At 36.2% G+C, this 142,961-nt stretch overlaps 10 protein-coding genes, 2 long non-coding RNA genes and 2 other non-coding genes across 27 annotated transcripts in view; 7 read left to right on the plus strand and 7 right to left on the minus strand.

Annotated features, from left to right (window-relative positions):
* LOC132626127 (uncharacterized) overlaps positions 1-1,882 on the plus strand; it is a 3,464-nt gene extending 1,582 nt beyond the window's left edge. The window contains exons 1-2 of the mRNA XM_060340881.1: positions 1-375; positions 700-1,882. The exon at positions 1-375 is cut by the window's left edge and continues 1,582 nt beyond it. Coding sequence (XP_060196864.1) covers positions 319-375; positions 700-1,272 — 630 coding nt within the window. The 5' untranslated portion in view covers positions 1-318 and the 3' untranslated portion in view covers positions 1,273-1,882. The remainder of the gene's footprint in view (positions 376-699) is intronic.
* Positions 1,883-16,485: 14,603 nt separating this feature from the next.
* LOC132603623 (protein ETHYLENE INSENSITIVE 3-like) lies at positions 16,486-19,604 on the minus strand. 2 transcript variants are annotated; one of them, XM_060316756.1, is made up of 2 exons: positions 19,447-19,604; positions 16,486-18,876 (listed from the first exon to the last, which is right to left on the minus strand). In XM_060316756.1, exon 2 carries the CDS (start codon positions 18,767-18,769, stop codon positions 16,940-16,942), a length of 1,830 nt encoding a protein of 609 aa, XP_060172739.1. In that variant the 5' UTR covers positions 18,770-18,876; positions 19,447-19,604; the 3' UTR covers positions 16,486-16,939. The 2 variants fall into 2 exon arrangements, with proteins under 2 accessions (XP_060172739.1, XP_060172743.1); XM_060316760.1 differs by lacking the exon at positions 19,447-19,604 and adding an exon at positions 19,206-19,390.
* Positions 19,605-23,421: 3,817 nt separating this feature from the next.
* Positions 23,422-23,493, plus strand: TRNAC-GCA (transfer RNA cysteine (anticodon GCA)). The gene has a single exon. It is a non-coding gene; the product is annotated as a tRNA-Cys (tRNA).
* A 2,102-nt stretch (positions 23,494-25,595) lies between these two features.
* LOC132603632 (ETHYLENE INSENSITIVE 3-like 1 protein) lies at positions 25,596-28,809 on the minus strand. Its single transcript, XM_060316770.1, has 2 exons — positions 28,651-28,809; positions 25,596-28,089 (listed from the first exon to the last, which is right to left on the minus strand). Exon 2 carries the CDS (start codon positions 27,930-27,932, stop codon positions 26,112-26,114), a length of 1,821 nt encoding a protein of 606 aa, XP_060172753.1. The 5' UTR covers positions 27,933-28,089; positions 28,651-28,809; the 3' UTR covers positions 25,596-26,111.
* Positions 28,810-50,065: 21,256 nt separating this feature from the next.
* LOC132603639 (uncharacterized) lies at positions 50,066-55,381 on the plus strand. 2 transcript variants are annotated; one of them, XM_060316780.1, is made up of 10 exons: positions 50,066-50,219; positions 50,362-50,617; positions 51,279-51,483; positions 52,123-52,213; positions 52,310-52,455; positions 52,745-52,988; positions 53,078-53,182; positions 53,351-53,533; positions 53,637-53,841; positions 54,565-55,381. In XM_060316780.1, exons 2-10 carry the CDS (start codon positions 50,398-50,400, stop codon positions 55,038-55,040), a joined length of 1,875 nt encoding a protein of 624 aa, XP_060172763.1. In that variant the 5' UTR covers positions 50,066-50,219; positions 50,362-50,397; the 3' UTR covers positions 55,041-55,381. The 2 variants fall into 2 exon arrangements, with proteins under 2 accessions (XP_060172763.1, XP_060172771.1); XM_060316788.1 differs by lacking the exon at positions 50,066-50,219 and having other exon boundaries at positions 50,226-50,617.
* Positions 55,382-55,799: 418 nt separating this feature from the next.
* On the plus strand, positions 55,800-60,833 carry LOC132603653 (small ribosomal subunit protein uS17). Its single transcript, XM_060316797.1, has 6 exons — positions 55,800-55,943; positions 56,037-56,077; positions 58,387-58,487; positions 60,148-60,292; positions 60,366-60,455; positions 60,540-60,833. The coding sequence occupies exons 1-6, from the start codon at positions 55,932-55,934 to the stop codon at positions 60,628-60,630; spliced, it is 480 nt and encodes a 159-aa protein (XP_060172780.1). The 5' UTR covers positions 55,800-55,931; the 3' UTR covers positions 60,631-60,833.
* A 1,645-nt stretch (positions 60,834-62,478) lies between these two features.
* On the plus strand, positions 62,479-62,550 carry TRNAK-UUU (transfer RNA lysine (anticodon UUU)). Its single transcript has one exon. It is a non-coding gene; the product is annotated as a tRNA-Lys (tRNA).
* Positions 62,551-67,041: 4,491 nt separating this feature from the next.
* Positions 67,042-69,469, minus strand: LOC132603662 (uncharacterized). The gene is made up of 2 exons (XR_009568478.1): positions 69,160-69,469; positions 67,042-68,428 (listed from the first exon to the last, which is right to left on the minus strand). It is a non-coding gene; the product is annotated as an uncharacterized LOC132603662 (long non-coding RNA).
* A 4,155-nt stretch (positions 69,470-73,624) lies between these two features.
* LOC132626136 (uncharacterized) lies at positions 73,625-76,550 on the plus strand. Its single transcript, XR_009577085.1, has 3 exons — positions 73,625-74,004; positions 74,845-74,891; positions 76,287-76,550. It is a non-coding gene; the product is annotated as an uncharacterized LOC132626136 (long non-coding RNA).
* A 6,063-nt stretch (positions 76,551-82,613) lies between these two features.
* On the plus strand, positions 82,614-101,391 carry LOC132603670 (structural maintenance of chromosomes protein 3). 4 transcript variants are annotated; one of them, XM_060316830.1, is made up of 31 exons: positions 82,631-82,848; positions 83,118-83,153; positions 83,495-83,536; positions 83,659-83,734; positions 83,824-83,862; positions 83,954-84,021; positions 84,114-84,185; positions 86,595-86,674; positions 86,758-86,836; positions 86,901-87,018; positions 87,087-87,262; positions 87,962-88,207; positions 88,313-88,434; positions 88,893-89,037; positions 91,664-91,836; positions 91,989-92,088; positions 93,006-93,142; positions 93,276-93,477; positions 93,903-93,990; positions 94,072-94,221; positions 95,488-95,639; positions 95,718-95,909; positions 95,991-96,174; positions 96,253-96,323; positions 96,397-96,548; positions 97,968-98,136; positions 98,238-98,384; positions 100,232-100,324; positions 100,438-100,612; positions 100,703-100,892; positions 101,139-101,391. In XM_060316830.1, exons 3-30 carry the CDS (start codon positions 83,522-83,524, stop codon positions 100,885-100,887), a joined length of 3,606 nt encoding a protein of 1,201 aa, XP_060172813.1. In that variant the 5' UTR covers positions 82,631-82,848; positions 83,118-83,153; positions 83,495-83,521; the 3' UTR covers positions 100,888-100,892; positions 101,139-101,391. The 4 variants fall into 4 exon arrangements, with proteins under 4 accessions (XP_060172821.1, XP_060172804.1, XP_060172796.1 ...); XM_060316821.1 differs by having other exon boundaries at positions 82,615-82,848; positions 100,438-100,892; positions 101,148-101,391; XM_060316813.1 differs by having other exon boundaries at positions 82,618-82,848; positions 100,438-100,892.
* A 1,451-nt stretch (positions 101,392-102,842) lies between these two features.
* Positions 102,843-109,703, minus strand: LOC132603685 (uncharacterized). The gene is made up of 10 exons (XM_060316853.1): positions 109,490-109,703; positions 109,120-109,373; positions 107,967-108,171; positions 107,612-107,702; positions 107,384-107,529; positions 105,911-106,154; positions 105,709-105,813; positions 105,285-105,467; positions 104,986-105,190; positions 102,843-103,652 (listed from the first exon to the last, which is right to left on the minus strand). The coding sequence occupies exons 2-10, from the start codon at positions 109,340-109,342 to the stop codon at positions 103,165-103,167; spliced, it is 1,890 nt and encodes a 629-aa protein (XP_060172836.1). The 5' UTR covers positions 109,343-109,373; positions 109,490-109,703; the 3' UTR covers positions 102,843-103,164.
* Positions 109,704-116,082: 6,379 nt separating this feature from the next.
* Positions 116,083-122,355, minus strand: LOC132603693 (small ribosomal subunit protein uS17-like). Of its 2 annotated transcripts, XM_060316864.1 has the most exons (6): positions 122,215-122,332; positions 122,080-122,120; positions 121,886-121,986; positions 120,729-120,873; positions 120,559-120,648; positions 120,189-120,474 (listed from the first exon to the last, which is right to left on the minus strand). In XM_060316864.1, exons 1-6 carry the CDS (start codon positions 122,224-122,226, stop codon positions 120,384-120,386), a joined length of 480 nt encoding a protein of 159 aa, XP_060172847.1. In that variant the 5' UTR covers positions 122,227-122,332; the 3' UTR covers positions 120,189-120,383. The 2 variants fall into 2 exon arrangements, with proteins under 2 accessions (XP_060172854.1, XP_060172847.1); XM_060316871.1 differs by lacking the exons at positions 120,189-120,474; positions 120,559-120,648; positions 120,729-120,873 and adding exons at positions 116,083-117,152; positions 117,223-117,367 and having other exon boundaries at positions 122,215-122,355.
* A 2,435-nt stretch (positions 122,356-124,790) lies between these two features.
* On the minus strand, positions 124,791-140,582 carry LOC132603706 (protein AIR1-like). Of its 5 annotated transcripts, none has more exons than XM_060316899.1 (9): positions 140,290-140,582; positions 137,750-138,080; positions 130,835-130,888; positions 127,392-127,511; positions 127,135-127,293; positions 126,196-126,357; positions 125,990-126,106; positions 125,787-125,894; positions 124,791-125,642 (listed from the first exon to the last, which is right to left on the minus strand). In XM_060316899.1, exons 2-9 carry the CDS (start codon positions 137,789-137,791, stop codon positions 125,151-125,153), a joined length of 1,254 nt encoding a protein of 417 aa, XP_060172882.1. In that variant the 5' UTR covers positions 137,792-138,080; positions 140,290-140,582; the 3' UTR covers positions 124,791-125,150. The 5 variants fall into 5 exon arrangements, with proteins under 5 accessions (XP_060172882.1, XP_060172874.1, XP_060172888.1 ...); XM_060316891.1 differs by having other exon boundaries at positions 140,238-140,582; XM_060316905.1 differs by lacking the exon at positions 137,750-138,080 and having other exon boundaries at positions 140,238-140,574.
* Positions 133,697-137,743, minus strand: LOC132603726 (delta-1-pyrroline-5-carboxylate dehydrogenase 12A1, mitochondrial-like). 4 transcript variants are annotated; one of them, XM_060316913.1, is made up of 7 exons: positions 137,012-137,743; positions 136,663-136,700; positions 136,430-136,555; positions 134,971-135,028; positions 134,727-134,840; positions 134,349-134,432; positions 133,697-133,948 (listed from the first exon to the last, which is right to left on the minus strand). In XM_060316913.1, exons 3-7 carry the CDS (start codon positions 136,552-136,554, stop codon positions 133,823-133,825), a joined length of 507 nt encoding a protein of 168 aa, XP_060172896.1. In that variant the 5' UTR covers position 136,555; positions 136,663-136,700; positions 137,012-137,743; the 3' UTR covers positions 133,697-133,822. The 4 variants fall into 4 exon arrangements, with proteins under 4 accessions (XP_060172896.1, XP_060172913.1, XP_060172903.1 ...); XM_060316930.1 differs by lacking the exon at positions 136,663-136,700; XM_060316920.1 differs by lacking the exon at positions 137,012-137,743 and having other exon boundaries at positions 136,663-137,005.
* Positions 140,583-142,961: the final 2,379 nt, after the last annotated feature.

The following is a 142,961-nucleotide window of genomic DNA, read 5'->3' on the forward strand; positions in this document are numbered from 1 at the left end:
CTCAAGCACTATTAGGTGATGTAAATAATTACGAAAATATATGTTTGTGCTTTTGGTGGTATATTGCTTGCTTTTCATCAAAACGATATTCTAGCACTTGGATTACATGACATGTAGAATGGCTTCGTTAGTTCATGTCAATTTCGTCTATTATAAAGCTGCTTATTTGGTTTTCCTATAAGCCCCCATTTAGACAAATAGACTTGCATCAACTAACTGCCTATTCCTTGTTTGTTTTGACAGGGTTTTGCGCATTCAGATACTTCAACATCCCATCCGAGGACTCGCACTTATTTGAAGGTAAATTTGAAGGCAGTCATGGATCAGTATAAGTTTAGGACTACAACGCCAAGGTCTCCAGTTCGAACTGTTAAGGTATGGTAATTGGTGTTATTCTCATCCAGTTTTAGCTTCTTTAAACTGCACACTAGCTGTGCCCCTCGTCAACTTCCCAGTCAAACATGATTCTTTGGATATTGTTACAGAAGATAGAGAAATATAGTTGTGTGAGTGGGAGCACATAACTTTGGATGTGACTGTCGAATATAGAATGATGCTAGTGATGATTATTTATCTTTAATCTTTACACTGCTGAACATTTTTAATGCAGTCCCCTTTCTAATAAACTTAAAATGGCTTATGATATATACTTTTCTTTTATTAATCAAATCAGTCTAAAGATCATGCCTTATTTTACAGGCGTCGCAATCTTCGATTACTACTCATGACTTTCCTGCTCATCTTATTTCTGGAATTTCTAAAGCAAAAAAAGAAAAGGTTGATGACTCCATGCATCAATCTATTCTAACAAACCATGGTGCCTTGGGTGTTGGAAATCAGAAGCAGGAGCAACACATTCAAACAGCTCCTTCTTACCCTGAAGTTGTAGTCGAGAACAATGCGACAGTAAGTAAGGCTGATGTTGTGTTCAATGCTAATGCGACAAAATCAGAAACCAGAAGTGAACAGAGTGGTGCAGGTCCAACAAAATCCATGAGTCTCAACCTTACAAAGGTAGCTGCACTAATGAATGACTATTCTTCTGATGATGCTGATGAGGTTGAATCAAGACCTGGTGACCTGTCAGTCATGGTTGATAGGTATACAGTTAAGAAGGAAGCAGCACCGGTCCTGGAGAAGATTTTCCATAAGTATGGAGATATTGCGAGGAATAGTTCTTTTACTTCGGTGAATTTTTGTTCATCACTCTTGGAACTTGTTTGCGACATCTATAACAGATTGGAGGAAACAAATTTGCAAAGCATAACCTAAGTTAGAGATCTCGAGTCTGTCAAATTAGAGGTCTGGTGGCTCCATCGAAGGTTGAATGATATCTCTGAGTCCAAGCAACTAGGCAAGGACAGTCCAGGAACCTTGTGGTGATGGAGATTAACAAGAAGGGACTGGAAGAATTGAACAAAGAGTTGGCCGCTTGCAATATTGCAACATACCACGCTTTGCAAGAAAGAATCCAAAAAACAGAAGATGAGTTTCCCATTGCCCTTTCTGAGAACGAAAAGATAATGCAGGACTTTGCACATTTGAAGGCCAAGGTGGAAGGTTTTCTCATGAAGTCTTTGGTCCATGACCTTCTTTGAGCTGCCTGGTGACCCTATGAATGGTTTTGTCACTACTTTTTAATCCCCTTTGCTTGTACTAGGAGTCTTATTACCCTTGAATCATTAGGCCCTATCTGCATATGAGTTGCAGAAGAACTGAAACAGAAAAAGAATGACCAGTTTTATTTGCCGCCGAGGAGTGGAATGAGCATAGATGTAGAAACTCTTTTAGCAGCTGCATTGCTCTTCAATTAAGAGAACAAATTTAATTATTTGAGTTCTTTTCTCCTTATGCTTCATTATTTCATGCAACTTATCTGTCGTGTCTACTCTTTTTCCGTATCCAGTTCAAACAACTAAGCTTAAGTCATTTTTGTGTTCTGAAATGCAAGATTTCTCACTTTGATGTGCCACCACTCCTCTATCAGTTCAAACACTGGCAGATTTTGTTGGTACAGCCGATTAGCAAAAATTGCGAAGTAAGCAATACAAATGGTGTTTGCTCCAGGAAGGGTAACCATTTCATCAACTGATGTACCTTTTCTGGTGAAGTTGTTGATGAGTTCATTCACACCCACGAATGGAGAAGGAAGATTGGACAAGTTTTCACTGTAAACATAACCATCACGACATCCAGCTTGGACATCATAGTATATTTTCTCAATTTTATAGGAACTGGCACGAGGCATATTACAAACTCCACTTTTTGGGGATTGAAGGCTAGTTGTATAGGAACTGTCACGAGCACCAAATGTAGTATTGGATTGCATTTGGCTAATTCTTATTTCTTAACTCTCTATTAAGCCTCGTTAATCTTCATTGATTACTCCATGAAGAGGCAGCCCAGAATGCACTTAGCCATCCTAGTGCTTTCAAAATCATCAGGATGACTACTTACATCACTCAAATGCCTAGAAATAACGGCCTGAAGAATGGACAATTATCTAGCCCATTATCAATATTCAAAAACTACTACTCCGGTAACTAGTTATATACATTGTATTCTGGTCCAAGTACTCAAAGACAACATGTTGACTACAAGACCATTGGGATAAATTATGGAAGAATAGCGGACAATATTCCAGCACCTGAAAGCGTTGTAACGCTTCTCAGGGCCAACAAGATTAAAAATGTCAGAATCTCCGACGCGTACAAAGGAGTTCTAACAGCTTTGAAAGGTTCAGGAATTCAAATAATCATCGGACTTGGCAATGAATTTCTCAAAGATATCAGTGTGAATGAAGATGCGCTGTTGAATGGATGAAAATAAACGTACAACTATATCCCTGGTACATTAATACGTGGCATAGCAGTTGTAAACTAAATTCTTGGAGTCCCTGCTGCTAAAAATGTGTACAATGCGTGACAAGTTGGACTTGGCACATATTGAAGTGTCAAGTCCACATTCAGAAGCTGTATTTGAAAATACATATCGTTCATCAGCTGGTGTATTCAAAGAGAGTATACTTCCTTATATGTTACCAGTTACCACTATTGATTTTTTTTTTGCTGAACAATTAAACATAAGCTGTTGGAAAATATGAATAAAGAACACTGGATTGGAGGCTTGAAACACGTACGAAACGTTTTCCTAAAAATGATATTTGCTCCCTCTCCTCTACGAGATTGCTATGGGATTTATGCAAATAGTTTTAGTGGATATGACAAGCCTTTGAATTTCTGCACTAAGCAAATAGTGAAGAAATTCTATAGGAAAGCAAAAACTTTGACTTGATCTTTTGGAATTTGGAGAAGAAGAAGGAGGTTTGAGAAGATGAAAAGGTTACTTTGTACGTAGAGAAAGAAAAGTTATTCTGCAAAGTAACGTTGAATTGGTTTAAATAGAAAATATTTAATAACCAACACACCCTTTAATAAAAGACACATCATTTCACTTGATTTTTAAATTTAAAATAATAATAATTATTATATTAAACAAATCCCAACATAAACTATCTCATAGAAAGATGAAACTTTTGGAATATCGACAAAGTTAACATACTGCATCTTTTTCGATTTTCTATGACAAGCTCTCTTTTTAGTCTATTTCAAACGAATTCATCTGTTTAGATTTTTAAGAAAATAACTTTAAACTTTTTATGTTGCTATTGGTGACAAACTTTTTTTTAGGTATGAGAATTTGTTAGCATATGTAAGACCACAAGTTCTTAGTGTACTTTTGATATATAAAAATGACTTTTTTTAAACTTCATGCTCAGTCAAAAAGAACACCATACATAATGAAACAAATAGTAATGTTTTCCCTTGTTATTTTATCTTATTTTTCTCCTCAAACTGAAGAAGAAGAGGAATAACTACTTGTTCTTGCTTAGTAGAACGACCAAATTGAATAAATATTCTACCATCTTGTGGACGGGGGTCCATAGCTCAGTGATAGAGCATTTCACTGCAGATCAAGAGGTAACCGGTTCGAACCCAGTTGGGCCCTTTAAGATTTCTTTTTCCCTTTTTTCGATTTGAAATATATTCTGCGAATGTTGAGGTATAGTAATATTGTGACAGCTCTAAGAGTACACTAATAGACTAGCCTAATCATAGTTTTTTTTTTCCCACCAAAGTAGTCGTATTTGGTAATCACATATTTACATTCAACCACAACATATATTTATCTAGGCTATCATATATTTATCTCTCTCAGACGTCCTAATTGAAGCAATAAGAGTAAATTTGGGAATAGTTAATATCTTTTAAAACGTCAATATTTAGAATTAAATTCAATTACTTAAGCTACTAATGTTTGAGGAAAAAAAGAATAATTAAGAGACAATATGAAAGGAGTTATAACATATAGACTTACCGCACCAAAGGTTGGATGGACAGTACCCAATTATTTTTAATAAGAGAATTCAAGTTCGAGCTTCGAGTATACAATTATCTTTGGTAGGAATTGCCTTACTCCCGAAGTGGGAGTTTTGTGCGCGAATTTAAATTAATCCAAATACAAAACAACTACTGAACATTGGAGGCAAAAATTAAAAAAATCTTGTTACACACTTGCAAGTTGCAAAAATACAGGTACATCATTATTATTTTTGGTCCAAGTATGTATCAGACCTATCCTTACCAACCACCTCAACTACATTTATGTCCTAGAGATTTTAAATCGAGCTCAGCCTATTTCCTTCTTCTTCTTTTACTTTAACTTATCTTTTGTAATTCAACAATTTTTCCAAACAATCTCCTCCATTGGAAAAAGAGTTGTGATGTAAATTGCAAATAAATGGTGGTAAAGCTTTGTGGTAAAAAGAACAAAAAATAATGAACATTTTTTATAGTAAAAAGAACTTTCTTTCTTCAGGCAACCGCTAATTCGAGACCTACTGGTCTAACTAATATGACTTCTGTCGGTTATAGTATACCAAAGTGATAAAGTACACCCTACTAGTAAGTTTTCAAGACTTAAATCCGAAATTTCTGATTAAAGAACTAGGAAAATAATTGGTATGCACGAAAGAGATTAAATATATTAATTAGGAAAATTTTACCCCACTGAGAGTAGCAGATAAGCTCACTCGTATTTAATTTCCAAATTTGTAGAAAATTCTCATTCCAAACATTTAAAACTCTCATTCCAAACATTTAAAACTTGAAATTCAACTTGACATGTATTTTGTTCTTGCATGTTGGAACTTGGAAGGCCTATAAATAAACGGAATGCCATTTGTATCTTCCACCCAAAAAAATGGAGAGAAGTATTCAAGTGTAATAGATTATGTAAATATTAGTTAGAATACTTTGTAGTCTGCTATTTTAGGTTAGAATATTTTGTATATTTTGTAATCTCCTATTTTAGGTCAGAATATTTTGTATATTAACCAATTCAAGGAATGAAAGGAGACACGGAAAATATTTCCTACATGGTATCAGATTAGGATTTCTTCCTTCTTCCTCCTTCCGCTACGCCCTAGTCCCTCTTTCTTCTTCCTCTTTCCGTCGCCCTTTTTTATTTTTTTTCCGCCATGGCCGACGCAACTACCACTCCCGCTAAGCCCTCGTTCCACCCGGCCCTCGTGGTCTCCAATATCAAGAATCACATCTCTGTTACTCTTGAGATGGAGAACTCACAATACGGAACATGGGCCGAGCTTTTCAAAATTCATGCTCGTTCTCACAAGGTCCTTCATCACATCATTCCTCCACCCAAAGGTAAGGAGAAGGCGGCTCCCAAAACTGACGAGGAAGTCGAATTATGGACGACCATTGACGCCACCGTTCTTCAATGGATATATTCGACAATTTCGAATGATCTGTTAAACACCATCATCGAACCAGACGCTACTGCCATGGATGCTTAGGTTCGCTTGCGTGATATATTCCAAGATCATCAAACCTCTCGTGCGGTGACTCTCGAACAAGAATTCACGACGACTTGTATGGAGGATTTTCCCAATGCCTCCGCCTATTGTCAACGTCTAAAGAGCCTTGCGGATCAACTGAAAAACGTCGGGGCTCCCGTGACGAATAGCCGTCTTGTCCTTCAACTGGTTTCGGGTCTCACTGAAGCGTACAAAGGGGTTGGGACACAAATTCGTCATGCAAAGCCGCTCCCCCCATTCACAGAGGCTCGATCTTCCCTTGTTTTGGAAGAACGTGAACTTGCGGCAATGGTGTCTCACGGGTCTGGTTCGGCTATGGTAGCCACGGTCGACGACGCGCCACTGCCCTCGGACAACACAAGCTCACGCCGAGGGAAACCCAAAAATTCCCGCGGCCAAAATTCTGGAACTGGCCGTAAGGGAGGCTCTGGCCGTGGCTCAGGCGGCGGAAAATTCACCGGCGGACGTGGTGGTTCAGCCCGTAGCAGCGGCGGTCAGCAGCTAGCAGGCTCCCCTTCGCAGCAGTGGACTGCCGGCCAGTTTGGTCTCTGGCAGTGGGTCCCGCAGCCTCGCTGGGCTGCTCCTCCCCCCTGCCCGTACCCGACGACCTCTTGGGCTCATCCCCCGCCTGTCCCGCCACGGCAGCAGGGTATATTGGGCCCTCCTCCAGCCCAGCAGCTCTCACGGCAACAGTGGACCCTCATGGGTCGTATGTTCCAACCGACATTGAGTCCGCAATGCACACCATGACCTTGAACCCGCTCGATCAAAATTGGTACATGGATACCGGGGACACTTCTCATATGACATCTTCGGACGGTAATCTCTCGTCTTATTTTAATTTGAGCAATCAAAATAATGGTATTGTTGTGGGAAATAGTCATTCGATTCCAATTCGTGGTTGTGGTCATACTAGTTTGCCTCCCCCAAACCCCCCTTTATCCTTGCGGAATGTCTTACACGCTCCTAAACTCATTAAGAATTTAATTTCAGTACGGAAGTTTACTACTGATAATTCTGTGTCTGTTGAATTTGATCCATATGGGTTTTCTGTGAAGGATTTTCAGACGGGGATAGCACTAATGCGGTGTGATAGTCGGGGAGATCTTTATCCAGTCACCACCATCAAATATCCAACCACCACTCCATCAACCTTTGCGGCGTTGTCCTCTCCTTTTTGTCATGATCGTTTAGGTCATCCAGGAAATTCTATTTTAGATTGTCTTAGGCTTAATAAAAGCATTGAATGTAATAAATCTAGTCATTCTAGTATTTGTCGTTCTTGCGTTCTTGGTAAACACGTTAAGTTGCTGTTTGATTCTTCTATTTTCGAAACTTTGATGCCATTTGATATTATTCATAGTGATTTTTGGACCTCTCCCGTGTTAAGTTCATTGGGTCATCAATATTATGTTCTTTTTTTGGATGATTTTTTGAAGTTTTTATGGACTTTTCCTTTGGCTAAGAAATCCGACGTCTATGCGAAATTCTTAGCCTTAAAAACCCACATTCATACCCAATTTGAACATCATATTAAAATGTCCAATGTGATAATGGGAGGGAATATGATAATGGTCAATTCGGGAAATTTTGTGAGTCTAATGGGATGTCATTTCGTCTTTCTTGTCCACATACGACATCACAAAATGGAAAAGCCGAAAGAAAAATCCGTTCTATCAATAATATCAATCGGACTCTCCTTGCTCATGCCTCTCTCCCCCCTTCGTTTTGGCATCACGCCTTACAAATGGCAACATATCTTCTTAATATTTTACCAAGCAAATTATTGGGTCATGTTTCTCCTCTACAAGTGCTATACGACATAAAGCCATCTTACTCTCATCTTCCGGTTTTTGGGTGTTTATGCTATTCCCTCTTTCCTTCTCCGACTATCCACAAATTGCAAGTCTGGTCTACACCGTGTATTTTTTTGGGGTATCCTACGAATCATAGGGGGTATAAGTGTTATGATTTATCGTCCAACAAAATCTTTATTTCTCGTCACGTGATTTTTGATGAGAATGTGTTCCCATTTTCCAATTTACATTCTCCCACTTCACCTAGTTATGATTTTTTGGATGATGGGATTTCGCCATTTTGGTTGCATCATATGACTAATGATCTGGTTAATCGGCTCAGCCCACCCCCCGCTGCACCCGTGACCCAGCCGACTGATCCCCCTCCCACTATGGCACCCATGACCCAGCCGACTGCCCCCCTCCCACCGTGGCACGTACTGCCACGTCCCCTCGGTTGGCAGTCATCTCCCCTACCGCACCTACCCCTCTCCCTTCTTCCTTGGGCCAACAACCCTCGGTTCCGTCTCTCACACCTACACAAACATCACCCCAGCCGCCCCGAATGGTGACCTGAAGTCAACATGGTATTTTTAAGCCAAAATGTACGTTGAACTTGAATACCATGGTTACGAAATCCCCTCTCCCTCGTAATCCTGTGACCGCCCTTCGTGACCCGAATTGGAAAATGGCTATGGATGATGAATTTGATGCTCTTATTAAAAATAAGACGTGGGAGTTGGTGCCCCGTCCACCTAATGTGAATGTTATTCGTTCTATGTGGATTTTTCACTCATAAAGAAAAGTCTAATGGCGATTTTGAGAGGCATAAAGCCCGTTTTGTAGGTGATGGAAAGACTCAACAGGTTGGCATTGATTGTGGTGAGACTTTCAGTCCGGTTGTCAAGCCGGCTACGATCCGTACCGTTCTCAGTCTTTCATTATCAAAGAAGTGGCCTATTCATCAGCTAGATGTCAAGAATGCTTTCTTACACGGTGAGCTCAAGGAAACAGTGTATATGCATCAACCTCTGGGTTTCAGAGATCCCACGCATTTGGATTTTGTATGTTTACTCTGTAAGTCCTTATATGGACTTAAGTAGGCCCCCAGGGCATAGTACAAGCGTTTTGCAGATTATGTCTCTTCTCTTGGTTTTTCAAACAGCAGATCTGACAATTCTTTGTTTATCTACAAAAAGGGGTCTGATATGGCATACATTTTACTTTATGTTGATGATATTATTCTCACTGCTTCCTCAGATTCTCTCCGATGCTCCATTATGGTTCTCTTTGCCTCGGAATTTGCTATGAAGGATCTGGGTCCTTTGAATTATTTCCTTGGCATTCATGTCACTCGCCATAAAGATGGCCTGTTTCTGTCCCAACACAGGTATGCCGAAGAAATCATTGATCGAGTTGGGATGTATTTTTGTAAGGCTACTTCTACTCCGGTTGATACCAAACCGAAGGTGAGCAGCACATCGGGTGCTCCATATGATGACCCGACTCACTATCGCAGTCTCGCAAGTGCACTTCAGTATCTTACTTTCACGAGGCCAAATATCTCTTATGCTGTTCAACAGGTATGCTTACACATGCATGCACCGCGAGAGGATCATATGCATGCTCTTAAGCGTATCATCCGTTACATTCAGGGTACATTTGATTATGGTTCGCATCTTTATCCATCCTGAGTTACTGACCTCCTTTCCTACACTGATGCGGATTTGGGGAGGGGGGGGGGGGGGGGCTGCCCTGACACACGTCGGTCAACGTCTGGTTATTGTGTCTTCCTTGGAGAAAACTTGATATTGTGGTCTTCGAAACGCCAACCTACACTCTCTCGTTCGAGTGCTAAGGCGGAGTATAGGGGGGTTGCTAATGTTGTCTCCGAGTCATGCTGGCTTCGCAATCTTCTGTTGGAATTACATTGTCCTATTCATAAGGCTACTATGGTGTATTGTGACAATGTGAGTGCCATTTATCTTTCAGGAAATCCAGTGCAACATCAGCGCACCAAGCACATTGAAATGGACATTCACTTTGTTCTTGAGAAGGTTGCGCAAGGACAGGTTCGTGTCCTTCATGTTCCATCCCGTTATAAGATTGCCGATATTTTCACCAAGGGACTTCCACAAGTCTTATTTGAAGATTTTCGGGACAGTCTCAGCGTTCGCAAACCTCCCGTTTTGACTGCGGTGGTGTGATAGATTATGTAAATATTAGTTAGAATATTTTGTAGTCTGCTATTTTAGGTTAGAATATTTTGTATATTTTGTAATCTCCTATTTTAGGTCAGAATATTTTGTAAATTAACCAATTCATGGAATGAAAGGAGACACGGAAAATATTTCCTACAAAGTGATTCAGCAAGAAGTTATTTTCTTCCTTTGCATTTTCCTTATTTGCTTTGCTATGATTATAGAATCAGCCCAAGTACGTAAGAAATATTCTTGGATTCTACCCACTTTTACTAAATAAAATGTGTTATTATTTTTCATTTACTAATTCTTTTTCTCCTCTAATTTGGCGTTTTAGCTGTATGATGATTCAGAAGGAAGCCCCGCGCTAACTGAAACAAAGGTAACTAATAATTTTTATCTTTCTCTTGTTTCAAACTATTTGAAGGGAATTTCTTTCTTGATTTTCATATTTTCTGTATTTTTTTCTCTTTCCCGTTTGAATTAAAACTATATATAAATGATTGCAGCATCATAAACACAAACATTCAGGCTTCACCGAGGCTGGTTAGTTCACCCTCTCTTTCACTTTTTATGCAACGGACCAGATTTTTATTTTAAGAAATAGAAGTATATACACTAAATAACCCAGCGATTATTAACTTTCGTATTATGATTCATACTTTATGATCCCTGAATAACTTGTCTGCAATCTAAACGACTCCTATAAAGAGTTCGTTCGTACATGGATTATAACCCCAGTGTCGAAGCCAAAATTTTTGCTAAGGGAATTAAGTTTAATAATATATGTATAATGATATTTTTTACTTATATACACATGAAAACTTTTTATATATATGCTCCAGTATAATTTTTCCATGAAGGCTATTCAACTAAACACCCTTCACTCTATGTGGCTACACTACTATATTACACACACCCCACCCCCCACTCCCCGGGGCGGATTTATATGTGAACACCCTCGGCAAAAAAATACAGTGTATATATAGGGTAATTTTTTGTATTTATTACATATATTAATTTTTGAACACCCTGAACAAACGCAAAAGGTTAGCTCAAGCGATCCTGGGTGTTCAAAATTGTCATGTGTCCTAGGTTCAATTCCCATTGACAATATTATTTTTTATATTTAGATCCGCCACTGCCCCCCCCCCCCCCCCCCCCCCACCAAAAAAAAAACGACCCAACACACACACATACAGACACTCAATTCACCATTTGGTCACTTTCTTGGAAGAAAAACTAAATTTGGTGACACCACACCATCTTCATTATCATTGTTGTTAATATTATAATTGTAAGTCATGTTAACGCAGAATGCCCAGATGCATGCACAGTTAGATGTTCAAAGACAGCATACAAGAAGCCATGCATGTTCTTTTGCCAAAAATGTTGTTTCAAGTGCAAATGTGTACCTCCTGGAACTTATGGCCATAAATATGTCTGTCCTTGCTACGATAATTGGAAGACAAAGAGAGGTGGACCTAAATGCCCTTGAGCTTTGTGATTTTTCTACCTAGAACTAGAACTTTTTGGTTCATAAGTACCAAAGAAGAGAATGGAGATTATTATTTTTCCATTTACTCTTCTTTTTACACATAATAATCCGTTAGTTTGGAACTTTTGGCACATTGATAAAGTTTTGGCCTAATGGCTAGGCCTACAATGTCTTTCATAAAGCAGATATTGGCAACATATTGAATACTATGGTAGCCTAAGTTTTAAAGCCCAATTCTATTATATGGACTTCAAGTTTGAGCCCACTTATTGTTTTTCTGGAGCAATTGCAGGATTGTCCTTCGCCGGGGGTGGTCTTTAATTTTTGGCCCTCAAATTGGTGGTCTTGAACTTTTGTTCTTCGCTAAAAATTCCTTGGTTTCGGGTTCGAACCCCAGTTCAGTCAAAAATTTTAAAAAAAAATCGCAAGGTAGAGTTTGGATTCGCAAGGCAGAGTTTTGCCTTCAAAACTTTGCCTTGCGATTTATTTTTTTACTGAGCTGAGGTTCAAACCCACAACCTCGGGGTATTAGGCGAAGGGCAAAACTTAAAGACCACCAATTTGAAGGACAAAAATTAAAGACCACCCCAACTGTATAATCTATGTATATAATCAGAAATAGTCTCTCTACCTCTCAAGATAGGCGTAAGGTCTGCGTATACTCTACCCCCTCAGACCCCGCTTTGTGGGATTTCACTGAGTATATTGTTGTTGTTGTATAATTTATGATATATAGATTATTAACTGAAAATACACTTGTTAGTATACATGGATGACAACTAAATGGTTACGAAATTTTTCTTAGCCATCTAATTAAGATACATTTGATTTATGAGAATCAAGTTAATCCAATTATGATTTTCTTTTAAGTAAAAGCTACTAAAAGTGTTTGACTTATTTAAAAGTAAAAATAAAAACTCTGAAAAAAGTACAGTTTGAGGAGAAAAAGAAAAAAGAGGGCATGCCATCAAATATCTACACTATATTTTTAAAGTTTTAGGAAATCGTTGGTTAGAAAGAATTGTTAGACTTTTAAATAGAAATCAGGTCAAATAATATGATAAGAATTTATCATGTTGATGGTAAGCAACTAATGTCAACACCAACAATTTCTTTTTTGGGCGAGACACCAATAATTCTAATATGACTCGTCGTTCTAAAACTTTTAATTATTTCCTTGAAATTGAATGTAGATTAATAATTCATATATTTAAAAAAAAAAAACACGAAGTCATTAAACCCTCTGTGTGAAGGCATGCGAAAAATTAATACGTTTAATTTTATTTCTTTTTTCCTTTGTTGACTGAATATTCCTCAAGAAAAAAAGAGTTTGGTTCGGGAATTAGGTTTAAGTATTATTGCGAATAAACTTATTTCATTATTAATTCTGGTGTTGTCACGATTCGATTTGGGGTCATTTATCATTTGTCACGGGCTGTGGCGGAGCCAGAATCCACACTAAGGGGGTTCAAAAATATAAATTAGTTAACAAACGAAGAAGTCAAGGGGGTTCAATTTGTACTATATATACATAAAAAATAATTTTAACATTATATGTACAAGGTAATATTTCGCCGAAGGGGGTTCGGCCGAACCCCCTAGCCACTGCTTGCATCCGCCCCTGGTCACGGGTAGGGGTGTTCACGGTTTGGTTAAAAACCGATCCAAATCGAAAACCAAAACCAAACTGATTAAATAAACCGATATTTACTTGGATTAGGTTTGGTTTGGTTTTGAATCTTAAAAAACCTATAATATTTCGTTCGGTTTTGGTTTTACTAAAAGCAAATCGAAGAAAAAACCGAACTGAACCTTCAAATCTTATACATAATTTTTATAATCATATATATACAATATATTAGTTTTTATAAATAGTTTTAAATAATTTATATACCTTTTAAGCAAAATTTTATTTATCTTTAATCGGGTAATAAACTTTATACTGTAAACCGATTTTAAAAAAAGAAGTCCATGAATTCAAACTCATTTATTCAAAGAAACAACTATATGATATTTAAACAACTATATGAGATTCACCTAGATTTATTTTTTGTATTTCTTATAAACTTTATTCACTTAATTAAAATCATAAATCTTAAGACATTTTCTCCATAATGCAAGAAAAGGGTAATAACGAATTATAAGTTGGAAAAGGATAGAAAATTCTCTCCTAATTGTAGGAAAGAAAAACATGAAAGAGAGAAATACCATTAATTTTCTTAAAAACTGAAAAACCGACCTAAACCGAACCAAACCGACTACAACCAAACCGATGGATATGTATTATATTTGGTTTGGTTTGGTTTTAATAATTTTAAAAATCGACTAGATTGGTTTGGTTTTTATTTTAACCTAAAACCCACTCAAACCCACTCATGAACAGTACACCCCTAGTCACGGGTACCGATAACCCAATAAAAAATAAAATTACAAATAAAAAGGGGGAAAAAAAAGCTAAATTCAGTTGATTTTCTACCAATAAAAGTTTGATAGGTTCAAGCACATTTTTTAAGTTATCGTTGCATCAATTTGTGTATTCTGTGCAAATATCAACAAAATAATTCTTTTTTTTTCAACATACCGTCATCAAAGAATTGAATATCTTGTTTCAAATAAATCAATAATCATTTACTATTTTATCTTTAAATATATTCAAATCGTTATTCCTGAAATTTTCCAATTGTATTTTTACTTTTCTTATTTTTATTTATTTTACTTCTTCATGGGATTCTGTACGATAGAAAGATATGGTTTTCAAGACAGTAACTTGATAAACTAGATAACTGAAACTGGAACCAAACAAGCATATAACAACAAAACACAGAGTAATTGTTAGTAATATTTTATTTAAATATTATTTTTATAATATTAGCATAAGGCATCAACTACTCGCGATTCGCCACGTCAAAGGTTAATATTTTTATAATCATATTATTATATTAAAATTATTCTTTTCATCGCAGTATTAGGGATAAATTAATTGGAAATTATATCTTAAAAAATAATATGATTAAGCCATTTAGCCTATCAACAAAAACTGCCCAGTATTTTTGAGACAGTCCTTAGCATATTTGTATACACTGTATTTGTCTTGAATACTGCCTTTTTATTTAAATAAGTTTTTATATATTTATTTACTTATCTTCTGTTTTTGACCTGTATAAATGGAAGTGCGTCTTGTAGTTTTGTATTGGATCTGTTGAAAAAAAATGTCCAGGTTCATGTGTATTAGATAGGTGCACAAAGACAATTTACTGTTAACCCTACCTGTTCCTTCCAGAAAATGATGCTTCACGTTGTACATTTGTGCCTCCCAAAGTCTTGTGGCCTCTCCTTTGTTCTTTTTTATTTGGTTATCGGTATCCGTTTTGGGAGTTCTGATTAATTGGATTCATAGTGAAATTTTCGTGTCGATTGTTCTTTTTTGAATAATTATTTAGTAAATGATCTTCTCTTTTCTTCACTTGCAACATATGGATCTTTTAGACAACGGTCTAAATAACCCATTTAAACAAACTTAAAATCTTATGAGAGAATGCTAGACCGCGGTCTAATATTTTGTATGTAACATCCGGAAGAGTAATTTTCCAAGAGCTATTTCTTGCATAATTTTTAGAAAGAACAAAAAAGTCAAAATCTAAATGGTGACTTAAAAAAGAAACATTTGGATAAATTAGTCAGATTCACGCCGCACAAGGCGCATTAACTGAGAGGTAACATGTTCAGTTTTTCTCGTAGTATTTTACTGTGTTTGGCATGACTGAAAATGTTTCCGAAAACTATTTTTCTTAAATCAAGTCTGATAGTGTGTTTTATGATACTTTTTTTGACTTTTGAAAATTGAGATCCACGACACTGAGCATATTAATATGAGTTAGAGCTCTTAATTAGGTTTCCAAGTCAAATGATTTCCTATTTCTGCTGTCATTTTCAGTATCTCAATGATTCTTTAGGATAATAATTAAACAAATATTGTCAACTACGATTATGGGAATATTAATTAAGCAAACCTAATGACTTACTCATAAATGTCAAATGCAGTATCTTCATTATCTTTTCTACATGCTATTTTTGCTCTTTAAGTTTCAAATCTTTTCGAATCTTTAAAGGAAAAAAGAATTCAGAGAACAATAGAGTCAATCACAAAAAAAATTGAACGAGACAGCCAACGACGTTTTCTTCCTTATGTAATAAAATATAAACCAAGTAAAAGTATAGTAATTGTCACGTCTACTCTTTCACATGGTCTTTCGCTTAGTGGTTCATTATCTTTACTTTAATGCTCCTTCCCTTCTGTTTATTTATTTTTATTTTCATATTTTTGGTAGGGTGGGGGTTAGAGACTTAGAGGATGATGGTCTTTTAATTTTTCCCCATCCGTCCCAATTAATTTGACACTTTTCGCTGTTTTTCGAGAGTCAAACTTCTTAATTTTGACTGTGTGTTTGAACATATAATTTTTTAATTTTTGAAAATAAAATTTACATATTTAGAAACTATGTAAAAAGTACTATAAGTTACCATAATTAATAATTTAAAATATTTAAAAGACATGAAAAAATTACGGTCAAACAACAACTCGTTTGACTCTTGAAAAGCAAAAAATGGAATTTCAAATTAATAGTTATTGAAATTTTATAACATTTATCTTGCCTCCATGTCAAAAATGCTAGGGTCAGCATACGTACAATTGATAGAATGAACCCATAACAATTGAACATATAAGAAACATCTACACAAGACATGAGAAACTTGACAAAAACAAATCTATGTACTCGGTACACTGTTTGTGAATTGAGAACCAACTTTTAAGGTTCATATCCTAATGGAGGCTAAAAACATTTTTTCTGTCGTATTCAAACTTTGATAGACAGAGTTACCCGATATATGTGTTGGTGTGAGGTAGCAGATATCTCATGTAATTAGTCGAAATGCGCGCTATCTAGCCCAAATTTATTGAGAAGGGGGGGGGGGGGGGGGGGGGGGGGGCTCCTCATACTCCAGTAGAATAATTATGTTTATATTGCATAGCAAATCAAATTGGTAATTTCATGAGCCCAACACTTGCCCTTGTAAAAGCCTTGAAACAGGATAAGGCAGAAAAACATGGGGTGCCTATTCACTAAGAAGCAAAAGATCATAGCAGAAAACACCTCTTTACATAATTTTGGCAACGTTAACAACAATGCCACAAGACTTCAAAGGATAGAGTAGATCTCTCAAACAATCTTGAGAACAGTACTAAACAAGTAAGACCTAGACCACAGCCTATAAATTCAACAGTTTATACTGACTGATAAAACTGGCCATGATGAAACAGTAACTTATAAAAAGATATCTACATGTCCTCTAAGAAGTATTGGCAAATATTTGAGGGTGTTTGTTACACCATGCCCAGTTCTTCAACCTTTACAACACATGGTAACAGGAAACACCAATAACTAAGAGGACTATAGGCGATTAAAAATCCACCTGAAAAAGCAGACGAGTGCATAGCTATATCTATGAAGCCAAGACTGACTACTTGATATACATGTCAACCTCCTGGCTAGTACCAAATTGGAACATCTTGCTTAGGTGTGGTATCGTATCCAACGCCAGGCAAATTTCCATTATAATTGGTCGACTGTAAGTTGAACGGAGACCCAAACATGAAATGGAAATTGTCATTGGAGCCAGCATTGAAAGGCGAATTTAAAGCCTTGGATTGATCAAACAGATTGCCTTGTGGGAGCATAGACTGAGTTGTGGAAATATTAGTGTCTTTGAAGATATTTCTGTCCATTATCCCTTGGCTGAGCACGTTATTGTCCTGATGGATACGAGGTGGTTGATGAGGCTGCTGCTCTTTGGTCAACGAAAAAGTCCGGGTATTTTGGCTTTTGCTTCCTTGTACATTACTATCATAGAATGACATAAGGTCATTAATCATTCTTTGACCATCTTCAGGAACTCCTATACCAGATAGATCAAAGGAAGGTGGACCTTGATTAACTGGCTTTGGCTGGATATATTGTTGAGGGAAGATAGCTGGCTTGACTTCATTAATCTGAAAGTTTGAAACTCCAAACCGGGAAGAATTTCTGAAAGGACAAGCAAATTGATGATTGTCTCTGGAAGATCTATCCTGAAAACCATGGCGAATTTCGTTGTGAGGACATTGAAGAAACTCGCATGTAAAGATCTTTTGATCCATCATCACAGTCGGTTCATTGGATTGATTCCTCTTCAGACAGAAATCTAAGTTGGTGATTAGTTCATCTTGGTTTTGATGAGATTGTTGCTGCAGAGGCATCGTCTCCTTGAATCTCTCAACATTGATATTCAACAAATTGAGGTGGTTTGGTTTTTGCTCTTGAATATCAAAGTTAGGCTCATCTTGAGCACCTTCAACATCATACTCACTGCTGTCATTCAACATGAAATTTCCACTACCACCAGCTGAGGACAATGGTGGACAGCGATCAGGATAAAGTTCCCGAGCCAAAGCTTCCTCCTGACTAATAATAGCAAGCCAAGTTGCACTTTCTTTGGCTGTCATCTTATCCTGCAAGCACTTTGACTGCCGTACCAGCTTGCGGATTTTAGCAATATCGGGGAACATGTGCTTGATCACCGCCGTGAGGACACCAACCTTCCACGCCTTCTTTAGATCATGAGGCTTCTTATAAGGTGGAGAACATTGGTCCTTTTGTAAACCCAATTGAGGCCACCAATCCTCCTGTCCAGTGGGCCACCATGGTGGCGGAACGCCTTTCTCCAATGGAAATCTTCTTTGAGGAGGATCACAGTGCTGCATCAAAGCTGACAATAACGAACCAAGTGTGGTATCTTGAAGCTCCTGCAAGGTGTGAGGGGTAGGACCCACCGGATTAGATCCCTCGTTCATGCCTGGGATGGCATGATCAGCTTGATATTTGGCTATGGCTGCAGGGCCATTTCGATCAAACCTCACTTTATCCTTCCACCACTCCCTAAGATTATCAGATGCCCCACTAACCGGCTTTCCTTTTTCCGGGATGATACCATAAACAAAACCCTGAGCTTTACACACTTCCATCATTTTCAACATGTACTTCAAGATTCCATCCTGTGCCCTTGACATCTTCTTCCTCCTCGCTTGCTCCTGCGACTGACGTTGTTTTGCTGGATCAACACCTTCCTTACTTTTAGTCATTTCTTTGAGCCTTTTCAACTTCATTTTATCCCTCCACATTCTCCTCTCCAGTTCATCCACATCAATCTCCTCATCGCTATAATCATCATCCACCACCGGATCCGGCTCAGTCTGTGGAGCAGCAGCCGGTTCCACTTCCTTTAGCGGAGCAGGAAAGAAATCAAGATCGCCACAGAACCCCATTTCCTCAAACATCATCATCTTGACAGGACAAGCAATCACTCAAAAAAGGTGAAGCTACTTGCAGCTAATACCAAAAATCCAATATTCAAAGAAGAATATATTGAAGATGATCAAATCACATGAGCCTGCAAATACATTTACAAGGAAAATAAGAAAATCCACCTAAACATTTCAAGAACTGAAATCAAACAAATAGTAATAAACAAGTGAATATCACAATAAACAGATAAAGTTCAATCAAATCCATGAGAGGTCACTAATCATCATTAAAAAAAGCATAAATTTGTGCACATAAGCATCCCCCATTTTCTTGGAACAACAGCAGAAAAAATGGTACAAGCTGTCTCCCACGAAAATCCAAGAATTTAACATGCTTTGTTAGATCTTAAATATCAAATATTCATGTAAATTGTAATCCCTAAACACAAACCTGAAAGAAAATCCGGTAACTTACCTAAGTATCTAGTGATGACAAAATTCAGACTAAAAAACACAGAAAAATCCAATCTTGAAGCAAAAGCTCAAATATTTACATCAGGGCCACATATCATAATAGAGCAAATACATCAATAACCCAAAGATCAATCTATCTGGAGACGTAGAAAAACTGATGAAAACTAACACAAAATCCCAGTACAGATCTCAACTTGACAACAGAAAAAGCAATTTTTTTCAAGAAATAGTTTCAAGAATACCTTAAAAAGATCATTTTTTTTTTCTTCCAAAACTCTCTTCAACTGGAACTCTGGTTATAGAATAATTGACCCTTTGGACTGACTGTAGATGGATGAAAGAAGAAAGAAGGTGGGGCAAGTTATAGGTGCTAACAATAATACAATTATAATAATGGAGTTTGTATAGTAGTGAGGAGTACTATTTTTTTATGGTGGAAAATGTATTGGGAGATTAAAAGTGTCGGCTCTTTGGTTAAAAAAACCAAACCAGTAAACTTTTTCTTTGGTTTCTTTTGCTGTTTATTTAATTTAATTAACTAATTTGTTGTTGTTTAAAGTTTCATCTTCTTGGATGGATAGGCAGATGGATCGTGATTTGTTTCCCTATGTTTTTTGGACTATTATAAAAACCACAACGTTTTGTATTTTATTGATTTGTAGTTTTGCGTTATTATTTTTTAATAAAAAACTACTCGCATATTTATATTAAAACGTAGTAATTCATTATGGTGTAGTCATAGATTAAAGTGACAATATGTATAAATAATTATAATTTAATAATAAAAGTGAATGTAAAGATATGCGTTATATATTTACACTATTAATTGTAGTGTAAACTCAGCGTGTGAATAAGCTATTTTTATGTAACTTAAGTATGCTTAGTAGTAAAAGCAAATGTGAAGATATGTTTCATGTATTTATTGAATTGATATAAATATTGAGTGACTTTTTACTCGATCCTTTATTATGTATCATTTTTATTAAATAAATCATCTCGTTATTGTTAATTCTAACAAAACTACAATTAAAGCCACTGATATCTATTAATTGTACTGTAAACGCAATATGTGAATAAGTTGTTATTTCATTTTCTACGTTTACCGCGTGGAGGAACAAATGATATTGTTTGGATGACTGAACATAATCGTATGTTCTAAATAAATAAATAGCATGCGTTAAAAACTATGAAATATAAGCAATTTCAACCATACAAAAAAGTTTCAAAATAAGGTAATATGATCAAGAAAGAATTATAAAATAATATACTTTGTGATCAATGTTTCTCCTAGCGTTAAATACCTTGTTTTCATGTATATCAAATGTGATTTGGATCTTCATGTTGGGTGGGAGACTAGGGTGAGGGGAGGTGATTTGGAGCTTTAAGTAGGCGTTTGGACATGCGATTTCATCTCATGAAATGAGATGAAATCAACATTTGGACATACGATTTCATCTTTGATTTCATCTCATGAAATCCCAAATCATCCAAAAAGGCACGATTTGGGATTTGAAATCATGATTTCAAAAAATATAAATGTAAAATTTGACTCATACATTTATACTTTGTAAAAAAAGACCCATAAGTTGATAGATATATTTACCAATCATGTTTACCAACCATTTGAATTAAATATTAATCTGCAAGTTGGTAAAATATATTTACCAATCATGTTTATCATGTGAGAGGATTATATTAAAGAGTAGTTACATTGCTATTCATGTTAAATTTTTCTTTTTATTGAACTAAAGTTTGACCAATTGATGTTGTACTTTTTAGAAAGGCCTTCTAGTAGCTTATTAATTTTATTATGAATTATGATTTATTCATTTGATAAGATTGTATAAGAATTGGGAAAATTTTGATGGTTTTCACAACTTGTGGGGTTTTTTATGTTTATAAAAAAAAATTACAACTTAAGAAATCCAAATTACATGTCCAAACGTGATTTCATCTCATGAGATGAAAATCGTGTCCAAATGGCTCCTAAGTGTATGTGTGCCTTAAGGTGGGGGAATGAATGGAAAATGACAATTAATCCATTATCCAATTAACAACCCACCCCTCAACACACACACCCTTTTTTGATGTATGAAGGGATATTACAAGTGTGTGGAGAGGGGGAGATAGTTTAAAATGTACTTTGTATTATAATTTTTTCACTTTATAATAATTAGATGACATGTATTTTCACATGATCATGATAGGAACATTTGTCTATTTAATGGATCTTACGCACGTGAACTTGAACTAATCGAACCCCAAATCGAGTATTGAACATCAGATAGGAAACAAATAAAAAAATATTTCCAATTTATTTTATGATTTAAATGATTAAATTATTTGATTTAGTGTAAATGTTTATATAAGAACTTTATGGAGGTTTCGAATAAATAATTGAGTATATTTAAAAAAAATGCTAGTTATAGGACAGTATGGGCCTTTCTATGTGAAATAATGAGTAATTCAGTGAGAGTGTTTTTGTATGTGTATTTTGGGTGGTGATTTTTGTAGGGAAGCCCTATGGGTCAATGAGCTTTCCTTTTCAAGGGAGAATGCAATGAATTAATTAAAAGTTTGTGGGGATGGGGAAAGGAATGTGTTATTTTGTTGTTTTCTTGTTTTGTTTTGTTGAATATATGAGTTGGCTATTAACTTAGGGTGCCTTATCCTTTTGAGTTCTTTGATATTTGTTCTTTAGGATAGTTACATTTGACCTATTATGGAGAAGAGCATTTATGGCTAGTGATTCAGTGTCAATTAGTAAAGTAATTTAAGAAAAACTTCTTATGTCCTTGAGGTGAAAGGGGGGATGTTTTTGCTAAGAGTTTAGAAAGAAACAAATAGTTTGGTATAACATATTTTGGAAATTTAAATATATTCTAATAATAATGGGTTTAAATGTTATTAAATATGAGGTATTTCATTTATATATATATATATATAATGTTATTAAATATGAGGTATTTCTTTAAAAAACAAAATTGAGTGAAGATCCCGCTGATAGCAAATGTCATGTCATGAGATCCTCACCATTGATGATATTACGATTTAAATTGTAATCTCTTAACTTTTAAATGGCCAAGTCTAGATATATTGATATTCATTACTGCAAATTCAAGTTAGGTATTCTTAAACTGTAATTAGTAAAATTTGAGATATTTCTCAAGATAACGACAATGTTTGCAACTCTTTTGAGATAATCTTTTATTATGAGCTTTCAAAAATATCTCTTAAAATTGGTAAATCATTTATAAAAACAAAATGGGGGGATTACAAGTCGAAGAATCGAACCCTCACCAATAAAGTGAAAGTTCAGGTAGTCAACCAACTGAACTACTAAGATTCCTCTGCTAAATCATTTTCATTGTTTACATTGCGATTTAAATTGTAATCTCTTAACTGTTAAATAATCATGCTAGACATTTCGAGATCTATTATTCCTAATTTAGGATAAATCTTCTCAAACTATAATTACTACAATTGAGATATTTCTCAAGATAACTACAATGTTTGCACCTCTCTTTAGGTAATCTTTTACTATGAGCTTTGAAAAAACATCTCTTCTTTATTGGGGTCAATTTAGGTATCTCGCATCGCAATTTATACCGCGAAAGATTTTATTTTATAGTTCAAGCAAAGTTATTTGATCCATCAGTGTATAAAGGATATTTATTTAATTATAGTTACGTAATAAGGATATATATTTAATTACAGTTACGTAATTCTATTTCTAGAAAATCTTAATTCATACCTACTAAATCATTTAGCAAAAAGAATTGTCTTCTTCTAAGAGAAAGAGAGAAGGCAAAGTAGAATTGAACACAAGATTAATTTTGGTTTCCAAATTCCTTTATCAATTTCTTGACTCTTGCTTAATTTCTTGTTTTGAAAATCTTTTCTTTTTTGTATCAAAAGATGCTCATGAGTATTGATAGTGGAAAACAAAAAAGGGTGATAAAAAAACGTGGAAAGAAAGATGAAATAACATGGAAAAGGTTAGAAAGTGGAAAAGGGAGTTATTTATCATGAGTTTTTGATGGAGACAAGTGAAAAATCAATGGATATGGAGGGACACTTTGGGTGTGAGTACAAGTGTCCATGGCAGCTGCCCAATTATAGTGCCAAAGACTTGGCAATAGTGAAACTGCATTACTAGACCCAAAAACAAATTGCAAACGATGAAGTGTAACTTATTTCGTAAGTTGCTCACAGTTGGGTCCATAGCTCAGTGGTAGAGCATTTGACTGCAGATCAAGAGGTCACCGGTTCGAACCCGGTTGGGCCCTTTTAAAAAAAAAAAAAATATATTTTCTTCAGTATCAGGTTGTTTTGGAGAAATTATATCTGGCTCCAATATTATAGAAATAGCCTATAAAAATAAATTAAACAACAGAACTAATAAGCTTAAAAATAAAACAAAATAACTTTCTTAAGTTCTGGTGTTTTACCAAGAATAATAAGAAGAAACGTCCTCCAGTAGGTGATTTAACCGATGGGGCTAAATTTGAGCGTTAATCTATTACAATCCTACATTTTATTCGGGATTATTATGCTTATTCCACCAACGGAACATCCAATGCTATGTTATAATCTCGCTGAAAAAATTGACTGGATCAAGGAAAACTGGCGTATTTGGGCTAAATTAAAAATAACTTTTCTTTCTCTTATCATGATTGTATCTAACCCACTGAAAAAGTTTACTTATTGTGTTTGATTAAGAAAAAAGTTTATAAGCTAACTTGGACTATAGAAACTACTTAAATTTGTTCAAATTTAACTTTGCTTGCACAGTTTTATTTGCCAAGTATTTTAGCAGCACAAGGTATTGGGTTAATCTTTACAAAACGATGTAGATATAGATTTATGGCTGTTACAATTTACTTTCTACTTTGCTTTTTTTCTCTCATAAGATTCTTGTACAATAGAAAAAAAAACGTTATTCAGGACAACTGTTGATATACTGGATAACTGAACAGCAACTTAATCTTAAAATATCAGAACAAACAAGTCTTTTATATTTTAACTTTTTCAATAATAGTCACAAAGGTGTTAACTACTCATTATTCGTCACGTAGAAGATTAAAAAATTCTGTGGCAGGTCATTATGTTACAACTGTTATGGTTTCATCAAACTGCTAAAGAATAAACAAATTAAAATTATTTTTTTACTAATAATAAAATAGGATAAGCCAGTTAGCCTATCAACAAAAGTTGTCTAGTGTTTTTGGGACAGTTCTTAATGCATAGTTGTATGTACATTGCATTTGCCTTTGGCATTACCTTTTTAATATTTTTTTTAGAAAATTTATCTTCTCTGTTTGACCTGCATAAATGGAAATCTTTCTTGTAGTTTCTGTATTGGATCTGTCAAAAGAAAATGACCAGATGCATGTACATATATAAAGGTTCACAAAGATTGCTTCGCATTATAGATTTGTGCCTCCCAAAGACCTGTAACCATCTTAATGATTTTTATTTTTTTAATTGTTGATAACATTATTTATTGGACAATTATTGGTGATGGAAAATTTAAGCAAACCTAAACATAGTTCTTAAAGGAAAACATTCAGTAAAGTAGAATCAATCACAAGAAAACTGAACGTGAAGCAGCTGTGTTGCTTCTTAAGTTAGAAATGAAAGCAATAAACATAATTGCATCTGGCTTATTCACATGATCTCTGTCTTATTACTTTTTCATTTCACACTCTACTTTATTGTTCCATTTTTCTTTACAAGTGAGGGTATCTGCTAACTTTTTTTTTTTTTTTTGTTTTAATGATGGTAGTCTGGCCAACTTACATGCACCTCGACTGTTAGCACCTGCTATTTCCCATAACTCTATCCACTAAGGCTTAAGGGAAATAGTAAGTCACCTAGCGTTTTTAGAGATTATAACTTTGGTCTCCAGTGATTTTCACATACTCCATTGACCGCTAGGCTACATACTTGGATGCCGTGTATCGATTAATTCGAGCATGTTAAAGTATGGGCAGGATAACTAATCCCCACCGAAATGAACTTAAGCATATCCACAAGCCTGGAGAAACTTCACCAAAGCAAAGAAAAGTACCATATACTCAACTAAAAAGTCATGTTGTTATTGCATAACAAATCAAACAGTCCATTTCATAAAAGCAATAATTATTACATTAAGCTAAAAAGATCACAGAAGAAAACTTCTCACAACACAGCTTTGGCAACATCAATGACTATGCTACAAAGGGCAGAAATCTCAAACATGAAACAACCTTAAGAACTGAACTGAACAAAAGGACCTTCCCCTTGTATAAATTCAACAGTTTATACTGATACCACCCATGCTGAAAGAACCAAGAAGCTTTTGATCAACATCAACACGCAGACAAACAAATAAGCTTAAACAGACATATGAAAATAACTGAAGCTTGGATTAAACCAAAATTGTAACACATAACAATATAGTCTTAACTTATTTATCAGATAACTACACATTCTATAAGCAGCATGGCTAATATTTGAGGGTATATCTTCCTCCTCTTCTGTTACACCATGCTGCCTAGCTTTCAACCTCTACAACGTATGGTAACCAGAAATACCATGACGAAGAGTTGTAAGCGATAAAAATGCACCTGATAATGCAGACTAATTATATTGGGATCTTCCAGCTATATCTTTTTTTTTGATTAGCCACGGGTGTCCGAGTCTCTTTGAGCCCCGACTAATCCCGTGGGTGCACAGGCCCTCGGCAAGGAGTTTCCCGCAAGTGCACCACGGTTAATTCAGGGTTTCCCCAGTCCGATGGCCCTCAGAAATTGTTTGCACCCAGTGGGTTTCGAACTTGAGACCTTGAAAGGGAGCACCCCAAGGCTCAAGTCAATTGCCATCAGGCCAACCCCTGACTATATACGTTTGACCAATCTCCTGGCTAGTACCAAATTGGAATATCTTGCTTCGGCGTGGTATCACATCCAATGCCAGGCAGATTTCCGGTGTAATTGGGGGACTGTAAGTTGAACGGAGGCCCAAACATGAAATGAAAATTGTCACTTGAATTTAGGGCCTTACATTGATCAACAAGATTGCCTTGTGGCAGCATAGAATGACTTGCAGAAACATTAATGTCTTTGAAGATATTCCCCTCCATCATCCCTTGGCCGTGTAGGTAATTGTCCTGGTCAACCCGAGATTGTTGATGAGGCTGACCTTTGGTCAGTGCAACATTCGCCGTATTTTGGCTTTTGTTTCCTTGTACATTACTATCATAGAGTGACATCAGGTCATCAATCATCCTTTGCCCATCTTCAGGAACTCCTACTCCAAATAGATCAAAGGGAGGTGGACTTGGATTAACAGGCATGGCAGCTGACTTTGACTGGACATATTGTTGAGGAAAGACAACTGGCTTGACTTCATTGACATGAAAGTTTGAAACTCCAAAATGAGAAGTATTTCTAAAAGGGCAAGCTAATTGATGATTGTCCCTGGCAGATCTGTCCTGAAAACCATGGCGAAGTTCACTGTAAGGACATTGAAGACACTCACATGTATAGATCTTTTGATCCATCGTAACAATCTGTTCATTGGATTGCTTCCTCTTCCTGGTGAAATCTAAGCTGGTGATCATTTCATCCTTGATTGGATGAGACTGTTGTTGTGAAGGCAGCCTCTCATTGAATCTCTCAACACCGACATTCAACAAACCGAGATGGTGTGGTTTTTGCTCTTGAACATCAAAGTTAGACTCTTCTTGAGCACCTTCAACATCGTACTCACTGCTGTCATTCAACATGAAATTTCCACTACTACCAGCTGAGGACAAAGGTGGACATCGATCAGGGTATAGTTCTCGAGCCAAAGCTTCCTCCTGATCGATGATAGCAAGCCAAGTCACACTTTCTTTGGCTGTCATCTTATCCTGCAAGCACTTCGACTGTCTTACAAGTTTGCGGATTTTAGCAATATCAGGGAATATGTGCTTGATCACCGCTGTGAGGACACCAACCTTCCACGCCTTCTTCAGATCGTGAGGCTTTTTATAAGGCGGAGGACCTTGGTCCTTCTGCAAACCCAATTGAGGCCACCAATCCTCCTGGCCCGTAGGCCACCACGGGGGTGAAACGCCTTTCTCCAATGGAAATCTTCTCTGAGGAGGATCACAGTGCTGCATCAAAGCTGATAATAATGAACCCAGGGTCGTATCTTGCAGCTCCTGCAAGGTGTGAGGGGTCGGACCAACGGGATTCAATACCTCATTCTTGCCCGGGAAAGCATGATCAGCTTGGTATTTGGCTATGGCCGCTGGGCCATTGCGATCAAACCTCACTTTATCCTTCCACCACTCCCTAAGATTATCAGATGCCCCACCGACCGGCTTGCCTTTCTCCGGAATGATACCATAAACAAAACCCTGAGCTTTACATACCTCCATCATTTTCAACATGTACTTCAAGATCCCATCCTGTGCCCTCGACATCTTCTTCCTCCTCGCCTGCTCCTGCGACTGGCGGCGTTTCGCAGAATCAGTATCTTCCTTCCCCTGATGACTCATTTCTTTCAGCCTTTTCAGCTTCATCTTGTCCCTCCACACTCTCTTCTCAAGCTCATCCACATCAATATCCTCGTCACTATAATCATCATCCATCGCCGGCTCCGGCTCAGCGCGTGGGGCAGCCACTTCCACTTCCTTTAGCGGAGCAGGAAAGAAATCAAGATCCCCACAGAACCCCATTTCCTCAAACATCATCATCTTGACAAGAACAACACTCCTCCAAAAAGTAAACCAGGTAACAAATTTCAAGAAATCTGAACAGAATTAGCAGCTAAAACCCAAAACTTCACAGATTATCCTGTCCTCTCTTGAATATTCATCTATCGAAATCAACTAAGTTACGTGATATTTGATCCTGCAAATACATTTACAAGGAATATAAGAAAGTCTCTTTGACAAGTTCCAGAAATGAATAACACAAAAAAATTATTGACATGGGAAGAAAAAGGGTGGCCTTTTGAACTGAGGTCTGATCAAAGTAAGCATAGATTTTTGCACATGTGAGAGAAAGCCAAGAAAAATTGACATGTTTTCATTTTTCCAGATCTAAAACATCAATATTCATGTAACAGAAATCTGAAAAATACAAAAAATAAAATAAAAAATGAAAGGAAGTTAGGCTGTTTGGTATAAAAATCTTGTTAAACTTACCCAACTGTTTGGTGGTAAATAGCTGAATACAGCATGCTGCTAATGTTCACATATTAGATTGATCAGTTGATTATAACAATTAAAAGAACGTATATACAACGAATAAAGAATCAGGAACACAGAAAAAATCCAATCTTGAAGAAAAAGCACATATCTTTATAACAGAACTCCACTGAAGATCACTAATTAACAAAAGCAAATAGTAGTATTTGTAAAGGTGGCAGATAAGGGAAATATTACTATGTTCTGTTAGGAAGAAGAGTACCTGAAATTATGATTTCTTTTTGTTCTTTCAAAAGTCTATTCAACTCTTTCTCTACTTGGAGAATAATTTGATCATTTAGAGTGTAGATGTAAGCAGGGGAGAAAGACAAGTAAGAAATAGAGAGGAAGAGAGGACAGTTATACAACTTTAATAGTGAATGTGAATATATTTACTCCCTCCAAGGAACTAAAATATTAACTCCCCTCCATTTTAATTTAGACATTATTATTATTACTATTATTATTTTGAAATGTTTTAAATTTTTGACACTTTTATTTTTAGTACCGTCATAACAATATCGTGAGCCCCGAATCTTTTGTTGCAAATGATTGTTATACACATGTAAGAACATTCACATTTAAATAATATTTCGTTATTATGGGCAAAAATAGATGCAGAAAATTTAATTTTTTATTTTTAATTGTCAAATTCTAAGCTAATCACACTTTGTATAACGAATGGAAATCTTTTAATGATGAAAATATATATTCAACTAATATTTTTTATATAAAAGGTGTATTAAAATATCAAAATATTTGGTCAAAATTTCTAGAATTATTATTGATAATCTTAAAGATTCTATTTCTATAAAGCTGATTAATCATTATATTACCAAAAAAAAAAGATAGTTGTTATAAAGGGGTAATTTTACAAAGAGTGTAAGGTTATAAAGATAGTAGTTATTGTTATAGGTAAAAAGTTGTTTTAGAGAGGTAAAATATAACATAAAAAATCGATTTCGAAGAAAACATGAGTACTGTTATAACAATGTATTGTTATATGAGGATGTCGTTATAGAAAAGTCTAACCGTATACGATTTTGTTTATACATTGTGTCTCTGGGTATAAATAGCACAAAAATCCAACAAAGCGGTGTCTTATGATATATACGAAGTAAAATATTTCGACAAAGCGATGTCCTATAATATGTACAAAGTAAAAAACTTCGACGAAATGGTGTCCTGTAATATGGCTTCCCCTGAGGTGGCTCAGCCCCTGAATATAGAGTTACACTATGATTCTAAAACATGTAAAAATTAATTAATCAATTAGAAATGCAAGACAAAAGGTTTAAAATTCATTAAGATTTTATAAATATTATTATTTAATTAAAACTAAACTTTATCACTTTGAGCAAGTTAATATGATTTGTGATAAAATATTTTGTGTGAATACAGAAATTCAGGCTTTTGAGCTTTGAGGGTGCATTCCCCTTGATGCATGAATAAGTACGAAAATAGGGAGTAATTTTATGTGTGTGAACCAGTGAGTAATTATGATAAATTTGGTGGAAGTTGCTTTCAGGAACCAAGAGGTCATGATGGCGGACCTTTCTTTTCAAGTGAGAATGCAATGAATTGAAGTTGTGGCCATTGGTAAACGGATGTGTTACTTTGTTGTTATCTTATTTTCTTGACGAATTTAAGGTAATTTACCTTTGGTTGTCTATCTTTTGAGTTCTCTTGGTATATTTGGTCCATGTGGATAATACTGTAGTTACATTTGACCAATCATGGGATCAACCTAAATTATAAGTATTGATTAGACGAATACACCCTCATTTTTCTTTGTTTTTAACCTAATTTATACCTACATACACGTGCAACTTCATGATTTTTCAAATGCAAAAATTTCTACTACTCCCTCCGTTTCATATTAGTCGTCAAGGATACATGAAATACTTGTCATATTACAGTACCTAGATGATATTAAATAGTTTAATCCCATTTTATCCTTAATGTTAAATATTCTTGAAAATAACTCATATTAATAAGAGTGCAATTTATTGAATAGATATAAGGGTAAAGTAGTAAGTATACACTTTTTATTTATGATTCTTTAAAGGCATGCAAATGGAAAATGTGACAACTAATATAGGACATATAGAGTAACAACTGTATACGGTGAAAACCGGATATGAGCCAGAACGGTGATAAGGTAAGTTGGTGATGGAAAAGGAGCGAGAACATACCGGATGCTGTTCAGTCCTACCCGGAGAAGGCATCTGTACCGGAGCTAAACGAGTCTGTCTTCTCCGTCATCGAAACGGCCAAGTCTGCTGATCCGAGCGTCTGTGGCCGTTGCCCCGAATAGCCGTTTGACCGAATAGCTGTTTGACCGGGTGACCGTTGGACCGGGTGGCCGTTGGTCCGCGTAACCGTCGCCTGCGGGCCCCGCACCAGTGGCGTGCTGTCATAGTCAACTACCTACCATGCGTGTGTCAGACGGCGCCGTCAGTCTAATCCCACCAAATCCGTGCAGGGCTGTCATTGTCATGATTATTTTATTAGTCTTCATTTGTGTGAGATCCAGGGGGTGGCACTATAAATAGGGCATGTCCTCCTTCCTTATGGGGGTTGGTTCCTACATTTCTCCAAAAACACTTGTAATAGAATAGCCCATATATACAATCTTTCCTTCAATTTCTGATCCGGCCACGACCGTTTTGTTCACGTTTTTAGCATATTTAATCCATCAAGCCTTCTACGCTGTTCATAAGCATTTGTGTTCGTAAACAAACCGCCATCACTAGCCATTTCATTAAAGAACTCTTGCGTATATATTTTCTCTATCTCATATATATATTAAGACCCAAGCACATATCCTATACCCGCTTACAAATTCAATTGATTATCCGATTTCGGGGTAAACAATTTGGCGCCCACCGTGGGGCTAAGATAATAGTGGCTTTCGATCTTGACTTATATCACATTCATCAAAATCGAAAACACCCCTGCCCGTATCTACGAAAACGGACTAAATGGCCGACGCTGAGCAATCCGGTCATGTCAACAATACCGAAATTGTGGCGGAAAACGCAGGCAGCGGATTACGGAGATTGCCAAACCCCGCTGACCCGAACCCCGTCGATTCAAGGGAGGGACTCGACCGGCAAAACACCGTGGATCAAGAGAATGCCGCCCTGCCGGCCACCGATCCTCTAAATACTCACAATTCCGCTACATTGTCTCGGACCCAGGGCCGAGGAAACCCGGATGCGCCAAATGACGGTGTGAGCTTATGTTTAATTTTTGAAATGTTGCAGGAACAAAGAGCGGCGATTGCCGAGCAAGCGATAGCGATTGCCCGGTTACAGAGCGGGAAAGGTGAACCGGGGCCGGAAAAGGCAAAGGATACTGCTGAGATCGGAAGAAATGAGACACGAATGGTTGAGAGCGACGGTTCCGGAGCCGGCTCATCTACCGAGGTTCTAAAGATGATCGAAACTTTGGCAAAACGGGTAGATTCGACCGAAAAGAGGGTCGAGACATACAATTCTCGGGTAGACCAAATACCGGGGGCCCCACCTTTATTGAAGGGGCCGAATTCGAAAAGGTACATTCAGAGACCTTTTCCGCCAAGTGCGGCCCCAAAACTGATCCCGAAGAGATTCAAAATGCCCGATGTACAGAAGTATGACGGCACAACGGACCCGCACGAGCATGTGACCTCATATACCTGTGCCATAAAGGTCAATGACATGGAGGTAGATGAGATCGAGTCGGTGTTGCTGAAAAAATTTGGCGAAACTCTGTCGAAGGGGGCGCTGACGTGGTATGACCACCTACCCGAGCATTCGATCACTTCCTTCGAAATGCTCGCCGATGCCTTCGTAAAGGCACATGCCGGTGCCATAAAGGTGCAGGCCCGTAAGACCGATATCTTCCGAATAACCCAAAGGGACAACGAGCTACTGCGGGAGTTCGTTAACCGGTTTCAAAGGGAACGAATGGAACTCCCCCCAGTACCTGAAGAATGGGCCGCGCAAGTATTCACAAAGGGGCTCAACATGCTAAGTTCAGCTGCTTCGGCCAAATTGAAGGAAAATTTGTTGGAATATGAGGCCGTCACATGGGCCGACGTCCACAATCGGTACGAGTCAAAGATTCGGGTGGAAGACGATCAGCTCAAATTCTCTCCGGTCAAGTTAAAAGTGAATGGAAGCTTCGAGAAACCGAGGAAGGGTTATGAAGGGAAATCCGAATGATCTAAAGAAAGGTTTCGGCCATACTCACACTCAGAGAGATCAAATTTCGGGTCGGAGAAGCCAAGGGAAGGCCCGAGCCACTTCTCAGGTCGAGGTAGCAGGCAGGTCGAGCGCCCGTCAAACAGCTGGGGGCTCTCGTTCAGGAGCGACGCCGGAAGTTCTGGCAGCAATAAGGTCCCACCAAATATCTCGGAGTACAACTTCAACGTCAGTACATCGGATCTTATCTCGGCCATCGGTCGCGTCCCGGATGTGCGGTGGCCGAAACCACTAAGGACAGATCCGGGACAACGGGATCCGAATACGGTGTGTGAATATCACGGAACCCACGGTCACAAAACCGAGGATTGCCGCCAGTTGAGAGAGGAGGTAGCCCGGTTATTGAAAAACGGCCACCTCAGAGATCTATTGAGCGAGCGAGCCAAAAACCATTACAAGGAAAGGGGAGCTCAACGGAGGGTCGAACCGGTTGAACATCAGCATACAATCAACATGATAGTAGGGGTATTGACATCCCTCGGGGTCCGGTAATGAAGCGGACAAAGATTTCCATTGTTCGGGAAAAACGCACCCGGGATCATTTACCCGGGGGTTCTATCTCCTTCGACGACGAGGACGCAGAGGGCGTCATTTAACCGCACAATGATGCGTTGGTAATTTCTATACTTATCTTTAAAACTAAGGTTAAACGTATCTTGATTGACCCAGGTAGCTCAGCCAACATCATTCGGTGGAGAGTGGTCGAACAGCTGGGGCTGCTTGATCAGATCGTACCAGCAACCCGGGTACTCAGCGGGTTCAACATGGCAAGCGAAACCACAAAAGGGGAGATCTCATTGCCCGTGAACGTTGAAGGCTCCATTCAACAAACTTTGTTCTACGTGATCGAAGGGGACATGAAGTACAATGCATTATTGGGCAGACCTTGGATACATAGCATGAGGGCAGTGCCTTCAACGCTGCATCAGTTGCTAAAATTCCCCACCCTAGAGGGGGTGAAAACCATCCACGGTGAGCAACCCGCAGCAAAGGAAATGTTCGTTGTGGAGGAATCAACGCCCCGGTCCAGGGAGCCGGCTCACGAAGAAAGGGGTGTAACCGGAGGGGAAGCCCCCCAATAGCAATCAAAGAATACCGGGTCAGATCCGGTATATGAAGAGGATGACTTCGGGGTACCTAGATCTTTTGTCATGCCGGATGACTCGGACGCGACTAAATCGACCGTGGAGGAACTGGAGCAGATCATCCTGTTCGAGTTCTTGCCAGACAGAAAGGTATACCTGGGCACGGGGCTCACCCCGGAGCTCAGGCGCAAATTAATTGAGTTTCTTCAAGCTAACGCCGATTGCTTTGCGTGGTCGCATATAGATATGACAGGTATATCACCAGAGATAGCATCACATAAACTCAACTTGGACAGGAGGTTTCCCCCGGTGAAGCAAAAAAGGAGGCCCATGGCGGAGCCAAAACACGCCTTCGTCAAAGACGAGGTAACAAAGCTTTTAAATATAGGTTCCATCCGGGAGGTAAAATATCCGGATTGGCTCGCTAACGTGGTGGTGGTGCCCAAAAAAGGTAACAAATTTCGAATGTGTGTCGATTATAAAGACTTAAACAAGGCATGCCCGAAGGACTCATTTCCGTTACCTCACATCGATAGAATGATCGATGCGACGGCCGGACATGAAATGTTAAGTTTTCTCGACGCTTACTCCGGGTATAACCAGATCCGGATACACCCGGAGGATCAAGAGAAAACGTCCTTCATTTCCCGATATGGGACTTACTGCTATAATGTCATGCCTTTCGGATTAAAAAATGCCGGTGCTACTTACCAACGCCTAGTTAATGAAATGTTCGAAGAACAAATAGGGAAAACGATGGAAGTTTATGTTGACGATATGGTTGTCAAGTCCCTGGAAACAGAGGACCATTTAAAGCATTTGCAGGAAACCTTCGATGTGCTCCGCAGATATGGCATGAAGCTCAACCCGGAGAAGTGTGCCTTCGGGGTAAGGTCCGGTAAATTTCTGGGCTTCATGGTGTCAAACCGGGGAATTGAAATCAATCCGGACAAGATCAAAGCCATCGAGGACATCGAAGTTGTGAACAACATAAAAGGGGTGCAAAGGCTCACCGGAAGAATAGCGGCATTAAGTCGCTTCATATCAAGGTCCTCCGACAAAAGTCACCGTTTCTTCTCCTTGCTCAGGAAGAAGAACGACTTCGTTTGGACACCGGAGTGTCAAGAAGCTCTACGTGAGTTGAAAAGGTACCTGACCAGCCCTCCGTTGCTGCACACGCCGAAGGCCGACGAACCGCTTTTCCTCTACCTAGCTGTCTCCAAAGTAGCGGTGAGTGGCGTTTTTGGTCCGGGAAGAATCATGTACGCAATTCCCTGTCTATTATGTAAGTAGAACTTTGGGGGATGCGGAAACCCGGTACCCTCATCTGGAAAAACTGGCATTAGCATTGGTGAGCGCTTCCAGAAAACTCAAACCTTATTTTCAATGCCACCCTATATGTGTAGTGACCACTTACCCTTTGAAAAACGTCATGCACAAACCGGAGTTGTCCGGTAGGTTAACAAAATGGGTTGTAGAAATCAGCGGTTACGACATCGAATATAAACCACGAACGGCCATCAAATCCCAAATCTTGGCCGATTTCGTGGCAGACTTTGCCCCAGCTATGGTCCCCGAATTCGAAAAAGAACTTTTGCTGACCTCGGGAAAAAACACGGGCATCTGGACCCTGCACACGGACGGAGCCTCGAACCTTAAAGGTTCCGGGCTGGGAATCGTCCTTAGAAGTCCAGCCGGGGATGTCATTCGACAGTCCATTAGAACTGCTAAATTGACTAACAATGAAGCCGAGTATGAGGCTATGATTGCAGGTTTGGAGTTGACTCGAAGTATGGGAGCCGAAGTCATCGAAGCTCAATGCGACTCGCTCCTGGTTGCAAACCAGGTGAACGGCGTTTTCGAGGTCAAGGATGAGCGGATGCAGAGGTACCTCGAGAAGACCCAAGTGGTACTTCACCGATTCAAAGAATGGACCGTGCAGCACATACCGAGGGAACAAAACAGCGAGGCCGATGCCTTGGCAAATTTAGGATCCTCGGTCTACGGGGAGGAAATCAACCCCTGGACAACGGTGCACCTGTCAAACACGGCCATAGAAAACGGACACGCCGAGATAAACACAATGGGCCTAACTTGGGATTGGCGCAACAAGTACATTGACTATTTGTGTGATGGTAAGCTCCCAAACGACCCAAAAGAATCACGGTCGTTAAGGACAAAGGCAGCCCGATTTTGCTTAGTAGACGGTCAATTGTATCGACGATCTTTTCTCGGACCCCTGGCTAAATGTTTGGGCCCCGGTGAAACGGAATATGTTATGAGAGAGGTGCACGAAGGAACCTGTGGCAACCACTTCGGTGCCGAAGCTCTGGTCCGAAAAATCATCCGGGCCGGTTATTATTGGAACCGGATGGACGAGGACTCTAAGAATTTCGTCCGAAAGTGTAACGGATGCCAGAAACATGCCCCGATGATTCACCAGCCCGGGGAGCTACTGCACTCGGTGGTCTCGCCCTGGCCTTTCATGAAGTGGGGAATGGACATTGTGGGCCCGTTACCACGGGCACCGGGTAAGGCCCGTTTTATTTTATTTATGACTGACTATTTTTCTAAGTGGGTTGAAGCACAGGCCTTTAAAAAAATCAGGGAAAAGGAAGTCATCAACTTCATATGGGACCATATCATCTGCCGATTCGGCATCCCTGCCGAGATAACTTGTGATAATGGCCCTTAGTTCGTAGGCAGAAAGGTCAACTTTTTCCTCGAAGGCTTGACGATCAAGAAAATCGTATCAACCCCGTATCACCCATGTGCGAACGGGCAGGCAGAGTCCACGAACAAAACAATAATCCAAAATCTGAGGAAGAGACTTGAAACATCAAAGCACCATTGGAGAGACGTGTTGCCGGAAGTGATGTGGGCTTACAGAACCACATCCAAATCGAGAACCGGGGAAACTCCGTTCTCGTTGGTTTACGGGGCCGAAGCCCTTATCCCCGTAGAAGTCGGTGAACCGACCCTCCGTTTCAGGTATACCATCGGGGAGTCAAACGAGGAAGCCATGACCGCGAAACTCGATCTCACAGATGAACTACGCGAAAGCGCGTCTGTCCGCATAGCTGCCCAAAAACAGAGAATGGAAAGATACTACAACGAAGAGCGAACTTTCGACATTTTCAAGTCGGGGACTTGGTGCTTCGAAAAGTTACCTTGCACACCAAGAGCCCCAACGAAGGAAAGCTGGGTCCGAACTGGGAGGGCCCGTACAAGGTAACCGGTATAACGGGCAAAGGATCGTACCAATTGGAATCAACGGACGGGCAGCGTCTGCGCAACAACTGGAACGTGGCCCATCTAAAGAGATACTACTGCTAAGGTATGGCCCGTACTCTCTCATTGACTTTTCTCTTTTGCAGAGGGTCGAGAACGGGAGAAAAATAGAATTTAGGTCTGAAAACACGTGTTGCACTCTTTTCCTTGGTACGGTTTTGTCCCAAAAAGGGTTTTCCGACAAGGTTTTTAATGAGGCAACAAGTACAACGTGTTACTGCACAAACAAGAAGAACATAACAGCACTCACCCGACCTATAAAGCTCGGATCAGTGCTGGGGGAATACTATGCCCATACCGAAGATGACACCGATCAAAGTAGACGGGGAGACTCAACATTTGCTACGGCAAAACAAAGGCCCGGCCACCGGCCTTAGCCTTCAATGTAAGGACCAAACGATCATAATGAATCGTGTCCCATCCGATATTTGCTACGGCAAAACAAAGGCCCGGCCACCGGCCGTAGCCTTCAATGTAAGGACCAAACGATCATAACGAATCGTGTCCTACCCGATATTTGCTACAGCGAAACAAAGGACCGGTCACCGGCCATAGATTTTGATGTAAGGACCAAACGATCATAGTGAATCGTGTCCCATTTTTACACTTGCTACGGCAAAAGAAGAAAGAGTCAAAACTCTCATATGAACAAGCGTTTTGCAAAATCAAAATTGTCAAAATTTACTAAAGTTAGCAGCTTTTACTAAGGCCGAAACTCGGCAAAGGCAACTGGCCAAAATTTGACAAACTCCCCAAAGGGGGGCTGCCACATCAAAAACTTTGCTAGCCAAGGCTGAAAAGACATCGGTTCTAAAATACAGCCGAAGAGAAATATCGGCTCTAATAAGACGCTCCTCGAACATTCGGAGACGACGGAACTACCGAAACATCGGCCAAGACCCAAACGGGACCGATGAATCAATGACTACGAGTCACCTCTTCCCAAAACGGACCAGCAATAAACATCAAAAATAAGGGCAAACAGTCAAAACGAGGAGGCAGAAAGATGCACTTTTCATTTATACAAACGAATGATTCTTTACATCAAAAGAAGAACAAAGCGCTATGAAAACAAAAATACCAAAGTACTGGCCCTATGCTACCCGGCATGACTAGAAGAGGATGAATGCTCGGACTCGGTCCGCTCGGAGTCGTCTGACTCGAACCCGAGGGCAAGGTTAGCCTCCTTCTCCATTCCTTTGGCTTCAAGTATCAGGGCCGGAAGATCTTCCAGGCCGTGCTCAGCTTGCTCGAGAGTAAGACGCCGAGACTTCCATTTCTCATATTCAGCGACAATAGCGGTATGAACCTCAGCCGCCTCCACACTTTTCCAAGCTTCCTCCAAATCGGCCTCAGCCTTGGCCAGTTTGGTTTCCAAATGAGCTCGGTTCCTCTCAAGATCATCCCTCGTAAGATTGGCCGCATCCAGCTCGGCCTTAAGGGTATCATTATCGTTAATCGCCTCCTCAAATTCAGTTCTAAGGCCATCGCATATCCGAGCCCGCTCCTCGGCTTTCTCTTCGAGTACCCTGCTGCGCTCGTTGAACAAAGAAGCCTCGGACTCAAGCTGCCGGTTCCTCTCGGTCAAGCCCGTAGCATCAGCCTTCACCAAGTCAAGTTCTCCCCGAAGTTGGGAAACCGTGGTCTCGAGTTCATCTAACCGCAAAGAAAATTGGGTTTTATCCCGGCAAAGTCCAATCTTCTCGGCCTCGAGGCTCCGATTGTAATCAGTCATGGCGGCCAGATCACTCTTCAATCGACGGGTTTCGTCCTTAACCGCATCAAGCTCGGGGCGAAGGTTGGCCAGCATGACCGCCCGGTTTAATTCTTTTTCCTTCTCCCGAAGAAGGTGCTGGTATTTCTCTGTCTCTCGGCCCTGAGCATCGAGTTGGCCCCGCAGATCATCTATCTCATGTCGGGCACGGATGAAGGCCTCATTGACCAGCACCACACTCTGCAGATGAAACAAACCAAAAGACTTAGGCAAGGAAAGGATGACATTCTCAAAATGAAATGTATAAGGGGGGCTAATAATCTTACCCGGTTGGCCACGTGCATGCCCTCGTTAATAAGGCATTCCTAAGTAACCCCGGTCATTTTGCGTCTGTCCGAATCTGATACAAGGGAACGCAAATAGCTCGCTACGCCCACCGGACGTGATAGGAAGCTGCAGTCCTCGGAGACGGTGACTATTGCTGATCGGGTTCTCCTTGGCTCCACGCTCGGGGCTGGGAAAATGTTCACCAAGATATCCCTGGCACCAGAATCGGAGGCCCGATATGCCGGCCTCGTGGCTCGAGGGATAGGAAGGTGACCGAATCCCGCTACTTCACAGGACGCGGGGGGAGTTCTCGAGAACATATCGTCAAAGTCATCCACCCGCGTAGCCGGGGTAGATGAACTTGGAGCAGCCTCGACAAATTCGACAAAGGCCGAGGGCTCCACAGTTGTAGCGGGCACGTGCTCGGGAGACGGACGCGCGCCTGTGGGGGCTTCGATCTCCGGTACTGGTTCGGTCCTTTTTTCGGTTTCAAGAGCAACCGCGTCCCCGGACCTCTTTCTTTGAAGGGGAGCATCTTCCGAAGAAGTTTCACCTGAAATTTCGACAAAGTCAATCGACCGAAGAGGAGCTGGTGAAAGTATTTCTTCCGCACCTGGATGGGGAGCAGGAACCAAGAGGCCTTCGCCAATGGAAGGAAGGGGCGGAACGGAGATCGCCTCTTCCAGTATTGAAGCCACGGTGGGGACGGAGCCGACTCTTCGAACAATGATGTCGAGCTCTGCCTCTTCCCTCGAGGGGCGGGCAACGCTCCTTGCTTTCTTTCCTTTCGGTGTCTGCCCCTTTTCGGAGGGCCGCTTCGTTTTTGCGGCCTCGGAGAGGACGCGGGAAGAGCCTGCTGTGTCAAATTCGGGCGCCGATGCTGATGGGGCGGTCCCCGATTCCGACCTGGGGGCTACCGAGCCCTTAGGCAAACCTGAAAAGACGAGAGGTTAGCAGAAACCAGATGGCGAAACGAGTAAAAGAAGAATACGGTAGGATAAGAATAGAGGGTTACCGTGATTTTGGGCAATCCATCAGCCACGGGACAAGTGGGCCCATGTCCGGTCTTCATAGGGATGCTGGGCGAGAAGCACTGTGACCCAGTCGTTCAAATCCCGGATGACCGGAGGAACGTACCCATTGGCTAGCAAAAGTAATAATTTCAAGGAATAATCAAAATTTGACAAAGCAATGCCAAAACAATTATTCGGGGCTTGGAACTTACGCTTGTTATTTCATTTCTCCGGGAAAGGCATATGCTCGGCCGGAATTATGTCCTCGGTCTTCACCCGGACAAATCGCTCCAACCATCCCCGGTCCCTGTCTTCGTTCATTTTCGTAAAAAAAGGATTCCGGTTGCGCTTGGCCAGTTTCATTACGCCACCTCGGAACATCCTCGGGGAGTATAGGCGTATGAGGTGGGCTAGTGTGAACTCCTTCTCGGCATTGTTGGCCAATGACCGGAGACACGCTACGACCCTCCAAACATTTGGGCCAATCTGGGCCAGTGTAACGCCGTAGATGCGGCACATGTCGAGAATGACCGGATCCACCGGAGGGTTTAGTCTGAGAGTGAAGGGGTATGTGTAAACGTACAAAAACCCTTCACAGTGGTCGGTAACGGATTCATCAGGTCTGGGTGCGAAGACCCGAACAGGGCGAGTGTCCCACCCGCAATCGGCCAGGACTGTGTCAAGCTTCTCCTCGGTGATGGATGAGGGATACCGCCTCACGTCGTATCCCCTGTCTGAAACGGAGGAAGGCTTTTCGACCTCAAGGTCTTTGTTGAAATTAAACTTGGCCGGTATGATATCCGATGCCGTGGGGTCGAATTTAACCGGGGACGCAGGCTCGGCTCCCGAGGACGATATCAATGGGGCATCATGGGAAGTCGATTCGGACATCCTGAAAATGTGAAAGAAAGAAGGCCGAAAAGAGGGATTTACGAAGAACAAAGGAACTGGTGGTTCGATAGAAGGCAAAATTGAAACAGCAACGCTCGAACAAAGGATACTCGACAGCAGCAGTGATGAGGTTGACTCCTGTGCACACGTTATGAAGCAACAGATCAATAGGGAGACCTGATTTGAAGTTAGGTTGTGTGTTGAGCAAGAAGAAAGAAGAACACAGAATTGAAGTAGGGTTAAAGAGGAGGCAAAAACGTGAAAATGGCAAAATAAAGGGGTAGAAGGCCTTATATAGGCATGTTAGGGGAGGAACGGCTCCCGAGGACGGCCAATCAGATGGCGCCATGTGCCCTATCATTAATTTGAAGCGACTCGAAACGACGTGAAAAAGGCGGTTGACAGAAGCGGACCACCAGGGTTGAGACACGTGGCAGGTAAGGGGCATGCGTTACGCGCTCGTTCCCGCCAAAATACGAAGGTGAGGTCGGGATGAGAGAGCCACCGATTTAGGAACTTATCCACTCCCCGTTACTCCAATAGATCGGGGATCCGGGGAGTGGAGGGGCTATCTGTATACGGTGAAAACCGGATATGAGCCAGAACGGTGATAAGGTAAGTTGGTGATGGAAAAGGAGCGAGAACATACCGGATGCTGTTCAGTCCTACCCGGAGAAGGCATCTGTACCAGAGCTAAACGAGTCTGTCTTCTCCGTCATCGAAACGGCCAAGTCTGCTGATCCGAGCGTCTGTGGCCGTTGCCCCGAATAGCCGTTTGACCGGGTGGCCGTTGGTCCGCGTAACCGTCGCCTGCGGGCCCCGCACCAGTGGCGTGCTGTCATAGTCAACTACCTACCATGCGTGTGTCAGACGGCGCCGTCAGTCTAATCCCACCAAATCCGTGCAGGGCTGTCATTGTCATGATTATTTTGTTAGTCTTCATTTGTGTGAGATCCAGGGGGTGGCACTATAAATAGGGCATGTCCTCCTTCCTTATGGGGGTTGGTTCCTACATTTCTCCAAGAACACTTGTAATAGAATAGCCCATATATACAATCTTTCCTTCAGTTTATGATCCGGCCACGACCGTTTTGTTCACGTTTTTAGCATATTTAATCCATCAAGCCTTCTACGCTGTTCATAAGCATTTGTGTTCGTAAACAAACCGCCATCACTAGCCATTTCATTAAAGAACTCTTGCGTATATATTTTCTCTATCTCATATATATATTAAGACCCAAGCACATATCCTATACCCGCTTACAAATTCAATTGATTATCCGATTTCGGGGTAAACAACAACGTCTATGCATGCCTTAAGAAACCTTAATTGTAAGAGCTTTTGTATACCGTATTATTTATCTCTCCTTAATTTAAACGTTTCATTTAATTGGTATTCTATTAACTGAAATAGTAAAGATAGATTTGAGAAAAGTAATAAATGACCTCTTATTTTTCTAAAACATTAATTAAAAAAAAAATGCAAAACGACTAACATTTGAAAGTAGATCTTTCAAAAAAATAGAATTGTATGCCACCGTATCTTCTTTGTTAATAAGAAGGTAACTAAAGGAAAATATGCTATTTAATTGCACTAGTTATCGATACGATCACATGTATATAAAATACTAATTGAAAAAGACTTTAGCCTATATCATACATGAATGACAAAAAAAAGGTTCCCATATTTCCTAGAAGATAGATATTATTCTCTTCAGAAATCATCTATCGAATTTTTGCACACAAGAAAAATGAAATTTTACAAAGAAAGGAAAAGAGAGAGTCTATCCCAAAAGGAGAGAGAGAGTCCATCCCAAAAGGAGGTACATTATTACATTTAGAAAAATGAGAAGTTTCTAACATTAGAACTTATTTTATCTTTTCGAGACCCAACTCTTTAAGAAATTCTTTTAATGATCTTTTTTCTTTTTATCTTAAATTACAATAGATAACAAATTTATGTACATATCTAATCGATTTATTTTTAATTTGACCATAAATTCGAATAGAATTACATGGATGATTCAAGTCCAATCTCCCAGTGACTAGTGTAATGAATTGTATTATAATGTTGAACAAAAGAGGTGGAACAAAAAGGTAAAAGAGTAACAAAGGAAAAAGTTAGAAATGAAAAGGGGGTTATTATTATCAAGTGTTTGATAAGAGAAATGTTTGACAGAGACAAGTTTTAGTGGATGGACATGAGTGGAAGTGGCCTATAATTAGTAGTTCCATTGACACAGCAATAGTGAAAGTGCATATGATAGTCATGTTAATTGGCAAATCTCAATTTGCCGACAGGAAAATGAATAATGACATACTGTAAAATACTTCAATCAATTGCTTTCAATTGAAATAAATGAATCGTTTTACCTCTCACTAGGATTCGAATCCAAATGAGATTCATACCATCTAACAGGAAAAGGAAAAAAAAAACAACAAAAGAAACTCATAGGATTCTTAAGAAATTTTTCGATTCTTCTGAAAATAGTAATTACTGCTCAAATAAATTAATTGGCCGAACACAAACTACTTATCACAATTTTATTTTATTTTTGCAAAACATTTTTTAAAATAAGCTAAGTTAAAAGCTTTACCAACCAATCTATAAGTTAAGTAAACAACTTTATGACCCTTCGAATTTCGATATGTATAAAACACCCCCTTTGTGAAAAAGCCAGCCATCAAATCTAAAAATATCATTTCGGAATTGAATAAAAAGACGATTTGCCCTCATTTTGCAAGGTGCACCTAATCGGGCGCAAAGGGGGTAATATGATTCTGAAATAATTGATTCACCCCTCAGGATCGTTTGGTAGCTTGTTAGAGTTATACATGTATTAATAATATATGAATTAGTTATTATTTTATGGAGGTATTAGTTATGCAAGGTTTAGTTGTTCATATATTAACTATCCTACCTCTTGCCCTGCATAAAATAATACATAGATTCCCTCATAACTTATACATGTATTAGTTATGCGGGTTTCTAAATCGAAAACCAAACGCTGTACTAATTTTATACATGAATAATTCACCTCATAACTAGCTACCAAACACAATATTACTTATGCAGGATTTTAATACATGAATAACTTACTCCTAATAAGCTATCAAGCGACCTCTTAGTGAATTAATCGTGTTACTTAACACCAAGAAATATTGTCTTTTCTGAAAATGAGGTAGTAATAAAAATATAAAATCAGTTGAGTACAATGGGGAGCATCTAGACAAATATAGATTTTCTGGTCTTTAGAGAATCTAATAAGGACGTACAAGTTTATGAACAGGACTTATAAGCTGTTATTTTCACTTCCCAAAGATACATGCATCTAGAAAGAGTCCGGAACCAAAATACCCCCAAAAAAAATATTTTGAATCAAAATACCCAATAAAAAAAAAGTTACCAAAGTACCCATAGCGCAGTATTTTGCTGCGCTATAGCATTAACGGAGACGGAGCTGTTAAGTGCTATAACGCAGTATTTTACTGCGTTATATAAAAAAATTATTTTTTTTGGTACTTCTATAACGCAGTAAAATACTGCATTATAGAAGTACCAATTTTTTTTTTCTTTCTATAACGCAGTAAAATACTACGTTATAGAAGTACCAAATTTTTTTTTTCTATAACGCAGTAAAATACTGCGTTATATAAACAGTACAAAAAAAAAATTGGCCAACTTTATTTTTTGCAACACTTAGTGTTATTTTCCATACTTTGATCAATGATTAGTCGTGTGTCAAGACTCCGAAACGTTAATATTTTATATAGAACCTGATATTTTTTTCTGCGTACAATAAGTAGGCCCAATACATCAAGTATACGTAGACGTTCGGATCGTCATTTTAGGGGTTGAAAAGGTTCCCGAAGTAAGTTTTGTTTGAAAAACTTAATGTTTTTTCCATACTTTGACCAATGATTAGTCGTGTGTCAAGACTCCGAAACGTCAATATTTTATATAGAACCTGATATTTTTTTCTGCGTACAATAATGTAGGCCCAATACATCAAGGATACGTAGACGTTCGGATCGTCATTTTAGGGGTTGAAAAGGTGCCCGAAGTAAGTTTTGTTTGAAAAAACTTAGTGTTTTTTTCATACTTTGACCAATGATTAGTCGTGTATCAAGACTTCGAAACGTCAATATTTTATATAGAACCTGATATTTTTTTCTGCGTACAATAATGTAGGCTCAATACATTAAGGATACGTAGACGTTCGGATAGCCATTTTAGGGGTTGAAAAGGTACCCGAAGTAAGTTTTGTTTGAAAACTTTAGGGTGTTTTATTTTTTAAGATTTTGATTTAAACGTGTTATTTTTTAATCAAGACATAACTTTATTTTGAATATAAAGATAATTCTAAAAAATATAGGGACAAAAACTAGTTGTAAAGTCGTCAAACTTTAGATGGTCATAACTTTGCGTATTTTTTCGAGATCTATGCGGACAAACTGCCGCAAGGCGGTTTGGCCGAGTCGATTTTTAAAAAAACGCCTTTTATCCCATTCAATTTCGATTTTCCCCCAAATTGGCGTGAAATTTTCAGTTTTATTTACTTATAAGATGATGATACGCAATAAATTTCAACGTAAAAATCCCGGGGTAATGTAGCTGTGAATGTCAATTTCACTTCTACGGTTTCAATTTTTGAAAATAAACCTGACTAATTTTCTTGACATATAAAGTTGACTAAAATAACCTTACAGTCAAACACTAAGTTTTATCAAACAAAACTTACTTCGGGCACTTTTTCAACCCCTAAAATGACGATCCGAACGTCTACGTATCCTTGATGTATTGGGCCTACATTATTGTACGCAGAAAAAAATATCAGGTTCTATATAAAATATTGACGTTTCGGAGTCTTGACACACGACTAATCATTGGTCAAAGTATGAAAAAAACACTAAGTTTTTTCAAACAAAACTTACTTCGGGCACCTTTTCAACCCCTAAAATGACGATCCGAATGTTTACGTATCCTTGATGTATTGAGCCTACATTATTGTACGCAGAAAAAAATATCAGGTTCTATATAAAATATTGACGTTTCGGAATCTTGACACACGACTAATTATTGGTCAAAGTATGGAAAATAACACTAAGTGTTGCAAAAAATAAAGTTGGCCAATTTGTTTTTTTTTGTACTGTTTATATAACGCAGTATTTTACTGCGTTATAGAAAAAAAAATTGGTACTTCTATAACGCAGTATTTTACTGCGTTATAGAAGTACCAAAAAAAATAATTTTTTTCTATAACGCAGTAAAATACTGCTATAGCACTTAACGGCTCCGTCTCCGTTAGTGCTATAGCGCAGTAAAATACTGCGCTAGGGGTACTTTTGGTAACTTCTTTTTTTGTTGGAGTATTTTGGTTCAAAATATTTTTTTTTTGGGACATTTTGGTTTCGGACTCCATCTAGAAACAGAGTTCAATAATATAATTTTAATGTTCCAGCTTCCATTTTAGTTATCCAATAGCATAGCATAATAGCATATGTATGTAAAATTGCACTTTGAATTTGTACATTTTCAACAAACTTGAGCTTGAAGAACTAAAATTTCAGCTATGTGAACAAGCATAACATTTCCTACATAGCTTATGGCAGTGGAAGAGACAATATATACTGATTCAAACGTCCAAACCACCGGTTTTGTTTTTTTAGTGCTCCGTATTTAATATTTGAACTTCACCAACACGAATACATTTTGAGTTTAAGTTTTGTGTACTTTCAGTCTACAAAATTATTTACATCATCAGGTAAACTAAAGAATAATTATGGTAACCTTTAGTGTAAATGCCATTAAAAAAGAGACGCTAATTATCGGAGAATCGAACTAAGCTTTTGTTGAGCGAAAAGAGTAAGAGCCCGTTTGGATTGGCTTACAGCTTAAAGCTGTTTGCAGCTTATAAGCTGAAAAAAATAAGTTGGGGTAGTCCAACTTATTTTTTTTGGCTTATAAGCTGTTTTCAGCTTATAAGCTGCTTTAGATAAACTAAGTCAAATGAGTCCAATTATTTTTTTGAGCTTATTTTAAGCATAAAATGACTTTAAGCTGGCCAGCCAAACACTCAAAAAAGCTGAAAACAACTTATAAGCCAACTTATAAGCCAATCCAAACGGGCTCTAACTCTAGAACTAAAAGCAGCATCTCCACGGCTCCACCCACGAATATTAAGCTCACTTTCTAACCTTCTTTATCACTTATAAAAAGTTGAATCTTTCAAGAATTTTTAACATTATATTATATTCTTGATTTACACCAAAATCCCCTTAAAGATGCCAAATGCTTCTCTCTTTTTTTCCTCCCATTTTTTATACTTAAATTGATAAAATAGAAAAAGATGGACCTTTTTGGCATTTGTTTAACATATAAAGGAAGGTAAATACCACGCACAATGTTTACACAAATTATATAAATTTACTATAATTAAGTGTAGGGTGAGAATACATGTTAATTAACCATGGCTAAGTACTAAAAGTCTATGTACAAAGTTATAAATATATGCATTACATCTATCGGCACAAAGTGTGACTAAAATTTTTTCAATAATTAATTTTACGGAGTAAGATATTGGACGGATAGGAGACTTTTAGTTAAAATAGTTGGATTTAGTATTTTCAATCTTTTGGCTTAAAATTAAATGCCGTAGTATTAAAAAGTGGCCAAAGATATCACTTTTCCACTTGAGCGACCCTTTTCGTAAAATATCAAAAGATAAAATAGCTTTTTTGATTTATAAAAATTGTTCAACTATTTCTAGTACTTCAATAACCCTTGAAAGCAAATGAACTCCATGGTCAAATTATTTTTGAGTATGATGTTAGCCTGAATAAATTTCATACTTCGTTAAAAAAGTATGAAATTTATACATTTGATTTTTGGCCTATTCCTTCTTCAACTAACACCTGTAATCCCATGATGTCAGTATAAACTTTGCAGAAGCTTCACGTAAGCCACCATTATAACAAGCTAATAGTACTGAAAAATATACTTTGGCCGCTAGTCAAGCGTAAATGTGCTTTTTGCCCACCTAAAGCTTTTCCAATGAAATTGTGCCACCTTTCACCAATGTCAGCATATGCCACATGCCAAAAGAACAATATTAGGTTAAAATGAATATCAAATAAAGAGAATCTGCTACCTCCCACACGCAGTGGCGGAGCCAAGATTTATGCCAAGGGGTTCAAAAATATAAAGAAGTCATAAATGAAGAAGCTAAAGGGGTTCAACGTCTACTATATATACATAAAAAATAATTTTCACCTTATATATATAGTGTAATTTTTCGCCAAAGGGGGTCCGCCACTGCCCACAAGCATAAATATTTGACAATTTTATCCACTAAAATTCAAACAAATAAAAAAAATTACTTTAATATTTTGTTATTCATTGAAATTTGCAACCAAGCCTAATAGCTCTCAATCCATCTTGTTGATCATCAGGCCAGGCCACTAGGTGCGATACTTCACGTGATTTTTAAGGATGTTTTGCAAGTAAATTAGTTCTAGCTTGCAATGGACAAACTTAAAATTAAATAACTTCATAGACGTTGGAATTTAAACGTGATTCATGAATTCATACATGTATTGCTTGTTGACAATCAAGAGGAATTGAGGGAATAAGTGTACAAACTAAAATTTCCGGGGCAAAAATGTCTCGATTCTTATACTAGAGGGGGTTTACAATATACTTTTAACTATTTTCTCTGATTCACAGTAGTACGTAGTTAAGAAATATTAAATTACATTGTGACCCAGCAAAAGAACAAAAACTTCATTCAGTCCCACTGTCCCACCTGGGGAAAAGAAAAAATTGTAGGGATGGTGGGCCTCCATTTTGCAGGAAATTTGCAGATTTGTCCACAAAGACACCCAGATCTTATTCCTGTTCTGCTTTACTACTCTCTTTTCCCTCCTTACGGTTTTCGTAATACAATTTCAAAATATTCCCTACTTTTAAATGCGAATCTGATTATTACATTGGGAGCAGTTTGATCGCCCGGTTAGAGTTTAAAAAGTATTAAAAATGCAGATATTAGTTATGTATGATTTAATTACGTAGGAATTAGTTATGTAGAGTTTAGTTATATAAGATTTAGTTATGTATAGTTACATAGGAGTTTGATTTATTTGGGAGCGAAATGACAACCGAACTTAATATTTCAGTACGCTGAATTCTATACAAAGCATCTAAACAGCTACTATTAAACATGATGTTAATACTAGTTTTAATATACGGATAACTCCCTTGCAAACTATCAACCAAACGATCCCTTAGTATCTTGATTTTGAAAAAAAATAATTTTAATATTTAAAATTAATACCCCTCACACTCTAATTTTGATGGTATAATTTGACTTAAAATGAAATTTTATGAGATTTTAAAAATAAAATTACTATCTTAAGCATGTCATAATATTTGTGTGACTATAGAATTTAAATATAGGATCTTAAAACATGACATAATATCTTTTATTGCAATAAAAACCTTTTTATACTAATAAAATGAGAAATTTAAAATTACTATAATAATATTTAATATAAAAATAAATCATTTTTTAACAAATTAATAAAAAATTAGTGTCAAACAATAATACTCTACAAACACTTTCATTTACAAATTTATTTTAAAAATTCATGCTTATTGTAATACTAGAATTAGAAATTTTAACCATTGTGCTCCTAACTTCCTCATTCTTTTTCATAAACAGAGAGTAGTTTTTATAAGGGAAAATGGTCAAAAATGCCCCTCTACTTTGGGAAAGGGCCTAAAAATATCTTTCATTATAATTTTGGGTCAAAAATATCTCTTCCATCATTAAAATTGTCAAATATGCTCTTGTCTTAATGAAAATCTCTAACATATGGGCTTTTTATGTAATTGAGTCGGGTTTAAATGGAGCGGGTTTAAAAATGAAATTGGGTTATGTGGGGATTTCCGTTAAGAAAGGGACATATTTGACAACTTTAATGACGAGAGAGGTATTTTTTGACCCAAATTTGTAATGGAGAATATTTTTAGCGTTTGCTCAATGTAAAGGAGATATTTTTGACCTTTTCCCTTTTTATAATCAAAAGTAATTTGAAAATTGCTCAAAAAGAAAAAAAAAAGAATCATACTATGTAGTTCTCCAAGAAAGGAAGATTGTAAGAAAGGAATAATTTTTTCCTTTTTAACTTTGATATTCTACTGATTAGAGCTAACAGTAGCAGTGAGTTCCTATTCTTGAAATCCTTCTAATAGCTGTAATTATTCAGCTGTTTCAACCTACAAATTGTACCTTTTTCTTCTTGAACTAATGGTTTCTTGTATTTTCTGTTAAAGCTAATCATTTGAGGTCTTTAACTTCACAGATACTCTTAGTAGCAAGCTCAACAGACAGATTAACAATGGAGAAATTTGCAACAACAATGATGGGTTTTCTGCTTTTATGTTTATGTGCTGTTGATTCTGAAGCAGTGTACATGAAGTATAAGGACCCAAAACAGGCATTGAATGTTAGAATAAGGGACTTGATGAACAGAATGAGTCTTGAAGAAAAAATAGGTCAGATGACTCAGATTGAGAGACATGTAGCTGCACCTGAGATCATGAAGAAATACTTCATTGGTAAGCTTTCCCAAAAAAGTAAAAAAGATCTCGAGGTTTTACATAAACCCTTATGGAGAAATCATTTTATGAAAATTCAAAAAGTTACAATTGAAGGTTTTTTTTTAAAACATGTAGTTTATGTGTGTGTATAAAATGTCAGTTGAAAATGTAGGGGTGTTTGGTCGGAAGGACACAAGTGGTTTCTTACTTTTTTCTAGTGTTGATAAGTAAGCAAAAGCAAAAAATTATTATTCCAGGAGCATTTATATGTAATCTAGCAAATACTATTGGGGTGGGCGGGGTGAGCTGGGAGGAGAAAATGAACTTGAATGTCACTTATGGAATTTATTTTCCCTGCTTCCATTAGGGAAGTCATTTTCCTCATTTTAAGGAACTTATTTTCCTAGAGAAAAAATGTACACACCCGTAGTGATTCTTATTTTTGTTTTGAATAATATTGGACCAAGATGAGCTGACCCACATTGCTTGGGATTGAGATTTAGTTGTAGCTGTTGTTGTAATGTATATGTATGTAAAGTCTGCATCCATTGCTGCACGGAGGAGTGGTACTCTGCATTCGCGAACTTAAAATTTTGGATTCGCCTTTGTCGTGGTGGTTGAATGGAAGACTACCTTTTTTTCCTGGTTTAATGAAGTGTGGTTAATTTGATTGTGGCAGGGAGTGTTCTGAGTGGTGGAGGAAGTGTACCAGTTCCTAAGGCTACTGCGGCGGACTGGGTGAAGATGGTAAATGAGATTCAGAAGGGTTCCCTTTCAACACGGCTTGGTATTCCCATGATTTATGGAATTGATGCAGTTCATGGGCACAATAATGTATATGGAGCTACAATATTTCCACACAATGTTGGCCTTGGAGTCACAAGGTAACGAAAATGATAGTAACAATTAGTTTGCAACTTTTTGACATGAGCAGCATTCTTCAGACTTTGAAATACTTATACGAATGTGAACTTCAGAGAAATATACATGGTTTAATATTTGTGATACATACTCTTATGCTTCGGTGTTTGGACCCAATGTGCTTGATCTTTTCTTGTATGGTTCTATGCCATGGATTCGTTAAATTACATTGCATGTACGTGGCCGGTAGATGGCGGACATGTTAATTTAGAACATCTCCAAGATTATTTGGCCCCTAATATTGACTAGCATACACTAGAGCATCTTGTGTTGGGAATTTGTCTTTGAAACTTTAATCCATTTTGCTTACTTATATGGGGGTGATGCTGAGACTTTCAGCTCTATTTCTCTTTACCGATTGGTGTGAAGGTGGAAGCATAGCTTCAAATTTCTGGCTGGAAAGTTATTGCTCCATAAATGTTTGCAGGAAATTTAGAAAGATCATAGTCAAATAAAGGAAATCTGAAGAGAAATTTTGTTGACCTCTTCCTTACATATAGAAGCAACAACAATTTAACAATTTAGTTGGCTATTTTACAACCTGCGCTTGAAGTTCTTCATCTCATTTTCTGATACTTGGAATTATCTCAACTTTGCAATAGAGACCCACAGCTTGTGAAGAGGATTGGGGCTGCAACTGCCCTTGAAGTCAGAGCCACAGGAATCCCTTACACTTTTGCACCGTGCATCGCGGTGAGTGCCGTAACATCATATGTAATCTATATAATTGTCTTTATTTGATACCTTTCGTAATAGGCGTTTGTCTTTGCTTGATACTTGTTATCACAGGTCTGCAGAGATCCAAGATGGGGTCGGTGCTATGAAAGCTACAGTGAAGATCATAACATTGTTCGAGCAATGACGGAGATCATTCCTGGTTTACAAGGAGATGTTCCAGCTAACTCCCGTAAGGGTGTTCCTTTTGTTGCAGGAAAGTACGAATCTCCAGTCTTCACATCTTTGCCCTTTTGACTCCGTTTTTTGAACTCATTGGCATGGTCAACTAAGAACTATAAGTTAGTTTAAATATGCTTTGTCTAGAGGAAATTGGATGGGCTAATTGAAGAAAAATGTAATATCATTTGACTGCAAAGAATTGTGATTTAACTTCGATCTAGCTGTAACATTCTTCATTTCGTTGCACATCCTTAACCATATTTAGCCTTAATGTCTATCTAGAATATGCTCTCCAATGACGTTATTTTGCATTTAAATGTGCTTAAGGACAAAAGTAGCAGCCTGTGCTAAGCACTTTGTGGGCGATGGTGGCACTACCAAGGGCATTGATGAAAATAACACTGTTATCGATGTGAACGGGCTACTTAACATCCACATGCCTGCCTACATTGATTCCATTGTAAAGGGAGTTTCCACAATAATGGTCTCTTACTCAAGCTGGAATGGCATGAGGATGCATGCGAACCGTGGTCTAATCACTGGCTTTCTCAAGGGAAAGCTCAAGTTCAGAGTAAATGAGCATTTCTCTTTTAAGTTCTATTGGTCGAAATATAGTGGGGAAATTGCTGATCAACAGATTTTCTGTTACCTTTATTTCAGGGTTTTGTCATATCAGATTGGGAGGCAATTGACAAGATTACTGAGCCACCCCGTGCAAATTACTCTTACTCTATTCAGGCTGGAGTTCTTGCTGGACTCGACATGGTCAGTATAAAGATTTATAACTAAATTGTCTGTTATAGAATATATAATTACTCGTTATTTTCCTACTATATTGTACCTTGTCACCTGACACAATTAGCTCATCATGAGTCAATTCAAGTTGTAATCACTTTTCACTTTCGTAATGTATATAGTTGTTTATTGTCGCAGATTATGGGTCAGGAGAACTTGACTGAATTTCTTGATGATCTGGCTTTCCAAGTAAGGAAAAATATCATTCCCATGAGCAGGATAGATGATGCAGTTAAGAGAATATTAAGGGTTAAATTTGTAATGGGTCTCTTTGAGAACCCACTGGCTGACCTCAGCTTAGCAAATCAACTAGGAAGCCAGGTAATTTCCCCTTTCACAAATTGATAAGTTTCCATTCTGGTGTAATGTGAATTCTCTTCGGCTTGTTTGGTTCCTTTCGTTTCAACTTAAATTATTTGTGTAGGAGCACAGAGAGTTAGCAAGAGAAGCAGTGAGGAAATCACTTGTACTATTGAAGAATGGAAAAGTTACTAGCCAGCCACTACTTCCCCTTCCGAAAAAAGCAACAAAAATACTTGTCGCTGGCAGTCACGCTGACAATTTGGGTTACCAGTGCGGAGGCTGGACTATAAGTTGGCAGGGAATTGGAGGCAATGATCTTACCAAAGGTATCTTTCTGTTATCTTGCAATTACAAGTCTTCGCAGTTCTCTGAGCCAGTGCGAATCAAAATCTTGTCCCTACACAAACCTTAATTAGCAGTTATTTTGAACTTGTGAGATCCCGCTTGTCTTTATTTCATCTGACACTTCTAAGTATAAATAAACTTCAACTTTTATTGTGTGCTTTGAGTAATGCATAGTACATTCAACTGATTTTTGCAACACCTTAGAATTTTTTAAGACACATACATGTGGCTTCAACCAAGATGATAAAAGAACAACTTGGACTCTAATTCCGATGGGCTGTTTCAATCTTAGCACCATTTTCTTTTAGTGGAATTAGTTAAGGAACGTTTAAACTATTGGTAAAAGATGGGTGAGAGTGTAATAGTTTGTCAAAGGGTGACATCAAGAGTATCATAAGATAGCCTTATCATTTAATTTTCTATGAAAAGGTAAAAAGATTTTTACTAGTAAGTTAGCAAGAAGGTACCAAAAAAAAAAAAAAAAAAAAAAAAAAAAAAGGAGTACATCAGAGAAAGGAACATCCTTCTATATACTGAAGGAGTACAAGAGATCTAATAGTGAAGTTTTTTCTCATAAAGATTAATGCGACATATGATTTTTATTTTTGAGATCATGCTCTGTGATGATAAAAAATTGTAAATGAGAATTATCAGTTCTTTTAGCATCAGCCTGAACAAGCTCTTGTATATTTGGATACATACAGGAACAACCATTTTAAATGCTGTGAAAAGCACAGTCGATCCATCTACACAAGTGGTCTACCGGGACAATCCAGACGTAAACTTTGTAAAGGCCAACCACTTCTCCTACGCCATTATTGTCGTGGGTGAGACGCCTTATGCAGAGATGTTTGGTGATAGTGCAAAGCTTACAATAGCTGAACCTGGTCCGAGCACCATCGGTAATGTTTGTGGGGTTGTGAAATGTGTGGTAGTTGTCATCTCTGGGCGCCCAGTTGTGATGGAGCCATATCTTGCAAATATAGACGCCCTCGTAGCTGCTTGGCTTCCGGGAAGTGAAGGCCAAGGTGTTGCTGATGTTCTGTTTGGTGACTATGGATTCACAGGAAAACTTGCGCGCACTTGGTTCAAGTCTGTTGATCAGCTTCCCATGAATGTTGGTGATCCACATTATGATCCTTTGTTTCCTTTTGGATTTGGTCTCACCACTAACCTGTGAAGAACTAAAATCTCTTCCTCTGGACTTCCACTTGCTGCTCAATCTTCATAACTGGATATTTAATATCATAATATAAGAGTTTACAAAAAAGTCACGAGCAGCTCCTTGTAGTTCAGTACTGTACCGTAGTCTACCAAATTACTATTAGAATCCAAAATTTGACGTTCGAAAGTAGTTCCTAGAATGTCTGCCATGCAACTTTATTAGCAAATATTGTGGAACTACCAAAAGCCTGATGCGATTATAAAGAGCTTTATTTATCCCTTGTATGAACAATTCTTGATGTAATCTTTAAGTTAATTTTTATTATAAATTATAGATACCAACTCATAATTCCTTTAGTTTCATCTTGCAAATCGGCTTATACTTCACTCTCAATATAACCAAAATGGGGCATTCTATATTTTGACAATTCTTTGTAGTGCCACTTAATTGATTATGTGGTTTTATTGGCTTTTCAACGGTTATAAAAGACATTAGTGAATTTGAAAATACTCTTTTTTTTTAAAAAAAAACATTGTTTATAAAATGTTTTTTAAGAAAACTTAACTTTTTAGAGAAAGAAATTGAGCGAAAACTTCATATAGATTTATCTATTGATATATTTTGTAAACTGAAAAATTTCATTATATTTTATTTTGTAAATACTTTCCTTATTATTATCTATATTTTATATAGGTGAATCAGCCAAGTTAATAGCAGCCAAATTGAATAGGACCGTGAGCCCATCTTGCAAATTAGCCCATATTGCAAGTCCATGCAGAGTCTCTATCTCAACCTGCAGTACATAAGCTTCTCTAAGCCGCGTAACTTACTACTGCTGCAAATTAGGGTTTTTGGTACTTCGCATATCTTCTCATCCAAGTTCATCTTCCTTGTTAACCCTCAATCATGGCGGAGCAGGTCTCTCTCTTTCTCTCACAAACACATATTGTCTGTCACATTATGAGTTTCTATAGAGAAAAAAAAAACTAATGTATTTGTTTCGTGTTGCAGACGGAGAAAGCTTTTTTGAAGCAGCCTGGTGTTTTTCTAAGGTGAGCGTCCTGATCAATGCTATATGCTTTTTCTGCTCAAATCCGTTTGTCCAGAACAAAAATACAAGTAAACTAAGAAAATATAAAACCCTAAAACAAAAAAGGGTGAAGTCTTTTTTACCCTTAGGTTCATCTTCTTGAGAAGAAAACTCTTCAATTACACCATGTGTCCTTTCCTAGCTTCAACTTTTGGGCCGCCGGTTCGGGTTTTGAAATGGAGCCCCGACGCAGTCGTTTGAGAGATCTAGGTGGATCCGAAACTTGCGGGTCTCTGCCTTTATTTTTATTTTTTTTGTTATTCCTCTCTCAATGGGTGCATTTTGGATTTCTTTTTGTGGATGTTGGGTTGGTTGGATTTCTTCTGGTTATGGTTATTTATGAATCGCCTTTTTTTTTTTTTTTGCTTGAACTTATGGAATGATTGTTTGCATGGAGTTGTATTATATGATGCTTTCATCACCCATTGACTCTGTGTTAACTGTTACTCTATGTTGTTTATGGTGGCGAACGTCATATCTTAAAGCAGAGGTGAATTTAGGTATAATTTTTGGATCACATGGTCACTCGACTAAACTTGATATATTATGTGTATAATTATGAAAACATATCTAATATTAGCTGAAGGAACACATTGTCAAGAGCACTGGTTAGGGGTTGTGTTTATTTCCTTTATTTCTAATTACCCAAGTCCCAAAAGCAAAAGAAATAAAAAAACCCCACAGGCTCTAAGCTGCAACGAACCAAAGGCAAGGTGAACCCATCCCCTTGAAATCCTGGATTCGCCTCTACCTTTAAACTTTTGAGAAGAGATACCTTAATTTTTAAGTATGGAAGAGCGAGTACTTCCATACTTTTGAGAAGAGATACCTCAAATCCATTACTATGTGACATCTGAAGATATTACTTTTAAAGTCATTTATAGCAATTATATGAAGTGCTTAAAAAATCTGACCTTTTTTCCTATAGTTTTGATTTACGTTAACGTTTCTGATGATGGCCTACATCATTAACTGGTTTGGTTGTGCTTCCACGTTCTTTTCTTGTTGAATCCCAGTTAAGATGGCCCTGTAAGTCATGACTTGTAAAAAGGGGATGTTGAATTCTATACAGGGTTCACACATTTCTATCCACCTTTAGTCTTTGTTTTCTAGAATGTGTGGCAGTGGAGACATGGGCTTTTAGTAATTATACAAGACTAAGGACACCCCTGGAAGTATTCAGTGTGTTAGTTTCAGTCCCAAGTCCTTTTGGCCTTGGAGATTTGAGAAGTTTGGTTCCATAAGAAGTGCTTGAATTTCAGAAAGTATATAATTGGATAAATGGGCTGGATGTAGTTTTTGTCTTTGTGCTGTAGCCAATTTGGGGAGGCTATAAGGAAAGCAGGAAAAGAGGTTTTTTTTTCCCTCTTTTTATGGATCTATGAAAATATACTGCTCAGTGAACTAGTAATTTTAGGTGATTGCTTTTAAAAACAAAAACTACGCCATAATTTTGCTCCTCTTGGATATATGCATTCTTTCAACTTCTGGACACTGCTATATAACTAACACATTGTTCTCTGATCTCACTTGTTAATTGTATGAGCCAATGATTGCCATTAAAGGCCAAAATCAGTTTGGAGCAGAATAGCTTCAGAGGTTTACATTACGTGGGTAGATAAATTATTTCACCCATATTTGGCACTGATCTACTTGGCTTATCTAGTAGAGTGCTTTTAGCTTTAATGTGTCTAGAGGATAAGTCTGTTAGTTTAACAAGTACCCCTGAGACAGTATAACAGATTGTATGATATTCTTTTCGCTAGCAAGGAAAATATGTTTGAAAGGTATATAGCTATAGTTATAGTCTTTGGTATTTTAGTATATTGGGATTCAGAATGACTTAAAAAGATCTAACTTTCTTCGTTGATGAAAATAAGTCTCTTCTTTTTCGTGATGGTAAAAGATAGGGAGATGTTAAATTAATTTCTAAAACTGTTATTGGACTTTCTAGAACTGCAGACTGCTTGCAACATAAGTCACAAGTCCATGCAGTTTTACATCCAAACCCGTTCATTTAGCATTACCCGTTTTTGGTGATTCAAAATCATCATCAAATTCATTGATTGTTTGTAAGTTTATTGGGGGCTTTGGAAGTACAGTGGATTGGGGCTCCGAATCAATGTCGAATTCGAGCCCTAGAGAGAAAGATGGAGCTCCGAAATCTGCCATTGAATTTGGGGGAAATTTTTTAGGTTGGGTTGGGTTGGGTTGTTGTTGTATTTGAAATGTGAATTGATTTGCGTATTGTTGTTTATCTGGTTTGAACAGTTCTAAGAAGACAGGGAAGGGGAAGAGGCCAGGTAAGGGAGGGAATCGATACTTTAAGAGTATTGGTTTGGGATTCAAGACTCCTCGTGAGGCTACTGAAGGTTAATATTCTCATTTCCTATATTTATATGCTCAATTACTCTTTCATTTGTTTATTTATATTAGCTTTCGTAGTTAGTATAGTGAATATAGTGCTGCTGTATATGATCTGATTGAAGAAGAACATTAATTCTATAAGACTAGCAGCTTTCTATTTCTACTTTGATGTGGAGGATTCATGTATGAATGCTGGTGTTAAGGAATGGTTGATTGATCCATTTAAATATGGTTCCAAGCCTAAAGCAATGGACCTACCTGCTGCAAAAGTACAAAACATGACCTGGATTATGTTTTGCATTTGATAAATCTTTCTATTAAGAAGTTATTTTGTTAGCAAGGGTGGCTATAATGGAGGGTTAGAGAGGAATTGATGGTTGTGGAGTGTACACAAAATACAGTTCAATGCAATTTGAGTACATTAGGGAAAACATACTAGTTGTAGAACTTCTTATTCTTATTAGCTGGGAACTCTGGTTATTCAGATGACATGGAGGATAAGTTATTTATCTCTCCTTTTTTGTTGATTATTCTGTGTCTTGATTTGACCAGTCATGAGCATCATTCTAATATAATGAAAGTAATAACTGGAAATCTCTATGCAATTTGGCAGTCTGCGGTAAAACCTAACACCTTGTTTTCATGTCTTTCGCATGATTGTCTTTTATGGTTATGGATCTCACTAGGATATGATTGTTGATGACCTTAATATATCGCAGAAATATGGGATCAGACATGCATAATTCAGATTAGAACAGAAGTGAATTGGAATTTAGCTTATCTTTTCTTTTTGTTTCCTACTTCAACCTGAATGAAATAAGATTAGTAGCACGTGGTATACTTTCTCTAGTTGGAGGATGGATAGCTAAGACTTGCTTTAGAAACAGAGAGTTCTGCAGATTTCATCCTGTAGGAAAATTGGGCATTCAAGAAGAGCAGAATATCAAAGCTGAAACAGCCAGTATCTTAAGAGGGTATCCATAAAAGTTAATCTAATTGAAGAGTTATTGAATTTATGGCCTGAAAGTTTTGCGAATGTATACTGTAGATATCAGTGTTACTCATCTGATATCTGGTGCTGTCAATCAACGAAATAATTTTATTCATCATGCGACTTTAAACTTTACAAGATGCAAAACAATGCGAGGTTTCAATGGTACATGACTAGTCTATTTGAACCTGTTGCACCAGTTGTCTTTTAATGCTTTCATGACTCTCTAAATTTATGATGTTGTGATTTTATTATTGTTTTTCAACCACTGTGCTTATTTCATTTCTCATTTCGTGAGATTGTAGATATTTCTAAAATAACCATGCTTAATTTATGTACATTTCCTTTTACCGATATTTTTGTTGTACATTTAACTCGATTCCTACTTGTGAATCTTAATGTGGTTAGTTTTGTTATTGCATATAATCTGTTTGGATTCTTCACTCTTGACTGAAATGGTAGAAATTTCCAGAACGACTTCTTTTATAGACTTCTCAAAATCCTGTTAGCAGTATGTTGCATAAAGTTACTGTAGTGGTTGGGCTGGGCTTTCACATATAGAAAATGACATTGGAAGCAATTTTTCTTTTGGCCTGCATCGTAAAAATAGCTATGATTGCTTAATTTCACTCTGTTCTATGGTCTAAACCTAATGGGCCACTGTTTGATTTTAGGTACATACATTGACAAGAAATGCCCATTCACTGGAAATGTTTCTATCAGAGGTCGTATCCTTGCTGGTACATGCCACAGTGCTAAGATGAACAGAACTATCATTGTTCGACGCAACTACTTACATTATGTCAAGAAATACCAGAGGCAAGAGCTCGTCACTTTAAATTTGTTGGCTGATTCACTCTTTCTGTATGTTTTAACACGTTTTTTTATTCAGATATGAGAAGAGGCACTCTAATATTCCTGCTCACATATCACCATGTTTCCGTGTGAAAGAGGGAGATCATGTTATTATTGGACAGTGCAGGTTTGGACCATCCTATTTTGATTTTGCTATTTAATTTTTCATTATTTGCTGTTATTGTCTGTTATAACATTTTCTGCTTTACAGGCCTTTATCCAAAACCGTGAGGTTTAATGTCTTGAAGGTGGTTCCAGCCGGTTCTGCTGGTGGGGGTAAAAAAGCTTTTACCGGAATGTGAGCTCGGTGCTTAAATTTTGATTGTTACTTCTAGGAATGATGTCCAGACTTTTCTGCTTTTACTGAATTGTTGTCTTCATTGATTTTCCTTTGAGCTTCAAATTTTGAAACTTAATGCTAGTATCTTTTTTTTAATTAATTCTGTGTACTAGCTTATAAGATGTTTGGTTATTGAACCTTATAAAAAGATGTTTGGTAATTAAATTAGCAGCGGTTTTCTAGTTTATTATCAGTTGCTATTTTTTTTTTGCGCCTCTCTAGATGTTTGTTTTGAGTATAGTCCGCTGATAATGAGATTTAGTTACATAACTTACATTGAAAAAATGAGAGCTTAGTTAACCACCCTCGTGTTAACAGTTAGAATGTTGGTAGAAGCTAATTTTCTCGGATTTGTCACTTTTGGTGCGGCAACGATGTCGACATGACGCGGGGGAGAAATTTTGAGATAGATGCAATGTTTTTTGAAATCAAATATAAGCAAGAATGGTAAAATCATAATTTAGGTATATATTTCTTTATCGTTAAAAGTTATTTGTGTTACAAAGTCAGTAATCAAAAGGTCCTTTAAAGGATATTTGATGATGAAAAATCAACTCAAGAAGTCTATCATGGCTTCTATATATCATTTAAAATTGTCATCTTACGCCAAAAAAGGTTTAAGGAGACTTTGATTCTTATAATAATTACAACTATAAACTTGCTCTGAAAATTCATGCATTCCTTTCCTTCCAAATAGTCAATAGTCCACCATAATTTAGTCATGTTTTTATTTTTATTTTTTTGAGATATTACTTTTAGTTGAATTCTCACTCCCGTATTCATACCTGAATCCATACCTTCAATCTTAAAATTTAGATCATAAAAATCCGATCTCTAGATTCTTATTCATATCGGACATCCACACCCAAGTTCGAGTAACTTATGGAAAAGGTGTAAGACGTAATTTTACTAAAATATGTAAGTTAAATCACCCTTTAGATGGAACGTCACCAATGTTTGACTATTTTTTAATAACGAGGATCCTCTTCATTTATATTTATATATGTATGTTCCAGATGGGAAAATAGTAAGATGATCGGGAATTTTACAAAGAGGTTATTCTCATCTCAGAGGAAAATTATGAACTTCCTTAGCGCAAGCACTTTAAATTTGCTTTTAAAAGAAAGAAAAAAAAAACTAGCAGTACAAAATTTTACATAACCCATAATTCTGATACTCTGACCTGAAACTAGAATCATAAACTGATGAGACTTTTAATATTTATATCTCCACTAACAAAGATTGATGTTTGCTAGAGGTTTTATACAAGTGCAAAATCTAATAAGATTTATTTTTATAAAATCTTTGAGTTTCAAGGGACAATGACAATTGTGTTCGATCCCAAACAAGTTGGTCGATTATATAACTGACCATATCATTCCTTTAATCCATCTAATGCTCTCGTTATATCACATAAAAATAAGAGGAAAATATACTACATGATAGTAAAAATAATATTATAAGGTTTGTATTTTACTGATATATAATTTATGACAACGCTAAATGTTTCTGTCTGTGTGAATTTGCTCATATCGATTGTCCCAAACAGAATACATGTATTTTTAATCAAGCAATTAACATAAAATTATTCAATTGAGGATGAATCTTTGACTTACCTTACAAAATAATTTTTTTAGTAATATCTGAAGTGCACCTGAAGAGAGCAAAACGGAAAAGAGGAAAGGAGAAAGAAAAAAGAAAAAAGAAGTCAGATCAACTACTACTAGTACTATAATTTGGAAACGGTGCACTTCTATAGGTTATCCCTTCAAACACTATATATTGCCCTGAAGCAAATCAGGGGCATCGAGCCGTCTTAGCTCAGTGGTAGAGCGCGTGGCTTTTAACCACGTGGTCGTGGGTTCGATCCCCACAGACGGCGTGTTTTACTTTCTCTTTTGCCAAGATGCTCACTGCCCTACTCAAAATTTATCCCCATTCCTCTTCTATCTAAGAAGTAAGAAATACATTACTCCATTGGTATGTTTTTCTATTCTTATAACATTGTCAACATGATCGCGAAATTTTCAAGAACATGATAGATAAGAGCTTTAGACGTCACAATGATAAAATCAAAATGAGTTTACCTCCCGAGATTATACACAGATCCTCTTTACATATCACTTGATATTATTTTTTTGTCAAAGTGCAGCTTACACGCCACTTTCATATTTAATCATTTTTCAAACATGTCTATGGAACCAATAGATTATTTTTTTTCTTTAAAAAGAACTACTTAAAAATGAATAAATAAAAAAGTTGGAAAAAGAAAAAAGGCCAACATAACTGTCACCACTGGAGATCTTCTCCTCCACCACATGATCTTCATATTTTCAAGAAAATACCACCCTGACACTCCATTTGGTCAAATGGTGTGTAAAAAGCGAGTTTTGAAAAAAAAAAATTGTGCGTATGACATGGTTTTCATAATCAAAGGTGTGTAAAGGGGTTTTGAGTACCATCCTAGAGGTAAACTATGTATTAAGCATGTCTAGAAAAAAGGCATACAAGCATATATGCATACTTGCAGTAGCAAGTTCTAGTATTGTGTACATATTAGTCTGAGGAAAAGAAAGGCCACTTGTGTTAGTTGATGCTTGAATGTAAAGGTTCATATGAAGATGTCGACTACAACATTTGACATTGTCAGATTGGTTTGAGGTTATGTTGGAAAGTCCTGAACTGATTTGGCACTATTTGGGTGATGTCAAACACTATGAAAGAAGTAATGTTCAGTTGAAATTATTGTTAAAAGAGAAAATTGCATAAGGCCTAGAATGTTATTCCACCAGCACTTATGTGAGCTGTCTGGACAAAAAAATAGGAGAGCTTTTGAAGATATACAGGTGGATTATGCACATTTGAGGAGTAGCCTCTTATTCTTGTTCATTTTTTGTGCAACCATTCGGTATCATTTTAGAAATTATATATATTTTGTAGGTGTGTTCTACTTTTGGAATACTTCTTGTGTACATATAAGCTAGGAGAGCTTTTGAAGACATAGAGGTGGATTATGCACATTTAAGGAGTAACCTCTTATTCTTTGTTCTTTTTTTGTGCAACCATGAGACCACTTGTTGTAGAGAATATTCGGTACCGTGTTAGAAATTATATGGGAAGCGCGGCTGAGATGGTTTGGGCATATGAGGAAGAGAGACACAGATGCCCCAGTGCGGAGGTGTGAAAGGTTGGCTATAGACGGTTTCAGAAGAGGTAAAGGTAGGCCGAAGAAGTATTGGGGAGAGGTGCTTAGACAGGACATGGCGCAGTTCCAGCTTACCGAAGACATGACCTTAGATAGGAGGCTATGGAGGACTCAGATTAGGGTAGAAGGCTAGTATCCCGTCGTACTAGTAGTCGCGATTTTGATCTTCATTTTCTTGTCCTTTGATTAGTGCAACTATATGTTAGTCCGTGTACCACGATTATCGTATTTATCTGTGGTAGCTACTATTTCTGTTTTCTCATACTGCTTTATCATGACTTTTTCGCTTTCGTTAGTTTCATTTTCGTATTGCTTTGAACTGTTCATGCTTATCTGACCTTTTCTCATCATGTTTTCTCTTGAGCCGTGGGTCTTCCGGAAACAACCTCTCTATCTTCCGAGATGGAGGTAAGGTCTGCGTACATTTTACCCTCCCCAGACCCCACACTGTGGGATTTCACTGGGTATGTTGTTGTTGTTGTGGTGGTGTTAGAAATTATATATTTTTTGTTAGGTGTTCTACTTTTGGAATACTTCTTGTGTACATATTATTAGCTTTTTTCCCAAATATTAAAAAAATTAGTACCTATAAAAAAAAGTATTGTGTTCAAATATAACTTTATTTGTTGATGTATTCGTGAATTATATATTTTTTACTTCCTCTCTGACAATAAAATCAACTTGACAACAAGCAAAGAGCAAAACCAGTCATGTTACAATAATAATTAGGCTTGTTATAAAAGCATTTGTGATTCTTACACGACTAGTATGAAAGTTAATACTTTACGTGTTGCACGCAATACATAGTACAATCGCATGTTTCATTCTCTTTTAGTGCAACACTTGGTGCTTTACTGACACGAGAGGCTCTTGATCTACATGTTGCTCATGATCTGTCTAAGCGGGAGATGGTTGATTGTCAAATCCATTAACAGTAAAGGGACGTCTTATTCATAGTGGTGTGGTTACGTTTTTGTGAGAGGTTTGCATCGTGAGGCAAGAATATCCGTAATTGAATGAATATAATCGTCCTTGCAAGTGTCCCAAGTTAGGAGGGCGGCTCAAACTCGCTTTTCGGAGTTGATAACGTTTGGAAAATTCACGGAACATATTATATGATTTACATCAAGAACACCTTATAGCAGGGAAGTACGTTAACGAGAGTTCTATATGGTATCATCCTCCATATAAAACCCACAACTGACCTAATGAGTGTTTATTTTCATGTGCCATGTGAACCTCCTCCAACTTTACATGAGAATAAAGATCCAAGGTGGCATGTCATACTTGTGACTGGTTACAACAACGAGTATGATGGACTATGTTTTATCTTAAAAAATTCATGGAGCATTTTTGGGATGGTAACATACATACTCAGGTTGTATCGTGTTTATTGTTCCCTCTCTCTCTCTATCTTTATATATATATATATATATATATATATTAACTCTGTTCAGTTATAAATCTTATTACACTGTTCATCTCTTTCTCTTAATCTTGGTTCTTAATATTCTTCTTCTTTAACCACACTCCGGTTACCACGGCCAACATCGTCCCTTATCATTTGGACATTAAAACGGCATTTCAAACACCTAGGAATTTACAGGTTAATCCATCGAGTATATTAAGAAATTAAGAGAATAACCATATACTAAGAGTAATAGATTCATAACAATAAGTAAGTAACTACTCAAACATTATCAACATAATATTTTAATTAAACATAGAATAATTTACATAGTAGGGAGATTAGTACAGAAAACGTAGATAAAAACTTGTTGGGGCATTGTGAAAGGGAAGAGGAATATGGAGTGTTTTTTTTGAGAAAAGTGTCAGGCGTTCTCTTTTTCTCGATGATCTGCTTCTCCACAAATGCTGCTATTTATAAGAGTCTGGCGGACTTCAACTGCGGACTTCAAATTTGTGAAGAATCTTTTGAGTTCAGCCGGTGGTCTTGGGGCCCCATCATCACGTGAAACTTTTCAAAAGATACTTTATAATTTTGTCCGTTTGCTGAGCTGTCCCATTACTTTATAAAGCTACTACTTTATTAAAGCTACTTTAATAAAGTCTGGTCTTCTTTTTTTAAGGTGTCCTTGTCAGATTTCCACCAAAAGTCTTCCTTTTCTAATGTCATTGTCTTCTTTTTTCTTTTTGAAAGATGATACCAAAAGTCTTCCTTTGCTAATGTCATTGTCTTCTTTTTTCTTTCTGAAAAATGATGCTACTAAAGTCTTCTTGTATCACCTTTTTATTTTTTGTCTTCTTGCTAGACTTATTGTTTTCAACCAATGTCTTCAATCGTCTCTTTTTACTTAGGTTCTATTATTTTCTCCATTAACTGATCTAAGTGTCTAGATTGTGTAGAGCAATTGAATCAAAACTCATGCCTGAGTCTACAATCTTGAGAGTCTTGAAATGCACTGTCTTGGAAATTAATATCATCTCCTTCGAAATCTGAATTATGGACTGGTGACATCCCTTGACTTGGAGATAATTCCGGACTAGGATTTTTAACTATATGTTTATCTTGTTCTTTTGTCTGAATTTTTTTTTCTAGTGTCTCTTTTACTATATTTTCTATTTTTTCATTCTTTTTCTTTTTTGCAAGTATGCTTTTCTTTGTAGAAGTTGCTCCTTGCATAAGTGTCTTTGGTAGTTTCCGTCTTGTTTGGAGAGATGAACATCCCTCATCTTCACTTTTTGGCAAAGTGACAGCCATCAACGGATTTGAGGAGTCTTTACCGGCACCGTTTGAATCGGACTAGCTGTATCTTTACCCGATACAGTGGGTCTGACTGCATTCATTGGGGAATGCACACCCGTCTCATCCATTTTTGTCTGAGATGGAAAACTTTGAGATTGCACCAATTCGATCTTAACCGCTTGTAGTCTTTGTTCTAATGTCTTCACTTGATCCAAAAGTTTCATTTTTTCTTGAACCAATGTCTCTTTCTGCTGGTTTAATCTCTTGACCACTTCAATCATAGTAGAACAGTGATCACAAAAAATCACCTTGTCTGTGTCTTTTTGTGTCACGACCCAACTCCGTGGGCCGCGACTGGCGCCCTACTTGGACACCCCAAACGGACATACGAGCCAAATCCTCATATCAAAGCTTAACTCAGATTTCATAATAGTTATTTTAAACATATTTTAAATCAAAACTTGTCTTAAGCGGTCGCGCATACCAAAATATCATATTAAAACAGAAGGAGCGGCGGAATGCACGTCGCCGATCATATGTACAGATACAAACATATGGGCCATTTTGGCCACCATAACAGACGGACCGCATTAAGACACAGATCGTAAACAAAGCAGACACATATAGGACCCTCGACCCACATATATGACTACAAGCCTCTACACATACAGAACGAAAACATATGACGGGACAAGGCCCCGCCGTACCCCAAATAGTCAAATATACAGATGCATATACATCACAAAAGACATATACCGACAAATGGGCTCCGGATCAAAAGGAGCACTCGGTAATAGCAGAACGTGTGGCCTACGCTGGCAGATCACGAATCTCTGTACCTGCGGGCATGAAAACGCAGCCCCCCGAAGAAAGGGGGTCAGTACGAAAGATGTACTGAGTATGTAAAGCATAGAGTACAGAAATGTAAACCACAACTGAAAACAAACAGGACACGAAAGGGGAATACTGACCAGTATATCAAAATCTGTGCCAAAAACATATATACGTAATGCAGATAAAATCATGCAAAGCTCAGGAACGTGGTCACCACTCCGACGCTGGTGCCACACACAGCATAACACCAGAAGGTTCAAATCTCCGTACATCCCCGAATACACACATATCATCATAACATATCACCAGCCATATCACAGCATAACTCCAAACGGAACCCGGCCCTATGGCGAGGTCTCGGGAACCGTAACACAGCATACGGCCGAATTTATCATAGTGCGCACGAACCATAACCGGCCCGGGATCCGGCGAACGATGTAATAGTAGTATGCACGAGCGGAGTAGTGCAGAAATCATATGCATATAAGTAAATAAATTCCGAGAATCGATAAATAAATATGTCTATACCGATATCAGGAAGCTCAGAAACAAGTATCGGGTCAATCAGAATTAGGATACAAAAATTACGAGCTTTTGAAGTTCGGAACCTTCTAAAAATTATTCCACAAGCCATATTTAGAAATTCAAGTAACAAACATATTAGGTAGTTTTCAAATATCATTATGGATCAAACCAAATGGAGACTTTGGAACCATATATACGTACCAAAATATTTATCAAAGACTTAAGTCATATCCATTTTCTTTCGAACACATTCGGAAATATACCAACGAGGACTTTCGAACATCATATATACATATCAAACCGCATGGAATATTTACGGAAATCAAAGACATCGGCCATCCTAGTGGCGCTAAGAATAGAATTTTCTTTAGAAGCATACGTATACATTATTTGTTCATTCCATAAAGGTCATGCCAAAAGAAGGGAAGGGAAGCTCTACATACCTGTTAGCGGCTATTCGTAACTCGTTCGTCTCGTCGCTCTTTTAGCCTATTTATATAAGAGTAATATTATTGTTAGTAACTATATTATCTAGTTTACAAATCCATAGCCTATTTCTTATCGAACCTATATTCCAGCTTATACATATTCTCGTTTCAGATTTTCTATTATCTAAAATTTAGCGAAAATCCGGCAGCACTTCCCCTATATTTTCACCTATCCAAAATTTCCAATTGCTCTCATGTTGACACAGAAATACCAACAACAACATATGGATACAGTTATATTTTCAATTCCTCCAACTCAACAACACAACATATATATCCATAATGACTTCATAATACTTTATAATGATCGTCAAGCTCGAAGTAGGATCTGTACAACCCATGTCTCCTTTTGTATGCTCCTTCTTAACTTAATAACATTCTCCACAAGATAAGGAAGTCATTTACTACAAATTCTATCCTTATATCATATGATTATAACAAGAAAACAGCCCACAAACTCAACTCTTTCCAAATGACGATTTTATTCTCAAGTCCGTGTTTATTTCATCAAATCTCACAATTTAGACAAAATATCAATCACAATACCAATAACAATATCAACAAATACATATCCAAATAAAATAAAATCCATTCTTAAATCATCTCCAAAACAGCCCATTTGTTGACAACAACAAGTTATCCGGTTCCGATATAAATTTCGTAATTCTTTCGTCTAGCAACATAGATATGACTTGGATAAATCAAATACATCTAGGAGAGTGAATTTCTTACCTTATATGCCAAGAAATAATCCTTTTCCACCTTACTTCACTTTGAAGAAATCTCTAATTTGCTATTATCCGGAGGAAACTGGCGTGTTTATGACTTATATGACGTTCTCCCCTGTAATTTGCTTCCGCATATGAATTTTATTTATCCATGGCAGATCGTGTATATGCATATATATGTGTTTGCTGGCGCTAACACCATAAGGAAAACAACATAGCAACCTTTAGAAAATGTATGTGTTGCACACGTTGGAACTTACAAGGAAAGCCTAGCACATTCTCTTGTGAAATGTTTGTTTCTCAAACATGCTGCACACCCGTATATATATGTCTCTTGTGTAATGGTTGTGGGGTCCACCCATTAATGTATTACAATGATCTCCAAAGATGTATCGTACAGATTCTATATTAGTCATACATTCCTTTCCTTGAAATGAACCCATGTGTCATAGCCGTGACACTTGTCCCTTTGTTGGGGGCCATGCCACCTTGTCTCCCACTACTCTTATTATTAAATAAATTTCACGCGTAATTAATTTTTTTTTATCTCAGTTCACTTAAATAATACTCAATTTTATATTAATTACTTAATATGGTAGGTAACTCCTTATATATATCTGTAGATATAATCACGTGAAAACAGATGACAAAAGTTAATGACATTGGAGAGTGTTCTTTTGTCCTTTCTACCACATGGCCAGTATTGATGTGGTTAGATATTATTTTAATACTTTATGAAATGCTCATAAATGATTACTATAATTTGAAGTAGAATTTGGCAGCAACTTATATTCTTAGAAAAATAATAAATTTACAGCGTTAAAATAAAACACTTAGGCAAATAAATGTTTCCCATACTTTGGAAGTGTATATATATATTTTATCAAAACTAATTTTTCCAACTAATATCAAGAGTACAAATATTTTAGATTCTCAAAACAGTAAAGATATTTTTTTTTTTTTGAGAAAATAATTTCTATCTTTATAAGAAGGAAAATTCCATTTATAAAATTTCTCGTATCTAGGTATAATTTGAAGCATATCTGCAAGTAGTAATAATCATAACTACTTGAAATTGATGCTTGTGAAATATTTACAAAAAAGTTTTCACTTAAAAGAAAATACCATAGAGACTACATCTAACAATTTTGAAAGTCGTCGAACTTATGAGGTCCTACATTTATAACCTCGTGTATGACCATAATGCCTTCCAATTCATATGGTTTTACTACGACGCATCACAATGCTAAGGTACGGGATGTTACATTTTGTATATTGTACTGAGGGGTTCTATTTGGATTTTGTCTGAGAGCTGGAGAAATATAGTAGTTTGGACCCAACACTCCTCTAGCATAGTCTAATGCCTCAGTGAAATCATTAAAGCCTTTAAAAAGAGGTTTTCTTATATTTTTAATAAAATCTAAAACTTCTATCCAGGTCTGGAAAATACCATTAGTCCTACCATGGATTACAACATAAACTTTAAATTTCTTATCTAGATTTTTGTTTGTAAAATACTGACAAAGTGCATTTAGGGTGGCTACAAAATGACTAGAGTCTTTTTTGTTATGTGATATCCATAAATTGTCTACTAAACATGTCTGTTGTTTGTCTATTACATATTCTGGTAATACCTTAAAAGTTAAATTACATGGCGGGAAAAATACTAAATTATTGGTTCCAAAATGTATTCTTTCTAAGGCGTTTTTGTCTAATGCAGATGTAGGTCTAAAATGAAGGTTACCTAATATTGTCTGTCTGTATGTGTCTTGGGTTGAGGCTATGCCTTTCCCCTTGTCTGCTGTCTGAGAACTGGAAGGTCTCATGTTGTTCAAATAAAAAATCAGTTAGCAGTAATCTTTAGTCTACTTAATTGGTCTGCTAAATTATTATCTTTTCCTTTTATATGTTCAAATTTTAATTATAAATTGAAATTGTATCTAAGAAATTTAGCCATCGTCTTCTGCTACTATTTTTATCATTTATCTTTTGATAGAATTTAACTAGAGTTTCGCAGTCTGTTCTAACTAGTATATCTGGTTCATTTAGGATATATAGTCTAAAACTATTTAATCCATATATTACAGCTAAAATCTCTGCATCTATACTACTCATATTTCCCTTTTCTTTATACTAACCACTTTGATAAACACATATCTTTTCTTCATTTTTATTACTATATTTATTGAGTTTTGCTTTTAGTACTGCTCCCCATCCTTCAAAACTACCGTCTGTTTCAATAATTAAATAGTTTGTTTCTAGAGGCATGTTTAAATCGAGAATGTTTTTTATTTTTTGTACTAATTTAATGTCTTCTGTATTAAAGTGTTTTTGATCATTAGATCCAGTCTTTGAATACAATGGTCCTGCTATTTTTCCAAAATCTTTTATAAAATTTCTAGCATAATTGACTATTCCTAAAAAAAATTGTAATTCTTGAACATTGTCTAACTTATCTGGCATTTCTAAAGCTTTTTTGGCTATATGAGGTTGTAACTTTATTTTACCTTCTCCTAGTACTACTCCTAAAAAGTTTATATAATTTTTACATAATTTCATTTTTTTTCCTACTAATTATTATTCCATTTTCTACAAATAGTCTAAATACCGTTTGTAGGTGTCCTAAGTGTTCTTTAATATCTCTACTAAATACTAGTATATCATCTACATATACTAATACAAACCTTTTGTATTCTCCAAATATACTATCCATTTTTCTTTGAAAAATTGGTGGAGCTGTCTTTAATACAAATGACATTACTAACCATTCAAAATGTCCTTCAGGACAGGTGAATGAAGTTCATTCTATGCTTTCTTCATGCATTCGTACCTGCCAATATCCTGATTTACAATCAAATTTACTAAATATTTTCTTTCCTTGTATTCTATTTATTAACTCTGTTTTGTCTGGTAACTTATATCCATCTGTCCTAGTATTATCATAAAATCTTTTATAGTTTATTACCATTCTTGCTTTTCCTCTTACTATTTCGCTATGATTTCTTACCATAAATGCTGCAAATCTATGTTTAGAAGTAGATCTCCGTATTACTCCTAAATCCAATAGTTCTTTTATTTGTACTTTAAATCTTCTACATCTTGATTTGTTGCTTCAATCGAAGCTGTTTTAATTATATAGTCTGGATTTATTATATCTAATTTACATACAATCCTATTATTTTTCCAATGTTTTAATGTTTTTTCTCCTATAATTTCTATTTCATCTAGTATTTTTATTATATTATCTAGGTCTTTTTGATTCTTTATTACTCCTATTCTTCCTATTCCTGTTTTAAAATTATATAACTCTGTTTCTATATCTATTAGAGTATAATCTTTTTCTAACGAATCCTCTTTTCCTAGAATTTCTTCTTCTAGAGTTAAATTTTTTATTTCTGGCTTATCTTTACAACATGTATTATATTCTTGATACTCTTTACAATAACTATCTCCTTTCTTTTGCAGGTTGATTCGCTCTGTGGTAGGGATCTTCTTATGACGGATTCTAGTTTCAGTCTTAAGAACTTGTACTGGTGAAAGACATCGAGGCATGCACGAGCAGAGTAGTGAGCAACCATATGCAAACTAAGTCATATCTGAGACTCGATAGAATAATCAAAATGAACTTTCATTTGAAAATCAAGACAATAATCATATCAAGTACCCTTCGAATGTCACAATGGATTATATCAAAATAGGACGCTTGAAATCATAGACATGTATCAAGACATAATAAAATAAGTTCTGGGAATCAAGAACATTAGCCATCCTAGTGGCTCTAAGAATAGGAGATTCTTTGGAGTCATAGATACGTCGTCTGTTTGTTTCATAAAGATCATGCCAAAAAGAAAGAAGGGTTAGCTTCACATACCTTTAACGCTTATCCGCGATACAATACGTATATGCTGCCCGAAGTGTCTCAACCTATATTAAGACGTCAAAACTATGGTTAAGCTACGGATAGGCATAAAACATATTTCTACGTTAGTAGCTTATTTCTAGACAATTGGGCAGCACTTCCCCTATATCGCTCAATTCCCTCACATTTAGGCCAACTACACAACAACCAACATATCATCAACCAAGGCACGTCTAAGTTATCGTACCAAGAACTAGTTAAAACAAGATCCGAGGTGTTATAACCCGCATTTTATACGTTCGGAAAATTCGGGGTAGTCGTGGTATGTTGAAGGCAAGACCATTTTTCCAAAATTATTTTAATGTACAAGTGGTTATGAATGTTACTTATGAACATTATTAGTATGGAAATATTGAGAAAGGTTAAGGGCAAAAAGAAAAAATTTGTAAAATGGTTTATGGTAATATTGTGGAAGCCTAGGGGCAAAATGGTAATTTCACAAGTGTTCAGGAAAATTCTTGAAATTTCCATGTTGGCCGTGTGGCATAAGTATATGCCCACATTGTTTGGGGACTAAAGTGTACAAAAGAAGACACTTGGTCTTCTTTGACCATGTTAGAAAATTCAAAAAAAAAAAAAAATCTAGAAAGTTGGAGAGAAAGGATAAGGTCATGTGTTTAATTCTTATACTTGAGGGACTTAAAGATAACTATAGATAAGTGGTGGAAAGAAAAGGATAAATAAGGCATGCTTGTCTTCATCTTTAGAAAGATAAAAGAAAAAGAGACTTGGAGAGCAAAGCAGGACTACTCCATTCGGCCATGCTTGGAAAAATAAGAACTTGGAAAATCTTGATAAAAAAAAATATTCTCTTCTAGCAAAACAACTAAGTTGAAGGCCCTAATTAACATGAAGTGGTTGTTGGAGCAAGAAAACCTTTCCTTGTTGCAAGTTCATGATCATAGTCGAATGAGAAGTTGAAGGAAAAAGGTAAAGATTTAATCCTCTTTTTATGTGTTATGGATGATTATGTGTGTTGTAGTATGTAAAAGCGGATGAAATTCATGGGATATATATATATATATATATATATATATATATATATATATATATATATATATATATATATATAGTGGCGGCCGAATGGGGTGTGTGTGGAAAAATGAATTGAATTTATTTAGTAGTTGATTGTTGTTGTGTTGTGGATTCCATAAGGTTAAATGAAGGTTGGTAACTTGGAAGTGAAGTTGTGATCATTGAAGGAGTTGTGGCCATGTGTGTGTATGTTTGGCCGTGTGTGTGTGTGTGTTGTGTTGTGTGAGAAGATTAAATTAATTTTATGTAATATGTTGCTTGTTGTTATAATGCATAGAAAAGATGAAAACGAAGGTTTGTTGGTTTGGAGTGAAGTTGTAATTGTTGTGATATCGTTGTGAAAGTTAATGTGACATTAGTATGAATTCTTACATTTGTATGAATACGGCGTTGTTAATGTGTGATTATTGATATGGTTATGAATCTAGTATGAGAGAAAATATGTTGCTAATGTTTTCATTAAAGTTGGTAAGGTGCGGGTGGCATTGTATGTTAATTGGATCATTTTGAATATTATAGTGTTGCTAGAATAATTGTTGGCATTGTTGTTAATAATGTGGCCGAGTCCCATTCTCGGATTGTTGTTAAAATTGGCCGAGTTGTATTCTCGGGGATGGTATATTTACAGGGGAGGTGCTGCCGAAATTTCGGCAGAATATAAGTAAATTCATTTGGAAGGCTAAAGTAAGTATATGGCAATGTGTTTGATAATTATGTCAATTTTCTTGAATGTAGATTAGCGAATTTGGACAAATAAGCGTAGCTAGTAAGGCGTGGCACAGGTATGTAAGGCTTACCCTTTCTTTCTTTGGCATGTCCTAGAGCCACATAAGGTATGATGTGATGTACACTTTGGGGTAATTCCACTCTTGGATTCTAAGTTTGTCCCTAAAGAGTTTCGTATGTGTTAATGTCCGAAGTTTTGTTTGGTACGTTTCTGAATGGCATTCAGAAGATATTTGCTATGATTAACATTTTGATTTCCAAATGATAGTACGTTTAACTATTCCATGGAGTCTTTAATATATTTTGATATGTACATATGATTCTGAAAGTTACATTTGATTTGATCCATACGATATTCGGAAGAGATTTGTTTCTGAAGTTCTATTTAATATGTTCCGAGTCTGCCTACGATTCTGATTCACTTCTGATATGTGTATGTCTGATATGATCCAGTTTGTGATACGATTGAGTAACGAAATAAGAATAAGAGTTTTGTTTCTGAAGAATTTTGTAAGTCATAATGTCCCTAACCTTCGGAAAAGATCTCAGATTTGCTCTAAAATGCTTATAGAACGCTCTGTACTTCAAACGTTTGTAACTTTCTCATACGAAGTCGGATTGACCTGAAACTTGTTTCTGAGCCTTCAAATGTCAGTAAGTGTACGTATCTATTGAGTCTTGATTTGTGTGCATATGGTTTCGCACTACTCTGTTCGTGCAAGTCTTTGTATGTCTGTTCACTGAGTCCCGGGCCAGGACATGTTCTCGTGCGTATTCTACTGCATTGTTCACCGAGACCCACCAGTAGAGGGCCGGGACACGTTATATGATGATGGCGCCAGATCCGGACCGGATCCCCTCTACCGAGTCCCTTATTGAAGGGCTGGGACACGTTATCCACCGAGTCCCTCACTGGCGGGCCGGGACACGTTACATGCATACATGATAGTTGATGTGACATGCATGATTTCTATCCACCGAGTCCCTCGTTCGAGGGTCGGGACACGTTATGCATATGTGATATACGATGTTGACATACATGATTCTATTCACCGAGTCCCTCACTCGAGGGCCGGGACACGTTATTTACACATGTGATATGTTATATGGATCGGGCTGCACGTTCCGCAGCGATATATGTGTATGTATGTATATGGATGGATCGGGCCGTACGTTCCGCGGCATTATTATAATACGTATGACATTGGCATCCATGTTTTATGTCTGAAAAGAAAAGAAAAAAAACAGCATCTTGATATTCTGGGTCTGTACTTCTTCTGATACATGATTCGCGTCTGGAAAGTAAGTACTTGGTATTCTGGGTAATGTACGAACCTTCTGTAGTGTCTGCTTTGATTATGGTTCCGTTTTCTGTATCTTATGCCTTACATACTCAGTACATATTCCGTACTGACCCCCTTTCTTTGGGGGCTGCGTTTCATGTCGCGCAGGTACCTACAGATGAATAGAAGATTTGTCAGAAGAGGTTTCAGCAGGATTGGCGAGCTCCATTTGCTTCTGGAGCGTTGCCGAGTCAGAGTTTGTATGTTATGATTTCTGGATTGATGTTAGAGACTTTGCAGACAGCGTCGTGGGTATTGGTCGTCAGTCTGTAAGCGGCTCCATCAGCCGATGTGTCATTCTGTGTTATGTAATAAATTTTATATAATTACGGATTTTGTTTAATTTTGAGAACGATAAAAGAAAGATTTCGAAAGCAGTATTTTACTTTTATTTGATTTTCAGAGTTCGAACAGATTATGTATGTAATAAAAGTCAGCGGGTCCGCTCGGCTCCGGATGTGGGGTCGGGTGCCCATCACACCCTAGTAAGGTTAGGGTGTGACACGAGGATACCCCAAAACAACCCACATAACATAACCATGCTCGATACACCTCAAATATCTAAAATATGCACCCAACAAGCCACATACGCTTCGCATACGATATCTTATACATTCCTTTCTTATCCAATTAGTGATTCACATTAGCAACAACACAACAAATGCCTCAACTCTTATATGCAAGAAAATTATCTTAACATTACAACAAGTCCTAAAACAGCCCATCGATTACAACAACACAATATAAGTCTTAACTACACTTAGTTCTCCAATTTCACAAGATCAACAACACAACACAATACATAATCATAACCCTTAATCCCTCAATTCAACAAGAACAACCCACTAAATATATATAACTTCAACTTTAACCATCAAATTCCTTTACTTCCATCATTTAATCCATGACAACAACAACAACAATACCAATTAAATTTAACTCATCATTATTAGATTAAAACAACCCCTATACGGCCCAAACAAAGTCTCAACATCAACATACACAATTCTTACATCCTATTCCACATCCACCAATTCATACAAAGACCAAATTATTTCTAAAACATGTAGGAGAGGATTAAATCTTACCTTAGTAAGCTTGGTCTCCTAACGTTGCTGAAATTTGCGGATTAAAATTTGCAAGTGTTCTTGCTGCCCCAAGGATTCAATTCACGTTGCCAATCACTTTAGAATATGTAGAACACCTTAGAAACTAATTTCTTGCTTTCAAAATCATGAACTAATTCATGATCAGCCATGGCCGTGAGTTGCCATGGCCATGAGCTTCTCTCTCTAGTTTAAGAACTTATCTCTCTTTCACTAAATTTGGGAATGGAAAATATGACTAATGAGTCATTACAATGCCTTATATAGGCTGCCCACAAACCTTACACGTGTCCCACTCATCCAATCATCATTGACATGTGTCCCACTATGACATGGACCAATTAGATTTGGCCATGTTGTAGTGGGGCCCACTTAGTGCATTAATTGACTTAATTAATTATAAATCCCCACTTAATAATCTAATCATGGTTAATTAATCCCTAATCTCCACTAATATTTCCACACTAATTGTAATTTACAAGTAAATCGTACACTTATTAAAAATAGGGATTAAAAGGTCCTTGTCTCATATCTCAAAATAATCTTGTCCTTGAGCTTAAGTCGCCCAGCTTACGAATAATCCAACGTACAAAAATACGGGATATAACATTCTTAGCATCATCATCTATCTCATCTGATGAGTTCGATAAGCTTCCTCCACCAATAACTCTCCCTTGTGAAATTATCGCTGCTTGCCAATCTTGGACAACTGGCACATCAACTGTCTTGGAAAATAGCTGACTGTGGATGCTAAATACAGCACATAGCACACAACACATATATTGATTTTTAGGTGTTCTTCGATTGGGTACTCCTCATTCAGTTGTATTTGCGTATCACGCATGCCAAAGCCATTCTTAGGAAGCATATGATGTTCCTTAAGATCTTTTTTTACTTAAATAATGAAATTTCTTTGCACTCCGTTGATGTCTCGAACAAAGACCCTTTGAGTACCTTTTTGTTTTGCCGAATGATAGAATTGTGAAAATCTCAAGGAACTGCCTCGCCGGAAAGAATTAATCCGGTAAACTAGACTCATCATATTCTTTGTTGGTCCATTTGACAAGCACAAGTGTCAAACGGAACATCTAATAGGGCTAGGAGACCGATATAAATAACTTAGGTGACCTCGCCAAAGACATCAAGTCAGAGTTGATGCATGAAATTATAGGGTTCTGATAGATCTAGGAGATATCTATCAGTTGATGGAAGAATTGAACCGAAATGCGCCTTGCGGTGGTGGTGGCATGGTGGTGCAATTTCAGGCCACCTGTTTATTGTTCTATATTGATTTGCCAAAATAAATTAGGGTTGGAGCCACTTTAAGATCTCTTGCTCTAATACGATTGATTGAAACTTTGGCTAGTAAATTGACAACTATATTAGGTATCATTAACAACTTTAAATTGTCATGCCTATAGCATTCTTCTCAATGAGTAGTTTGAATTTATAAGTTAAGATTTATACGTATATTAAATTCAATTTATTTATAAGGATGGTGTTTGAGCCATATTACACAAATCTATACCATTCACAAATGCTTATATAACGTTTTAGGAAACATTCAAAGTCGACATAATGCTTCTTAAAATTTTCACCATCTAGTAATCTCAATTTGTATCACTAAATGGAATGTCAATAATAATTCTGAATAGTTCAAATCCTATTTGAAGTAAAAAAGTGGCTTCACATATCCTTTTCTAAATTCACATCATCTAGTGATCTCATGATTTTACCACTATTTAGAATGAATTGGTCCACTTGTGACCTTCAATTTCTTAGGCTTGTAGCAATTGCCTTAATTGACCCTACGTTTAAGTCAGCCTTGTCTATGAATTCCAATATGAATGTGCCCTAGCCGCAGCATGTTAACACACAAACTCTTTATGATTAATAAACTTAAACCGAGATATTCTGTTAATGTATATTATAAACCTTGATCAAAGAACTTGTTCTTATCGTAAGTTATTGTGCAACTTCATTAGTACCACACAACACACATCGTAAGTGAAATGTTACTATAAAATTAGTTTGTTGAAGTGTGCAAACATATTTAAATTTTGTAGTGTGTGACATATTGCTTGTGATAATATTTTGTTTGATGCTTTTAATTATTTTTCTTTTTAAACAAATAACGAGACTCTTATATTAGAATGAAATATCATTAATGTTTTGATTTAATTTGCTATTTTTATATATTATTGTTAAAGCTTGGTTAATCATCAAGTCTGAAAAATCAATTTTATAAATCATTATTATAGATTTTAATTGTCTATTCTAAATTTTGTTCATTAAACATAACTTAAGACTTACGAGTAATACAAAAGTTATCAAACTGCAAAAATGGGACCATATCAAATATATTTGGATGTATTTATTAGTATAATATTTTTGAAAATTGAAAACTAGTACTAACAATTGAAATCTTTCAAACTTAATGAACCACACCTCCCTAGTATGATTTTTAGCAATTTCTCGTAAAATTTTCCTCTTCTCTCAGATAAAATGCGGTGATTAAAGATGATAATTTTTTTTTAAAAGGTTCAGAAGCTGAAAAGACTTACTACAAGGTGTTTGCCACCTTGAAAATGTATTTGTTTTGTGAAAAAGTTGTCGCCAAAGTCATTATCTATGAAATTTGGTGCTACAAATTTTTTATTCATCTATTTTGTAATTGCAGGTTCTGAGAGTGAGAAACAGTATGATCATGTTTGACATGCATTACTAATTATTTTATTTTATATTGTAAAGTTATAGGGGGTTTCAAAAATCTCTTAAAGCTGACACAGATTATTTCAATACTACTATATTTTTTTTGATGTTAGGGAACTATTTCATCTAAAAACATTCGAGAGTTAGATTAATTTTTTATTGAATAAGAAACATTTTGATACGTTGTTGATAATACAGGTCAGGCATAAAGTATCAACGTGGTGAGTTTTCTTCATTTGGTGGCTTTAGAAGTCCAACTACATAAAAATTAGTCTAAATGAGGCAAAAATGCTAAAAACTATTTAGAAAAAAAATGTGATCACACGTTTCATGAATTTACTTATTCATCATACCTCTGCGTGCGTACATCCCTTCCAAACACATAATTTTTTTAATTTTCTTCTTGAGAGGAGGATATAATTATGCCAATTAATTTTTGCCACGTCCTTTAAACCCTTTGCAGCATGCTTTCAATACTAGTAATTTTTTGTTTTTTTCCCAGGTCAAATACAATGGTGAAACTAAAACTTTCCTCAAATAACTAAGATAAAAAATAAAATTTACTGAAAAATTATTTATGAATCTTTTTACGGAAAAGGGCCTAAAATACCCTCGAACTATTAAAAATGGAGCAAAAATACCCTCCATCCACCTTTCAGCCCCCAAATACCCTTACCATCCACCTATTGGGTCTAAAATACCCCTATTGCTAACAGAATATTCTGGTCAAACACGTGGCATTTTTTTATTGGTTGGCTTATAAAAATAATTAAACTAATTGACCAGATAACCCAAGTGCCCCCCCGACCCCCCACCCCGGTGAATTTATTTATTTTTTTTTGAAAAAAAAGTTGACATTTTTTTTTGCACCCCACCCCGCACCCCTACCCCCCCCCCCCCCCCCCGACGCAAAAAAAATTAATATTTTTGAAAAAAAAGGTTTTGACGTTTTTTTTTGGGTTTTTTAGCTGGGAGGGGAGGGGGGCGTAGGGGGAGGGTGCGGGGTGGAAAAAAAGTTAACTTGTGCCTTTTAGATTTTTGGGGGGTGGGGGGGGGGGTGCGGGGGAGGTGTAGGGTGCGGGGTGGGGTGCAAAAAAAATATTGTAGTCTACATTTGTGCCTTTTAGATTTTTGGTTGAAAATATACCATGTTTTTAGGGTGAGATATTTTTTTTTTGGTAACTCAATTACATTAGACATTTTAATTTATCAAGACATTTCACAGTACTTGTGCTTTTTACTAGGAAGTTGAGAAGCGTAACAATATTTTTTTTACACCCCACCCCGCACCCTACACCTCCCCCCCCCTCCCAGCTGAAAAAAAAAGTTGACTTTTTTTTCCACCCCACACCCTCCCCCTCCCCCCACCCCCAAACCCCGCACCCTACGCCCCCTCCCCTCCCAGCTAAAAAAACCCAAAAAAAACGTCAAAACTTTTTTTTTTCAAAAATATTAATTTTTTTTTGCGTCTGGGGGGTAGGGGTGCGGGGTGGGGTGCAAAAAAAATGTCAAACTTTTTTTTTTCACCGGGGGGGGGGGGTCGGGTCGGGGCGTGGGGGCACTATCTGGTCAATATTGCAAAAGTTAATTAGTTTAATTAATTTTATAATCCAACCAATAGAAAAATGACACGTGTTTAATGAAAAGATTCTGTTAGTGATAAGGGTATTTTAGACCCAATAGGTGGATGATAAGGGTATTTGGGGGTTGAAAGGTGAATGAAGGGTATTTTTGGTTCATTTTCAATAGTTCGAGGGCATTTTAGGCCCTTTTCCGATCTTTTTAATATATAGACTTCTTTCAAACATTCTCTTTTTTTCCAAGAACATTTGTTAAAGAAACCAGCATAAGGCATCTAATTAATCATATATAGCAAAAGAAGTGACTAGACAAAATGAACAAGCTAATGATTATTTTGGATACTTATTACTACAGTATATTGTTTTTGCACTTTTTTTGTGTTCTTCTAATGTCGGCTTTTCGATACTTGTTTTGGACGTGAAATTTAATTAATTTAAATTTGCATCATAAAATTTCACTTTTGAGTTTGCCAAAATGCCTCTAGTTGCAAAATTCGATTATAAAAACTCTAATTAAGAGGGTACTTATCTCCCACCACACCCTTTGATAGTTATTACTTATGATTTTTGCATCCAAATGCATTTATTATCAATCGTCTAGCAGTTTATTTATTTCCTTAATTCTATAAATCTCTTGCGTATGATTCTCTTGAATTGATTTCAATTGATGATCTTTAAAAATTGTGACTATTATAGTGAGTCGACCTAACTATAAACTTTACGCAATATATTTTTTCAACTACATAGACGAACAAATTGTGGGATACTAACCACTCCTTTTGCAAAAAAGCTTGGGGATAAGATCAGACTCGAGAAATAGTCTACTTCAAGGCTGCAGGGAGGACTACGCTCTGCAGGTGGGCATCACTATTTATCATGTCAAAACGAAATTCCGCTTTGTTTTCGAAGGTGATCAAAAAGATTCGACGATGGGATTACACTCAATTTTTTATTGTTATTCTATAGATGAGTAAAAAAAAAAAAATCCAGGTATATACTCAAAATTCTGATGTTAATAATTTCAATTCCACTCTACGCGGCTCGAATTAGTATAATCGAGGTTCAATGAAAATACAGAACATCGAGTGGGAAAAAAAAAATAAAAATTTGTAATTCCAATAGTCAAAGCTTGTCAAAACACATTTCTCTTCCCATTCCCTCCAAAGTCCAACACCCCCCAACTACTATCACTCCCCTACCCCGACGCCCACCCCAACCCCAACATACACAAGTATCTATCCAGAGCTCCATTAACGACTTTGCTCGCTCTCGGTAAGTTTTGTGAAGTATTTTTCTTCTCATTTTAACCCTTCAAGTTTCTTCAATTACTTAAATTCACCTTCGTTTCCAAAACCCTAGCATAGAATTATCTGCTTAATAAATACTATTTACTACTAGTTCTAATCTCTGTTTTTGTCAAATAACGAAGAAATATGCACTTGTAACTCCTTTTATAACAAGTTTATTTAGTCTAAGTCACTTCGTTTTGTCTATTTTTTATACTTCTCATAGCCTCCCTCTACTGTGAAATCCTTTTTCAGGTGATGTATTTTGCCTTCTTCTAACGTGTAATTCGGGTAATATTCAGCACATTTTATTATTTTTTCTGAAACTTTTATTGGAGTAATTGTTTTTGATTTGTTAGTTGTTGATCCGTTTGGCCATGAAAATTGAAAAGTAGTTATTGTTTTTAAAGTGAAATTGGAGTTGTTTTGGCCATGAATACAAATTGGAGTTGTTTTTCAATTTTTGTGAGTGAAAAAATAAATAAAATGAAAACAACTATTGGTGTTTTTCAAATTTCCGGAATTTTATGGCCAAACATGATTTCCGGAAAAAAGTAAAAAATATTCATGGACAAACGACCATTTATGTCATAACTTTTTTTTTTTTTTGGGGTTGCGATTTGCTTCTGCAGTGATAGAATAGGTCAAGGACGGTCAACATGTATATAAAACAGGTAATTAGACCCCAAATTATGTGTCAACAATTAATTCTCTGTATATTCATGTTCTTTGGATGCTAACTTTTCTAGAGTGTTTCATGGTAATTTTTCGTATTGGGGCATTTCTTCCGTTGTAGGTCATAATTGAAGGGTATAAGAGTTATAAGGAACAAGTAGCCACTGAAGATTTCAGTCCGAGAGTTAACTGTGTTGGTAATATCATCTATACCCTTGGTATTCTCCGTGAAGTTTAGTTGTGCCACATTTTTTAACTAAGATGTTTTAATTTTTCTTCTGTGAAGTTGGTGCAAATGGATCTGGCAAATCTAACTTTTTCCATGGTGGGTTACCCTGAAGTTTTCTGGCTTATTCATATTTTGACGAGGCCCGTTACTTTTATTTATAGATATATTTATTTATTCTGTTCTGCAGCAATCCGTTTTGTTGTAAGCGACCTCTTTCATAACCTGCGCAGTGAAGAAAGGCAGGCTTTGCTTCATGTATGTTCAACATTTAATCTTTAGAAATTGCAGTAGTTCATGTCCTTTAATGCATTTACAATGTTTGTGATATCTCCCTTTTTGCCATACAGGAAGGAGCAGGTCACTCAGTATTATCTGCTTTTGTGGAAATTGTATTTGATAATTCAGACAATCGAATGCCGGTAAAGTGTTGAACTTGGTATACATGCACCTTTATGCCATTTGTTCTGGACAAGCAGTACTGGCCTCGCCATATTTGCTGTCATTGGTCTCTAATCTGCAGGAGTTGGGTGATGTATGGAGTATAATTTTGGCCACTCAGTGTTGCATTCCTTTGGCTAAAGTATGTAGAACCAATTGTTTGCAGGATTATACCCTGTGAACTTAAGATGGCTTCTGTTGTCAACTGTGGCATAAATATTTCGTGGTGTTGTTGAACTATTTTTACTTGCTTGGTCATTTCTCTCTGTGAGCTCTTCTTTGTAACTCATTGTTTGCTTTACCTATCATATAGAAAAGAGAAGGGTGAAGCATACTATGTATGAATACGATCTTGTATTCTCTAATATTCAAAAACACTACTATCAACTTAAGCTCCAGTGGTTACACACTACCCTTCCCAGACCCCACTTGTGGGATTACACTGGGTATGTTGCTGTTGTATGCTCAATCAAAAAGTGATTTGCCTTGTATGCACATTGGAGCTGGGCTCTGTTTTATAAATAATGTCCGTGGTGAACAATTTGGCAATTATTATTAGACTCTATTGCTGCGAGCTATGTCCTCTTAAAATGTCATTTGGAAATTTGATTTTGGAAGATTATTCTGTGGGTTTTTGCCTATAAAAAGGATTAAGCTTGAAATAGCCTTGGATTTGGGAGTTTTAGAGCTCGGATGCTTAGAAGTTAGAAGGCTAGTTAAAAGTATATAGTTAGCACCCTTCAGGCCCATCAGAAAAGGGGAACATGGGAACTGTTTCTAGCTGCTTTAAACATCATCTATGATAGAAGAATGAGAAGGGCAAACTGTTTCTCCCTGTTAAAGATTAAAAGGGTAATTTATTGTTAAATGTTGGAGTTGTAATTTTTGAAACTTAGTTACTACTGAAATTAAAAAAAAAAAAAAACTTGAGTAGTAATTACCCAATAAGAGCTGCCTGGAAGGTCTCTTGTTCTCGCCTATAAAAAAGGGGGACCGGTTTCCACTGTTTTAGTAATTTAGGATCATGCCTTTGGTGAAAGAAGCAGAAAAAGTTTCTATGGTTATTGGAACAGTCTGGTACTAAGTCCCCCCCCCCCCCCCCCCCCGCCAAAAAAAAAAAAAAAAAAACACCAACCAAACCCATACAACAAAATAAAAAGTGTGAAAAGGGGAAGTATCCACGATTAGGGAACCCTAACTTAGAAAGTGAAGAACCCATGTTTTTAGGTAAGATCCAAGGATTTTCTTTCTCGTCTCCAGTGACTCCGATCGATGATGTATTATTTGAGTTCCGAGCCTCACTTTGAAGCTGAAAATTCCAGCTTTGATGTACTGAATTGTTGTTCTTCAGCTTAGGTTTGAACAAATTCTCTTTTGCTTGACTGATTTTCATCCATCTTACTTGATGTATGACCTTCATTACCTTGTAATTGTTGTGGATTTGCTGCTGATGTCTCTTAATTCCTTGTATTTGCTTTCTCCTTATCTGATGCTGTTTCATATTCCTTCGTCTTCTTCTTGATTTGTAGTTGTTCTCTTTGATGTGTTTCTGTAGATCTGTGTTTGTCCCATTTCTTTCAACTAATGCTTGTTCAGTAGAATGAGCACCATATGGTGCTAATACCACACGCTGAACAATTACCAGTTGAATTCTTTTCCCTAATTCAGACTAAATGAATTCTTTGAATCATGGTAGCTAAAGAAATTGGAAAATAAAGCGGCTGCTCCTCCATTGTCATTTAGCAGCTCAGGTCCAAATAACCATAGGCAGTGTATTTGTTAATAAAGCTGGGTTAACCTCTGTTCACTTCATGTCAGTAAGAGACACAAATGAATCAAGTGATGGAAAACAGATAGCACCTGCCCCTTGGATTTTTTTTTTGGGGGGGGGGGGTATTCAACTTTCAGTTCCAATATGGTGCTGACAGAGGTACGAAAAGCTGGACTTGTATAGATTACCAATGAAGAGATTCTAACAAGTCCATGGCATCGGACAGCTCACAAGCAAAAATCCCTTTGTGCCAATACACTATTTCTCATACATTTGAATTTAACAACAGCTATACTCTCCAACTTCCCGTCAAAGCATCTTCGATTTCTTTCCGACCATATTGTCCATGCCATGCATATAGGAATCTTCGTCCATATTCTGTGCTTGCCAAATACTAATTGTTTAAGCGGAGCTCTCTTCTTTGTAATAGGCAGTATTATTGATATGGTCATGGGCCCATATTTTCTGTAAAATAATGAGAAGATTGGGTAATTTCTGTTATGTCTTGAATCTCTATAGTTCCCGTGAATTTCCACTGTTGGAACAGGGATGAGGCATGTTACGATTGCTTCATTATACGTCTACCTTGTGGATGTTGAAATTGTATATTTTTTGACAGGTTGATAAGGAGGAAGTGCGGCTGAGAAGAACAGTCGGTCTCAAGAAGGATGAGTATTTCTTGGATGGAAAGCATATCACGTAAGTATTTCAAGAGTTTGTTCACTCCTGACTTCGTTGCCTCTGCTGTCAGTTCCGTGACATAATCTTTTGTTATGTTGCAGGAAGACAGAGGTCCAGAATTTGCTGGAAAGTGCTGGGTTCTCTCGTTCTAATCCCTATTATGTTGTGCAGCAGGGAAAGGTATGTTAATATTGTTTTTCTGCTTCTTGTTCATGTCTTATATTCTCCTCATTTTCTCTTGCAGATAGCATCATTGACGTTAATGAAAGATTCAGAACGACTTGATCTGCTGAAGGAAATTGGAGGGACACGCGTTTATGAGGAGAGGCGTCGAGAAAGTTTAAAAATCATGCAGGAAACTGGCACGTCATTATCTAAATTTATGCTTCTCGAATATCAATGTTTTGCTGCTAACATTTTTGATAATCAGGTAACAAGAGAAAACAAATTATTCAAGTTGTACAATACTTGGACGAGAGATTGAATGAGCTTGAACAAGAGAAGGAGGAACTGAAAAAATATCAACAGCTTGACAAGCAGCGTAAATCTCTGGAATACACGATTTTTGACAAAGAACTTCATGACGCACGCCAAAAATTGAATGAGGTAGAGTACTCAAATAGCAGAGCTGAAAGATCAATATGAAAGTTTGGTCTTGGAGTTCTAACATCAGTGTTCTTTGATTTTTCCTCAACTGGGCTTTAATTGTGAGTCATAATTACCTATCAAAAAATAAAATAAAATAAAAATTGCGAGTCATAGTTTAGAAAATGGTACACGTAGAACCTGAGATATTAAATATTGCTTCTCGTGCACGTAAGATGAGAGTGAGCAAAGGTTGTGGTTTTATCTCATTAATTTCATGGATTCTCCATTACACCTGCTAGTTTTTTGGGTGTTAAGTGCATAAACCTAAACGCTGTTGAAACTGTTCTTAAGCATTTCCCCCTATCATATTATTCTACATGCCAGACCACCATAATACCTTGGAAATGGTTTTCTTTTAGATGCTTTTGAAGCTCCTTCAATAAGACACAGATTTGTTGTCAGTTTATTTGGATGCTTTTAATGTGGCTTGGGAGGAAACTGCTCCCTATTATATTTGGAAAGGGGAACCTGAGTGTCCTTTACATGCAGTTGCCTATTATGGGTCTATTTATTTTGCTGTGACTGTCTTCTGACACAGATTCATTTGCTTAATTAACATTCATATGGTAATGCAGGACTTTGATTGGTTGTGATCTATCTGTTTACTTGGATATGCAGAAGTATAGCTTACTGTATAGCTACTTTCATCAATTGCAGGTTGAAGAGGCTCGGAACAAAATTGCTGAGAACTCTACTAAGAAGTATGAAAGTGTACTGGAGGCTCATGAAAAGTCCAAGGAGCTGGAGAAGTTGTCCAAAGATCTGATAAAAGAAATTCAAATTTTAAGCAAGGAGAAAGAAGCAGTAGAGAAACAGCGGACAGAGGCTATCAGAAAGCGAGCCAAGCTTGATCTTGATTACAAAGATCTTCGAGAGAAGATGTCTATGAATATTAAAGCTAAAGTACTATTTTATTGCATGATAATAATTGTTGTTCCCAGTTGCAAGATTATAATGGCAAACTAGATATAAGGATAAACTTGTCATTTTATGCTTTATGTGATTCAGGAGGATGCACAGAAACAACTCTCTCTTCTAGAAGATGAAATTAAGGACACAAAAGATGCACTCAATGAAATCAAGCCTTTGCATGAGAAACAAGTAAAAGAGGAGGAGGACATCACTAGAGGGTATGTTGAATATATGAGGCACTTTTTTGAGCAAGCTAGACTCTGATAGGCAAAATTTCAGAAATTCGAATAAAACATTAACCGTTTATTTTTGCCACCAGAAACTTAGAAAGACTTTGGTCCTCGAGCATATTAGATTTCAAGAAAATATATATTTTATGGGTCTTGTGCTCCTTAAACTATTTCATCGAGGACAAAAAGAAAAGTGATCAATGCACGTTTGCTAATTTCTTGCTGGTTTCTTCTGATCCAAAGCTTTTCTACATAACTATAATCCTATTTGTATCCATTTGGATTAATGATGATGTTCATTTCATATAGCTACATGTGAAGCGAAGATGCAACATTTGGTCAAGTTGTTACATAATATGTGATTATGTCTTGTATTTGTTCCTGGTTTCTTTTCTCCTTTACACTGGTTGTTATTATAGATTTGACAATCCTGGTGTCTTAAATAGGATTATGGATCGTGAAAAGAGACTTAGCATTCTTTATCAGAAACAAGGCCGTGCCACCCAATTTGCAAGCAAAGCTGCTCGGGACAAATGGCTCCAGAAAGAAATTGATGAATATGAACGCGTTTTATCTTCAAACTTAACGCAGGTAATATTCCTTGTCAAAATTCTTAGCACATGGAGCTATTTGGTGGTTTTCTTACTCTTCAAGCCTTTGATTTATGAATGGCTGAGAACTCTGTTGGTACATGTATATAAAGTGTCTACTCCCTTTGGTTTCTGTTCATCAATATATGCCTAATATGTATCCTTCTGGATGCAAATGCATTTGCAAATACTAAGATAAGAAGCTTACGGTCAATAAACTATATGCAAATGCACCAACTTTAGAATGTGGGCCATGCATATGAGTGCAGGATAAAGATGAATAATGTTAGGCTTTCATTTCTTATGGTTCCCGACCAGAAAGATGGAGAATTCCTTTAGATATAAGTAATACATGAAGGATGGGCATTAACCAAAGACGCAAAGAGTCCAAGGAAGTGGGGGGCTTAGCTGTTCATGAAGCTGGATAACATGTGAATGCACTGTGGTTTGTGGAAATTTCTAGTTTCTGTTATGGGTCCACCAGTATTGGTTGGGCTTTGCAAATAAATCAATCGCAAACTATTGGTCCTTTGGATATGGTTATGGGGGATTTAGAGACTTATGATTGGCCAATAATAATGGGGAAGGGAAAGGAATTTAGGGATTAAGTAGAATGCAAAAACTATGCCTCAGTCCCAAACAAGTTAGGGTTGGGTATATGAATCCTCGCTGATCATGTTTCTTGATTTAAACTCATCTCAGGCCAACAACAACAACTATGCCTGAGTGCCAAACAAGTTGGGGTCGGCTATATGGAGCCCTTTAATCGTCAATTAATTTTGATAGTGTTTGGGTTTGTTTTGGTTTAATTTTGGTAGAATTGATCTTGGAAATTTGTTTCTTGAAAAGTTTTTTTTGTTTTGTTTTGGAGATACATCTGGATAGCATTTTAAAAAAATTGTTAGTGTTTGGTTTTAGATTGTGTTTAGAGAATCTTGGTTTTCCATAGAACAACTGCTTGGATTAGATTGTTTTTAGAAATAAATTTGTTAGGAGAACTGAGTTCGAGTTGGTTTTTGTTTTCGGAAACCACTATAATGCGGTATTATGGAAACTGATTTTGTCCTCTTAAAATAAACAAGGCTGTTTTTTGCTTTGAAAATAATTGTCCTAATTTAATTTGAAACCAGTTAGCAATTTAGCATGCTTCTTAGCTGATGAAGAATCAGGAGGATATGTTAAGTATATTTACCATTCACTCTTAACAAGTTTAGGTTTTAGGGGTAGTTGGACATATATCCCATGTGGATCAACAAATTAGAGCAATCAGATGTCTTAACTTCAAGTTAGATGTCACCAAAAATTAATTATTTTAACATGCTTGGCCTTGAAAGCAAGAATATGTGGTGCTAGGAATTGATATATTAAGGAGCTGGTTGAAATAACTATTTTCATCCATAAACGCTTAGAAACTTCACATGAGGTGGAGACTCGTAATGATATGATTCAGCAGTAATTGTGTAGCTTGTAAAAGATATAATTCTCCATGAAGGATGTTAGCCTCTAAATTATCCTGCATATGCAGACAAAGACAATGGTTTTCTTGGTTGAGAATAAAGAGACTGAAGCCATTGTTGGAACAAGCTACAGTGATCATAGAATTTTCTTTATGTATAACCTGATTAATGTAGGTGACCGTAGAATCTGCCAAGATCGCAGAGTTTCTTGTTAAAGAAGTGCTGTAGCACATCCATCCGTATGAGTTTTTTTTAACAGAAACAGCTTTTGGCTCCTTTTTCTGCATGACAACTGTGATGTTTGACCGTCTGTATGTTCTAGACTTGCAGATAAATTCAGGCAGATCCACTTTCTAGATGTCTTCTTTTTATGCTTAGCATAATATATCTCGATAAAAAAAGCTTAGCATGATAGATTTCTTCCAAAATATCTAAATACTTTTACCTTTTACTTAAAAAAGGGAAAAAGCAAATTCTTTAGCCAAAAAACAGTAACTGTTCATAATCGACTAATATCTCTTTCAAATTCATGGAACTAGGCAGCTTTTGTTGACTTACTATCTTATTGGCAAAACACATAAATAAGCCCTTTAACTTGGCGCGAGCTGGCAACTATGACCTTAAACTTTGCTAGTGCACAAGTAGGCACTTAAACTTGCCAAAAGTCGAACATGTAAACACAAATGCTAACATGGCGCTGACGTGGCACATAATTTTGTTCAGTGTTATGTCACTGCCACATCAGCATCACGTCAGCATATGTGTTTATATGTTCGACTTTTGGCAAGTTTAAGTGCCTACTTGTGCACTAGCAAAGTTTAAGGGCATAGTTGTCAACTCGTGCCAAGTTAAAGGGCTTGTTTATGTATTGTGCCCTATCTTATTTCTTCACTCAATACATCTCAGATGTTATTGATCTCGTCCTTTTTGTCCTGGATTATTCCTGTCATATGCATCTTTTAGTTTGTCAGCTCTCTTTTCTTTTTGGGATAAATTTTTAGCTATAAGCTCCCATTTCCTCTCATTACTTGTCAAATGTTCGTTTATCTTCTGTTGTTCGCCTTAAATAAGAAGCTTCGTGTTAACTGCAAAACTGAGGAAAAGATTGATACTCACTACCATCATTATGGTTCTCTACTTAATTGTCTTTATTCCTTTTTTCTATCTCAGGAGAGAAAGCTTAAAGATGAAATTGATCAGCTCAAGAAAGACATGAAAGATCAAGATGATATAATCCAACGTCGTAAAGTTGAAGTGGGCAAAAAAGAATCCTTCATATCTGGTTATCGAAATGCTTATAATCAGTATAAAGTGGAGAGAGACAAGCTGCATGATGAGCGGAAGTATGATTATTTTTCAGTTATCTTAGGCTTATATGAGTATTTTTTTTGAAACTGGTACTGTTAGGCTTATATGAGTATTTTCGAGCAGTGTTATACTATCATTTATCTAGAAATATCTGAACTCTGCAATTTTGTATTTGTGTTCGTCTCAGGTCTCTGTGGACACAGGAGACTGAGCTCACTACTGAAATTGAACGGCTCAAGGCTGAAGTTGTGAAGGCAGAGAAAAGCCTAGATCATGCAACTCCTGGTGTGAGTAACTGCTTTAGCATGTCTTTTATGTAACGTTCCTGGGTTATATAGTTCCAACTTTAAGAGCTTGGTACTTTTCTTTTTGCCCCTGATTTCATCAATGATAAGTAATCTGGTCTTTTAGCATTTAACACCTGATTACGAAATGTCTCTGTTTGATTTTTTTTTTCTCCTTCTGATAATGAAGTCTATGATTTTGTTATGCAAATTTTTGTTGGTCAGTTTGGTGCTTTGAATTGCTCCCATTATCAATAGGTGTTAGCATAAATGCTGTAATGGCGTTGTGTATTCACCTGGGAGGATGGTTCAGTGGAATGCTGTGGTTTTGACTCTTAAGCCTAAACCAGTTCGGAATGCTTGTTATCACGAGTTGAGGTAGTCAAAGAATTAAAATTTTCTGGAGCAAAAGAAACCAAAGATCCCAGGAACCGTGATGTATAAGTGAAATATAGGTATTTTGTGTCACTACCTACAAGACCTATTCATGGGAGACAGGCTTAGTGTTATATAATGTTTGTTAGGTTAAGAGATAAGATCATCGCTGGAATGTACGAAAGAACACAAAACCCCTGATAGATCAAATCAGAGCGGAAAATGGATAGGCTCTTCAGTCTGTTCTATATACTTCTTAAGTAAACTCAAAGAATAAACCTCTGAGACTTTTATATTTTGACTCTTTGAATTTAGGGTCTTCTCATTTTCAAAGCATTCTACATTTATTTCTATCATGATATTCTCTGAGACAGCATTATGTTTGTCCCTGGTTGTTAGATCTTCGGTCCGAGGGAATAGAAGACGAAACTGGGACGGATGATTAACTGTGTCATATCTATGTTTCAACTTACCTGAAATGGCATGTTATTCCTGCAAGGTGCTAGGTTCTTCATTCTACCTTTTTTTTCCTTTGAAATTCTCAGGATATCAGAAGGGGTCTGAATTCTGTAAGGAGGATTTGCAGAGAGTATGAAATTTCTGGAGTATTTGGCCCAATTTTTGAGTTGCTCGAATGTGATGATAAGTTTTTTACAGCTGTTGAAGTTACTGCTGGAAACAGGTATTGATAAAAGTTCAGCTAAGGACAAGAAGCTGCTGATTATTGTCTTATGCAGCTTTGCCAAGCTACAACACTGATCTGCATCTGTTCGGTGCTTATACTCTCACATGACTTGCTCTCTCTGTCTTTGCAGCTTATTCCATGTGGTGGTTGATAATGATGAAACATCCACTAAAATTATTAGACACCTCAATGCACAAAAAGGTGGACGAGTCACATTTATTCCATTGAACAGGGTTAAAACTCCACATGTTAATTATCCACAGGGCTCTGATGTGATTTCGCTTCTGAAGAAATTGAGGTTTTCTGATTCATATCGCAGGGCATTTGAGCAGGTCTGTAATTTTAGTTTCATGTTGTATTGCAATTCTCAAATCACCTGAGTCATGACCTAACGGCCTCTGTGGTTGGTCTTTTGGGTCTTTCATGGTAGATTTTCACTTGCCTAATCTGTTCAGAATCAGAACTATTTTAATTTTTGTTCATAGACAGATATATGTTTTTTCTATTTGATCTTTATATACTTTATCTAAGATCTTTATATACTTCATCTATGATCAGGAAAAAAAGGAAAATTTTTAAGTTGTGGTTGTGTTTTCTCTTCTCTGCTTTTTTAACTGAAAGTTTGACTGGATTGTGAAGTAACCATCTCAATTCATTTTGCATTTTTGTTCTTTAAATTTTAGTATATTCAGTAAAGCTGTTGCTAATTCTCACATCTCGTGTTCCAGTTAAGAGTTTCTATATTTATCTCTGCTAGGTGTTTGCAAGAACTGTAATTTGTCGAAATCTGGACGTTGCTACCAGAGTTGCTCGTAATGATGGGCTTGACTGTATTACTCTGGAAGGTTAGGACTTGAGCCACCTTATTCTGACTACTTCGATTGGTTTTTAGTTGCATTAGCCTGATCTGACCTGACTTCTTGCAGGTGACCAAGTAAGTAAAAAAGGTGGCATGACTGGTGGATTTTATGATCATAGGCGCTCAAAACTGAGGTTTATGAGCACCATCAAACAGAATACAGTGTCCATCAACCTGAAGGAGCGTGAACTTGAGGAAGTTAGATATAAACTTCAAGATATCCTTACTGGGTTTCTTTACATCTTAACATTGTTCAGTACCCTTTTTATGTTAGTGTGTTGTTCTTTTCGATATTTGCTTTTACTATTGCTGAAGGTAATTCCCTTGGCTTCTTCACACACTTCACTCATTTTGTGCATCTTTGACTACTTTACAAGACCAGTCGTTTCTAGCAACTGCATAACTTTTAGATAACTAGTAGTAGCAACTGTCAAACTTTTACTTGGATGATATGGTTTGAACTCAAACTAGAAACTTTTCGGATGGAAGACCCACTAATGTTATAATTACATGTTTGTTCTTATCTCATGATTTTAATTTGCTAAAGGGGCTTAACGTGCATGAAGTGCTCCTTGGCTAGTGCGAGATGGGGGGAGAGTGGGAGTATACGTACACAGCCTTCCCCTTCCTTTTGTGCAATGAGGCTGTTTCCATGCCTCGAATATGTGACCTCCAACCTGTAAGGTCATCGAGGAAGCAACTCTGCTGTTGAGCCAGTGTCTATTCTCTTTCATGTGAATTTGATTCCGCGGATAAATGAGTCATGTGCATTTAGTTAAATTGTAGGTGATCACAACTTATGAATGCTATTTATATGAAATATACAGACAGACATACTAAGATGCCATTAATTATTCACTAAAATTGGATTAAACGGCATGGCAATATTTTCAGGCTGACATCCAGTCTGCCTCGTTAATCAAGTCATTCTTCTGGTTTAGGGCACCGCAGAAAGTTAAGGACTGGGAGGTAGGCTGGAAAATCTTAAATGGAAAAAACTTGTCAAATTTGTTGTATGATCTTAATTAACTAATACAATTTGAACATAAGCCTACTCATCTGAGCTTGGAATGTATTAAAGCAATTAATGGGCACTGAGATTATGGAACTTCAATATGTACAAAACTAATGTACATGCCAGTTAGGTTTTTTTCAACAACAACAACAACAACAACAACATCCCAGTGAAATCCCACATCGTAGGGTCTGGGGAGGGTAGAGTGTACGCAGACCTGACTCCTACCAAGGTTTTTTTATTTAGAATTAATTGGGGTAAAAGTTTCCTTTCGTGTTGTACTTAACATGCATCACTTATTTCCTTTCACTTTTTTAAGTGTTGCCAACAATTCTTTTGTGTGGATTAGAAAGTACAGGCAACACCAAGTTTCTCCTTTCGTGGTGTCACCAGCTTTATTTATCCAGTGTTCTAAGGATGTTCATTATATACCCTTCTCTTTTTATGCTTTCACTTAGCTTTTCCCACAGATAGACCAGAAAATTAATGAACTTGTGGCTGAGCAGCAGAAAAATGATGCTGGCTTGGGTCATGACAAGTCTGAGTTAGAACAGCTTAAACAAGACATTGGTAATGCTGAGAGACAGAGACAGTCCATCTTAAAAGCTCTTCAAAAGAAGGTGCCTCCTCTTAAATAACTTTTGGATCTCTTGCCACTACTGTTTTTCTTCTACAATGACAGACTCTCTATATTGCAGGAGAAACTGCTTGGTAATATTTTGAGTCAAATAGATCAGCTCAGAGCTAATATAGCTATGAAACAAGAAGAAATGGGAACAGACCTTGTTGATCATTTAACACCGGAAGAGCGAGATTCTTTGTCACGTTTGAACCCTGAAATCACGGATCTGAAGAAGGAGCTGATTGCATGCAGGGCTAATCGGATAGAGGTTTGTTGTCGTCAAGATTACTGAAGTTAGTATATGACATATCGGTAAAATCAGTTTCTGATTTTCTATCGGCTTTTGTAGACTGAAACTAGAAAAGAGGAGCTTGAGATGAACCTGTCAACAAATCTTGAAAGACGAAAACAAGAGTTAGTGGCGGTGAATTCTTCTGTCGACATTGAAATGCTAAAGGGTGAAGTTGAGAGCAAGAATCAGGAACTTAAGGATGCAGACTCACTAGTTGACCATGTGACCAAAGAGCTTAAAAGTGAGTCCTTTATTTGATTTTGAAGCTTTTGGTATCGTATACGTTCAACATTTTTAATACAAAAGATGGTCTGCACAGGGGTTTCTGGAAGTATAGATGAACGAAACAAGAAGCTGATGGAGATCAAAGAGGAAAAGGATAAACTGAAGGCAAATATCCTCTATTCTATTTCAACTTCACATGACCTGTTTAGTTTTGTGCTAATACATAATTTTGTTACAGGCTGTTGAAGATGTGTATCAGAATGAACTTCAGGATGAAGCAAGAGAATTGGAACAGCTACTAAGTAAACGGAACACCTATCTTGCCAAGCAAGAAGAATACTCAAAGAAAATCCGGGAATTGGGTCCTTTATCTTCTGATGCCTTTGAGACGTATTGATCTCCTCTAAATATGCGTCTATCCTTTTTGGCATTTAGATATGGAGAATTTTTGTGTTCTTTTATTGTTTATTTTGATAGATCTTCTTGTGTTAGAAGTAAAAAACATGCAGATATTCGTACAACCGTGAATGATCATAAACTGTATTTTAAACGGTGAAATTGTAAGGTGGAGAGGTGGTGAATTCCCTGGCAGAATGCCCTTTAGAGTATTCAGCAAAATCTAATCAATGAAGGCAAAGTGATACATATGGGAAAAAGTGACATAGTACTATTTTCTTTTAAAACACTCAATAAGGTTGAAGCCTACGCTGTTCCATGTGTTTGGTTTGTTTGGTGAACCTCCATGGGGTAATAGGATAATACCTAATGAGGAAATTGCCTCTTTAGCCTCTTCAAGTATCTTTTTGCATGTAGAAGAACATTTAAGGCACAACTTAATTTGAAGGTATAGTCTCACAAACTATGATCACATTGAGACTATCTGGCCTTAGCTCGCCTCACGAGTGCCGCCCGAATCGGTGCTCATCAAAACATTGTAAACTGTCATATGAGTCCAGCTTGAACTTGTTCAAGTGTTTGAACGTAGTTAAAACGATGCATTAATTTGCGTCATAAAAGTAAACTCTCTTGTATTTTTGCAGCAGAATGTTGAAATTCAAGTATATAAATATTTCTGATACATCTGAGTGCCATTCTCTAGCTAAATTATTGATGAAGTTAGGGAATCGTGTGAAATTGATGGTTGTTGAAAGTGAGATGTGATAATTTGGCGTCTGTATGACCGAGGAAAATGTCTAGATTGTTGTCTTAGAAGTTAGAACTCTGATAATAACATTTGTCATCATTTCTTTCATATGTAGTTTGATCTTGTTTATACCTGTGTGTCGCTGCATTTTGTTACTCAACAATAAGACAGTAAGCTATCATCCTTTATCTGCTTGTTAGAATTGCCTTTATTTTAGTCTCTTTTAAATGTCTGCTTCATGTCAGGAAGAACTTCTAGACCTGTTTCCTTGTCGCCGTTTACCCCTTCTATATTTTTGGGGGGCTAACGCAGAGGGGTTTAGACGGGACAGTGGTGGTGTCAAAAGTTTTGGGAAAAAATGTGGAGATACTCTAAAGCATGCTTATAGTATAAACCTGTGTTCTTATGATGTTCAAGGCCTTCAGTTGTTTAAATATGTGCACATTTTAAACCTCTAACTTTTTTGACCAATCTTATTTTACCCTAGGAACAAAAATAAGTGGAGGTAATATCATGCATATATTCTCCTTAGACAGGTGCATTGGCTTTTATTTTTCTGACATAATGGTGGGAACTGTTTAATTGCTAGTTGGCTATAAATATAATAGTAGGGTTTGTAAATGTAAAATTAACGCCATTATATTGGTGATTAATGTAAACTCTAGGTACAAAAGAAGGAATGTAAAAGAATTATATAAGATGCTGCACAAGTGTAATGAGCAGCTGCAACAATTTAGCCATGTAAACAAAAAGGCACTTGATCAATATGTAAATTTCACCGAGCAAAGAGAAGAACTCCAAAGAAGGCAAGCTGAACTGGATGCTGGAGATGAGGTATATAAATTGTGTATTTTGTGGATTTGAACTTGTGTCTTTATGTTCTAATAGCAGTTTTGAGTTGCCTTCCTTCATTTGCGTTGTATCAATCTTGGCAGAAAATCAAGGAGCTTATATCTGTTTTGGATATGAGAAAGGATGAATCAATTGAGCGCACGTTCAAGGGTGTGGCTAAACATTTCCGTGAAGTATTCTCACAACTTGTGCAAGGAGGTCATGGGTTCTTAGTTATGATGAAGAAAAAGGTTTGTTTTGTTTGTTACATAGCATATTATGTGTCTATTCCGTTTGGCTATCTCTTGCTCATTTTCATACTTCCTCGTTCAGTTTAAAGAACTCACTATGGTAAACTAGCAATTAAGAGCCCGTTTGGATTGGCTTATAAGTTGCTTATAGGTTGCTTATAAGTTGTTTTCAGTTTTTTTGAGTGTTTGGCTGGCTAGCTTAAAGTCATTTTGTGCTTAAAATAAGCTCAAAAAAATAATTGGGCCCATTTGACTTAGCTTATCTAAAGCAGCTTATAAGCTGAAAACAGCTTATAAGCCAAAAAAAATAAGTTAGACTATCTCAACTTATTTTTTTTAGCTTATAAGCTGCAAATTATAAGCTGTTTGCAGCTTATAGGCATAAGCCCATCCAAACAGGCTCTAACAAATCCCCTTTGTGTACGTGTATATGATAAGTCTCATGGAAATTAAACCATATTTTACACAAATGAGTTATTCTAAAAGTCATTAGATCAACATCACATGTAGATATGCTTAAACAAAGAAAATATAGACTTATAAGAATTATTAAATTTTGGAAATGAAGATGTCTTACTGAGAGTAATCAATATGGTTGCATATGGCCAAGTACCTTCCACTGAAGATGTCTTACCGAGAGTAATCAATATGGTTGCATATGGCCAATTACCTCTCCACAGTGGAAGGTAAATTATATTGTGCGTAGAATGACATCTATTCCTTTTCTCTACTTTGTCATTGAAACTTACCACCGAGTTTGACTGATAAAAGTGAGCTAACGAAACAGAAACTCAATAGATAGTGCTCAACAATTTTTTTGAAGAGGAAAAACTTGAAAAACAACACTTACAAGATTGGCAATATAAGAGAGTGGGGAAGTATATTGGTTGCTGAACTTCTTGAATGCTTAGCTGGCTTAAAAAATCGAACTAGGTGTTACTCATATGAAGAACTCAATAGATTACATATAGCTAGAATTTAAACTTCGAAGGAAGAATCCAATAAAATGTCCAATGAAAAATGGAGAGCTTAAGAGACTATAATAAATGGTTATACGAGTGTTCCTCTGACCACGTTGCACGAGCAGTATCCTGATTCCTAACCTTGTTATTGTAATTTCTAAGTATTTATGCCAGTGCCAGATAATATGCACTTTTGGATTACATCCCCATGGCTAGTTTATTCCACATTTTCAATTTGACTTCCTAGGGCTAATGACATTTCTTTCGTACTCTTGTTCTCATTTTCTTCTTTAAATCATTGAAGTTCCACCATTATGAAATGGGTGATAAAATATTTGTTTGCCAGATCTGCATTTCCTGTTTAGTTTGAAAGCTAAAAACATGACATAACATTTCGATAGTCAGGCATCAAGGGTTCTTAGACAGTCTAATGACAATCAACAAAGTTGCTTAGACCTCTGATTAACAAGGAAACAGTTCTTGGATCATTTTTAATCTTTATCTCAATAATAAAGTTATAAAGACTTTAAAACGATTATACATAATGTAATCATCTCCTGAAACTTATATTCAACAGCCTAATGCTTCTTTCAAGGTGCTTGACTTTTGAGAATATTGCAAGATAAAGTCAAGAAAACACAATTCATGGTCTCAGAAACATCTGTGTGATATGAATCTGTAGGTTTCCATTATATTATTGGATATAAAATTGTCACTAAGTAATACTAAGCTGATACATACTGGGCTATTTATCATTATCAGACTTCGCATATATAAAATGGTAGTTTACACATTTATTTTTTTGTACGGATGAAGTACATAGGTCTGTGTAAACAGCTTTCTTGAATGATGAGTATCACTGGAGTCTTGTGTTGTTGCATCTAGGATGGTGAGGATGATGACAATGATCCTGATGATGATGAGCCGCGTGCTGATGCGGAGGGAAGGATTGAGAAATATATTGGCGTGAAAGTGAAGGCATGTTTTTCTTGGCATTTTATCTTCTGCTGTTAACATAATTATTTTGAAATCTGCATCGTTTGAGCTGATTTCAGTTGGTACTTTAATTGAATTTAATGTTCTTGCAATAGGTGTCTTTCACTGGACAAGGAGAAACACAGTCAATGAAACAGTTATCAGGGGGCCAGAAAACTGTGGTAGCGCTGGCACTTATATTTGCCATACAGAGATGTGATCCTGCCCCATTTTATCTTTTTGATGAGATAGATGCAGCACTAGATCCTCAGTACAGAACAGCTGTTGGGAGTATCCTAGAGTTGAATTATTTCCTGCATTCCTCCTCTCTCTACTGTCTCCATGTATATCTCCTTGTTTCCTTTGACTGTAATTTGCTAGATATGGTTCGTGATTTGGCAGACAGGGGTAGCACACAATTTATCACTACGACATTTCGCCCGGAACTTGTGAAAGTGGCTGATAAGATATACGGCGTGACACACAAAAATAGAGTTAGCCGTGTCAATGTTGTGACCAGGGAACAAGCCTTAGATTTTATTGAACATGATCAATCACATAGCTGATTGAGGTGAGCATTATAATATGATGGAATTTGATGTGTATCCCCAATAAATTCCTTGTCGCAGTTGTCCCTACTCTGAGGTTGACCGCCCAGAATCGACAACATTCCAACCTCCTGTTTCAAGAAGAAAATAGAAAAAACTTAGTATGATGAAATTGAAAAGTAAAAACAGATCTGTGTTTTATGTTTAGTTAAACTATTGATTCGTATTTTGATTGATCTTCTAATTGGTTTTAATTTATTTCTGGTAAGGTGGCACAGGAGGTATGGATGGCAGGCGAAGCTTTTCTGCTATTGTGCTAATTGTTATTGTTGATGCTTCGTTGTGGGATATACTGAATCGTTGGTTTTGTAGAATACTGTTGCCAACTTTAATGGGTATAGTTCTAATGAGTAATGGTTGTCGATAGTTTCTGTAAAGGTTGACCACTTTATTGATGTAATGTTTATTTCGATGAAAGCCTAAATCAAGAAAGTAATGTTGAGAACTTATCATCTTGGAGTACTTTGTACAGCGTTACATATAAGATTAGTCGAAACTGTTGGATGGCACATAAAGAACATTTCTGTTTCTCTTTAGGGTCTTGTGGTAAAGATCCTTATAAACACGGCAACCAGATAGAATTGAAATACGAACTAGGGAATACATGATCATTGTCGTCGTTTCAGATCCATCTCTATCTAGAAGTAATAGGGTCCTTTGGTTTTGTGGGTGAGTGGGTTTGTGGGGGGTGATTGAGTAAAATGATTTTAAAAGATGTAAAATATCACACCTAAATTATGAAAGGAAATTCCATAGTTTCATACATAAAAAATTATGTTTTTACAATCTTTGCACATTGCTATCTTGTGGTGAAAGGATTTAGTTGAACTACTTCACCGATCGTAATGTGGATCACCAACAGTTATAGCGGATGCACATTAGATGAAATGGATTCTACAGAACTCACCGCATTTAGCTCAGACTCTGCATGTCTATCAAAAAAATTGGCACATATTTAAAGAGCAGAATCCATTAATGCCTTTGAATTACCCTAGAACTCCCTGGGGAACTAATGGTGGCCAAGCCTGTTTTAGGCCCATGCAGATAACAGTTTTAGAAGTCCCTCCAGGGGAACTGCAATTGTTGATTCCATTGCTGGTGGAGAACTAAAATTTGTGTGCATGAACAAGGAAGAAAATTAGTACACCCTTTCACTTTTATTTGTCAACTATGGAGTTTTCTAGCCCCTTAAGAATCACTAAGGTATATATTTTACCATATTATCCATATTAATTGGTGTATAATTTCAATAGACTTGAAAAATGATTTCGAAATGAGTAATTAATATTAAGGGTAAAACAGGAAATAAAAGATTGTCCATCTCTTGATATGCTAAAGTGGACAAGTACAAATGAAAATTTATTTTTAATATAGTGGACAAGAAAAAGTAAACGGAGGGAGTACTGTTAATTTAAATTGATTGAAGGCGCTATATTATTGCCGCAGAGACTAAAGTTCTAGCTTCAGGACAGATTAAAAATCTCAGTGCTGTTTCTTCTCTTTACTTTTTCTTGTAAATTAAATGTAATGCCAATTCCTATTAAACTTGTGGTATGAAACGCATAATATAAGACGAATTAGTTTTCTCAAGTCTATGTCTATGTCTATTTCGACAAAATTTTAGGACTTTTCCCATGTATTCAATTTATGTTTTAAAAGTGAACGAGCCTAAATAGTTTTCAACATCTTGAAATTAATACTGATTAGTTTTCAGTAGATTACAAAAGAAAGGAAAATGACTTAGCATAAAGACCATTTGTTTAGATTTTAAACATTTAATTTTCTAAAACTCTTTTTGTTTCTTTTGGAAATTATGTTTTCGTCTCAAGTACTCTCAAATTTAAAGAGACATGGCCATTCTACAAACACTTCCAACTTGAAAGTAATATTGTGACAGTAATAAACCATCATCATACAATAATAATAATAATAATAATAATAATAAACCATCAAAGTATATTCTTACGGAAGCCCTCAACACAATTTTCTGCCTTCTGCTCTTTCTCCAGTTTCAATAATGAATAATAAAACAAGAAGATTACTAGTTTTTGTTGTAAGTTTCTACCCCTTGTGTTCTCTAAAGCAGTGCTTGCCCAATAACTTCTAAAAAGATTTAATAGTTCCTTCTGTACCTTCTCTTCTGTTGACTAGTATGCTAAGACAGCTCTTAACAAGATGAAACTCTATTCAAAAGCTGAATGTCACACACACTACACATAGTTTTAATCATGTCTTTTAATTCATTTTCATTGGCTGAGTTGTGAGACCAAATCCAAAGGGAAATAGGGGATTGTAGTTGCGATCGCCAACGTTCATAGGAAGCTGGTCAACTGACTTGAACCAAGTCCTAGCAAGTTTACCAGTGAAACCATAGTCACCAAACAAAGCATCTGCAACACCTTGGCCTTCTGTCCCCGGAAGCCAAGCAGCGACAAGTGCATCTATTTTATCGACATAAGGTTGCAGCACTACTGGACGACCAGAGACGACAACTACAACACATTTCACTGCCCCACAGACATTGTTGATAGTGCTAGGACCAGGTTCTGTTATTGTAAGATTTGTGCTATCACCAAACATCTCCGCATATGGGACTTCACCTACAACTACAATGGCATAGTCGAATTCGTTGGACTTCACAAAGTTTGCATCAGGATTCTGCTGGTACACTATTTGTGTAGAAGGATCCACTGTTTTCTTGATAGCACTTAAAATCGTGGTTCCTGCCAAATAGAGAAATCTATCAATTTCTCTGGATAATGTTACAACAGTTTAACTTCTATACACTGACATGTAACTTCTTTTTTTTAAATATTATCAGGTCACCTAGAAGATAACTACAAGTACCCGCCCATAAAAAGTGGAATTAGTAACCCTAAAAAGCGGCATGTTACTACTATAATGCTTCCTATACTTTGGCTATCTTTACTATTTTACTGTCAGTACTTCTCTTTCTTCAATATTTTCATTAGCTTTTTACTCTAGCATTTCTATCAAACCTATTATGAAAAACGATTTTCTTGAGCCGAGGGTCTATTGGGAACAACCTCTTTACCCCGCAAAGGAAGGGGTAAGGTTTGCGTATACCTCACCGTCCCAAGATCCCACTTGTGGTACTATAACTGGACTTTTGGTTGCTGTTGATGTTACCGCTACAATAGTGTAAAGAAATTTGATGTTGTCTGTGTATATAAGTTAAATCCGTTTTGGTGGGGTCACTCAGATGGAGGTAAGTTCACAGTGAAGGCAGCTTACAAGTTGGAAATGGAACAGAATGCCGTCACTGACAACTGGCCTTGGAAGCTAATCTGGAAGGTCAAACTCCCACTCAAAGTTGTTTGCTTCAGTTGGACAGCAGTATACAGATGGTGAACAGGTGCTACATGTGTAATAGAGAATCAGAAACCCATAGCCATCTTTTCATGCAGTGCTCAGTTGCAGCAGATCTATGGCATATGTTCCTCACCTTTTTTGGACTCAAATGGGTAATGCCAAACACTATCAGGGAAGTTTTTGAAAGCTGGAGCCAATGGAACGTTGACAGCACCATCAAGAAGATTTGGAAGATGATACCAGCTGCCATCTTTTTAACTATATGGAAGGAAAGGAATAGAAGATGTTTTGCTGGTCTTTCAACTAGTCAAACTATGCTCAAAGCTAAACGTCTTTTTTCTTTACATAGTCGGGCCTTTTTATCCCCAATAGATTCCCCTGATAGCCTTTTAGATTTTGTTTGCTCTTTGGTTATGTACTAGAGCTGACATTCTTGTGCTCAATCTTTTGTAACTACTTTGCATCTTCTGGATGCCTTGAATAGAATCAATTACTTCATCAAAAAAGAAGTTAAATCCGTGCTACAAAGGAAATGTGTTAACCTTCATTCTCAAAAAAAGAAAAAGTGTTAACCTCTGTTTGATTAGTGAAGGATATATATTCATTAGCTCTATCTATGTGTGTTGTTAGTTCTAATACGAAATAGCAGATTCCTTATTCAAAAGAGGGCCAAAAATGGTCGTTTGTGATAAAGCCAAAACAATAGAATATGAGAAGACATACCGACTGTTAAATCATTGCCTGCGACACCTTGCCATTCTATTGTCCAGCCTCCACATTGGTAACCCAAATTGTCTGCATGAGTGCCAGCTACAAGTATCTTTGGCGCTTTCTTTGGAAGGGGAACTAATGGCTGACTAGTGCTCTTTCCGTTCTTCAAAAGGACAAGCGATTTCCTTACTGCTTCCCTTGCCAAGTCTCTATGCTCCTATAGAGAGACGGTTAAACAGGTTAAATACATAAATTTACCACAACAAGATAGACCACACGAAGTATCAGGATAGCAAGCAGGTTAACATTACCTGGCTACCGAGTTGGTTTACCAAGCTAAGGTCAGCCAGTGGGTTCTCAAAGAGACCCATGGTAAATTTAACCCTTAATATCCGCTTGACGGCATCATCAATTCTGCTGATGGGAATGATATTATTTTTCACTAGCAGAGTCAGAGCATCAATAAACTCTGTGTAGTTCTCTGGAACCATAATCTGCAGCGTAGACAAAACAATCATATAGAGTAACTTAAACTGTCATTTGGCTAAATAAAAAAAAATTTCTCATTTTTGTGCCATCGCCCTAAATTAATTACGGCTCGCTAGCCAAATATACAAAAAACATATACACTGGTTATGTATACAATATATATATATATTTGTTGGCTATTATTTTTTTGAGCGGTCCAAATATTATTATCCATAAAAGCTTCTAGATCAAACTTAACAAACCAACCATGTCAATTCCTGCCGAAACTCCAGCTTGAACTGAATAAGTGTAATTAGCATGAGGTGGGCTAGTTATCCGGTCAATGCCTTGCCAATCTGATATGACAAACCCCTGAAAAGACACAGGCAAGAAAAGGTGTTATACATAGAGATATCCTTACTTGACTTTAACTTACTTGTTCTCAATGAGCTGAGATAATCATTCTTACCCTGAAATTGAGCTTGTTCTTTAGGAAGCCAGTGACAAGATCTCGGTTAGCATGCATCTTTTCGCCATTCCAGCTTGAGTAAGACACCATCACTGTTGAAACACCCTTTATGATTGAATCATAATATGCAGGCATGTGGATACCATACAATCCATTTGAGTTAATTACAGTGTTATTTTCATCGATTCCCCTCACCGTGCCACCATCTCCCACGAAATGCTTGGCACAGGCTGCTACCTTTGACCTTAACCAGTTGAGAATTCAATCAAACAAATGTTCCACAACAACATGCCCAGTATAATCCCACCAGGTGGGGTCTGGGGAGGGTAGAGTGTACGCAGACCTTATCTCAACCTTTTGACGGGTAGAGAGGCAAATGTTCCACAACATAGGAAGATAATAATAGAAACATCAGGGTTGGTGTTTCGAAGCAATTCAGATAGTCATGTAAATAACCAAAATGTTTGGAGTTATTCTTGTACCAAAAAAATATCTTAAACAACATTAAACCTCACTTTAATGTCCAAATTTGTAAAAAAAGAAGATTCTAGTACTCCAAAATAATTTTCAACAAGGAATCTCAAATGATGGTTCAACTCTCTACACATAGTGAAATGCACAATTTAGACCATTGAAAGAAAATAAGTCAATACACATGAGAGGTAGCAGTTTATAGTGTCTTGAAGAAATTTTCTCCAAGTTAGAAACCAGGAAACATTATGTATTATAATTAGAAGTTGGAAGAAGCACCAAGACAATTAAGATTAATTGATTGACTAACAAAAATATGTCAAAGAACATGGCTGTAAAGTGTCATCATGATCTAATTCGATTAGTGATTTGTTAATTCCAAATTTTGGGTGATAAAATGGCCATACGTAATCCTGCCACCGTGTGCAACGACCATTAACTGGTTAAGCGCAACGACTCACAGTCCTGAAGAAGATTAAGAGAGTCAAACAACTACAAGATATGATAAAGACAATAATGTGATTAAACCAACTTAAAAACTGTTCGAAGTTTTGTGATGCAAAGATCAAGTACTAACTTCCCAAATGTTATTGTCATTTTAAATAATGTGCTGGACTTTAATAGGACCAGTTATGTGTTGTAACCAACGAGTATGGGTCAATTGTATTCATTTTAAATAATGTGCTGGACCTTAATAGGACCAGTTATGTGTTGTAACCAACAAGTATGGGTCAATTGTATTTATTCTTAGATCATCAAATCCAAACTTGCCTTGTATGGTAGAAAACATCCATGTGAAGTGAATAAATGATATTGATTCGACTAGGTCCCACTTGTCATGTGGCCTTCATATAAAAGTTCGTCAGATAATCGTCATTTGTTTTTTTTCTTTTATGATTGAAGTAATTATCTTTCTGTTTATTCTTAAGAAACAAGATTGGCGTAAATCATTTAATGGAAACGGGAAAGGATGAAAATGTGAAAACGGATGGAGATACTTACTTTCCAGCAACAAAGGGTGTTCCCTTGCGAGCATTAGCTGGCAGATCTCCTTGTAAACCAGGAATTATCTCAGTCATGGTTCGCACAATCTTATGATCTTCGCTGTAGCTTTCATAACAACGGCCCCACCTAGGATCTCTACATACCTACCATAACACAATTACTCAGACATCAAAAAAAATAGAAATAGCAACTTCACTAAAGTTCAATCATATCATATCAACTTACTGCAATACAGGGAGCAAAAGCATATGGGATTCCTGTGGCTCTAACTTCAAGTGCAGTTGCAGCCCCAATCCGCTTCACAAGATCAGTGTCCCTGCATTAAAGTGACAAATATTAACTCAAATAGAATAAAAATCCAGTAATTCTTAAGAATGCCTATTAGAGATTCAACGGAGCATTAGGAAAAGTTAAAAATACAAAACGGGATCATTTTCTTTTTGGAATATAATTGACCTCAACGCCAAAGATCATTTCCTGATCCTAAGGTATCAAATGACTGACAAGTGAAAAATTACCTATCATGCATCTTTATTCATAAAAAATCAGATGCATAGTTCTTAGAATTTATAGTACTTGCCTGGTGACACCAAGCCCAATATTGTGAGGAAAGATAGTAGCATTATAGACATTGTTGTGACCGTGAACTGCATCAATTCCATAAATCATTGGAATACCAAGGCGGGTCGAAAGAGCAGCCTTTTGAATCTCATTTACCATATTGATCCAATCCTCAGCAGAGGCCTTAGGTGCTGGAACACTCCCTCCACCACTCAATACACTCCCTGCCAAATGAATCTTTTATAAAATTGGATTCCAATATACACAACAGTAGATATTGACAGCAGATCAATCCCCTTTTTCTTGTTCCCTTTAAATGCAAGAATTTCCACCCTTTTCATCCAAAATCACCCTGATTTAGAAGTCACTTTATTTAAGCTGTATGACATAACACAAGTAGTCAAACATACACATAACAATGTGATCTTTCGAACACCAAATGAACAAAGCTCTGGTGAATATACGAGCAAGCAAGTGATCCCTTTCCTTCATCCTTCATATAAATAAATCTAAAACCCGAGAGTATATTTTTCCAAGGATCAGGAAAAAAGACAGTTTGATCAGATATTTATTTTTATATTATTTTATCTGTTAGATAAAAAGAGATGATCTACTATTTTTCCTTTTAGAAAATCGAAAATTGAAATTCAAGAATGGTCATGTGAATCTAGAGATAAAATGAACTCAAATATTACACAAGATAAAAGTGTATACAGAAATCAGGACACCCCCCCCCCCCCCCCCCCTTTTTATAACATAGCATTTAAATGCCAATAAAAAGAGCAGCTCGGTTCACGAAGAATCCCACATTCACACAGGGTTCGGTGAAAAGCCGCACCCCAAGGGGTGAGAAGTAGGCGACCTACCCTCACGCACGCATCCGTAACCTATAGGTCACGGGGGGACAACTATACCGGTTGCTCCAGGGCTCAACTTCAATTAAATGCCAATGTTAAAACAAAAGATTCTATTCTCTTAGGATATATCACTCTGATTTAGACCACTTTTCTTGTAATATGTATGACATGCACAATAAGCAGGCTCTATATACACATAAAGTATGAATTTTTCAAACACCAGGTGAGCAAATATTCTGGTATCTGTCATGAAATAAACAAGCAAGAGATCAAGAATTGCCATGACAATCTATAGAGTAATACTTCAAAACATACCAATGAAATATTGCTTCATAACATCAGCTGAAGCAACTTTCCTCTCAATTTGAGTCATCTGACCAATTTTTTCCTCAAGAGTCATTCTTTTCATCAAGTCCCTAATTCTTGCACCCATTGGCTGTTTTGGGTCCTTATATTTTAGGTACTCTGCCTCTGCAATCACTGCCCATAATAAGCAGCATAACACAAAACCCTTCATGGGTATTGAATATCTCCCCATTGTTTAATTTTGTGTCTTCTGCTTGGACAATCTGGTAGAACTCATAAAAATAGCACATCATTAATGAGCAAGTACAAAAAATGTGAACAAACAAGAAACAAGTTAGTTGAAAAGCAAACAGCTATAAACAAGAAATGGATAACTTACTTGTTGAGCTTCAACTTTGAAACAGGCAATTTAGTTGAGAAGAAGTAAGACCTATGGTGAGTATATATACACATTACACACATGCACATTGGGTGACAGGGTAGTGGGGTGGTGTGGTTTTAGAAGGACTCTAAATTAATTTGTTTCCATTAAATAAATTTAAAGTTTTTCCAAGAGAAGACTTAGGTGAGAAAAAGAAATAAAAAAAGTACCTAAAAGGACTTTGAATAGAATTTTGTTTGTAAAACTAAAGTTTGTGTGACTTTTCGGTTAACGTTTTTCGAAGTAACATTTTCTGACATGAAGTTTCGTTTGATCTTTCACTTGGGCCCCATGTGATACGCGGCTATATTTAGAAAAAAAAAAAAAAAAACAATCATGTGAATTGTGATGTGAAAATTGCAATTAAGTCATCAAAGTTTTATAAAGAGCAATGGTGAGCTCCTAAGAACTGGAAAATTGGCAAACAAGTTAGGTTATAGTTAAAGCAAAGGTGTCATTTTTCAGTAATCTAAGAATATTTGTTAGTGAATAATGAGTGTATGATAAGGAGAAAGAAAAAAATGAATTAGATAAGATTTGGATGGATCAAACTTGAAACAAAGAATAAAGGTTAAATAGAATCCGAAGACTTGGTGTTAAGGATGTTGAGGTTTTTACGGCTCATTACGGCGCAAAGAGTTCGTATAATATTTAATCATTAAAGCTAGAGAAAATTCAGGGTAATCAGTATCTTAAAATTTGATCTAAATCGGATTAAGGATTAAAGGAACCAAGCATGTATCAGATTTTTCAAATTAGGATATTAAAGTAGATTCTAGACTAATTATGCCATTCATTTCAGAATGAACTCTGTTGAAGAAAATTAATACTAACAAAAATGGACTACTTTTTCTAATAAAAAAGGTAATTAGCAAAACAAGTGGGAGAATTGAGATAAGCGTCATGAGTTGCTTAGGTATATTGTTCAATTGTATTTTAGGAGAAATTTTGTAATTACCTTTTTAGAATTTGAAATGGACTTGGTAAGTTATCTATTTTTGTTCCTCATTTTTTTAATCTAATCTTGAACGGATAAGAATTGCCAAAAGACTATTATAGTGAAGTATCTATATATAATACGGAAAAGGTCCAAAAATACCCCTAACGTATGGAAAATGGCTCATAAATACCCTTCATCCATCTATTGGTCCAAAAATACCCCTCCATCCACCTATTTGGTCCAAAAATACCCCCAACCTATTTTTTTGGCTCAAGAATACCCCTCAAACGAAAAAAAATAAATTATTTTCCTATTTCGTTTTTATATAAATGAAATACAAAATATATATATATATTTATCCTATTTCATTGGTATATGAAATATATATATATATGTATTCCTATTTCGTTTTTATATAAACGAAATGAAAATAAAATTATTTTCCTATTTTTTTATATAAACGAAATACAAAAATACAAAAAAAAATATTTTCATATTTAGTTTTTTAATAAACGAAATACAAAAAAAAAATACTATTTCGTAGATATACCAACGAAATGCAAATATATATATATTCCAATTTCATTTTTATATGAACAAAATTAAAAAAAAAATATCCTATTTCTTTTTTTAATACACGAAATGCAAAAAAAAAAAAATATATAATTTCCTATTTCGTTTTTTTATTCACCAAATGCAAAAAAAAAAAAATCAGTTCCGTTCATATTTGTTGATTAATTCACGAAATGCAAAAAAAAAAAAAAAATTGTTGCATTTCGCTTCAACTTGTTACAAAATGGGTTAGATTAAACGGAAAAGGTCCAAAAATACCCCTAACGTATGGAAAATGGCTCACACATACCCTCCATCCATCTATTGGTCCAAAAATACCTCTCCATCCACCTATTTGGTCCAAAAATACCCCCAACCTATTTTTTTGGCTCAAGAATACCCCTCAAACGAAAAAAAGTAATTATTTTCCTATTTCGTTTTTAAATAAATGAAATACAAAATATATATATATATATATATGTATGTATTCCTATTTTGTTTTTATATAAACGAAATGAAAATAAAATTATTTTTCTATTTTTTTATATAAACGAAATACAAAAATACAAAAAAAAAATTCATATTTAGTTTTTTAATAAACGAAATACAAAAAAAAAAATTACTATTTCGTAGATATACCATCGAAATGCAAAAAAAAAAAATATATATATATATATATTCCAATTTCGTTTTTATATGAACGAAATTAAAAAAAAAATATCCTATTTCTTTTTTTAATACACGAAATGCAAAAAAAAAATATATATAATTTTCTATTTCGTTTTTTTATTCACGAAATGCAAAAAAAAAAAAAAATCAGTTTCGTTCATATTTGTTGATTAATTCACGAAATACAAAAAAAAAAAATGTTGCATTTCGTTGATTAACTGACGAAATGCAAAAAAAAATATATTTGTTGCATTTCGCTTCAACTTGTTACAAAATGGGTTAGATTAAACGGAAAAGGGTCAAAATTACCCCTGAACTTTGAAAAATAGTTCATTTATACCCTTCGTTATACTTTAGGGCCAATTATACCCTTACAGTTATACTATGGGGTCAATTATACCCTTATGACTAACGGCTGCCACGTGGCATCATCCCAACCCTTCAAAATTATTTTACCCTCAAATAATTTTTTACCTACTAAAATAACTCAACAATTTTTTTTCCAGCAAAAATAATACGAAATTATTTTTATTTTTTTTCTGGAAAAAGTATCCGTATTATTTTTGCTCGAAAAAAAAATCGGGTCGGGTTGAGTTATTTTAGTGGGTAAAAAATTATTTAAGGGTAAAATAATTTTGAAGGGTTGGGATGATGCCACGTGGCAGCCGTTAGTCATAAGGGTATAATTGACCCCATAGTATAACTGTAAGGGTATAATTGGCCCTAAAGTATAACGAAGGGTATAAATGAACTATTTTTCAAAGTTCAGGGGTAATTTTGACCCTTTTCCGTAGATTAAATGGGTGGGTTTAATTTTTAAATTAAATAATATATGTGTCCAATCAAAACAAGTCACGTGGCATTTTAAAATTGAAAAAATACCATCAAAATTAGGGTGTTAGTTTGAGGGGTATTCTTGAGCCAAAAAAATAGGTTGGGGTATTTTTGGACCAAATAGGTGGATGGAGGGTATTTTTGGACCAATAGATGGATGAAGAGTATTTGTGAGCCATTTCCCATACATTATGGGTATTTTTGGACCTTTTCCGTAGATTAAATTGGTGGGGTTTAATTTTAAAATTAAATAATATATGTGTCCAATCAAAACAAGTCACGTGGCATTTTAAAATTGAAAAAATACCATCAAAATTAGGGTGTTAGTTTGAGGGGTATTCTTGAGCCAAAAAAATAGATTGGGGGTATTTTTGGACCAAATAGGTGGATGGAGGGTATTTTTGGACCAATAGATGGATGGAGGGTATTTGTGAGCTATTTCCCATACGTTAGGGGTATTTTTGGACCTTTTCCGTATATAATATAAAGTTAGGCATAGACAAGGTGATGTGGCACCTCTCTATGACCTCCATTTCTATTTATCTTTTTTCTCCTTTTTTTGAATTTTTCCTCATTTTAAAATTAATGTGTTCTATTAAAAAGTCAAAAAAAACCACTCTAAAACGTAGTAAGTATCTAAAACGTAGTAACTGCAATCCATTTAATACATTCATCAGTATTCTATATCTTTTGCCCCTCCAAAGAGACGTGTTGTTTGAGTATTAATGGCCTCTCTTAATACAAAGAATATGCATTAATGCTAAGGGTATATAAAATTGCAGAGGATTTGCTCATTTTATTGGTTAATGGTTTGGTCTATGAACAATGGTCTTGATGTCCAATTTTTCCGTTAATCACTAAGTTATGATTCTTTTTAGTCAGCCTGAAGCATGAGCCTTTATATTTGGCAATTCAAAATAAAACATTAAGGTGGAGGATCTTGAATATGAATGACAACATCAATATATCGAGCTTGTGATAATCGGAGAAGATATCATCTAGATATGAGTTACTATATCTTTTTTCCCATCAAATTTTTTCGTAAAGGCGGATGAAGTTAATCAATTGATATATCATTGCCTTTCAGTAGTACTTAGCAATTAGTAGTAATTCTAAAATCGTTATCGATGTTCTTTTTCAAGACAAATATGCGCATCTACTTTTGTACGTTTGCCGACTATGTGGAAATACTAGGGGTTCGGGTTTATATTTTTTATCATTTAATTGCAGTTTTTCCCTCAATTTGCCGAAAAAGACTTAAACATTTTTTTAATCTTTTCTCTTCTACTATTTAAGGTACTTATATGGTAATTGCTGAAATTAAATTGAAGGAGCAATAGTAAGAAAAGAGAGAAATGAAAGAAATAAGAAAATAAAATACTGAAAGTACCGCCTGCCTCAAGTACCAATTGCTTTACTACTAAATCAGGAAATGCCAAAAAATCAAATTCATAGGAAAGAGGGGGTAGAAGGAAGAAGAAAAGAAACAATAGAGAATATATTAGAAGAATCTATAATTAGAAAAATCAAAAGTTTAAAAATCAAATTCAGAGGAAAGAGGGGGTAGAAGAAAAGAAATAATAGTGAATATATTAGAATAAAATATAATTAGAAAAATTAAAAGTTTTAACTACATCTGATAAATGAAAATAAAAATAGAAACATATACATGTATATAGTATACAATCAGACTAAGATAATCATGTAATTAATCTCTCATCTGTATACATACATAATAATAAAAAAAGTAGTTCATCTTACCCAACTCCCACAATTTTTTTTTTTTATACATGTAGTTACATTTCTATATAGCATTAACTTTTAAATGCACACCCATGAAATAACTTAACAAAATTTATAAACATTGATTTTTTTTTTTTACTCAAGGCTTAAAAAATCTCTCAAAATTGGTGTATAAAAGTTGTATGGAATATGTATATAACAAGCTCAAAGCTTAAATGTTCGCTCAAAAATTGTGTATGAAAACTTTACGAAATGTGTATATCCGGTTCAAGGGTTAAAACTTTCGATCAAATTTTGTATATGAAAAATGTATATCTCACTCAAGGCTTAGAATTTTGCTCACATTTTTTGTGTATAAACTTCATGTTAGGTTTCTGAAAAATTAATACAATTACAATAACACTGTATACAACTTTCATAAAATAGGCTTAAAAAATCGCTCAAAATTTTATATATGAAAACTGTATTAAACATTTCGCTCAGATTTACACATTTCATACTTTTCATAGACGGGGAATTGAGTGAATTCTTTAAGACTTAGAGCGAAAATTGTTTTTTAAGAAAAATTTTAAAAATATAAATTTTTAAAAAATAATAATTTAAAGAATGAAAACTTTAAAAATAACTATTCAAGAAAATATCTTTTATTTTTATCTTTTCAACATAACAAACAAAATTAAATTTAAGACCTCAAAAGTAATTGTTTGATAGATTACATATGGCAGGAATTATATTAATCAACGAATAAATAATTGTCTCACATAAATGCTTTATACTTTGACCCTTACAAAATGAAAAACTTTTATCGAAATAAAATACAAATAAACACGGTCCCTTCAACGAAAATAATTTTAATGACCGAAATGTAATATTCTTTTGCTAAAATCGGTATTAAAGATTTGGAAATTTGGTTAAAATACTAGACCTATTATTAGTTATTTTAGAGATTCTATTTTTATATGTGGCTTTATAACAACAAAACAATGCTACAGGTTGTTATAAAAGAGTAATTTTACAAATAGTGTATTATTATATTGAAGGATGATGTTGTTAATTATCGGTAAAAAGTTATGTAATATAAAAAATCAACTTCAAAGCAAACTTGATTATTATGGTAAATGTTGTTATAGATGGTCATTGTTATTAAGAGGTATAACTGTACGTAATTTTATTTGGTTATTTCATATGTCCACTTTATATGACACAACACAGCAATGAGAGGTATGTCCACTTTTTAGAATGTTTTAATTTTAATTTGGCACTCCATGCTTTTCATAATAAGTGATATTTTTAGCTTATGCACATTCTTAAAAAATTGCTCACTTCTAGAAAAATAGAAGTGTTATTACTAACTTACGCTTAATCAAATTTTACCTCTTTTTAAGCTGACATTTGGATTCCATTTTTACCTCTTTCTAAGCTGACATTGGGATATTGAAATTTGGATATTAGAAGGTGATTACTATTGAACATTTAATGAGGGAGTATCATTAAAACTTCAACCTGAAACATTAAATACTGAACATTATAATGTGGATACTATTGGTTTCGCATAAAATATTGTGCTTACTATGATTAAATGTCTGGAAAGAAAAATTACTTAATGATTCTTGATTATGTAAATAAGGGTAGTTTTGAAAGAATAAGATCAAGTTCTTCTTGAAATCCTAAAGCACCACTTATTTTGAAATAAAATAAAAAGCCCAAAACACCATTTATTTAGAAACAGAGGGAGTATAACGAAGGCAATAGATGAATTAAATGAAAAAACATTGTCCGTCATATAATCGATCGACTATTTGAAATCAAGACGTATTAGTAAATAACTTTTGTATTAATTACCAAGTAAAATTTACAAACCATATAGCTTAGCCAACACATCTAGCTAACAGAATCAAACGTCAAATAAAAATTGAAAAGAAACTGACAGTCATCTATCCTAGAGAGGGAACTAGAATCAATACAACCAAGACTATAACTTCAGGCTATCGTGTCAGTAGCTCTAACATTCGCCATTTATGCACCCTACATGTGCTCTCAGCTCCTCTAGAGACTTCTGCATAGATGTGTAATGTGTTTAAAAATCTTATCAGCAACTGACCTCCCCTTTGAATTCCTATATGTTGTTCCCAGTGGCGGACAACTGACTTAACTGGAGAGCCTAAACGGTATTGAGGATGAGTCCAATGATCAACAAATGGCTTGTAGATCAAATGGCTTCTATCTACAGGTTCTTTCATTATGGATCGGTCAACTTGTCTTGCTCACACACAATTAGGTAGCCTCATGGATCCCCCTTCTCTTCAGGACTATATTTTAGATTGTTGTAGCAACTGGACATTCTACAAATATACGATCTCGACTCCATTTGTGTTTGCCAGAATACACAGGTTGGATCAATATTAAGCCCTCATTTGAGTAATTTGAAGTGCATGTTCCCAGTCCCATTGCTCTGCAATTGAGTTCCGTCTCTTCTAGCATCAAAAAAATTCTTAATCATCCAACAAGACTGCTATGGTACAAGCACTTCCACAAAGACGTAGTTACGGTTGTAAGGCAATTCAAAAATTTTATAAAAACTAGTATGTTCATAAGAATCACAAGTCTCTGACGGAAAGAAAACTAAAAACAAGAATCTAGAAAACACCAACCTCAGTTAGTGGAGAAAAACATTAAGGAGTCATTTGGTTCGCGGACAAAGTTATCCGGTATTATACGTACCAATTATAATCTTAGGACTATACGGCAAAAATGAAAATTACTGTAGCAAAATCAGAATAGGATGGTCCTAACCTGCACTGTCCAATAATAACATGATCACCCTCTTTCACACGGAAGCATGGTGATATGTGAGCAGGAATATTAGAGTGCCTCTTCTCATATCTGAAATAATGTGCGTGTTAAAACAAAAAAAGGCGAAGCAGCCTACATATTTAAAGTGACAAGCTCTTGCCTCTGGTACTTCTTGACATAATGTAGGTAGTTGCGTCGAACAATGATGGTTCTGTTCATCTTAGCACTGTGGCATGTACCAGCAAGGATACGACCTCGGATGGAAACATTGCCAGTGAATGGGCATTTCTTGTCAATGTATGTACCTAAATTTAAACACACCAAACTATTAGGTAGACGGCAGAACAAGATGAAATTGAGCAATCATAGCCATTTTTACATCACAGGACTGTTGTTTTGGGAAATTTCTACCATATTCAGCCAAACAAATAAATGAAAGAATCCAATGGATGATAAGCAATAATAGATTAAAGTAGGAATTGAGTTAAAAGGTACATAGTTTTTTGATTGGCCAAAATGAATCATTAAATGTACATAGATTAATCATGATATTTTGGAAATATCTATCTTGAGAAATGAAAGAAGCACAATGAATGAAAAGCAATAACAAAATCACAACATTAAAAATTCTGATAAGCTATGAAAGAATCAAATGATGAGTGGTGCAAAGGATATACAAGCTGACTTGAAATCTGAGGAAATCTTTGTTTCTAAGTCAGTCTAAACTCTAAACTATCCAAACTCTAGAGAACATTACACTAACAAGCATCATGTCCACATAAACGTCACAAAGATAGCTATTTAGGAAGTACCTTTTATTTTCTATTACTTCTATTTAGTAAATAAATGCCTGCATAAGCACCTTACAGTGTGCTATTGATCTTAATCTAGTCAGATTGAAGCAGGAAACAAAAGAATAAATAAGCTAAAATTCAATCCACTGCTGTTCACCTCTGAAATTATGCCTTTTTGGTTCAATACTTTTACGATATAGTAAGGTCATCACATCATAAATTTTATAACCATATGCTACTGAGATCCATACCTATAACTAACTGTCAGTACTGTGAAGGGTTTTATTCACATTATCATATCCTAGGTAACTTTTTTTTTATAAGGATGCTTGTTAGTTAGCTGCTAGATTAGTTAGTAGTGGTTAGTGTGTATCTATCATATCCTAGATAACTGTAATCAAATGCTAGTGATGTGAATGTCTTTATTCTCTGTGGCAATTGGGACAGGTAATCTTCAGTGAAAAGATTCAACTTGGCCCATAAAATCCCATATGTCTAGTTCTGTCGAATGTTTAATGCATCTCTAGTTCTGTCGAAGATTTAAAAAAGGCCAAACCCATCGACAGACACTTGTGATCGTCCACTTCTTTCACTTGAGCACCTAAAGTGACCCTTGTTCCATTTAGACATTTCAGGTGGGTCATTCCTATTCCACTTAGACACTTTTTGCACCGTTATCGGAGCAAAACCAACACCAAAGGGGGTGCCACCTCATTGCACATCCAACCAGCCCAAAGCCCCAATTTTTAATGGTCAAAACTCCACGAATTTACAAATTAGTGAATTTACAATTAAAATCAGTTGGCACAATTTAATTGAGTTGGCACAATTTAAATGAGCTAGCACAATTTAATTGGCCACTTTATCCACGTAGGAGACGACTGGTGTTGGTTTTGCTCCGATAACGGTGCAAAAAGTGTCTAAGTGGAATAGGAATGGCCCACCTGAAATGTCTAAATGGAACAACGATCACTTTAGGTGTTCAAGTGAAAGAATTGGACGACTACAAGTGTTTGTCGATGGGTTTGGCGTTTAAAAAAAAAAAATCAAGAGAAGACCACATGAAAACAAGGTGTTATGGATTGTCAATCAAACACATAATTATCCGGTTATGGGGTAGACTTCCAAATTACATTGAAAAAATTACAACTATTACTTCCAAATTATTTGTCTGGTCAAAGCAAGACAGAATAAATCAATCTTAAACAGAGATAAACAACTTATTAATAACCTGAATAACCAACTAATAAAAAGTTCTACAACAAGGATATAGTGTTTTCCCTTGTATACACAAATTGCATTAAACCATATTATGTAGACACTCCACAATCACCCATTCCTCTCTAACCCTCTAATATAGCCACCCACCCCGGTTAAACAAAATAAATTCTCAAGAGACAGATTTACCAACTACAACCACATTGCAAGAACTAAAATTTCAACTTATTACATAATCCAGGAGAAGAATTGGCCTTTTCCATCAGGCACACCCATTGCTTCAGGCTCGAACCATATGTAAATCAATCAATCAACCATTCCTAACTCCCAAAGTAGTCGAAGTTTGCCTCCACTTCAAACTTCTAGTTCTGTACTACTCCTCAAATTTGTCATTTCTCTTCTATTTAAGGTTGATTTTTAATTGATGGAATCAAAGCTAGGCGGTGAAAGCCTGCTCGATGACATCATATCCACACTGCTCGAAGTCCTTGATAGACGTCCGAATGTCATTTGACAACCGTTGAAGATTCAAGATCAGCATTGGTCAACTTTGATATCTTATCACCAATAAAGGCATACTTTAGAATTTTTTGTAACGCTAGATCTTCTCTTTTCTCCTCATTTGTTCCGCAAAAGGTGAAAAATGCGGGTTTTGCGGAATTTTTGCAAATGTTTTCCGTAGATTTGATTATTGTCCAATCAGCAGAGTCCTTCAGAAATGGCAGCAGCAGACTAGTTTGAACTATGAAATATTTGCAAAAGTTCCACAAAATCCATTTTGACCTTTAGCGGAACATGAGGAGGAGAAACAAGAAGAACTAGCATTGCAAAACTGCTAAGTATGCCTTTAATCGGCGACAACATATTAAAGTTAACAATTGCTGAACTTAAAAGTTAAATGACTGTCAATGACAGCCCGACATCTCTAAAGGACTTGGAGGATTTGGACCTGCATTACCATGCAATATGTCATATAACTTGAGCATTATATTGAGACCGACTTTTGTAATTCAAGAGCTGTGCATAATGACGTGTATAATTGTTAATGAAGCTCATTATCTGATCATCCATTTGCGTAACTCAAGTGCCAGTACAGCAGAGAAGCGCTGCTCTATAATTCAATCACCTAACATCCTTTTCTTATAAGGGGGTTCAATCACAAACATCTTACAACCCAGTACATAGGCTTTAACAAAACTTGCTAGCAAGTTTCAAAATTTGAAGCTCGAAGGAAAATTAATGAAGCAGTGAAAGCATAAAAGTCTCAACATCATCCCTAGAAGTAACAACTAAAATGGAAGCACCAAGCTCACATTCCGGTAAAAGCTTTTTTCCCACCACCAGCAGCCCCAGCTGGAACCACCTTCAAGACATTGAACCTCACGGTTTTGGACAAAGGCCTGTAAAACAGAAAATGTTACCACATACAATAACAGAAAATAAAGAAAATTACTATAGCAAAATAAAAATAGAACGGTCCAAACCTGCACTGTCCAATAATAACATGGTCACCCTCTTTCACACGGAAGCATGGTGATATGTGAGCTGGAATATTGGAGTGCCTCTTCTCATATCTGACATATTAATTTACATGTTACAACTAACAAAAGAAGAAGTTAAGCAGCCAATATATTTAAAAGTGACAAGCTCTTGCCTCTGGTACTTCTTGACATAATGTAGGTAATTCCGTCGAACAATGATGGTTCTGTTCATCTTAGCACTGTGGCATGTACCAGCAAGGATACGACCTCGGATAGAAACATTGCCAGTGAATGGGCATTTCTTGTCAATGTAAGTACCTAAATTCAAACAGACCAAACCATTAGGTTAGACCATAGAACAAAGAGAATTAAGCAATCATAGCCATTTTAAAATGCAGGAAAAAATTGCTAGCAATATACTTTTCTATATTTGAAAGCCAACATTAAGTTCATGCAACCTATTGTTAACAGGATTTTAAAAAGCACGTAAATCTAACAAGTCGTTCTGGAAAATTTACTATCTAAGCCAAACATAACTAAATTGAAAGAATCCCAACGGATTATAAGCAATAACAAACCACGTTAAGATTCACAAGCAGAACATGTACAATTCTTTTTTATTGGCAAAAGGAATCATCACATGTACATAAAGTGATCATGTGCTTTATAAATATTTACTATCTTGGCAAATGAGAAATGAACGAAGCACAATGGATGAAATGAAATAACAAAATTGCATTAAACATGTTCTACAACAAGGACAATGTGTTTCCCCTTATGTACTCAAATTGCATCAAACAATATTTTGTATACACTCCACAATCATCAATTCCTCTAACCCACCAGTATGGCCACACTGGTTAACAAAATAACTTCCTAATAGAAAGATTACCAAACTTCTTAATACAGGATATACCAACTGCCAACTACATTACAAAAACATAATCCAGGATAGGTAGGCCAGTTGCTTTTGGCTTGTATCATATATACATCGATCAATCTTAATCCCATCTAGTTGGCATTCACTACATGAATCCATTACATCAAAGTAGAAATTGATAGAATTTCTGTTCCGCCGCATTCAGAATATATACAGTAAAACTATATTCACTACACTACATAGATCAATCGACCATTCCTTAAACCCAAAATAATTGGCATTCACTACATTAATGTTATAGAATATCTGTTCTGGTTCAATCAGACCATCTGCAGATTAATTAAAAAACCTAATATCTAATATAAATCAGCAGTACTTAAGCCAACCAGATACAAGTGAAATACATATTAATTGAGCATGATAATTAGATGAAATGAAATGAATATTGACCTTCAGTAGCCTCACGAGGAGTCTTGAAGCCTAAACCAATACTCTTAAAGTATCGATTCCCTCCCTTTCCTGGCCTCTTTCCCTTCCCTGTCTTCTTTGAACTGCCAAACGAAAAACTCAAATCTTAGCCTCAAATTAATCTAATTTACGGAATTGAACAGAAAAAAGCGTAGAGCATTGGTGAGGATACTGACCTTAGAAAAACACCAGGCTGCTTCAAAAATGCCTTCTCTGTCTGTAACACAAAACAAATTCATTAGATTTTCTCTATATACAAACTCATAATATGACATGCAAGACGTGTGTGTGTGAGAGAGAGAGAGGCGAACCTGCTCCGCCATGATTGAGGGTAGTTGAGGAGAGATGCGCGGCGCAAAAACCCTAATATGCAGCAGAGAGCGAGGGCTGAGACAAACTTATGTACTCTGTGCAGGTTGGGATATAGACTGTGGACTGGACATAGAAAATGGGCTAATTTTTACAGATGGGCTCAAAATGCAACCAACTAAAAGTGTAACACTTTCACGAGTAGCCTATTTGAATCCCGCTATTTAATATGTGTACCGTATTTAAATTTATTTTGCACATTAATCACTTGGAACTTCTTAAGTAAGGTTTTGTGGATGACATAGCCTGACTATTATATGTGCCTGAAGTTCAAGCAAAAATAACTAAACTCCGAATATTGTGTCTGAATTTCAGCCATATAAAATTTTAAACACTGCATTTTTGTAGTTGCTCCAAAGTGTGTAGGTTTATAAATTTGTGTGCACTGCAGGCATGTTTGCGGTCTCATAATTGATTATATATGCATTTTGGATGCTACAATTGACAGGTGATTTTGCTCACATTTTCGAGTTTCAACGATATGAAATATATGACTAGTCATCAATATAATTACAGTCATCCCTTTCTAAAATAGCCTTTTTATATTTTTCGCCTTTTATAGCGATTGATTGTTATACATATATGACAATCAATTTCCTATATAGAAACTCGTATGTAACGTTATAACCAAATGTTATCCAATTTTTTTAATGTTATAAAAGAAAAAATATTTAAATTTAAAATATCAAAATGTAATAGCTTAATTTTAGATTTTATGACATGAATAATATTTAATCTATAAACCAATAATTTGTCTCACATAATTGCTTTGAATTTTGACCCTTACGAGATGAAAAGCTTTACAAATATATGCAAATCGTTCAACGAAAAAATTACTGACCTAAGTATGCTTGATGTAGTATTCTTTGTCAAAATCGGTGTATCTTTGTGGCTTTATAACAACGAAATAACATTAATAACTCTGGACTGGACTTATAAAATGGGCCAATTTACATATGGGCTCAAAATAAAAACCAACGAAAATCGTGCAATAGCTGTGTTAAGGAGGCTGAGCAGTAAGATAGCCTGTTTGGCCAAGTTTATTTTTATCGAAAAATGCTTATTTTTTTAATAAGTACTTATTTAAAAAAAGTGAAGTGTTTGATTAAGTTTTTGAGAGAAATAAGTGTTTTGGGGGAGTAGCAAAAGATATTTTTTCAAAAGTTAAAAATAGTTTTTTCCCATAAACACTTTTTTTGAAAATCACTTTTGAGAAAAATACACTTAGAAGCACTTTTTAAAAGTTTAGCCAAATACTAATTCCTGCTTAAAAGTGTCTTTTAAATTAATTGGCCAAACACAAACTGTTTTTCACTAAAATTACTTTTTAAAAAATCATTATTTTAAAAGTTTGGCCAAACGGGCTAGTAGTACGAGTCTCTCCTCACCTGCTAATGTATATATAACTCCCTTTTGGCCATAGATTTTAGGAGCATATTTTGAAAATTTGTTTTCAAATCTTTGTTTGGCCATAAAATTTTGAAAGATTTTGAAAACAAATCTTCAAATCCCAAATTCTCTATGTTTTGGCCTTTTCAAAAAATTTATAAACTACCCCAAACTTTTGTATTTTATAAATAATAATAATAATAATAATAATAATAAAAACTCATCTATTTATGACCAAACTAATTCTATCTACCATGTTTCTCCATTAAAATCGTATCTACTATGTCTCCACAATTAAAGCAGTCTCTTCTATAAAGTGAACGAGTTAAGCTGTGCCAAACAATAGAAGAAGAAACCCTAGCTAGTTACTATCGTCGTGAAGAGATTATTCGTACAATGTGAGAAGATTATATTAAAGAATAGCTAGTTACTACCGGGTTTTTTTTCTTGCACGGATGGATCTTTGTATTGTAATTTAAATTGCAGTAGCTAATAAGTGTGTTATTAGCAGTTGTTATTAAGATAAAATGTTCTGCATAAGTTGGGATTAGCAAGTATATATGTTTTGTATGGTTGGGTACTCTTGATAGTTTTTAAAACTTATAAGTAATGATATTTCATGTTTTTCAAAATAAAAAGTAAAATATGTTTTGAAAAACTATGACCACACAATTTCAAAACTTGAAAAATTTCACCCAAATCAAGTTTTTCAAAAAAAAAAAAAAAAATAAATCTAGCATAGTATAGTAGTAGTAGTCGGATATGCTTTCTGTATGCGTGCAACTTTCCTTCTTGTCCTTTTATGACCCCCCAAGAAAAAGGTTCTAAACAATTTTGACTGGAAAATTTCACTACTATGTAATATTTGTAAGTCCTAAAAAATGTAAAACACATATTTGAAATGCGATTTACATGTGTTCTGAGTTAATTGAGATAACGAATAATATGGAACATAACATTAGCTTAAATCGCATTTTTAAATACAACTTGTAATGTCTATTTAAAATGTGTCGTTAGTTGTATTCAAAATCTACTGTCAATACAACTCTTTATGCCATTTGCAAAATTCACAGAATAATGTAATATCAAATGGTAAATTGTTGGCTTCCTACTTTTTGGAAGACAAAGGTACCCCCAAAAGACAAATCAAATATTGCATTTCAGTTGGCAATTTAGCTTATTACCATTACTTTTTAAAGTTACACACCTCTTAGACAAAAAGAAGAGTAACAATTAAATAAGATGTACCGCGAAAAGAAAATAATAAAAGGCACACAAGTTACAAGCAGCCAAATGACAGGGAACTACATCCGATTAGATCGAGCTTTAGCATCATTGTCAGTTCCATGCTCCCTTGGACAAACGCCCCGAAGAATCTCACAAATGAGCTCCTGCAACCAATCTCAGATGAATTATGAACGAAAACGGGTTCTCAAACCTCTCCAAGAAGCTTCCAACCAAGTATACTACACATGAGAAACAGTTTCTGCTACCAATCATTATTTCTCCTCCACCTATCGTGACTACTGTTTCCAAATTGCGATGCTGAAAACCTATGGTGATGATGATATTTGCCCGACCCATAAGGGCTATGAAAATCACCAGATGCTGAAAACCTATGGTGATGATAGTTGTCTGACCCATAAGAAGCGGAATTATCAAAATCGAGCCTGTTGGACTTTCTAGGCAAACGAGAAGCAGAAGCGTGACCACCAGTACTGAAGTTAGAAATCTTAGCTCTCTTATTTCTAGGAGTTGAAGGAGATCTCCAACTATTGGGTTGAGGATAGTCTTCAGGATCATCCGGGATCCAACCACCCCTTCGTTTCGCCTTATAGCCTGACGTATATCCGCCTTCACTTTTCCCTTTCTTCCACGCCCTACCAAAATCACGAGGTACAGACCTGAACTCTTTTTGCTCTTTTCTTTTCTTCTGGACTTTCTTCTTGGGGGTTGACGATTCATGATTCCGCTTTTTGGCCTATGTACAAAACAGAAAACCAATAAGGTTTCATCATGAAGATAAGATATAATGTAGCAAACGACAGCGAACCTATAAAGGAAGACGACACAGAAATGAAAAGGAGAAGTGAATCACATGTCAAACATGAATACAGTAACTTACTCTGCTCATATTAGTACATTCACGTGCAAAATGACCTTCTTCACCACACCTATAACAGGGATTAAGTGACCCAGTAAAGCTAGTCTCTCCACGAGATGCCGTGCATGCCTGTATCGGAAAACATGTCAGATAAAATGTAAGCACAAAATATAGTTCTTAAGGAGAAGCAACACAGAAATATAACTACAAGGGCATTCACTTACCAAACCAGTATGGCCTAGTAGACCACATCTGTAACAGGAAAATTCTCTCGGACCACTATCAGGGTATTTTGCACAGCAAAGATGGCCATAACTCTTACAGATGTAACATTGTATTTCCTATCAAAGGCAACAGGAGAAATGGAACACCGACAAATTCAGACAACACAACATAGAACTCTAGGTTGAAAATTTCCTCAGCAACACACCTTTAGATCATCAGCAGAATAGTTGCTCCAGCATGAAAACATATCATGGCCAGAATCCCCACATTTTAGACATATTTTAGAACTCTGGGATCCTCCATGGCTTCTCTCAGGGCAATCATTTGCACGATGACCTCCTTTTTTGCAGATGAAACAAGCTTTTCCCTGCTCAAAGAAAGCAGAGTGCACAACATACTCTTATCAGTCTATCACCAAAACATGGAAAACATATAGTAGGTGTTTTAAGGTCCAAAAAAATATAACAATTTCATGATCAAGGAAACATAACTTTACTTTTGCTCCCCCCCCCCGGGTATTACCTTGTTAGCCTGTGTAACCTATATTATCGAAGAACCTACAGATGAAGCCTGACATTACTAGCTACAGAAGACTTTGAATCATGCTACAGTGCAGTTAATGATTTTACCAACTATCCAAAATCCTATCAAACTAAAAGCAAGCACAATTTGCTTCCCTGAATGAAGTGAAGACGCACAGTGGCATATCTATGATTATACCATCAGTCAATCAGCTACTCAACCCATACTACTTGGGGTCAGCTATTCTGTAATCTGTATTATCAACCATTCAAAATTATGTCAACCAAAAACATGCACCATATGCTTGAACATGGGTGAACTGGGCAAGTTCATATAAATAACATGCATCACAGAAGGGTCTATTGAATTGCTGAGAAAAAATGGCTTTGCAGAAAACTAAAAGATAATTAAATGTTACTGTGACAAAAGATTTGCGGTATATATGTGTGGAAGGAAACTTCCAAAATGCTCATTCACGTCAATGTAGTAATATAAAAGAATATACAAGTATGATAAATTCTCCTTGACCAATTTAACGAAAGTTGAGAAGACTAATAAGCAACATAGAAGAAGCAGTATGGGGTCAACATAGAAGAAGCAGTAAGCAATTTTCTCCACTAACCTTTGCGCAATTTTTAGCATTATGTTCGAAACTCCCACAAACAAAACATGGCTTCTTACGTCTAGCTGAAGTACAGTTAACTGCAGCATGACCCTCTTCACCGCAATTATAGCATGTTCCCCAACTCTTATCTGGAGAATCAAAGTACCTGGGGCCCCGCTGAGATCATATAGCGAATAATAAAGATGTAGGACCAAACCAATCCATATTTTGGATTATGGAAAAACATCACTGCAAATCATATTACTTCAACTCACAAGAAGCCTTCGTAGAACAGCATTATCAGAGACCTCAACAGGATTCTTTTCGGCTTCACAATCACCAGTATTCAAAGCTTTAGTAGTATCCACATTTTTTTCTTCCCTCACTTTGTCCTCCTAAGACATTCAAAAAGAAGTAATCAGCAATGTTAGAGATCACAAGCTCAACATTTAAGATGTATTATGGTTTCTAAGACACAAGAAATATTTTCAATAACTTCCAAATTAATATAAAACAAACTACAGTTTTAACCTTGCGACTGAAAACAGAAAGGGGACAAAATATAAAGCAGAAATGGCAGTAATTAGTATTTATTCCATGGTTTTCAGAAGAGAGAAGAGGGAAGAGCACCTGTTCACCTTTCGGAGTACGAGGGCCAAGACACAAATTGATTACCTACTCTCCCAAAAGTGCGATAGACGTTTATGCACGGATTGCAAGGTTATCCCGAGTGAGAACCTCACAACCCAACATAGGCTCTTGGTTATGGAACTGGAGATAAAAAGGAAGAGGAGAAAGAGGGTTGTATCGGGTCAGCCGAAGATTAGGTGGGACGCTTTGAACAAGGACAATGCCCAGGAGCTGGGGGAGCGGTTGAGGGCGTTGGGAGCCTGGAGGAGTAGCGGGGATGCGAGTAGTATGTGGACTACGACGGCTGCTAACATCAGGGAAGCGGCAAGAGAGGTGCTAGGAGTCTCGAAGGGTTACTCTGGCAGACACAAAGGGGACTGGTAGTGGAACGGAGAGGTACAAGGTAAAGTGGAAGCCAAGAAAGCAACGTATCTAAAGCTAGTAGAGAGCACAGACGAGGAGGAGAAGAGGAGTAACAGGGAGTAGTATAAGAAAGCGAGGAAGGAGGCAAAGTTAGCGGTTACGGCGGCTAAGACTGCTGCTTTTGGACTCTTGTATGAAGAATTAAGGGGAAAAGGCGGGGACAAGAAGTTGTACAGGCTAGCCAAAGCGAGGGAGAGGAAGGCTCGGGACTTGGATCAAGTGAAGTGTATCAAAGACGATGGAGGGGAAATTTTGGTGGAGGATGCCCTTATTAGACGAAGATGGCAGACCTACTTTCATAAACTCTTGCACAGAGAAGGGGACCGGAACATCGTATTAGGGGAATTGGAGCTTTCTGAGAGCCGCCACGATTTTCTGTACCGCAGGCGACGTTGAAGAGGTCGAGGGGGTTATGCGGAAGATGAGCAGGGGGAGAGCGACCAGGCCAGATGAAATACCGGTAAAATTTTGGAAGGATGCGGGTAGGGGAGGCTTGGAGTGGCTTACACGGTTGTTGAATGTTATTTTTAGGACGGCGGAGATGCCTGAAGAGTGGAGATGGAGCACCATGATCCCATTGTATAAAAACAAGGGGGATATCCAGAATTGCAACAACTATAGGGGTATCAAGCTATTGAGCCATACGATGAAAGTTTGGGAGAGAGTGGTGAAAGCGAGGATGAGGAAGATAGTATCTATTTCAGAGAACCAGTTCGGATTCATGCCGGGGCGTTCGACTACAGAAGCCATTCACCTTGTGAGGAGGTTGGGGGAGCAGTATAGGGATAAGAATACTGACTTGCAAATGTTGTTTGTTCACCTTGAAAAGGCTTACGACAAAGTCCCAAGAGAGGTGTTATGGAGATGTCTGGAAGCTAGAGGTGTTCCTGTAGCATACATTAGAGCGATTACGAACATGTATGATCGAGCCAAGACCCGCGTGAGGACGGTTGGAGGTGACTCATAACACTTCCCAGTCACGTTGGGCCTGCACCAGGGGTCCGCGCTTAGCCCGTTTTTGTTTGCTTTGGCAATGGACGCACTAACAAGCCACATTCAAGGAGAGGTGTCGTGGTACATGTTGTTTGCAGATGACATTGTGCTTATTGACGAGTCGCGGAGCGGGGTTAATGCGAGACTGGAGGTCTGGCGACAGACTCTGGAGTCGACGGGTTTCAAGTTGAGCAGGACTAAGACAAAGACAAAGTACTTAGAGTGCAAGTTCAGTGATGTGAGTCAGGTAGAGGACAAGGACGTGCAGCTGGATACTCAGGTCATCCCGAAGAAAGAAAGTTTCAAGTACCTGGGGTCGATCATCCAAGGAACTGGCGAGATTGACGACGATGTCACGCATCGTATTGGAGCGGGATGGATGAAATGGACACTCGCATCGGGGGTGTTGTGCCATAAGAAGGTGCCGCCTATACTAAAGGGAAAGTTCTACAAAGCGGTGGTTAGACCGACTATGTTGTATGGGACGGAATACTGGCCAATTAAGAAAGCTCATGTCCAGAAGATGAAGGTAGCAGAGATGCGGATGCTGAGATGGATGTGCGGGCATACCAGGAGAGATAGGATTCAGAATGAAGTGATTCGGGACAAGGTGGGTGTGGCCCCTGTGGTGGATAAGATGCAGGAAGGAAGGTTGAGATGGTTCGGAAATGTGCCAGTGAGGAGGTGTGAGAAGATGGAAGTGGTGGGCTTGAAGAGAGGGAGGGGTAGGCCAAAGAAGGCCTGGGGAGAGGTGATTCGGCAGGATATGGCGCTACTGCAGCTTACCGAGGACATGACAGGTGATAGGAAGGGGTAGAGGTCGAGTATCAGGATAGAGGGCTAGTGGGGGGCCGCGAGGTTTTCTTTCCCGTATTAGGAGTATTATTATCCTGCTACTATGTGTTGGGTCTTTGTCTATCTTTGCTGTCTTATCATGACTTCCTTGCTCTTGTTATTTCTCATTTTCGCATTGCTTTGATTTGCTTGTCCGTCGCTGACTCTTTTCCCTTGTTTTCTTTTGAGCCGAGAGTCTTTCGGAAACAACCTCCCTACCTTCCAAGGTGGTGGTAAGGTCTGCGTACACTTTACCCTCCCCAGACCCCACATTGTGGGATTCAATTGGGTTTGTTGTTGTTGTTGAAGAGTAGGGGTGTCAAATTTAGACCATTAAATGTAAAAGTGACTAAACAACTTATAATAAACAAACAAGAAGATTTGAAACGGTTTTGAGTAATTTCAACCCGAATTGACCCAATTCTTAATCTGATCAAACTTTGGGCAAGTTTGACCCAACCAGTTTACGAGTCAACTCATTTAAACTTGTTCAAATTTAGCCTAACTCGTCCATTGACAATTGAGATATATATTGTATTTCCTTTCGAAACTTTTCCTCATCTTGCCTGTGATGGGGTTCAGACAATGGGATTCTGCACATTCAAATGCAATGTTTTTCCTATTAAACTGACTTTTCAATTGTTAGTTTTACAATTCCTTCATTACCACCGAGATAACACACAAACCAAATAAGCCTCTTAAACCTCTATGGCAAGACAAACACCAAGGGAATACTAATTTTCTGTGACTGCTGGCAATACAAGAAGGAAAAAAATACGCAATAATATTCAATTTGCAAAAATCTAATAGCCAATTTACAGCAGACAATTCAAACTACCGGAAACATGTCGCTGCAGAAGCTTTTGAAACCCTTGTCTATTCCACCTAACACCTAAACAACAAAATTGAGAAGGAATCCTATTAATCAACCACATATTAGTAAAATCAATTTAACTTCTAAATGCTACATTTATTTATAACCACCTCCTAAATGCTACATAAACATGCTTCCACCAGTGATTCTCAATCCAAATAAACAACTAATAGCAATATAAATGAGAAATAGAATTCAAAAATTTAATATCCTGTTTGATAACAGTAATTTGGTCATTTTTCTTCTTCTTTTATTTCTTTCTATTTCCACTTACCACTTTCAAATTTGTCAAAATCTCAGCTTCTTCCTTGTCAATGACACTGAAACACATGTTAGTAAATTGATTTAACTTCTAGATGCTACTTTTTTTTTTTTTTTTTTGATAACCAACTTCTAATGCTACATGAGCATGCTTCCACCAGTGATCTCAATCCAAATAAACAAACAACTCACGGGATCCTCTTTGATCACAGTAATTTGGTCATTTTTCGTCTTCTTTTATTTCTTGCTATTTCCACTTACCACTTTCAAATATGTCAAAATCTCAGCTTCTTCCTCGTTGGAACACGCCCGTAACTAAATGCTACATAAACATGCTTCCACCAGTAATCTAAATAAACAACTAATAGCAATATAAATGATTAATTGATTTTCAAAAATTCAACAATTCACGGGTTCCTCTTCAATTACAATAATTTGGTCAATTCTCTTCTTTTCTTTCTTTCTATCTCCACTTACCACATTGGAACATGGCCGTAACTTAGCCTTCTCTATGATTTTCAAGCTGAGATCCTCGTCTTCATCGTCACTGCGTATCAAAATGGGTTCGGAATTTGATCCTTGTTCGTCTGATTTCTCCTTATTTTCCCGCTTATCCATCAGTCCGATTTCTCGTCTCTTAGATCCGAATAGAATTAAACCCTAATCCCAAAATCCCCCAATTGTGTTGCAGTTTGACTTTATGAAACATACGGGCATAGAGACTGGTGGATAGGGCTTCGACTTTATGATGGACCTTTGGAACCCAACATGGATTGGGCTTGTATCAACGGTTAGCCCGTCTAACAGCACCAATTTCATTATTATCAACTTTTTAATAAATAAATATTTTTTGGACGTGGTTTGACATTAACAAAGAGTTGTCGAGAATATCAAGAATGGATGCGAATTTACCACGGTACCCTTCAGCAGACGGGTGGAGCAAAGAATAATCATGCAACCTAGAGTCAATAAGTGGCTAATTCTTCTCGTTATCCGGCTCCAGTCAGAAATGGCCAATACATCTTTTCCACATTCATAACGGAACTTGGATGCCAAAAAGACCAAGATCTGCACCAACAGCCGCTCCGTTCAGGCTCACGCTTAAGGTTTTGCAGCGACCGTCGCACTCTCGTACTCATCGAGGTCCTTTGGTGTTGACATCCCCCAATGCGTGTGGTGCAAGTTGGAGGGTGTATCTCTCTTCTAAAAGTCTAACATTCCCTCTGATTTTTCCAAAAAATGTTAGATTGATGATGCAATCCCCTATACTAGACTCTTACCATGTTCAACTCTATTTAATTAATTTTCTTTTTTAATGGCTAATTAGATGAATCCATGAATAGTTAAGCGGCTATACAAAGGGTAATCAACATTATTGAACTTGTGACTTTCACTTTTTTTTTTTAACAAAAGATAATGCAATTTGAGATGTTGTCTCAATTGAACTATCTAAATCGATTGATCGAGAGTCCACCGTCAGACTAGACTCATGTGTGTATCATTGTATGCTTCCCATGAAAGTTTTTTTGTTAAAATTCTTTTATAATGATTTATGCCGGAGCTGATGGAAATGAAATTTAAGAATATAGATAATATTGAGTTAGAGAAGAAAAAATGAGATATGGTGAAGGAGGCGATAACGACGATAGTGAAATATAAGAATGAGGCTCCAATAGAGAAAGGTCCATGAATGAGTTTTGAAGACGATAGCAAGATGGTGTATTTTTTCGTTTATTTTTTGTTTTGATTTTTCAATTATTTGAAGTGTTTTTAAATGAAAATTATCATTTTTATGTCTCTTTATTTGCACGTAGATCGTGTAATTTATTTTGTTCAGTTCAATTATCAGAAGTTGCAATGAACTCATTAATAGTTAGAGACATGTAAAATCGCATCATGAACAAGTTTAGTTGTATAAAATATAATTATTGATGCAGTTGTAAAACATAATTATTGAATCTAACACTACTAAAAAAATTGGGATTTTCGACCAAAAATTTCGACCACACGAGGTCGAAAAGGCCTTTATTTCGACCAATTTTTCGACCACACGCGTAGGTCGCTAACAGGTAGGCCGAAATTTTTTTTCGACCACACGTGGTCGCAATCACATTCTACCGAAATTAAGGGAAAATTATTTTCGACCACATGTGGTCGAAAATTATTTTTATATTAAATTATATATTTAACTTTTTCGACTACGTGTGGTCGAAAACACTATTTATATTTAATATTAAAAAAATTATTTTCACAATTTCGACCACATGTGGTCGAAATTGTAAATTGGGCCCAGATTTTCGACCACATGTGGTCGAAATCTGGCAACAATATTGCTAAATTTCGACCACACGTGGTCGAAATTTTATTTTTCTGGGTACAATTTCGACCACATGTGGTCGAAATTGTAAAGTATCTGGGCTGACTTTCGACCACCTGTGGTCGAAAATCTGGAATATTTTTTCCAACATTTGCCTGTTTTTGACATCCAACCTACCTATTTTCAAATAACCAAATTCATCAACCAAAACAGTCATCCAATTCATCAACAATGCAACACAACAACCATAAACAATGTTCAAACACTTGAACACTTAAACATTGTCCATTCAAACACTTAAACATTATAAACTGCGTTCAAACACTTTAACATCTTAAAATTAAAAGTACTTCTAATTCAAATTAAAACTACATTCAAACTCTTAAACATAATATAGATATCCATTTAAACATAGCCGAATTAGAATCCATGTACAACGCTCCCATCAGCTGAAGCAAAGGAATCTCCAAAGGAAAATTAAAGGGAGTAATAACTGCCACCTACAAAGTAAAGTTTAAAAGTGGGCAGTGTGAGAACCTTTAACAATTGAAGTACAAACTTCGATTAATCACATAAGAAAGTCACAGCTGGGGAATGTAAAAAAAAAAAAACCTATGTGCTGTTAATTTTACCACTATGAGCACTATGCCCAAAAGCAATCTAGGTTAAATCCTTAAATTAGCAGGAAGACATTCATAAAAAATGATTCCCGCAGATATATAACACAACTTTTACACTATTCTGAACTAGTGAAGAATTTTTATTCCCATAAGTTTAGTGATTTTAGTTCTAAAACTGCTCCTTTAGATCTCAGTTTCAAAGTGAAAGATAGCATTGGAAGACCCTTTTGTTTAACACTTCCAATTAAATTAGTCAACAATTTGCCAGAATGGTGCTTACAGGTCCATAAGGCCAGCGAAAACCATGGCTCTGCTGCCCCAGATGATTTCCTGGTACTGCGAAAGACCTAGCTAGAAAGCGAACCTGCCAAATAAATCAGGTGTTCAGTGTTTGATCTGACAGTAATGTTAAAGAAAACGGAGAAATGATTCCCCTGGAAACAAGTCCTTCCTGAACCTGAAGTCAAAGCTTTTAAATATTTCAATGTCAAATAAGCTACTAACATTAACAGAACAACAAAAAATAAAAACAAACAACGAATGAGTAGACACAAAATTGTTGAAATAACATAAAGCAGCAATAAAATCATGTGGATTTTCTTTCTTAGATAGCCCTTGTATAACGTAGAACGTACGAGGTAATAGTTTTAGAATCTACCTGATCACCACGGAAATTTTCCAGAAATTTCTGCGTCACGGAAACCTCACCAAGAGCTTGTTGGAAACTCTTAGGAGACATCCGTTGTATTAGCTTAGCAAAGAAGTCAGAAACCTGAAAGACCAAAAAGAAACAAAAAAACAAAACAAAAAAAATTAAGAGGATAAGAATTAATTATGAAGTTATGAACTATCCGTAAAAATGGCTAAGCGAACACCAGCATCCTTGCTTGAATATATCTTACCTCAGACAAGCCAAGCGCATGAGCTGCTTTTGTAGATACGTCTCCTAACATTAGGTACCTGCAAAAAACGGTGTCACTCGATACATTCTCTAAAGTCATCATTTCTTCCTTTGTATAAAAATTCACAAGTCATTAAAGGCTCATCCTATACACTGTTCAGCTAGAGAACATCACAAAAAACAAGAAAAGAACAAAAAATTAAAGCAAACCTTTCTGGTGCTTTGAATGGATTATGTAGACCATGTTTTGGGCACTTGGACAAGCTCTCCACAAATGGTTGCACAGGCGACAAAAGGAATTATAGAATCATCACTATGAGCCAATCTTTGATGTTAAAGATTTCATACTAGAATGGAGAAGTCTTTATGTGACCGAACTAATAGTTGGCCATAAAGTAACAAGTCAGTTGTACAGAATAACAGACTCCACAGGTTGAAAGACTCGTCTAGAAAAATACAGCGCAAAGAATTATGATGCATCCAAATTATTCACCTGCAACTCTGATTCGCTTACTTCTGCAACTTTAATGAATGGTTGCCCATTCAAGGGATCCAGTAATGTATTACAATTAGAAGAACTTGTCCACTTGCCTTGCACTGAATGGATGAAAATCACCAGTCAACTAGATGTAGCAGTAAACTAGAACCATAACCAGAGTTCTCTATTTGTATTTCGATTGAACACAATGCACATTTGGTGAAAAAGGAAAAAGTGTACAGAAGTGATGTAATACATCCGGACCAGATTAAGGCTACCATCACAAATAACATTATTATCAAAAGATGCATGCCTTTTCATATGTATAGCAAAAAAAAAAAAAATACAAAACAGAGGAGGTAACCTCGCTGTAACTATTTACTTGATTGGAACAGGCTTCAATGTGTGAAAAATAGAATTGCTAGTAAACTCATAAAAAATGAGGGATATCCCATGACAAAAATAATAAAAGAAGCTGAAGCTTTATTCTTGCTGAACAACAACAACAACAACATTCAACTTCAATATTTCATTCTATTGCAATTCAAATCCCTAAAATAAATAACATAATATAAACCCCAAAACAACTATTGAACACTAAATAAAGTTATCAAATCTACTAAATATAGAAGGTAATGTAACTGATAACATGGTATTGAAAACAAATATATACCCATCAAACTTTCCAATGTCAACAAACTGATACAACACTAAATAAAGTTATCAAATCTACTAAATATAGAAGGTAATGTAACTGATAACATGGTATTGAAAACAAATATATACCCATCAAACTTTCCAATGTCAACAAACTGATACAACATAACACAAATTAACACAGAGATTTAGAAAGAAAAAAAAATGAAGATGAAGAGAACTGGAAGAAATTTGGGCAAATATTAAGAGAAAGCATCTTGAAATTGTAAAAGCTAGCTGCTGAGGAAATCAAAGGGGATCTACAATCCTGCATATAATGACATACCAAGACTTCAGCTTGAGGTATTCGCTAAACATCCTTGAGTTTTCTGCCACCTCTTTTGCCTGTTTCTTAGCCTCTTTCCTCATTTTCTTCAATTTTGCACACTTCTCTGCTTTAGTCAACCTCATACTATAAAAAAAAAAATTGAAAAGAATTACAATTACCTTGAGGAGTCCAAATCCTCTCTCTAGACCGAATGAGGATAAACAGAACACAAAAGCTTAAAATGTTCTTACCTGATTGAGGTGAGGGCCTTTGTTTAACAGTTTTCATCCTAAAGGAAATTAATACAAACCATAACTAAAAGATTCATTGATTAACATAGAGTGCAGAAACCCCAAAGTGATGCCAAATACAGCAACAACAACAACATTCAATTTCAATATTTCATTCTATTTCAATTCAAATCCCTAAAAAAAATAACATAATATAAACCCCAAAACAACTATTGAACACTAGATAAAGTTATCAAATCTACTAAATATGGAAGGTAATGTAACTGATAACATGGTATTGAAATACAAGTTTGAGCACTAGTTCAATTTGGGGGTTGTCTTCATGAGATTGAGGAAGGAAAAAAAATACCTGAGCTGGCGGCGTCTGGTGACGACGATTGCTGGTCGGAAACAGCGGCGGCATCTGGTGGCGTTGACCGTCTAAGGAGGGGGTGGGGTAGTCGGGTGGTGGGATGGTAGAGAGAGGAGAGGGAGAGAGAAGAGAGTGAAAGAGAAGGGGGAAAATGAAAAGAAAATTAAAGAGACATCTGGTCTAAATCTTTTGAAATTTTCGACCACATGTGGTCGAAAATAATTAAGTCAGATTTGACTGACTTTGATTTAATTATTTCGACCACATGTAGTTGAAATTAGATTTTTATTTTTATTTTTTAATTAATTTTTTATATATATATAATTTAATTATGTATAAAATATTTTTTTTCCCATTTATTATTTGTATAAAAATTAATTTCGACCACACGTGGTCGAAATGCATTTTTCCTATTAAAAAATCGACCCGGTGTGGTCGAAATTCAATAAAAAATTAAATAAAAATTAAATTCTTCAAATTTCGACCGCCCGTGATCGATTTTTTTTCGATCAAAAGTGTGGTCGAAATTTTTAGGTCGAAAATGCCCATTTTTTTAGCAGTGTAACTTATAAAGTGCGAATTATCGAACTAAAATTATAAAACCAAAACACACTTCCATTATTATCGAACTCAACAACACACTTCCATTATCATCAACTTCTAATAAATACTTTTGGACGGGGTTTGATGTCAAGAAAGAATTGTCAAGAATATCAAGAATGGATGCGATTTTACCTTAGTACCCTTCGCCAGACAGATGAAGCAAAGAATAAGCATGCAACCCACGGTCAATCATTGCCTCATTCTTCTCGTTATCCAACTCTAGCCAGAAATGGCAAATTCATCTTTTCCACATTCATAACAGAATTTGAATACCAAAAAGACCAAGATCTGCACCGACGACCGCTCCGTCCAGACTCACGCTTAAGGTTTTGTAGCGACTGTCGCGCTCTACTACTCATCGGGGTCCGTTGGTGTATACACCCCCAATGCACGTGGTGCGAGTTAGGGAGTGTACCTCTCCCTTCTAAAAGTCAACATTCCCTTCTTTTTTTTCTCCAACAACCTTCAGTTTTCCAAAAAAAAAGATGGTTCAATGATGCAATCCCTGTCACACCCTTTTTTTTTTCATAAATAAATAAAAATAAATAAATTTGATTTGATTTGTTTTAAAAGGGTTTTTCCAATTAAAGTGACATTTTGAGAAGGGATTATTTATTCATTACAGAGTCGCCACTTGGAATTGAGTTTTGGTGTTCCAAGTCACCTTATTGAATCCCTAATCAAAAGGAAATGACTCTTTATTTTTGGTCTGCGAAAACAAAAGTCCAGGTAAGGAATTCTGTTGACCAGGGAGAAGGTATTAGGCATTCCCCAAGTCCCGTGGTTCTAGCACGGTCGCTTTATCAACTTATATTTGGCTTAAATTATTTGTAGGATACGTTAGGTTTATGAACTTAAGAATGCTCTTTTTTTTTTTTTTTTGATTTATTTTAAACGTATTCAAAATTGTCTTATGAATTATCAATATGAATTATCACGATTAATGAACCAGCAAAAAATAGAATTCTAACTTGGAAGAGCCGTTTAACATTCGGCTAAATAATTCTATTATATCATAACAAAGTTCCTACTTTTTTTTTTCTAACTTAAACCGAGACTAATTAAATGAATATAATCAAGTTACCCATCACCAAACGATCAGTTTTAATTTAATGAAATGGGGTAGTATTTAACACAAGGAACAAAATAATTAAGACATGAAACTACACTGTCTTATGAGAAACCAACACTTATTGAGGTTGTATACTATCAACAAACATATTGAATTGGAGAGAAGCGTTCTTCTTTTCTTGCTCAAGTTAAAACCCCTCAAATTTATATTTAAGAAAAAATACAGGCAGCCATCCAACACAAATAATTTAATAGTACCTTGATCTGAGCCATGAGTTTAAATAAACTTTGAAATAAGAATAGATCAAAGAAAGTAAACAAACTAACTGCATGCTATTCTCGATGGCCTATTCTCCCTTTTAAAAAAAATGATACAGTGGACCATGCACAAGATGGGAGAGAAACAAAAATCACTGATGTAAAACAATACCAGGAACATTACAAGGAATTATCAATACCAAAAAAAATATTTAGTTCCCATTTTTAAAAGTAAAGAGAACGTCAATCCTAATTAAATAAGGGCTAGGTGTTGTTAGCAGAAGAATTCAACTATTTTAAAGTTATATGTAAAACTGCATAGGATAGGATTCCACTTCTTCTTTAGTTTTCATTAATTTGAAAAAGGTAAATAAACAAATAAGAATATCTAAGTGAACAACCTGCTCAAATGCATGGCATGCTGAAGATATAAAATATTTATACTAGAAATATACCATGAATATTAAAAGCATAACCAAAAATTGTGCATATATCTAGTGGATTTATGAAAATATTTTTAGCATAAACTTATAAGTGTAATTATTTTGTATTTCATCTATATGTTATAAATCAAATATTAGGGACAAGCTAGGTATATTAACTTATTGAGGAAAACAACTTTATTTTTTCTGATTAAGAAAAATATGTTAGTGTGATTAGGAGAGTGTAAATTGGATTACACACAGTCCAAGTCCAAATAAATGTTGGGAAGTGCTATTTATCCTCAACTGAGTCTTATTATGCCCATTAGATGTGACTATATTTGTCAAGTTTAGGGGTTATACTTAATTTAGGAGACCTTAATTTAAGGAATCAAATATAATGACCCTAATTTAAGGGATTAGTTTTAATCCTCCCTTATTCTGTATTCTTTCATTATATTTAGTTTCCATAAATCTCTTTGCTGATTACTACACGTGCACAATATTGTGTTATAATTGTTAATAAATCTTTTATTTTTTGAAACAAATCAAAAGTAATGTTATTCAGTAAATAATAGGCAAACAAGAAAAGAAAACATATATAACGTAAAAAAAAAACCCAACCAAGATTTACTATTCAAGCAATTTAAACAAAACTTTCATCAACGTACATAGCGTAAACTCATTTAAGCAAATATTTGAAATAAGATCAAGGCAAACAATTGTATCAAAAATATGAACCTACTCATATCATAACACCAGATAATAATAACCACTTAAAACATATGAAATTTGAGCAACCTCGTAACATTGGAATCAAATCTCATATAATCGTGATATTAAATCATACAATGAAGATTGAGTGTTACCTTTGTGTAATATCTCGCTGAAAAATAATAATATGAAGCTATAATATTTTACCGATTTTCTAGTTAGTAACAACTAACTTCAAGTCCACGAACTCAAAACCGCGAAACGGAAACCTCGAACTCCAACTTAATTTTCAAACAAAAGCCTTTTTGAATACTGGTATTCTTTATCTCTCGGTATTTTTTGCTCTCTGTTTTTCTCTTACTGTTTTTACTCTCTTTTTTTCTCTCTACTGCTTTTGATTCTACTGTTTTTTTGATTCTAATGTTTTTGATTACTCTCCGTTGCTTTTTTTCTGTTTTTCTTTCTACTCTTTTGTTGTTCTCCTTTTTCTGTACGTGTAGGTGTGTATTAAATAGATGTTTGTGGGTATGTTTGTTGCATGACATATGGGACGTGAGGGAGTGGGAGATTAGAGGATAATGTTTGGGGAGAGTTTAAAGGGGTGAGGGGTTATGGGTAGTTTAGGATTAGACGTGAGGTGAGAGGTTTAGGTTGTGGTAGTTTAGGATTTACTGTTTTTTTTTTTTTTTTTCATTAAAATGGTTGTACGTTGAAAAGGGGGACATTAGTTCATTTTGTGGAAATAAAGAATAAAATAATGACTTGATGGATAGGTGCTAGGTGGCAGCACCTTTTACACGGGGCACAATTTTATTAAATGAGTAACATGACTCATACACTTGTATACGGATATGGTGGCGTTCATAGAGGGAGTTTTAATTCATGAAATTTCAAGTGGGTCCCACGAAGGAGTTATATCCTTTATAAATAATTATGGATTGGGTATTCAAATGGACAGTAACCACGTGTAAAAGTTGCAAGTAATGAGTACAAAAGTAGCTTGTTAAACAAAGACAAAAGTATACAAAATAAGAAATTATCTAATTATTTATAGACCAATGAAATATAGCAAAAATTAAATATCTAGTTCACAGTAAAAAAATAGTAAAATCACTAGCTTATTTATTAAACTCAAATTAGAAGAAAAATATATTATTATTATTATTATTTTTTATTTTTTATTTTTTTTGCAAATTTCTTTTCTCTTAAAAATAAAAATGAAAACAAGATTTATTCTAAAATGTGACTCTATTTTTAAAGTTTTCAATAAAACTAACTAAAATTGACATAAAAATCAAAATATCTAATCTTAGACCCAAAAGAAATTTTTAAAAGATAAATAGGGTGTAAGACTTATGTTCGGTCAAAAATTAGGTGTTTACAATCCCCTATACCAGGCTCTTACTATGTTCAACTCTATTTAATTAATTTTCTTTTTCAATGGCTAATTAGATGACTCCTTGAATAGTTAAGCGGCCATACAAAGGGTAATCAACATTATTGGACTTGTGTCTTTCACTTTTGCTTTACAAAAGATAATGTAGTTTGAGATGTTGTCTCAATTGAACTATCTAAATCGGTTGATCGAGAGACCACTATTAGACTAGACTCATGTGTGCATCACTGTATCTTTCCCATGATTTTTTTTTTTAAAAAAAAAACTTTTATAATGAGTTATGACTGTGCTAATGGAAATGAAATTTAATAATATAGATAATATTGAGTTAGAGAACTAAGAATGAGGCAGCAACAGAGAAAGGTCCATGAATGAGTTTTGAAGACGATAACAAGATGGTGTGTTTATTTTTTGTTTTGATTTTTCAATTATTTGGAGTGTTCTTTTAAATGAAAATTATCATTTTTATGTTTCTTTATTTGCATGTAGATCATGTAATTTATTATGTTCAGTTCAATTATCTGGAGTTACAATGAACTCATTAATAGTTAGAGACATGTAAAACCGTTATGAACAAGTTTAGCTGTATAACATATAATTATTTATGCAGTTGTAAAACATAATTATTGATTCAAACTTATGAAGTGTGAATTATCGAACTCAATTTATAAAACCAAAACACACTTCCATTATTATCGAACTCAACCACACACTTCCATTATCATCAACTTCTAATAAATACATTTGGACGTGGTTTGATGCCAAGAAAGAATTGTCAAGAATATCAAGAATGGATGTGAATTTACCTCGGTACCCTACGCTAGACAGGTGGAGCAAAGAAGAATCATGCGACCCAAAGTCAATCAGTGTCTCATTCTTCTCGTTATCTAGATCCAGTCAAAAATGGCCAATACATCTTTTCCACATTCACAACATAATTTGAATACCAAAAAGACCAAGATCTGCACCAACGACCGCTCCGTCCAGACTCACGCTCAATGTTTTGTAGCGACTGTCACGCTCTTCTACTCATCGGGGTCTTTTGGTGTTTACATCCCTAATGCGTGTAGTGCGAGTTCGGGAGTGTATCTCTCTCTTCTGAAAGTCAACATTCCCTTTTATTTTCTCCGAAAACCTTTTAGTTTTCCAAGAAAAGTTGTCTTAATGATGAAATCCCCTATACTAGACTCTTATCATGTTCAACGCTATTTAATTAATTTTCTTATTCAATGACTAACTAAATGAATCCTTTAATAGTATGAATCCTTTAATAGTTAAGCGGTCATACAAAGGGTAATCAACATTATTGAACTTCCGTCTTTCACTTTTTTTACAAAAGATAATGCAATTTGAGATGTTGTCTCAATTGAACTATCTAAAACAATTGATCGAGAGTCTACTGTCAGACTAGGCTCATGTGCCTATCACTGTATCTTTCCCATGAAAGTTTTTTTTTAAAAAAAATCTATTATAATGATTTATG

Source organism: Lycium barbarum, chromosome 1 (genome assembly GCF_019175385.1).
Source record: "Lycium barbarum isolate Lr01 chromosome 1, ASM1917538v2, whole genome shotgun sequence".
Taxonomy (NCBI): domain Eukaryota; kingdom Viridiplantae; phylum Streptophyta; class Magnoliopsida; order Solanales; family Solanaceae; genus Lycium; species Lycium barbarum.

Bases quoted from the DNA above. Each gene is read 5' to 3' on its own strand.
- LOC132603623 (XM_060316756.1), bottom strand. From the start codon at position 18,769: ATGATGATGTTTGAGGAAATGGGGTTCTGTGGCGATCTTGATTTCTTT.
- LOC132603632 (XM_060316770.1), bottom strand. From the start codon at position 27,932: ATGATGATGTTTGAGGAAATGGGGTTCTGTGGGGATCTTGATTTCTTT.
- LOC132603693 (XM_060316864.1), bottom strand. The intron at 121,987-122,079 runs GTCAGTATCCTC...TTCGTTTGGCAG, and splicing joins CAGCCTGGTGTTTTTCTAAG to TTCAAAGAAGACAGGGAAGG. The intron at 120,874-121,885 runs GTCAATATTCAT...GTTTGAATTTAG, and splicing joins TCCTCGTGAGGCTACTGAAG to GTACTTACATTGACAAGAAA.
- LOC132603653 (XM_060316797.1), top strand. The intron at 56,078-58,386 runs GTGAGCGTCCTG...TGGTTTGAACAG, and splicing joins CAGCCTGGTGTTTTTCTAAG to TTCTAAGAAGACAGGGAAGG. The intron at 60,293-60,365 runs GCAAGAGCTCGT...TTTTTTATTCAG, and splicing joins TATGTCAAGAAATACCAGAG to ATATGAGAAGAGGCACTCTA.
- LOC132603639 (XM_060316780.1), top strand. From the start codon at position 50,398: ATGGAGAAATTTGCAACAACAATGATGGGTTTTCTGCTTTTATGTTTA. The intron at 52,456-52,744 runs GTACGAATCTCC...AATGTGCTTAAG, and splicing joins GTTCCTTTTGTTGCAGGAAA to GACAAAAGTAGCAGCCTGTG. The intron at 53,534-53,636 runs GTAATTTCCCCT...TTATTTGTGTAG, and splicing joins CAAATCAACTAGGAAGCCAG to GAGCACAGAGAGTTAGCAAG.
- LOC132603670 (XM_060316821.1), top strand. The intron at 84,186-86,594 runs GTAAAGTGTTGA...ATTTTTTGACAG, and splicing joins ATTCAGACAATCGAATGCCG to GTTGATAAGGAGGAAGTGCG. The intron at 95,910-95,990 runs GTTTGTTGTCGT...CGGCTTTTGTAG, and splicing joins GCAGGGCTAATCGGATAGAG to ACTGAAACTAGAAAAGAGGA.
- LOC132603685 (XM_060316853.1), bottom strand. From the start codon at position 109,342: ATGGGGAGATATTCAATACCCATGAAGGGTTTTGTGTTATGCTGCTTA. The intron at 107,530-107,611 runs GTAAGTTGATAT...GTGTTATGGTAG, and splicing joins CTTTTGCTCCCTGTATTGCA to GTATGTAGAGATCCTAGGTG. The intron at 105,814-105,910 runs GTAAGAATGATT...GTGTCTTTTCAG, and splicing joins AGAACAAGCTCAATTTCAGG to GGGTTTGTCATATCAGATTG.
- LOC132603706 (XM_060316882.1), bottom strand. From the start codon at position 131,749: ATGGATAAGCGGGAAAATAAGGAGAAATCAGACGAACAAGGATCAAAT. The intron at 127,512-130,834 runs GTAGTTTGAATT...TGAATGTCTTAG, and splicing joins TCTGCAGCGACATGTTTCCG to GAGGACAAAGTGAGGGAAGA. The intron at 125,895-125,989 runs GTAAGTGAATGC...TTTCCGATACAG, and splicing joins TACTAGGCCATACTGGTTTG to GCATGCACGGCATCTCGTGG.
- LOC132603726 (XM_060316930.1), bottom strand. From the start codon at position 136,554: ATGAGGTTGACTAAAGCAGAGAAGTGTGCAAAATTGAAGAAAATGAGG. The intron at 134,841-134,970 runs GTAAGATATATT...TTGGTCTTTCAG, and splicing joins ATGCGCTTGGCTTGTCTGAG to GTTTCTGACTTCTTTGCTAA. The intron at 134,433-134,726 runs GTAGATTCTAAA...TTTATTTGGCAG, and splicing joins AAAATTTCCGTGGTGATCAG to GTTCGCTTTCTAGCTAGGTC.